At 36.0% G+C, this 144179-nt stretch overlaps 1 protein-coding gene across 1 annotated transcript; it reads left to right on the top strand.

The window, feature by feature from the left end:
• Positions 1-37724: 37724 nt before the first annotated feature.
• On the top strand, positions 37725-113162 carry SLC7A11 (solute carrier family 7 member 11; the record flags this gene model as incomplete). Its single annotated transcript, XM_080797078.1, has 12 exons — positions 37725-38001; positions 41912-42038; positions 45887-46002; positions 53483-53608; positions 58330-58429; positions 65970-66014; positions 93696-93819; positions 95731-95834; positions 96692-96788; positions 98336-98485; positions 99723-99900; positions 111189-113162. The coding sequence occupies 12 exons, from the start codon at positions 37725-37727 to the stop codon at positions 111254-111256; spliced, it is 1512 nt and encodes a 503-aa protein (XP_080653204.1). The 3' UTR covers positions 111257-113162.
• Positions 113163-144179: the final 31017 nt, after the last annotated feature.

Raw genomic sequence — 144179 nt, 5'->3', positions numbered from 1 at the left:
ACAAAACCAATATTATGTCCTTACTAGCAGTGAATGATCTTCCCATACAACTAGCCATACTAGTGTTCAGATATTTAAGACAGAGATTAAGGTTAGACCGCTAATACTTCAACTATAACTTGAGACACATATACATATAAAGTGAATTCTTTATCACTTCCCTAGCAGGTTAAGTTCAGAATTTTTTCTTTCATTGCCCAGAGAAAAGAACAAGCAAAATGCTAGATGACAGCAAAAAGAAAAAATAGAATACAGGGGATGCTTAAGATGTATAATAATTACTAGCTTACCTATAATATATGGGTGTTGTGACAGTCTAATAAGGTGGAGTACATTAAACCATTTTGGAAAATGTTAAAATGCTGTAGCCAAACATAATTATGTTTGCATTTTGCAATTATGTTTTGCTCTATATAAATATAAATATTGACCCAATAATCTGTGCATAGCAGGAGTTCTTATTTTAAAAATTCACAAAGATTTAAATGGATTAAAAAAAATTTCTTGGAAACCTCATGGTTCTAATTATTCCCATTAAGTTGAATGTGGTTTTCTAAAAATACTTCACTATGCAGATTTTAGCAAATATTGTGTTTGAAGATCGTTTTTACTGGGGAAAAAATTAAGACCAATAAAGACATACTTTTGAACAGGCTTGAATAAGTCCAGTGGAATAAAATGCAAGGTAAAGATTTACTTCAATGCAGTATTAGCTTATGTTTTACCTTTTCCCCCCATTCTTATCTGCCTGCTTATTAACAATATTGACAATGTTAATTTCCCATAAATTTTATTAAAACATTCTTCTCTGTAATGGAAGACAGTGATCACAGATGTTGATAGTTCCTGGTTACATTTTTCCCCAAACTTTACTTTGATATTCTGAATGAATTCCACAGGATTAATATCTGGAAAAAAAAAAGGAAAAAACTCTAATTCTGATGATTGTATATGCCTATATGTGGTTCATATGTCTACAAATTTTCAAACTTTGGATTTAGCTTACAAACTGTATAATATATACACTATTGTTAACTTTTAGTGTGCAACATAATTAATATATATTTAAATGTGGATATATATATATGTGTGTGTGTGTGTGTGTGTATATATATATATGTAAACGATAAATGTCTACCTATATTTGTGTAAATAAATTTTTAAGCATTGGACCATAAAAGATGAGACCTCCATTTTGCTATCTTAGGATGATGTCCCAGTACTAAGAGTAAGGTATAGTTTATAAATAAAGCATTTTATTTATCAGATTACTTGAACTGTGGAAAAAAATATCCCTTTGCTTAAAATTATTGAGGTCTAACACCTGTAAATAATTTTTAAACCATAAAAAATATAACAGATTTGCTCTCACAGCTGAAGATCAAGGGAGTGTATCAAACTAAAAAACAGACATCACATCTGATTTTTAATTCTAGCAAGACACAGTCCATATTTTGGTTTACGTCTTTTCTGATTGATCCAGCAGGCCTGACACCGAACAGCATATAATATCACCAGTTTGATGAGGTGTGACCTGTCCTAAGGTCACTGAATAACTGTAAAAAAAAAACTCTGCACATACTTTCTCAAGTCTTGGGCTTCAAAATTGGATGGTATTATTTGAAAATATATTAAAAAACGATGTTGCCAATTGCTATGCACTTTTAAGGTTTCCTTTGCTGAAAAGAATATTCTTTGGAGTAAATAGCAATATTAGAGACAGAACCAGGGAACATTCGTAATAGGAAATATTGAATTACTGTAGTGAAGCAATGATTTTTGCATTTCATTAATGAAACAAAAATTCCTTTGCTCTAAAATAGACAGTTGAGTTAGAAAAGTATGCCATTTTCTTTCTAGCTCTCAAAGTCTACAAGTAAACAATAAAGATCAATACTGTAGAAAGAAAAGCAGCAGAGTCCAATGGAGGCTTCCTTCTCATACATTGTAACTTGGATCTTGTTCTGGCTTTCCCTTTCAAATCATGTTTTCAGTCAGTGTATTAAGTCCTAAACAAGAATCATCAAGCTTAAATCACGCAAAAACGTGGTAATGAGATAAACCAGGAGATATTCAGAAAGGTAGCTGATGTGTTTATAGTCGTATCATTTTTGTTCATTCTCCTTTGAAAATGGAGTTATTTGTATGTCACTAGCAAAGTCCTTAGCAGAATAACCTCCAGATCTGTTTTAAAGTGTTGAAAGGGAAGAGCAAAAAATAATTTGATTTCCACTCTCTCTGATATTTTCCCTTCCATTAAAAAAATCCATTAAAAAAGTGTTTAAAAGCTCTTGTTTTTGACAGCATTGCCAAGGCAAGTCCTACAGCTGCACTCGCACAACTGTTAGAGAGCAGGATCCGGGAGCATCTGGTTGAATAAATCTCCAGAATGATCCAAAATGATTATTTGCAACAAGTCATTTTTCCTCCCTAACATCCTGGTCTGTAGTGTAGAATGACTTTCCTGTCTGAAGATGTTTTCTAAAATCATCGATAAGCAGAGGTGATGTGGGCAGAGATCACTATTAAAAAAATATAATCTTCATAAAAACTGTGCTAATATCCATGTTTGGAAATGGGTATGATTTACTCTGACATACTTGTGTTTGCTCTCTGGTATGTCTCTCAGTTCATGCAACATTTCTAAGTTGAGCATAGAAAACAGAGCCATAGAAGCAAAGGGGAGGAGAATTTGGTAGGAAAATTTGCATCCTAATAATAGAATAAAAACACTCCCGCCTCTCTGAAATGTATTTAAGTTTTGTAACCACTTTTAAGAAATAGTTAATTAGAAAATACCCAATGGAAAGTGATGTGCAACATTTGCACATTATCAGTTTCTTCCCTAAAGTTTTCTTAATAGAGAGATTATTTTTCTACAAAGATCAAGGAAATACTTATTATAAAAACATTCCAAGCAGGGTAAATTACAAAACTGCTTAGAGTAGCATAGCCTAAAATATAATTCTATCAAGAGCATAGCACTGTAGCACTAATTTTCAATTATGCAAGTTTCAGTTACGAACGTTATAGATATTAAATATACAATCTGGTAACTAAATTAAATCATCCTTAGGAATATTATTTCACCAATCTTTTGAAAATTATACAGAATATTTAGGAATTTTTGATAGGGTTTAGAAACGAGTCGGGATTGTGTCAACCCACCCATTTTGTAGATGAGAAAATTGAGATGGTGACAAGATAAATCATCTGCCTCATATCCTAACAGGACTTGTTGTAGAATGGGCAGCAAGACTGTTGTTCATGGATCACACTCACTCTCTATAGCAGGAATCCTTCTAGGATGTAAGACTGACATAGTAATATGTATCAAATGTAAATCCAGTGCCAGGAAATTTTTACCTAACTTCATATTGAAAACGCGTGTAATATTTCACAGTCACTCTGATGTAACATAAGTAAAATATTTTATGATTCTAATGAGGGTTTTGATTTATAGCACAATACTTTCTAAATACTGAGGTGATTTGTTATTTGAACGTTGCACACTTCTCATGTCATCACGCATTCTATTTCAGTTATCAGATGCACAGCATAAATGTGTTAGCGGATAGAAGGTATGCTTTTGCTTTTGAACTTATACCTGTTCAATGGAGAGAAAAGAAATAATTCCACAGTTATACAATATTTAGTATATTTAGGAATTCGAATATTGTAATCAAATTTTAAAAAATAGTTTTGTTTAATAAGAGTGTCATTTTGGGGACATGTTGGCCAAATTGTAGCTTCCTGATGCAGGTGTCCTCAGACACTTACAATCTATAATAAATTGGAGCGTTGTAGAGAATAACAACTGAGATTTCAAATGCAGTTGCTACTTCCTAAAAATCCAATAGAGAGAATAACAGGTATGTTCTCAAGCGTACTTACCAATACAAAAGGGAAAAAAAATGAGACTATTAAGAGGTCAGGGATTATCCAGGTAGGTTAGATATTGAAAAGAGGTGAAGTAATCTTCAGAAAGCTTCGGAAAATGGGTGGATGTTGAAACACACAATTAGAATAAAATGGGAGAAGCATTCCTGGAAATTATTCTAGAAGTAAGGAAGAGCTTGTGAATGGACTCAAAGGTATTAGAAGCAAGAAAACATACTGTCAGAGAGGGTATGAAATGCAGGTTAGTGAGAAAAAATATCATGGGAATAGAATTGTATGGGAAGGGGATTGGATGTTAGAGAGATGGGCGTCCTCTCTTATGCTCATGATTTCTAATTTCATACAATTCATACTAAACACGGAATTATGGACAAGAGCAGATTCTGGGAACTTTATAACTTAAGTGCTCTCTCTAACTTTAAAGTGTGGAGAATAATTCCACTTACCAAATAGTACTTTTTGAAATCTTATTATAAGCCAAGATATAAACATTTTTCATATATTAATTCGTTAGACCTCAGAGGATAACTCCCTGAGCAAAGTTCTAATGCTCTTTTTATGAAGATTAAAGGGACAATTAAATTTGCTGCATTTAAGTGAACGTAAAAAATTGCCAAAAGGTTAGCAGTTAGGGTCATCTTAGTAAGATGGTCTTCAAATTATAAAAGACATGCAATTAATCCAAATCTAGTAAGTCATTGTTAGTCGTGATATCGCCAATGTCAAGAGAGTAAATGAACAGTTACAGCTAGAATTATTTGTGAATTTGAACCTCATTATAGTATCTGAAGATCAAAATAAATCATCCCATCAATGTGGTGATGCTTCACATTTGTAGGCCAACTATTTTTATTTGTTCCTCATTTTTCAGGAAGTGTCTATTTTCACTGTACACAGATATGCCTTGAGGATGGGTTTTCTTAATGAATACATTTTTGTTCTTGGCTAGTTGGTTCTGTTTAAAATAAATGTAATTTGTAATAAAATGTGTTAATCTTATGGTGGAATTTAGTTGATTCCTTAAGGATTTATACTTCTTGTCCACAGTTGTTTTGATGATATTTTCTCACTGTGGCAAGGCCTATCAGAAAATCTCAATCTTCATACCAGAACTTTGCGAAATAATTTGGGCCAAGGTTCTCCAACATGTTGGAACAGGTGCTGATTCTAAGGGACTGAAAGTTAATGAGTTTAGATGAAGCTGAGACTTGCTTCCACATCTCCCTGGTCTGTGACATAGAGCAGCGAGGGTTAAGTAAGGTAAATATACTAACCTACTGTAACATACATGAACTGGTGCCTGTATCAATTGCAAATGAAGAAAAAGGCAAAGGTTAATTCCTCCTGAAGAAATAGGTTTGTCCTTCATATTAGATTTTGTGGTTTTTTGATTGAGGTGTAATTGTCACTTTAAAATCTTTAGCTTTTTTTTTTTGTTTTGAGATATTGGTATATTATAATTTAGTCAGCTGAATAGCTATTAATCAGTAAATGCAATATGAAGTACAAGATAAAGTGATTTGCCAATTAGGCACATGATTACTCTCTTGGAGAAAACTCTAATTGCACAAATATTAGGGATGTATTTTATTTTATTTTAGAAGAGTGTACCTTTTTTATTTAGTTGAGAGACAGCACTGGAGAGAGAGCAAGCATGAGTACAGTACAGAGGGAAAGGGAGAAGAAGACTCCCTGCTGAGCAAGGGAACCCAACATGGGGCTCCATCCCAGGACCCTGAGATCATGACCTAAGCTAAAGGCAGACACTTAACTGACTGAGCCATCCAGGCACCACAAGAATATATTTTAGATTCCTTTTCTAAGTAGGGGAATAGTATGAATCCCTGGCTATAAAATATCCTTGGAGATTGTTGGGGGTTAATTTATACAATACATTCAACTCAACATGACGGTCTATTTCTGTTATGATTACGTTGCAACTTTTTTGGGCTTAACTATTAAAGATAATATGCTAACCTGAAGAGCGTATTATAAAAGAGGAGAAATTAAGCTCTGATACTTTTCAGAAACCCAAAAAATGAAGAAGAGGAAATAAATTTTGAAGGATGTTTGGCTAAAATAATGATCTCAGTAAAAATGTAGGAATAAAATATAGGTTGTGCTCCTATAAACTGGTAACCTCCTTGGCTGGGCTTCAAGTAATGCTCTTTCTGATTGAGCATTTTTTCTGTAACAAGATGTAATATACATGTTGACTTGTCAGACTAATAAATCCTTCTAGAATCCATTGATGCTGATTCAACTCTTAACTCTGAGAGCATTATATGAGATCTGATATACTCATCCTGAAGGCTTCTTTTCCATACAGAGGATGTTATCTCCATTCTTATTTTAATTTCTTTCTCGGTACAGAGAATCTATTTTGACTCAAGTGAGTTTTTTCCTAGTCTTCTTTTCAGTGTGGTCTATATTCTTTTGAGAGTGGCTCTTTCAGTTGTTGACTCACTAACTTAGTCAACTTTATAAGTCAGTTTCTACTTGGAGCCAACTTGAATTTTAAGTGGATATACTGATGATTTTTATGCCATCCCTTTAATAGCAGAAGGGATGACTGCCTTCTACAGTGATACAGAGAAAGTTTTGTTGCAAAGCTATATTTGAAGTTTTTACATTTTATAAGAAACAAAAACAAAACATTTGTCTTTATGAGAAATTGTACAGAATAACAATACTTTCACACATATTTCAAATACTAATTCGTCTCTAAGGATTTAAGAAATAATGCGGTTCCAGACTTCAAGATTCTTTGAAAATAATGTTCAGTCTCCTACAGTTGAAGAGGCCATATAGCAGAGTACCAAGAATAGACTTCGGAGAGAGCTCTAAGTTCAAATCGCTCCTAATGAGGCTTTCTAACCATCTTTCAGGATCCTTAAGCTCTCTGGGACTCCACTTCCTCATCTGTAAAACAGGGATTGTAGTATATCTCCCATAAAGTCATTGGGAGCATCATATGGGATATGTGTGATTAAGCAGAATAAAAAATTATAATGACAAGATATGACAGTTCTGAGAGAGAAGAAAAATTTATCAAATTACAATGACAAGTTTGCAGCTTTTTTCATTATAGAAGATATTCCATTCATACTTGGTTTTGCTCTGTGAGAATTGAGAAGTAAAGTATACAATCTAGCTATGTGTAAACATTTTTGGAAGCCCCACAAACTACCTGTTTCTGCCTGTGGAGTGTAGTAGAGGGGAGCATTCTGTTCATATGGTTGTAGAAGTTTGTAATGAATGACTGAGCCCTGGTCTGGCTCTCAACAGAACAAAAGTGAAAACATCAATTTAAATAGGGTACCTGAATACCTTTGACATTGTTCTAGGCAAAAGGATAGAGCAATGAATAAAAGAGACAAAATTTCCTGATTTCTCAGAGTTTATATACAGATGAAGAGGACAGACAGTAGATAAGATAAATAGGTAATTTTTAACGTATAATAGAAATGGAAGAAGTTCTTTGAAGAAAAAACTGAAGGTGGTAAGCAATGCTCGTTGGGTAGAGAGGGAAGGCCTTTTGCTTAAGATGTGAAAGAGGGAAGGCGCTGGTAAATCTCTGGGGCTAAGTGTTCCAGACAGAAGAGCACAGATCAATGCTCTGAGGTGCGAAGGAACTGGCATTCCCATCATTAGCAGGAAGGGCAACAGGGGAAGAGACTAAGGGGGATGAGGAATAAATGCCCTCAGAGAGACTGCAGAAACTTCTAGGCCATTGTAAGGACTTCTGCTTTCACTTGGCATGAGTTAGAAACCAGAGGAGAGACCTGATAGGACTTAACATTTTAACTTAACCACAACACTGTGGCTTCTGTGTTTCAGATTCTCAGTGATCTATGAAGATGATAGGAAAGATGATTTATTTAAAATCTTAAAATTTGTGTGGCACCTGGGTGGCTCAGTCAATTAAACGTCTGACCCATGGTTTTGGCTCCGGTCATGATCTCAGGGTCATGAGATCGAGCACTGAATTGGACTATATGCTCATTGCAGAGTCTGTTTGAGATCTTCTCTCTCTCTCCCTCTGCCCCTCCATCTACTCACACTCTCTCTGTCTCTCAAATAGATAAATAAAATAAATCTTAAAAATCTTAAAATTTAAACCTGAAGAGTAAATGATAAAAGTAGTAGCATATATTTTTTGAAAGATTTGTCCTATGCATAAATCTTACATAGATTTCATGTTACATAATCTCATTTAATCCTCACTAATGTAAGAGGTGGTGCATATATTATCCCCATTTCACAGATGGGAAAATGAGTTTACAACTCATTACAACTAAGATCATAGTGCTAATGAGTCCCATGGAGAAGATTTGATTCTAGAGTCAGGACTTGAATATGCCTCTCTTTGTAGGACATTAGGTGAGATTTTGAAATCTTATGTGTGTATACAGATTTATGTGTATATGTATTTAAATTTTTTCTTTTTTTTTTTTAAGATTTTATTTATTTATATGACAGACAGAGATCACAAGTAGGCAGAGAGGCAGGCAAAGAGAGAGGGGGAAGCAGGGTCCCTGCTGAGCAGAGAGCCCGATGCGGGGCTTGATCCCAGTACCCTGAGATCATGACCTGAGCTGAAGGCAGAGACTTAACCCACTGAGCCACCCAGGTGTCCCTAAATTTTTTTCTTTAAATTCCATCTTCTTTCTACTATGAGGTCTAGTTACTAGTTTTTTAAAAAATACATTGTCTTTCATATTAATAACCATGAGTACATGAAAATATTTTCACATTTCCACCTAGTATATTTTGTTGCAAGGACTGAAGGTTAGCAGTTTTCTGTAAATCATATGAGATACTACTTAAATTAACATACAAATGCTAAACAACAGGAAGATATGTAAAACATTGATTCATAAATGTATGCTCTTTATGTCTTGACAGTCGTTAGCTAGCATAGGTGAAACAGACATGCTGGGTTTTGATGTAAATTGTATTCCTTTTTTCCATTTTGACACACAATTTGGCATTCTAATTAAGCCTTTCCAGGAAAACAGCAGATTTTGAAATGGCTTGAAGTGAATAGATATTTGCCTTTAATCTAAACCTCGTCTCATCTTTCAAATGTCTTCTGCTCAGGTTCTAGTGTTATAGTTAAATTCCAAAGTGCAGTGACTGTTTTCAAAACACTAAATGTTTTTTGAGAGCCCTGAGGAAGTGGTTTAGTTTATGTCCTAGTGAAAATATGAACATAATAACCCCTCATAGCTTTAAGCAAGTGGAAGGCGTATCTTACTTTGGCCTTCGTACAAAAAGTTCGTCCTTGTGTGCTCCATGTGCTAGGCTGAATAATATCCGCCCCGCAAAGATGTCCAAATCCTAGTCTGAACTTTGTAAATATGTTCCCTTACACTGCAAAAAGGACTTTGAAGATGTGGCTAAGGATTTTGAGATGGGAAGTTTATCTGGGAGTATGTAGGTGGGACCCATGCAATCCCAACGGTCCTTAGAGGAAGGAGGCTGGAGATCCGAGAGGAGTAGGAGATGTGATGACCAAAGCAACAGTTAGAGTGAGCAGAGAGTGGCCATGAGCCAAGAGAAGAAGGTGGCCTCTGGAAGATGAACAAGGCAAGGGAAATGGGTTGTCCCTTGCAGCCTACAGAGAGAACCAGCCCTGCTGACAGCTCGAGTGTAGCCCAGTGAGGCTGTTGAATTCACTTCTGACTTCCAGACATGTGAGAGGACAAGTTTGTGTCACTTTAAGCTAGTGAGTCTGTAGCAATTTACTATAGCAGTCTTAGGAAACTACCACACTCTTGTATTTCCCTCCAGTCTCTGTTCCAGTGTTCTCTCACTGCTGAAGCTTTTCCTGAGCTCTATACATAGAATAGCCATGCTCTTCCTGCCAACCCACCACCTCCGTAGCACCTTTCCTCTTCATTTGGTACCCTGCTGTGGAGTCTCTCTTTAGTGCAGTTTAATCTTGGAAGGCAGCTTCATTTGGTTGCTTTCAGGAGTCCATGGGGTGAAGCTAGCTCAGCACAGTCACAACTTCTTGTGACCCCATTGCTGTCATCCACAGAGCAAAGCCTGCAGAGCGCACTTGAAGTTTTGTGGCTGTTTATAGCTGGCCTTAGGAAGCTTTACAATGAGTATTTCTTGGCAATATTTGATTTCTCAAGTTCTCAAGTCCTTCAGAAATCCCCTGGGCCTTACCTCTATTTTCTCCTCAACAGTTTCAGATGCCATGTGGTCTTTGGGCCACTGACTCATATTTTGGGATTTGTAATGATACTCTGTCACTTAGTTTTGTTGTAGATATTGTCTGAGGGTTTTGAGTCTTTGCTTGTTGTTTATGGGGGATTCAGGGAGATTCCAAAACTATGCCTCCACTACCATATCTTCCCAGAATCTTCTAATATCATTTTAAATATTCAGAAATCTGGGAATGGAGCTTTGTCTTGTCGTTTTGCCTTTTTTTTTTTTCGGTTTTATTTTTTTAAAACAAGTTTTGGAGAAACACAGAAAAAACAAATATATATTACTTAGAGATTTTGCACCTAGATTTTTTTTTTTTATAAAGATTTTTTATTTCTTTATTTGACAGACATAGATCACAAGTAGGCAGAGAGGCAGGCAGAGAGAGAGAGGGGAGGAAGCAGGCTCCCTGCTGAGCAGAGAGCCCGATGCGGGACTCGATCCCAGGACCCTGGGATCATGACCTGAGCCGAAGGCAGAGGCCTTAACCCACTGAGCCACCCAGGCGCCCGCACCTAGAATTTTTAATTGACATTTACTAAATAAACTATTGGCCCAGTACAAACTTCTACTTAACATATTCTTATAACAGACCACTCTTATTTAGAAGGGAAGTCAAAGCTATTTCATTTACTATATATTAGGCGCTATGTGGAGCAATTGGTGTACATTTGGTCACGTATTCTACATAGCCTTATGAGGGTACGCTAGCCACATGAGACAGATAAAGAGACTTGGGCTGAGTATGTTTGGTTTGCTCAAGGTGGTCAGGGGGGATGTTTACAGAACTCTGGCTTCTGAGTGATGCAAAGACAAGGGCTCCCAAGAGAGATGTAGTCAGGGTAGGGCTCTAATTACAGCAGAAGAGAACATGTGGAACAACAGGCAGAAAATTATCTGCATGGGCTGGGCTAGCATGTTACAGGTTTGGAACTTTAGTAACAGGATGGGCATGTGGATGAGCAGGAACCACTCTTGCTGGCCTACAGGGAAAAGGGGACAAGGCTTTCTCATTCTAACTCCTGAGTGAGAGAGGCTGAAAATTCACAACTTGTCTTCTGTAGTGCCTGGAGTGATTAAGAGAGGGACGAGTGCTGTGGAGACAAAACAAGGCCAGTGTGCTACAAACAGAGTGATATATTATTGGTTTTTAGCAAGAATTAACAACCTGTTAGAAAAATCTATTGAATTAAAAAAAAAAACCCTATTGAATTATTGTGTAATTACTCTTAAAATACATGGAGTGAGACTACTCTGTCAGAGTAAGCAAGAGGTGTTTTGGAAGTTTCCAGGCCAAACAACAAGCAAAACAAAAGCAAAAACAAAACAAAATGAGAAAAATAGACAAAAAGACCTTCCTACACATACCATACCATCGATTGATTTTAGTTAGAAAATATGTCTTTAATGTTTGGACTTGTATCAGCCCCATCTGTACTTAGTATGAATGTCTTCAGTCAGATTGCTTTTTTGATTGTTATATATAAAAGAATGGGAGTTTTTTTTGGAGAAAGGATTATTTTCTGTTATGGGACACTTTAGTGAAAAGTGAATTTAGCTGGGGGATTTCAACAGACCAAAAATGTAACAAAATATTCAGCTAAAAGAGGGAAAAGGATGACCAAAGGATGCCAGCAATACGTTTTTTCCTCATCTACCATTTTCCTAAGTGTGTCACGGAGAATCTTCTCTTGGGAAGACTCTGCATGCCACAGATTGCCTGTACTTCATCTTTGAAAACAGCAAAAATATTTTGATTCTGTCAAAATTATAAATATGGTTGCTTATAGCTTCTTTCTCTCTTATATTTAAAAAGTGTCGGAGATGAATGAGTTATCATAATTAGACACTTTCCTCATATGGCATTCTCAATGAAAATGGCCACAAAACATGCAGTCATGTGTATATTTTCAAAGAATGAGCTTCTTCATTCTTTCTTTCCTCTTTCCCTCCCCTTCCTCCCTCCTTCCCTTCCTTCCTTCCTTCCTCCCTTCCCCCCCTACTGTTCTTCCTTTCTTCTTTCTTAAAATGCAAACTAGCATTGACTCAGTTTGTTAGAAAATGATATATGACACTCACAGGTACAGTTTGAATCCTTATTTCTTTGGCATGTTGAATACCAAAACTTCGAAGTTATCATTGGTCAAATTTCGTATCATTCTTACTGAGAAAGCCACGACACCAAAATGTGAAAATAATCAGTTATGACAAATGCACTGAATGTTGCAGCTGGATACATGCATTCTGATTCGACATTAGTGGAGGGAAAAGGCTTCTTTTGCCAATTAAAAACTTACTTCCAATTTACAGGTATATAAATTTAAGTTATTGCCAATCATGCCGCATTTGAGTATATAATCTCTAAGCATAGCATAACTACCGGTGTTAATTCAATATTTTTAACATACTCTGAGTCTGAAGTCAGCTTTACTTCTCATCTTCCCTTTTTCAACCTTCTCAGGAACACCTGTCAGGTCTTGATACTTTTTGCTTTAACATTTTTCAAAAAGGGTTGGTTCCAGATTCATTGACACTTTCCCAGGCCATGATACATGTTTTTTTTTTTTTTTTTTTAATTCTTTTTTTTTTTTTTATTTTTTTTATTTTTTAATTTTTTTATTTTAATAAACATATAATGTATTTTTATCCCCAGGGGTACAGGTCTGTGAATCGTCTGGTTTACACATTTCACAGCACTCATCATAGCACATACCCTCCCCAATGTCCATTTCCCCACCACCCTCTCCCATCCCCCTTCCCCCCCGCAACCCTCAGTCTGTTTCTTGAGATTGAGTCTTTTATGGTTTGTCTCCCTCCCAATCCCATCTTTTCATTTTTTCTTTTCCTACCTCCCCCCAAACCCCCCCACCTTGCATCTCCACTTCCTCATATCAAAGAGATCATATGATAGTTATATTTCTCCGATTGACTTATTTCGCTAAGCATGATACCCTCTAGTTCCATCCACGTCGTCGCAAATGGCAAGATTTCATGTCTTTTGATGGCTGCATAGTATTCCATTGTGTATATATACCACATCTTCTTTATCCATTCATCTGTTGATGGACATCTAGGCGCTTTCCACAGTTTGGCTATTGTGGACATTGCTGCTATAAACATTCGGGTGCACGTGCCCCTTCGGAGCACCACGTTTGTATCTTTAGGATATATACCCAGGAGTGCAATTGCTGGGTCGTAGGGTAGCTCTATTTTCAGTTTTTTGAGGAACCTCCACACTGTTTTCCAGAGTGGTTGCACCAGCTTGCATTCCCACCAGCAGTGTAGGAGGGTTCCCCTCTCTCCGCATCCTCGCCAGCATCTGTCATTTCCTGACTTGTTAATTTTAGCCATTCTGACTGGTGTGAGGTGGTATCTCATTGTGGTTTTGATTTGTATTTCTCTGATGCCGAGTGATGTGGAGCATTTTTTCATGTGTCTGTTGGCCATCTGGATGTCTTCCTTGCAGAAATGTCTGTTCATGTCCTCTGCCCATTTCTTGACTGGATTATTTGTTCTTTGGGTATTGAGTTTGATAAGCTCTTTATAGATTTTGGATACGAGCCCTTTATCTGATATGTCGTTTGCAAATATCTTCTCCCATTCTGTCAGTTGTCTTTTGGTTTTGTTAACTGTTTCCTTTGCTGTGCAAAAGCTTTTGATCTTGATGAAATCCCAATAGTTCATTTTTGCCCTTGCTTCTGTTGCCTTTGGTGATGATCCTAGGAAGAAGTTGCTGCGGTTGAGGTCAAAGAGGTTGCTGCCTGCATTGTCCTCAAGGGTTTTGATAGATTCCTTTCGCACATTGAGGTCCTTCATCCACTTTGAGTCTATTTTCGTGTGTGGTGTAAGGAAATAGTCCAATTTCATTTTTCTGCATGTGGCTGTCCAATTTTCCCAGCACCATTTGTTGAAGAGGCTGTCTTTTTTCCATTGGATATTCTTTCCTGCTTTGTCGAAGATTAGTTGACCATAGAGTTGAGGGTCTATTTCTGGGCTCTCTATTCTGTTCCATTGGTCTATATGTCTGTTTTTGTGCCAGTACCATACTGTCTTGATGAAGACAGCTTTGTAATAGAGCTTGAAGTCTGGAATTGTGATACCACCGACTTTGGCTTTCTTTTTCAATATTCCTTTGGCTATTCGAGGTCTTTTCTGGTTCCATATAAATTTTAGGATTATTTGTTCTATTTCTTTAAAAAAAATGGATGGGATTTTGATAGGGATTGCATTAAATGTGTAGATTGCTTTAGGTAAAATAGACATTTTCACAATATTTGTTCTTCCAATCCATGAGCATGGAATATTTTTCCATTTCTTTGTGTCTTCCTCAATTTCTTTCATGAGTACTTTATAGTTTTCTGAGTATAGATTCTTTGCCTCTTTGGTTAGATTTATTCCTAGGTATCTTATGGTTTTGGGTACGATTGTAAATGGGACTGACTCCTCAATTTCTCTTTCTTCTGTCTTGTTGTTAGTGTAAAGAAATGCGACTGATTTCTGTGCATTGACTTTATATCCTGACACTTTACTGAATTCCTGTATAAGTTCTAGCAGTTTTGGAGTGGAGCCTTTTGGGTTTTCCACATATAGTATCATATCATCTGCAAAGAGTGATAGTTTGACTTCTTCTTTGCCGATTTGGATGCCTTTAATTTCTTTTTATTGTCTGATTGCTGAGGCTAGGACTTCTAGTACTATATTGAACAGCAGTGGTGATAACGGACATCCCTGCCGTGTTCCTGACCTTAGTGGAAAAGCTTTCAGTTTTTCTCCATTGAGAATGATATTTGCGGTGGGTTTTTCATAGATGGCTTTGATAATGTTGAGGTATGTGCCTTCTATCCCTACACTTTGAAGAGTTTTAATCAGGAAGGGATGCTGCACTTTGTCAAACGCTTTTTCAGCATCTATTGAGAGTATCATATGGTTCTTACTCTTTCTTTTATTAATGTATTGTATCACATTGATTGATTTGCGGATGTTGAACCAACCTTGCAGCCCTGGAATAAATCCCACTTGGTCGTGGTGAATAATCCTTTTAATGTACTGTTGGATCCTATTGGCCAGTATTTTGGTGAGAATTTTCGCATCTGTGTTCATCAAGGATATTGGTCTGTAATTCTCTTTTTTGGTGGGATCCTTGTCTGGTTTTGGGATCAAGGTGATGCTGGCCTCATAGAATGAGTTTGGAAGTTTTCCTTCCATTTCTATTTTTTGGAACAGTTTCAGGAGAATAGGAATTAATTCTTCTTTAAATGTTTGGTAGAATTCCCCTGGGAAGCCGTCTGGTCCTGGACTTTTGTTTGTTTGGAGATTTTTGATGACTGTTTCAATCTCCTTACTGGTTATGGGTCTGTTCAGGTTATCTATTTCTTCCTGGTTCAGTTGTGGTAGTTTATACATCTCTAGAAATGTATCCATTTCTTCCAGGTTGTCAAATTTGTTGCCATAGAGTTGCTCGTAGTATGTTCTTATAATTGTTTGTATTTCTTTGGTGTTGGTTGTGATCTCTCCTCTTTCATTCATGATTTTATTTATTTGCGTCCTTTCTCTTTTCTTTTTGATAAGTCTGGCCAGGGGCTTATCAATCTTATTAATTCTTTCAAAGAACCAGCTCCTAGTTTTGTTGATTTGTTCTATTGTTTTTTTAGTTTCTATTTCATTGATTTCTGCTCTGATCTTTATGATTTCTCTTCCCCTGCTGGGTTTAGGCTTTCTTTGTTGTTCTCTCTCCAGCTCCTTTAGGTGTAGGGTTAGGTTGTGTATTTGAGACCTTTCTTGTTTCTTGAGAAAGGCTTGCACTGCTATATATTTTCCTCTCAGGACTGCCTTTGTTGTGTCCCACAGATTTTGAACTGTTGTGTTTTCATTATCATTTGTTTCCATGAATTTTTTCAATTCTTCTTTAATTTCCTGGTTGATCCATTCATTTTTTAGAAGGATGCTGTTTAGTCTCCATGTATTTGCGTTCTTTCCAAATTTCCTCTTGTGATTGAGTTCGAGCTTCAGAGCATTGTGGTCTGAAAATATGCAGGGAATGATCTCGATCTTTTGGTACCGATTGAGACCTGATTTATGACCCAGGATGTGGTCTATTCTGGAGAATGTTCCATGTGCACTGGAGAAGAATGTATATTCTGTTGCTTTGGGATGGAATGTTCTGAATATATCTGTGATGTCCATCTGGTCCAGTGTGTCATTTAAGGCCTTTATTTCCTTGTTGATCTTTTGCTTAGATGATCTGTCCATTTCAGTGAGGGGAGTGTTAAAGTCCCCTGCTATTATTGTATTACTGTCGATGTATTTCTTTGATTTTGTTATTAATTGGTTTATATAGTTGGCTGCTCCCATGTTAGGGGCATAGATATTTAAGATTGTTAGATCTTCTTGTTGGACAGACCCTTTGAGTATGATATAGTGTCCTTCCTCATCTCTTATTATAGTCTTTGGCTTAAAATCTAATTGATCTGATATAAGGATTGCCACCCCAGCTTTCTTCTGATGTCCATTAGCATGGTACATTGTTTTCCACCCCCTCACTTTAAATCTGGAGGTGTCTTCGGGTCTAAAATGAGTTTCTTGTAGGCAGCATATGGATGGGTTTTGTTTTTTTATCCATTCTGATACCCTGTGTCTTTTGATTGGGGCATTTAGCCCATTAACATTCAGGGTAACTATTGAGAGATATGAATTTAGTGCCATTGTATTGCCTGTAAGGTGATTGTTACTGTATATTGTTTCTGTTTCTTTCTGATCTACTACTTTTAGGGTCTCTCTTTGCTTAGAGGACCCCTTTCAATATTTCCTGTAGAGCTGGTTTGGTGTTTGCAAATTCTTTCAGCTTTTGTTTGTCCTGGAAGCTCTTTATCTCTCCTTCTATTTTCAATGATAGCCTAGCCGGATATAGTATTCTTGGCTGCATGTTTTTCTCGTTTAGTGCTCTGAATATATCATGCCAGTTCTTTCTGGCCTGCCAGGTCTCTGTGGATAGGTCCGCTGCCAATCTAATGTTTTTACCCTTGTATGTTACAGACTTCTTTTCCCGGGCTGCTTTCAGGATTTTCTCTTTGTCGCTAAGACTTGTAAATTTTACTATCAGGTGACGAGGTGTGGACCTATTTTTATTGATTTTGAGGGGCGTTCTTAGCATCTCCTGGATTTTGATGTTTGTTCCCTTTGCCATATTAGGGAAATTCTCTCCAATAATTGTCTCCAATATACCTTCTGCTCCCCTCTCTCTTTCTTCTTCTTCTGGAATCCCAATTATTCTAATGTTGTGTCGTCTTATGGTGTCACTTATCTCTCGAATCCTCTCCTCGTGTTCCAGTAGTTGTTTGTCTCTCTTTTGCTCAGCTTCTTTATTCTCTGTCATTTGGTCTTCTATGTCACTAATTCTTTCTTCTGCCTCATTTATCCTGGCAGTGAGAGCTTCCATTTTTGATTGCACCTCATGAATAGCTTTTTTTATTTCAACTTGGTTAGATTTTAGTTCTTTTATTTCTCCAGAAAGGGCTTTTATCTCTCCGGAGAGGGTTTCTCTAATATCTTCTATGCCTTTTTCGAGCCCGGCTAGAACCTTGAGAATTGTCATTCTGAACTCTAGATCTGTCATGCTACCTATGTCTGTATTGATTAGGTCTCCAGCCTTCGGTACGGCCTCTTGTTCTTTTTTTTTGAGGTGAGTTTTTCCGCCTTGTCATTTTGTCCAGGTAGGATTTGCTTTCTCCTGCTGTGGAATTCCGCTGTTCTTGGTGACTGAAGTTGGTTTTGGATGGTTTCTTGTTGATCTTCTGGGGGAGGGGCCTGTTGTAGTGATTCTCAAGTGTCTTTGCCGCAGGCGGAATTGCACCGCCCTTGCCAGGGGCCGGGCTAAGTAATCCGCTCGGGTTCGCTTTCGGGAGCTTTTGTTCCCTGAGCGCTTTCCGTAGAGTTCCGGAGGATGGGAATGAAGATGGCGGCCTCCCAGTCTCCGGCCCGGAGGAGCCGAGAGCTTGGGGTTCCGCTCCTCAGTGCGCTCTCAGAGCAAAGCGCCCAATAGCCCCGCCTCCCTGGCTTGCGGTCGCGCCTCGAGGAAAGCAGTCAATTGTTGGAGCTGGAGAAAAGCGCCGGGTCGCTTTTGTCTCCGTGGCCTCCGGCCGCGCTCCGAGCCCACCCAGCCTGCGACCGGCACAAGGTAACCCCGGGCTTAGAGCTCACTCCTCGGCTTTGTCGCTATAGCCGGCTTCCCCGCTCTAATACCTGCGAGTTCTGCGGCACTCAGACACCCCCAGTCCTTCTGTGACCCCGCGGGTCCTGGGGTTATGCTGACCCCGCCTGGGTTTCCCCCCAGTTTAGCCTCTGGAGCGATGTCTCCCAGTGGAGCCGACTTTTAAAAGTCCCGGTTTTGTGCTCCGTCGCTCCGCCGCTTGCCGGGTGCCGGCCCCTCCCCCCGGGGTCTATCTTCCCGTCGCTTTGGATTCACTTCTCCGCAGGTCCTACCTTTCAGAAAGTGATCGATTTTCTGTTTCTGGGATTGTTGCTCTTCTTCTCTTCGATTTCCCGTTGGATTTATAGGTGTTCACAATGGTTAGATAAGCTATCTAGCTGATCTCCTGCTACCCGATGTCGTCTCAGCCTGCTACTTCTCCGCCATCTTGACTCCTCCCCCCATGATACATGTTTTGGTTAGCTCCAGCCTGGCTTGCTTTCTTGGTTCTTTCCCAAGACATTGTGCACTGGATCACTATAGGGTTGGATGGGACAGACTGCTAGCTTGTGGTTTGCCCATTAAGTTGGGCGATTAACCACCTCAGAGTTTCCATGGAAGGCAGAACAAATGTATCACACTGATGTTTCATGTGGTTGTCATTTCAGTGGTTACTTTAGCTATTCTCACGTTTACTACCCTCACCTTTTCAACCAACACCTCTCCGCCTGCCCACACCCCCCTACTCACCCACCCTGCCAACAGACTTGGACAATGTATTTAACTTCCAGGAGTCGTCGTTATGCCTGCGTTTCTGAGGTTTCTGCCATGGCTTGTCTGTTAGCCAAAGTCTTAACATTCTTTTCATTTTTTCCTCATATTGTATTTTTGCCATATATTAGACTTTTTATTACTATTTTAGAAAATGATGGGTACACACAACACATATATAGTGTTAGATATAAACTTGTATTTGTTGGAGGGAATTCCATTATAATTATTTTACTAAAGCACTGTTACTACAAGGCACTAGCCAGAACTTTTAGACATATTTATTATAGCACATTTTTCCTTTCAGTATTATTCCTTTGAGATTGATTTGTTTGCTTTTGCTTTATTTTTATGTACAATTATGCTTTCAAAATTGTAACAAGGAGGAAAAAAAAAAAAAAAAAAAAAAAGAACCTGTTAGCTTAAGGGTGAGGAAGGAAGTCCTCTGCAGTGAAACAAATGAATTTCTTAAGTGTTGCGCAGGACCATTTGGTTTGTAGAATGATGTCTTTCGGTATAAAAATAGTCTGAGCAAGGGGTACCTGGGTGATTTAGTCGGTTAAGTGTCTGACACTTGATTTCAGCTCAGGTTGTGATCTTGTGGTTGTGGGATCAAGCCCCATGTCAGGCTCTGTGCTCAGTGTTGAGTCTGCTTCAGACTCCCTCTCCCCTGACCCTCCCTGCTTGAACTCTCTCTCTTAAGGAAATAGATGAAATCTTAAAAAGCAATAGTCTGGGCTAGGATTGAGGCAAAGGCAAACTGGTTTCTCTGAATGACAAGATAAGAAGTTAGAGTTTCTCTATGCATCCTGAAAATGAGACAGAAGATGAAACTAGGTGAGGAAAGACAGGACAGTTAGCAATTTTCTATGTGGAAGGAGGGTGGCCAGGCAAATTTTCCAGTGCCAGGAGTAGCTAAGGGCTTTGAAAAGCATCTATGTCTAATGTTTAATTTCAAGTTGTTCTCTCTATTGCTCTGGTCGGTAACCCCCACCTCCAACTGTGATTGCACCAAAATTTCACTTTAGTCTGCTAGATGCATTTAAGTAGATAACTTTGGGTGGTTGCTATTTGGGTATGTGTGTGAAAGGGTTAGGGCAGTGCCCAAATAGGATGGGGTGAAGAGGGGAGGAAAATCAAAGTAATAAACAAAGGCCAAGAGATGATGTAAAATTCAGCGGAAGTAACCAGTGCCAATGGCAGTTGGCAGAAATATAGGTGCTTCCCTCTTCTCATTCCAAATCTGTATGTGACATATCTGATATGAGAGCTTTGGTAGGCCTTACTTAAGGGACAAGGGGACCTCAAAACTATCAAGCACTTCTTGCATCCAGGGGCTGACGTTTGCATTGCTGAGCAATCTGTATGAAGGAAGATCTCTGCTTCTAGTAATACCATGATACAAGTTTTAAACTGTGCATGTATGTGTCCTGAGGCCACAGAAGATAAAAAGGGACACAAGGAGAAAGGTGAAAGAGAGAAGGGAAAAAACAACAGGAGGGAGGAAAAGGCATGTCAAAGTTCTCCTGTGCTTTTAAAGTTGATCATGAACTTGCCGGTGATGCTCTTCTCTCCTTCTCCTTTTATTCCTTTTTAACTTTCTCTTCTTTTTTCTCTTCTTTCATTCCCTCCTCCTCCATACACTTCTGCTCTCATTTTCTTCTTTGCAATAAGAGGGAACAGACTGAGGGGTAGAAGTGACATGTAAGAATTTGGAAAGGAGATAACCTTCCATTGGCAATCGCTGCTTCTCTTGGCTTTTTACTTACACGACCCAAGAAAATAACTGTGTCGAGTGTCCATAGGAGTCTCTGCATATTAAATGGATGAAGTATATTTGGAAAATTTGAAGATGGAGGCCAGACACGGGCTCATTATGAAAGAATAGATCAGGATGTGGGGAAGAAAGGGGTAAGAGGGAGGAAAGGGCTGAGTAAAGCCTATAGGGGTATGGCCTTGGCTTCCTGAGACAAGCTGTATGGGGCGACTAGAGCAAGGTAACACTATGGCTGGAAACCGAGAGTGTTCTTGTGCCTTCTTGAGGGACCTCATCCCTGACTCTCAGATCTCTCTGTCATTTTGACTCCCAGAAGATTCCTTTTTGGTATGTATTATAATTGTAATTAATTTATTAGTTTTTCCTTCTCTACTAGCTTGTAATCTTCATGAAAGTAGGAATTATGGAGTGCTTACACAGTCTCTGGACATAACATCACCGTCATCCACTAAATATTCCCACCTAGTATAATGTGTATCACATGGAGATATTTATTGAATATTTGCTGAAGGAAGAAATGAACGGACAGAGGCTCGGGAGGAAAGCACAGATTAAAGAGGTCAATGAATGGGCCTGGGTCTTCCAAAGTGGATATTCTCATCTAAGGGCTGTATATAGTCAGGTATGTGACTGTCTGGTATTTATATGCCTTCAAAGGATGTTCAAAGTGGAAAAAGGATTTGTTTAGCAAAATTAATTCAAATATTTACTAACATAAACATATTTGAAAAGTAATTCAGTTTTAGCAAAAGAATTTTATATTTTTTGATTTTACAATTTATTTATGGTTCTTTGTGACACCTGCTATGGTGAGTCAGCCATTTTATAGAAATTGTTTAGGTGAATTCTGACCCTGAATTTTACATGGAGATTTTCATATAACTTCATGACTGAATTAACTAGGCTTGATTTCACAATTCATTAGTTGTTTTGCTTAATAGATGAATATGTAAATTTATTTATGTTCTAGACAGGATTCCACCCTTCCCTCCCATCAGGAATGCTTTCATTTTATTTGCAATTATTCTCTGGCAAATTCCTTTAATAAGCTTTTTTTTTCCCAGTACAGAATATGAAGTACAGCATGTCTAAAAAATTATTCCAATGAATGCTGGCATAAACCATATTGTAGAGATGCCGTCAGTAGTAATGAAGGGTGTATCCTTTTCAGAGATTATAAGATTTCCTGCTTCTTGAAAGAGGAAGGAGTAGAAATCCAGGTTGAGACTTGCCCGTAGCTATTGTGATGACTCTATATCATGGTTGAAATCAAAACACATACTTTTTTTAATAGTATCAATTATTGAAATGGAAATACCATGAGAATCGTGGTAGTTCAGTTGTACACATGACCCATATTTAAATGTATAAGTTACATTTATAATTTCCCCTTCATTGCTTCTGAAATTTTCTTTGGAGCTCACACATTTTCAAAAAAATTGCAATAGGAAAATTGAAGATTTTAATTACTTTAAGAGTTTTGAAATGGCTCTTCTATGAATGATTTTAGTTCATTTAGTTTTAATATAACCTCAACCATCTGTTATAACAAAGTACTTTCTGCTATTCCCTGATGACTGATAAAAATGTATAGTTTAGGAGGACAAGTAATCTTACCAAAATTGCTTTCATGTCACAGTTTAGGCTAAGTTGAGTCAAATAATTACTAACAAAACTGGACATATCTTACCATTCCAAGGATTCCAGTGATTCCCTTCTGTGTGTGCTACAAATTCTTACTAGAGCTAATCATGGTTACTGGGACTTTAGGTAAATGTTGAGATGTCAAATAATTTTGTTACAGAATTCAATGAAATTTTATTGTTGAAATAATTCAAACCTACAGAAAAATTTAAAAAAATAATGTAACAAACACGGGGTACACAATTTGGATTTAACAGATGTTATTTTATCATGTTTCCTTTTCACACCTTATTTTTATTTGAAAGAAATGAAACATTAAAGATCCCCACAAAACCTCATCCTTGTAACCCTTTCCTCTTTTGCCTCCTCAAAGGTAAATGGGAAACCACTCTTCTGGAGTTAGTTGTATCCCCCTATGTGTTTCTGGTTTTTTACTACACATGGACTAGATTCATAAACAATATGCAAAATTGTTTTGTGTACTTAAAAAAAATATTTATTTGAGAGAGTGTGTGAGCTGGGGGAGGGTCAGAAGGAAAGGGTGGGAATCTCTCCCTGGTGAGCACTAGCCCAGTGTGGGGCTTGATCTCATGACACTGAGATCATTGCCCGAGATGAAACCAAGAATTGAACACTCAACTGACAGTCCCCCAGGTGCCCCTGTATTATGTACTTTCAAACTTTACATAAAGGGAATCATACTGTGTGCATCCTGCTGCAACTTCACTTTTCTCATGTAAGCTTATGTTTTGAAGATATTAATGCATGCAGATTTAGTTCACACATCTTACCAGTTGTGTAGAATAAACTGCAATTTATCCATCTCCTTGTGATGGATATATGGGCATTTCCACATTTTTGCAGTTGTAAACAATAGTGCAGGGAATGGTCCCCTTGTACTTGTCTCCTTTGAGCAGTTGTATGGGAATTATGAAATGAAATTTGTAACTCATAGGGCAAGTGCGACTTTAACTTTTTTAGGTATTTCTATATAGTTCTCTAAACTTGTATAAATTTTATGCTTTCAGATTAACATTAAGTTTTAATTTTCCCCATATCTACACCAACATGTGGATGTCAGCCTGGGAGGAGTGAAACTTTAACCCCTCTTTATTTCATTTCCCTGAATAAAATATCTGGTTAAGATTTGTTACTTAGGAGAGCAGAAGATAGAGCTACTCCTCTTTATTTCCTAGGATCTCAGACCGAAAGAATTGCATTTATTATATTCCTAGGTTCATGATACAAAAATCATAATTAGTCCATGCCTGATCATATTTTTATTTGCCTGTTTATTTACAGATAATGTTATGGACACCGCTGAATTTTTAAACCTCTCTGTCTCCTGTAACCCTGAATTTTAAGGTGTTTATCATTTCCTTATTTTTTAGGAAATGTGCATTTGTCTGTGTGTTTGCTTTAGCTTTTTTGAACGTCATGAAGAAAGTATCATATTGAACGATTTTAGAGACTTAATTTTACTTAACATTATATAAAATTCATCCATGTTGTTGCAAGCAGTTATAGTTTGTACTTTCTCACATTCCATTGTGTGAATAAAATGTAATTTTATTTTTTTTATAAAATGTAATTTTAAAAATATTCTCCAGCAGAGGGAATTTGCATTGTTTGTAATGTTTTGCTTTTTGATTGTTTTTGTGAACATCTCATAGTGCACATGTGTGAGCAATGCTCTTAGCTAAACTGCTATGAGTAGAATTGACTGGTTGTACGGTATGCAAGTTACCAACTGTACTATCTTTGGGAGTTTAGTAAGACTCACCTGTGAAACCATCTTGACTTATGTTACTCTCTTAAGCTTTTGCAACTCTCGCGTTTCCTTAATAGTTACAGTACCGTTCAGACATTTCATGTCATCACAGGTTAGTTTCGTTAGGCTAGCTTTCTCTAACATTTGTCACCTAGGTGTTCATTATGTTTGAATAAGGTTGTTGATAATAGTCGCGTATTACCTTTTTAATTTCAATTGCATTATTAGTATTCTGTCTCCTTTATCATTCATATTATTTATGTATTCCCTGTCTCTTTTTATCCCTCAGTATTACAAGAGGTTATACTTCTATGTTGTCACCTTTCAAAGATCTGACTTGCACAGTGTATGGAGCATCCCTATTTCATCTTTCTAATGATTTCCTTTACTTTATGTGAGCTTGTTATTTGTTTCTAATTTTTTGTTAGATGTTTACTCTAATTCTTTAGTCTTCTTTTCTAACATGAACAGTTAAGGCTGTGTATTCTCTTCAGTGAGACCTTAACCAATGTCCCTAAATTTAAATATAACATTTTTATTTTTATTAATTAATTAATCTCTACAAATTTTAAAATTTCTTACCATTTATGTTGTGACCAATGAGTTCTTAATGGGTCTTTTTATTTCCTATGCACAACTTCTAACTTAATTGGGTTGTGGTCAGAGAAAAAATGTGGGATTTGTTTTGTGGCCTAGTGTGTGGTCAGCTGCAGTAATCATTGCATATGTATTCAAGAAGAACGTGTTTTTCTCTTCTGATTATATTTTGGATGAAACTATGTTAGCCTAGGGTGGGTGAGGAAGCTGGATGAAGTTAGTTCATGTCTAGGCGTAATGCAGGGTAACTTGCAATCATATTGTAGATTGTATACTTCTGAGATTGATGAGATAAACCTGGCCCAGATGAGGTGGTTTTGGCACTTACCCAGATTAGTTCACATGTAGAAGTAGTCCAGGATTATTTATGTCAGGCGAGATCTGGAGAGTGGATGTCATGCAAACAGAAAGCCAGGGGGGACCTCTCTCATTCATATGTTCTGTTCTGCCCCTGGTAAGCTGGACCCTCCATCGCTGTTGAAGAATGTAGCTGACATCTCTGAGGTAGGTCTTGGGTGCACTCGCTTCCTTCTCTGTGTTTTAGGTAGGTAAGCCTCACTTGATTTTTCGAAGCGGTGCTGGAAGTGGCAAATTTACCATTACCATTTGTCAGTAAAGTGATTGTGTACCTAACGTGGTACACATTTTCATGTTTCTTGCCAGGTAGATCTTCTTTTCTGTGACTAGTCTAATTAAATCTTATCTTTCATCATTCTTCTTTTCTTATAGATTGCACATATCTTTATATATTTTGGACTTTAAGTCCTTCTCTTAGGGGGAATGTAAATATCTTTCAGATATGGCTTATTTCTATGTTTATGAAGATTTTTATAGAAAAATTTTAGCTCACTGTGGTAAATTTATTAATACTTTGTAAAGCTTTTTTGTATTTTTATAATTCTACAAATGTTATTGAGAGAGTACTATGTATGAGCTACTAGATCTTGGGAACAGAGGACTATACATAATAAAGTTCCTACTCCCATCTCAATAGTGGTACCAGTTTCTGTGATGACAACTAAAACAGGATAATAACATAGAGAATATCAAGCATCAAGAATGGGGGCCAGTATTCTATATCTGGTGGTCAAAGAAGGCCTTTTTTATAAGGTAACAGTAGAGCAGAGAACTCATCAAATGCGGAAGTAAGCCATGTAGATATCTTTCTTGTGTAAGAAATCTTTCACTCTGCGGTGACATAAAATTTACTCCTATACATTCTTGTAAAATATTTTTTAAATTTGATTTTTATTATTTAAAGCTTTATCTGTCTAAAATATTTGTGTGTGTGTGTGTGTGTGTGTGGTGTGAGGTAGGGGTATAATTTCAACCTTTTCTGCATAGATATCTTTTCCTACACTGTGCATTAAACAGACCACTCTGTCTCCACTGTGCTGTAGTGCTACCTGTCAAATACCAATACTCTATATATAATTAAGTCTTTTTAATAAGCTATCTGTTCTCTTCCACTGGTCTGTTTCTTTTTGTACCAGTATCTTATGAATTTAGTCACCATGTGTTTTTAATAAGTCATGACTTCCAGTTGGTTGAATCCTCTTCTTACTAATTTTTTTTTTAACGTGTCCTGGATATTCCTGACTTTTCATCATAACATAAATTGAGGATGAGCTATCTAGTGTCATAAAATGCTAAGTTTTGATTTTAGTTTGATATAGCAGTTCTCATTTAGTGAGAACTGACATCTTTAAAATAAAGTTTTGTCATTCAAGAAGAGAGTATAGGTCTGCTCAATAAATCTTTTAAGTCAGTAAATACTACAATTTTTTTCCTAAAATTTGAACTTACTTTAGGTATTCTGCATTTTTTTTTAAATCATTAATGATACTTTTTTTTTTAGAAGAGGTAACTTGACATTTCACTTTTGATTGCTTACTAGGTGGAAATAATATATATTTCCATATATTGGCATATTTAATTCTCTGCCACAGTCCCATCACTTAGCAAATTTCAATTAATGATACTTTCTAAAGGATTATATATTATAATTATTTGTTTTATGTTTAGAAATGTAATTTTTTATATAATGATCTTATATCCAGCAATTGTACTGAAAATTCTTATTACTTTTAATATTCTGATTTGTAAGTTCTCTTGGGCTTTTTGTTTAGACAGTAATATCACCTGTGAATAACCAGGATTTTTTAAAAATAATTTTTATACTTTCAATTTCCTTTTCTGTCCTTTTTGTGTTGGTTAGGAATTCCAATAAAATACTGAATAGAATATGTATGTGTATATTTTACTATATAAGCATATATAAAATAACATACATAAAAATGTGAAATTTATAATTTTCAGCATCCACTAATTACATAATTTAAAATTTGCACTGATTTTTCTGTTGTTAAACTAACTTTATATTATTGAGATCACATGATTTGGTTATGAATTGTTTAATATATTATTGATTATAGTTAACTAATATTTAATGATTTATGTTAATACTTCAGCATGCATTTATCTGTGTTTCAAGTAAAACTGGACCTTCATTTTCCTTGTTTTTACTGTCTATTTTTTTTGGAGATTAGTTTTTCTCTTTCTACTTTGGGTAACAATTTGCTTAAGACAGAAAGTATTTTTTTTTTTTTTAAGATTTTATTTATTTATTTGACAGAGATCACAAGTAGGCGGGGGTTGGGGGAAGCAGGCTCCTTGCTGAGCAGACAGCCTGATGCGGGGCTCCATCCCATGACCTTGGGATCATGACCAGAGCCAAAGGCAAAGGCTTAACCCACTGAGCCACCTAGGTACCACCACAAAGTATGTTTTATTTGAATGTAGATTTTCCTATATTTACCTGTATATTTTTTGTTCATTCATTATATATGATTTTTAAACTGCTAATTAGTTTCTAACTATTAAAGAATTCAAAATTTCTATTCTTGAGTCACTTTGGTGATAGTGATTTTTCTAGAAAGTTGTGTTTAATGTGATTTTTTTCAAATGAATTAGTTTGAATTTGGACCACTTTATTAGTTTTTAAGCCTGTATTTTGTTGGTAGTTAAGACCCCTATATTTCTTTCATGAAAATTTGCTTTTATCTTGTTTGTTTATACCTTAATCCATCCTGTCAAAAGTATGCTTAGCTTGTCAGTTTTTCATAGAATCATATATTTCTTTTGTTTGTTATTATCATCATTTATGTGAATTTCTATTATTGCCTTATTATCTTCTTTTTTTCTACATTTTTTGAGCTTTCTCCATTGTACTTTGTTAAAATTGGTGTTGTTGCTACAATAAGTATTCATTCACAGTGATTAAATATTAAATGACACTGAAAAAAGTATATAGTGAGAATTTCTTTCCTACTTTGACCCCATCTACTCAATTTCCATGTGGAGATTTTATGTAGTCATATTTATACACACACCCAAACAATGATTGTTCTTCCTTTGTTACTTATTTGCATATATAATTTAGAAATCTATGTATCTTGACATTAAGAAATTTGAAAGTTGGGGTTTTTAAAATAGCTGGCTAGTGTTCTGTTGTGTATTTGGATAATTATTTGACCATTCCAGTTCCAATGGGCATTGATGTTTTGAAACTTTGGCTACCACAAACTTTAACACAATGTTAATATTTTACTGCATTTCACTTATCTCTCTTTACACATATTTTTGCTGAACTACTTAGAAATACATTAGATACATCGTGATACCTTACCCATATATATTATATATTCAGTTGTGAAAAAAAAGTATATTCTCCCATGTAATCACAATTTTATTGTCATACTTAAGAAAATTAACAAAATTCCGTATATTATCCAAAACTTAATTGTTATTCAAACTTCCTCAGTTGTTACAAATATATTTCATATATCCTTTTTTAGAAATCTGAGGACCAGGGGTGCCTGGGTGGCTCAGTGGGTTAAGCCTCTGCCTTCGGCTCGGGTCATGATCCCAGGGTTCTGGGATCAAGCCCCCGCATCAGGCTCTCTGCTCAGCTGGGAGCCTGCTTCCCCCTCTCTCTCTGCCTCCCTCTCTGCCAACTTGTGATGTCTCTCTCTCTCTCTCTCTCTGTCAAATAAATAAATAAAAATCTTAAAAAAAAAAAAAAAAAAGAAATCTGAGGACCAGTCAAGTTTCACAGACTGCCTTAGGTTGTAATATCTCTTTAATTTCTTCCAATATAGAATAGTCCCCCACCTGCCTTGTCTTGTATCACTTTGAATTTTTTTTAAAAAAATCATAGGCTACTTGTTATATAAATGTTCTCTGATTATGGATGTTTCTAATTTTTCCCCCAACACTAAATTCAGGTTAAATATTTTGGGCAAGAATTCTACATAGGTAATATTGGATTATCAGTATTGGTTACATCTATAGGCCTTATTGATGGTATTTAGTTTGAACACTTAATTAAGGTAGTGACAGTCATATCTCTGTGTTGTAAAAGGTCTGTTTCCTTCTTTGAAAATTATAAATATTTTTTGGAGAGATATTCAGGCTTATGTAAATATTCTGTCTTTCAACAAGGTTTCACCTGGTGGTTTTTGCACTCATAATGATTGTTACATGAATCAATTATTGCATTGAATTGCAAAATAACTGATTTTCTAATTCTTCACTCCTTTTATATATATTAGCTGTGATTCTTTAAAGAACAAATTTCCTTTTTTTTCTTCTCTCTCTTCTCTCTTTCTCTCCTAGGAAAACTACACTTAATCATTTTTTAAAATGATTTAAAAATTATTTTAAAAATTATTTTTCTTTGCAATCATTATCTTTCATGATGCTCAAATTATTCCAAGTTTGAACAATAAGAGCTGCTTCAAGAAAGCTTCTCTTCTTGACCAGCTCTACTTATTATTAAGCACATCCTTGATTTATGGAATTGCATTTCTCTCAATATGAGTAAGCTTGAGCGTCTTTTCATATGTATGAAAGCCATTCGTATTTTCTTTTCTCTGAAGAATTTATTAATACCCTTTGCTAATTTTCTATTGGGTTTGATATCTTTCCATTGATTTGCATAAAGTTGTTAAATTTAAAGAGACTTGATCTTTGGCTGTAATATTAAAATATTCATTTTCATTTTCATTTTTTACTATGTTTTACTATGTTTACCATTTTGATCTACTATGTTTACCATTTTCATTTACTATGTTTACCATTTTCATTTTTTACTATGTTTTTTTGCAACATGGATTTTAAAATTTGTATTCTCCTAATATTATGATTTTTTTAATAGCTTCTGGATTTTGTGTCATTTAGATAAACTTTCTCCACTCAGATTCTACAGGAATTCTACTGTTTTGTTATAGGACTTCTGTAATTTCATTTTTACATTGACACCCTGGATCTATTAGGATTTTATTTCTGTTATAAGATGTGTAGGACTGATTCAACTTTATGTTTTTCTAAATGATTATCTAGCTTTCTTCACTTCATTATTGAATAGTTCATATTTCCCTTTCTAGTTTGAGATGATGCTTTCATCACTTGATAAAGTTCTGAATGTATTTAGGTCAGTTCTTGAGTTTTGTATTCTATTCTATAACTCTGTTTTTAAAAATACTGATGCCTCAAAGTTTTAACTACTAAACAGTTATAATACATCTTGATAGTCTAGTATTCCCTCAATGCTCTTATTTTTCAGGATTAAGAAACAGCATTCTCATATAACTGCAGAATCACTTTTTCTAGTTAAACTAATATTTGGCATTTTCACTTGGATTGTGTTCTATTTTCAAATTAATTATAAAAATTGGCAGCTTTATATTAGTCTTCCAATCCAAGAACATAACACACCTTTTCATTTGCTCAAGCTGGTTTTTAAGTGTATGCTTTACCAATTTCTTGTTAATTTCATTTTAGTTTTAAATTCATCATTGTTATTTTAAATGACATAAGTGCTTTCATTATTTCATATAATTGTTTTTATATATAAACACACATATATACAATGTATGAAATTTACTGATTTTCTGTTCATTTATTTTTATTCATTACCTTACAATACTTTGATTATGGTAGGAATTTTTCATTGTTTTTGTTAAATGTTTTATTTTTTCCAGGTAATTAAAAAATAGCGAGAATTTTTGCCTGCATTTTTCATTTTTTTAATGCCTAATTCTTTTTCTTATCTAATTGAAATGGCTAGTACCAAATAGACATTAAATGATAACAGTGACAGTGAATTTGTCTTATTCCTGACATTAAGAGGAATGTTTCTACTGTTCCCAAATACCAAAGAGCTTGTGCAAGGAAGTGGATCCCTTTCCAACTGTGTTTTATCCCAGTTCACCTCAAGGGAAAGTCTTAGCAATTGCAACACAACAGCCTGAGAGTTGATGTAAGTATTCTACTTGCCTCTAGTGTTGGGGTCCTTACTGCTATTTGACAGGTGAGCGAGTAAACTACAAATCTCTTCCCTAGAGTTTGGATTCTAAACTACTTTCAATATCAACCATCTTAGATCAGATTCTCCAGACATATACTGTGAGATGAAGAATCACATACAAGTGATCTACTAAAGAATGTTTTAATGAGTACTCGTAAGAACATACAGAAAGCAGGTCAGGGAGGATACATAAAATAAAGAGACAATTTCAGATAAAGTCCTTGCCTGTTCCTACAGTAAGAATTTTAAGTCTCTTAAATAACTTCTCTAAGAAAGGAATTATTTAGTTCATGAAAATTTGGTAGGTCTTACATGTAAAACAAATAGGGCCTGATTTTTATTTGTTGTTGTTATTTGGTTTTTTTGAGTCAAGCATATCTTTGATTATCACTTTAAATTGTTATTCAATTTTTCTTATTTATTCAATGTTTCTATTTCAGTGCCATTCAAATTCTAATATTTGTTTTCCAGAATATGTCCATTTACACTAGGTTTTCGTATTATTTGCCATATAGTTGTTCATTATATCCCTTTGTTATTTAAAAACTGTCTAGCTCTCCAAGATATTTTCTCTTTTTCATTCCAGATATAAATAACTTCCTAATTTTTCTTTGTTTACTTTTGTCAGACTTTTATCTATATTGGTCTTTACAAATAATTAAAATTTGCTTGTGGGAATGTTTTCTTTCATCTTTTCATTCTTAATTTCCTGGTTCTTGAATTATCTTTTTTTCTTCTTTAAATATAGTCTTTTTCTCCCAAATTTTATGTTGGATATTTGGCTTATTTGATCTAAATTTTTCCTATTTTTAATTTTTTAAATTAAAAAAATAATTCCAGCATAGTTAACATGCAGTGTTGCATTAGTTGTAGGCATACAACATAGCGATCTAAACGTTACCCAGTGCTCATCCTGATAAGTGTACTTTTAATCTCTGCACCTATTTCACCTATCTGCCCTTCCACTTCCCCTCTGGTAATCATCAGTTTGTTCTCTATAGTTAGGAGTCTGATTTTTGGTTTATCTTTTTTTTTTTTTAAATTTTGTTCATTTGTTTTGTTTCTTAAATCCTGCATATGAGTGAAATCATGGAGTATTTGTATTTCTTGGGCGATTTATTTCACTTAGCATTATACCCTCTAGATCTATCCATGTTGTACAAATGGCATAATTCCTTCTTTTTTATGGCTGAATAATATTCTATTACATATATTATATGTATGTATATATGTCTCCTATACATATGTATATATATAAACATATATATTAATATATTCCCTTTTATCCATAGACATTTAGGCTGCTTCCATAATTTGGCTATTGGAAATAATGCTGCAGTAAACATAGAGGAGCATATATTTTTTTGAATTAGTGTTTTCATATTCTTTCAGCAAATAATCAGTAGTTGAATTACTGGATCCTTTGGTAATTCTATTTTTAATTTTTTGAGGAACCTCCATATTGTTTCCCATAGTGTTTGCACAAATTTGCAACTCCCCCCCAACAGGTTTAAGTGTTTCTTACTTTGTGATTAATGTAACTTATAGCTTTGAATTTTTTTCTTTCTTCATTTTTTACTGAGTCTCACAAATTTGAACACATACTTTCTTATTTATTTTTAAGTAATTTGTATATTTTTCTCATGTTTCTTCTTCAATGTAAAGATATATTGATAATATATTTTTAAATTAAATTAAATTAAAATTAAATTAAATTACTATAAATTAATGTAAATTTTTTACTTTCACAGTTGTTATTTTTAATTTTGTTGTATTGTGATAAGAATGTAGTGTTGGTGTTAATTCTTTGGAATGTATCAGGGTTTCCTTTTATCATAGATCTACACAGTTTCTTCTGTGAAAGCTTTATATACACTTTAAAATAATCTGTATTTTCTATTTGGTGGATAGGAAGTTCTCTATAGAGCTACTATCCTAAGTTTATTAATTATATTCTTCAGATTTTCTCATGTTTTGCTTATTTAATCTGGCTTCATCTGCTTTTGAGAGGCTATTATAAATTTTCAACTGAAATGCTTATTTTTTTTGAAAAATCAAATTTTGACATAGATACATTAAAGTACAAAAATGCGAGTGTACAGCCCAGTGAATTGTCACAAAGTTGAAAGACTACTGTAATTACTACCCAAGTTGTTGAATAGTACGTTACTAGGACCCTAGAACTGCCTTTGTGTCCCCCCTTAATCGCTAGAATCCAGGTATCTCCAAAGACAACCATCAGAGTTTTTACCCTATAGAGTCATTTGCTTGTTTTTTAAATATGTTAATTAAATTATATAGTATTTTTTTGTATACATGGTCTAATATTATGTGAGAGTTATCCATATTATTGTACATAGCTGTTGTTCCTTTTTTACTGTCTTGTTGTGTTTCACTGAATAAATACAACAATACATCTATCCATTCTACTGTTTGTGGAAATTTGTGTTATTTTTATTATTGGGCATTATGAATAAAGTTACTATGAATATTTTTCATCCATATCTTTTGGCATCTGAATGTCCTGCATTTTTTGGTTTATATTTCTAGAAATGGAATTTATTGGTCAAAGCGTATGTGTTTATTTACTTTAGTAGGTTTTACTAGTTGTGCCACACTCTTACTGTTCCAGGTGTTGTAATCTTTCTCATGTGGGCCACTATGATCGTGGGAATTAATATCACATTGTAGTTTTAGTTTTAATTCCCCTAATGACTAGTGTGGTTTTGCAGTTTTTTAAAAAAATTCATTGGCCATTTATCAAATGTCTGTTCAGATTTCTTGTGGATTTTCTATTAGGTTGCCCATCTTATTCCTATTGATTTGTAGGAATTTATTATTTATTCTGGATATGAGATCTTTGCCAGTTGGAAATACTCTCTCTTATTTTATGGTTCACTTTTACAATCTCTCAATCATGTCTTTTGATGGACTGAAATTCTTAATTTTAATATTTTTCAAAACATCTTGTTTTTGTGATTAGTACTTTGTATGTCCCTTTTAAGAAATCCCTTCTTATAGCTGTTGAGAACATATTTTATGTTTTTTCTAGATCAGCACTGTCTATTAGAGATATAATGGGAGCCAGATATTTGTACTACATATATAATTTTATCTATCTATCTATCTATCTATCTATTTGAGAAAGGGAAAGAGAGAGAGATCGTGGGGGTGGGAGAGGCAGAGGGAGAGAGAGTCTTAAGCAGACTCCATGCCTACTGTAGAGCCCAACATGGGGCTCGATTTCACAACTCTGAGACTGTGACCAAAGGTACAATCAAGAGTTGGACACTTAACAGACTGAGCCACTCAGGTGCCCCATGTAAAATTTTAATTTTAAGTAGCCTCTTTAAAAAAATAGGAACAGCCATGCTTCAGTTGCTGATAATCCTATGTGTTAATAATCCCATGTGCTAAGGAGCATCATAAATCAACCCATTTGAGAAGCTTTAATGATATGCCATTTACATTTAGCTCTACCACTCATGTCACTCTTTTGTGTGTGTGGTGTGAGGTAGCATATCTAACAAGGAAACTATGTAGCTTCTAGAATTGAAGGAAAATCTTCAGGACCTCGAGCCAACCTGGGTCCCTTTGGAACGAAATCAGGCCTTGATGATTCGGGACTTTGAAAGTGTCTCTCATTTCTGCATATTATCTTTTGTTTCATGAGGACTTACTCAACATGGCAGGGCACATGGCCACCATTTGTTCTGGGTCACATCTTTACAACTTCCACTGGTTGAGAAAAGATAAATCTCATTCTGTTTAGTAATGTCTTGGCTCAGGTTACATTCCTATACCTGGCAGCCAGGAAGAGGATTATTTTTGGCCACATCATTACATGCACATATTTAGAATCACGGGACAGAAATTATTACCAGAAAAGGGAACCAACCACAGTATATCACATTTGTTTCTTTCCTAAGATACTTTTAGAGAGCTGGGGGTATCCATTGTGCATAGAGAGCACTAGCTAAATATTTGTAAATAGCACTAATTTGACAGGAATGCTTAAAATGAAGCCTGAATTAGGAGGAATATAAATGCACTGGCTTAGGACTCATTTTTATGATACACACGTATTTGAAGACTATAAATTCTTAGTTTACAAAGTTTAGGACTGTAGATTATAAGAGTTCGTTAATGTTGATGTTTACTCAACATTTTCTTTATAACCTGAAATTTCTGCAAATTTGTGGGTGGTTGGAAGAGGTATGTGTGTCTTTGGTGATTATCTGCAGCTTTGCAAAATTTTTGAATATGGCTCTCTTATATGATAGTACAGTCTTTTTGGTCATTAGTCAAACTTCAAGTTTTTCATAAAACTACAAAAGAGGAGAAAGTTATTCGGTATTAAAAGAACATTTTTTTTCTTCTTTTAGAATTTACCTGACTTCCTGTCTGAGTGGAGTCATAGTCTCAATTTATTAGTTCAGTCATTTAGCACAAAATCTAAAATCAAAGTGTTGTTCCGTGTGAGGTAAAGATGAAAAGTTATTCCCTGGGATTTCTAGTGTTCTAATTTTAACTTATATTTCTTCAGCACTAATCAGTTCTCTTTTTGGGGAAAAGAGAAAACTCTCTCCTCACTTGTGTGAAGGGAAGGACAGGTCGGGAGAGGAGAAGTGAAGAATCTTCCTTTAGCTTCCTTTTTTTTAGGAGTGTCCACAGATTGAATGAGGGAAACTACCCATTTTACTTTATGAAAGGTGTAACAACTGGGAAAACCTTTTTATTTTGGCTGTATAAAAACCCTGACTTGGGATACCCAAGGCAAATTAGATAGGATTTAGTGGGATAATATACAAAAGAAGTGATAAAGGCTCAATTATTTGGATGGAAGAGCATGGAGGTGGTAGAATTTTCTCAGGTGCCAAAATAACAGAAATGATTCTGACCTTCTCTGTGCTACTTTCCTAGTGGCTGTTTCTTTCCTGCACCCTCCTGAACCTCCCACCCACCTCATCTCCACCTCTCTCTCACATTTTTTGTTTGTTATTCTTGTTCAGACATTTAGAAGTGTATTTAATGGTGTTTGTAAATGTAGCTTCAGGGTAATGATAATGTTAAATTCTCGCTGAATCCGAAACCATCTATAACCATAGCCAAAAGGAATCTAGGATTTTCATTTGGTGTTTATTTTATGGACACTAAATTAGGAAAGTTAGTGGGGTTTAAAATGTTTTGTCTTTCTTACTGTTTTGAATAAACATTTTAACATTAACTTATATTTCCAATTCATTTTAAATTTATAATCATGATATAACAAAGTTTATATACTTTAGAAAAAAAAATCATACATATCACACCTTCCAAAACTATTATTCTATGTGTTCCTTTTCAGGTTTTTGCTATATGCATAGTTTTATGTCATTGTAATCATTGCTTAATTTTGAAATTATTTTTTTTGGAAATTCAATGAAACAACATGCAAATGAAGAATATGTATCTTTTACTTAGTTTAGGAGATTACCTAGAGCTTAGGAGAATCAGAGAATGGCTATTTTCTGGAGTCACTATAATTTTTAAATCTCTTACACTCAGGTGGTGCTTTTAAATACACATTTATTACAGGTAGCAAGAGATCATTTTTATCTTTTAATGTTGAGTAAGTCTCACAATTGCTCTGTGCATGACAGCAGCTACGCAGAATCATCCTAGCTTCGTAAAAGCTGGATTTGACTATATTACTCAGAGACCGTTCCCCCCCACCTCCAAAAAAAACTCAGCAGGAAATGTTGTGAAATCTAAGAACTTTTTGTCATAAACAATGCAGCTTTGGGTTGTGTTCTATTATCAAAGCTGTTGCATGTGAAATGTTTCACCCGTAAGTTAAAAAAGAAACTCCTCACAAAGCAGTGATCATTTCCTGTTTCATTTTTCATTTTCTTTTCGCATGAAGAGCTTTTGTCCCTCACTAGAGTTGCTTTAAATCTCTGGGAAGGTCTGTTCTGAATTTACTACTTCTGGATTGGTTAAGATCCCTTTAAAGTGTGTGCTTTGTTCTCTGAAAAGCTTAGGTCAGTTGAGCAACATGCTGCTGTTTTTTTTTTTTTTTTTAAAGAGCTGAGTAATGCTGGAGCCTTCTCATGTGGCTGATGCAAACCTGGAGAATTTGCATCATCATTAAGCTGGAATAAGTTGGTGTGACAGGCAGGAGCTTAAATACCAGCCCCTGAGGAAGCTGAGCTGGTCTGTAATCATAGGGCGGTAACAGCAGCCGCAGCAGCAGAGGTAGTCTGAGGTGGTGGAAGAGCGAGAGCACCATGAACACACAGGTGTTTCTGAGGAGTAATTAGATAGCTGTGAAGGAGAAAATACACCTTTGAGTTCCTACCTGTGAACACAATAGCGCTGAAAGAGACAGTCTGAAAGCAGAGAGGAAGAGGTTTGGTCAGTCCCACCAAGAGACACAAAGTTGAAAGTTTGGGGGTTTTATTTTTATTTTTTTTCCTCCACTTCATTTTTCCTGTGTGTCACTACAATGGTCAGAAAGCCTGTCGTGTCCACCATCTCCAGTGGAGGTTACCTGCAGGGGAATGTTAATGGGAAGCTGCCTTCCTTGGGTGGCAAGGAGCCCCCTGGGCAGGAGAAAGTGGTGCTGAAGAAGAAAATCACTTTGCTGAGGGGCATCTCCATCATCATTGGCACCATCATTGGAGCAGGAATCTTCATCTCTCCCAAGGGCGTGCTCCAGAACACGGGCAGCGTGGGCATGTCTCTGATTATCTGGACAGTCTGTGGGGTCCTGTCACTATTTGGTGAGTGCAGCTTCTTCTCTGGGGGGTATGTCTGTGGTGCTGGGCAGTTTACTTTCTGAGAAAGCAAAGAGTAATTTTTAAGGAGTGAATGAATGGCACAGACTACGTCAAACTTTCTGATTTTTGTTTAAGTGTGCGAACTGCCCAAACACGGTGTTCACTGTTGGCAGGACCCTGAATTCCACCACGTTGCTTCCTGCAGCCCGGATTCCCTTTTCCTGACTAAGGCAGACTGTTTTCTGACTTCCCTGTGGCGATGAGAGCGAAAGCTAACTGATGACCCAGTAAAATCCGTGCGAACTTTCTGTACCAGGCAGTATGCTTCGTTACGTATGTTTGAGGCGTCTTGGAAGCCGGCACGCTGAATGAAACACCTGTGAAGTGAAACCCGGCGTGGCCTATTTAGACACAGAACTGAGCATTCAGCAGAAGTGTTATCGTGTTTTTATTGCCAAAACAAACCAGGGGGGATGGGGTGCAGTCTTTTTAACTTTTTAACCTCGCGTGCTTGTCAATTCCTAATGTTTTCTCAACAGTCCTTGCCATGATACTGTGTGTGGTGGCACATAACCTGATTCCTGTGATAGGTGGGAATATTGCAAGGGTCTGAGCATATTTCAATTTTTTTTTCAATCTTTCATCTCTCCCTAACACCTGTAAACTTTTAAAGTATAAACAGTAAAATTGGAATTGAGTGTTAGCTTGCTGTGCTCTGTTTCCTTCACTTATAGTTCACTGAGTCTTCAGGGACATGGATAACCTGTCCACCTGTCCACCTGTCTGCCGAGTCAGTCTGAACAGACTACTACTAGAAGTATGATGATCAATTTTGCTTCCAAATCTAGATCTCTTTTATTGATTGATGTTAATAGCAAATAATAAATGTCTTTTATGGGGCTGGCAAATTACTAGAAACCTACCTGAGGTAGTTATAAAGATGACAAAAACTGGTGGACGGTCAAAAAAATTTAAGTTTTGCTTACACTGTGCGGTAAATGTCTAAGATATATTCGCTCTTTTGTGGCAACTAGTGTGTTTTAATTCTAAAAGGCTCTACTCTGTAAAGGTACTAACACAAAGTTTTGCCCTAACTCTAGGGCTGAGTCTTATCTCTTGGTCCTACGTGTACCCATCCCTCCATCCTTAAGGCCTTGTCTTGTTTTAATGTGTTACTTTGGGTGTTCATCTAGAGAACCTAAATATCCATTATTAGGAAGAAAGTATTTCAAAGAAAACTTGTCAAAACAGAGCCTTAGTATAGAAAGATCTGTAGAAAAATTGTTTTTCAGTTTTTAGAAAGTTTGTGGTATTCTGTGTGGGTCTGGCATGTACATCAGTAGACAAATAGAAACCTAACTCTTGTGCTTTTTAAATGACTTTGTGCACCCTCAGCCTTTAATTGTCTACAAATACTTGGTAAATTGAGAATAAATTGATGTCTAATAGGAAAAAACATAACCAATTTCTTGGACTTTTCATACTTCTATACATGCAGCTCCTACTCTGTGATTTGATGTGTGTACAAAATAAAAAGTTATTCAGGTATAATAAAATGGATTGGGCTGAAGATTGAACTAGTTAAAATGCTATTGTGCTGTGAAAGTATGGTTCTGTGTAAGTATACCAACTCAAGCAGATGCTCAGGGGAAAAAAAGTTAAAAAGACTAGCTAGGTGACACTTGAGTTGATATTGTTTGGTTACTAATCACAGGGCGCATGCTCCTGTATTAGCCTACTTATCTGTATTTACATTTTGTCATTTAAGTTCCTAGGAGTTTTTGACAGGAGTGCCTTCCTAACAGGAAGTAAAGCAAACTGTAAGGAAAACAAATCTTTTTCTTAAAACTCTAGAACTCTGGGACTAAGAGTAAAGAATCTGTGTATTTGGTTTGCAATTTTTTTTAAAGCCAGGGTCAGTACATGGATTTTTACATCCTGTTCTGCACTTTTTTCGTCTGGGTAAAATGGTTATGGGGCTTGAGACTATTCAATGAAAATATCTTTCCTCCAGAACTCAATTTAAACCCAGGGCAACTATCCTGGAGTTTCAGCAAAGCATACACAGGTCTAGGTATTGATTCTCTGGCAATAAATTCTGAGGTACTTAAGACTTTCCAATAACATTTTGTATTGAAAGCTTTTTTGTACAGGCTACCAACATGGCGACTGGTTTCCAACAGAGTAAATTGCAGGTAGTTACAATTAGTTACAAATAAACAAGCTATATTAGTGATCCTCAATATCAATCTGTAGATTAGTTACCTTTTAAAATCATCTGTACAAATTTTAAAATAATAGATTTCTCCGGATCCCTCTATTGGAGATCTGGACTCACTTGGTAGAGAACAGGTGTGGGGCCTTAGAGTCTATTCCTTGTGTGTATTTAAATAAAAATTTACTTCCAGGTGATTCTGATACAGAGCTAAGTTCAAGAATAGGATAAATGATAGCAAGATTTCACTGGATATCCAAATTTTACTCCTTTTGGACAGTTCTGCCTAAAGCTTTTCTGATCAGTAATAATTTCCCACACTTTTAGACTCTGACATAGCTCAGCCAAAAATTGTGTCACATTTGAGTACTTTGCAATATGAACAGAGTTTTTTACATAGTATCAAGATGTATTTTTCATTTTCTTGATAGTTAGTTACTCAAATTAATAAGTGTATTTCATGAGGTGTTCTCTATCAGGCCCAGTACTGTCTTTAGAGCCCATTATCACATATGTACACACAACTCTCTTATGAGGTGAAAATTGAGATTTTCCTTTTACCAAGGAAGAAATAAAGTTTTGGGGAGGTTATGTAACTTGCTCAGGTCCATGTGAATTATATTGGTAAATGCTGAAATTGCTGTTTATAATTAATTTTACCTAATATACATAAGTTATAGCATCTCTTTTAAACAGTATGTTATTTCAACAACCTAGAAGTGTGCACTTCAAAAAAGTCCAAGAAAACCTTTTCTCGAAATAGAATATGGGAGTCAAAATTCATTTTGCTGACAAGCCATATCCTACAAATTAAGTGAGGTCTTGCAAGGCCTAGAGTCTATACTTTTATGAAGAACAAATTAATCTTGTTAATTTTGATGTGCAACAGAAATGTCATTAAAAGGATTCTTAATATAATGAGGTCGATTTGAGACAATTCCTTGTCTTGGTGTGAGTTCCTTTAAAAATAGGTTAGTGTTATTTGCGACGACGTGGATGGAACTAGAGGGTATTATGCTTAGTGAAATAAGTCAATCGGAGAAAGACAACTATCATATGATCTCCCTGATATGATGAAGTGGAGATGCGATGTGGGGGGGTTGGGGGGGTAGGAAAAGAAAAAATGAAAGAAGATGGGATCGGGAGGGAGACAAACCATAAAAGACTCAATCTCAAAAAACAGACTGAGGGTTGCTGGGGGGAGGGGGACGGGAGAGGGTGGTGGGGATGTGGACATTGTGGAGGGTATGTGCTATGATGAGTGCTGTAAAGTGTGTAAACCTGGCGATTCACAGACTGTACCCCTGGGCATAAAAATACATTATATGTTTATTAAAATAAATAAATAAATTAAAAAAATAGGTTAGTGTTACTGGTATCTATCTTCTCTTTTCCTCAGGTTTGAGATTAAAAATTCTTAATAATATGGTACTATTTTAGAAGTTTATCTTTACCATTGCAAACAAAATTATACTGTTTGAATACAATGAACTAGATCTCAAATATGAGGAAGATATAAAAAGATTTTGGTGGCTTCTAACAATCAAATTACTGTTTCTTCTCTTGAAATAAGGATCTCATTCACACCAAATGATGTAGGAACATCTCATATAACATAAACATTATTATATAAATTCTTCTTTTGGATGACTTGGTACTATTTTAACTTTGTACCTTTTTATTATGTACATTTCATAGGAGCCTTGTCCTATGCTGAATTGGGAACAAGTATAAAGAAATCTGGTGGTCATTATACATACATCCTGGAGGTCTTTGGCCCATTACCAGCTTTTGTACGAGTCTGGGTAGAACTGCTCATAATACGGTAAGAGCATAAATAAGAAAAAAAAATATTAAGGAAAAATAAATCCATTCATTACACCCTTTCTAAATCATCTTAATTATTTTTAACTGATTAGGAATATACATGTCATGTGACTATGTTGTAAACGTCTGTTTCAGGATTTGAAATGTGTATGAAATACCTCTGTCAATTAATGTGTTTATGCAGTTTTGTCACTGGCAGTAGTTCTCTAACCATGCCAGACTTTTAAGGTAACTAATTTTCTTTAATGTTCAATTATTCTCTGACATTTCTAGAAAATATGTTGACCTGAAAGGATATGAAGCATGAAAATCTGACTTGATAAATCTTAACTTTTGGCTGGCCAGACAAAATTGAATGCTATGCTAATAGTTTTCTTCTTGTAGATTACGTTGTTCTTTAACTTTACTGTATCGTGACCAGGAAACTTCTGTGCCTAACAACTTAGTGTGTCACTGAGTTTACTACTTTATAAAAAACAAAACAAAACAAAGCTTGAGTGACTCACTTCCTCTTGTTAGGCAAATCAGTGAACTATAGTTGAGAAAAAAAAATTATTGCTGTAAGATACGTTCTCCTTTCTAATTATCTTGGCTTAAATTCAAACCAAATAGTGCTAAGTCACTCTGAATAGCAAATTTCCTTTACCTTTGTGGGAAGTCTTTGATGTCATCTGAGAAGTGTAGAGTATCATAGTTTCTTAAGGCTGACTGCTACCATAAAATGTGACTTGCACATTCTGATTGCAGAGTTTAACAGAAATAACTGGAGAAACTTGCTCTTACTGTAAACTTATCAGACATATGCAGCTGAGAGCTCCTGTGAGCTTTTATCCTAACACTTGAGGCATAAGGGGCAAATGCAGAGCTAATAAGTATCGATTTGACACTAAGCATGATTTTTATAGTCGTAGGTATCTCTTTTCTAACAAAAAGCTTAGAATAGTATTTACTTCTATAAGTCTCTCCTCATTTTAGACAATTCAGCATTATTTTAAACTCATTATAATGAAATAATGATAAAGAAGTATTTTTGTCCTTTTCTAAAATCTGGGATTTGCCTGGGATATATACCTTCTGCTCTTTTTTGATTTATTTGAATACTACTCTTCAAAGGTTCACTTAAATCCTGTCTTTTCCACAGTTCATTTCCTGTTCACCCTAGTTTATATTTCTTTTCTCTCTTAATTCTTCTGAAAAAATGCAGTGTCTCCTTCTTTGACATTCAGCATATCTTGTATTCTTACTTAGTATTTCCAGGTGTCTATGTTCTGTTTCTCCCATCAGAACTGCAGGTATTTTAAGTACATAAAACCAACTCTCACACTTTTTGAAACCATTATACTTCTTAATCAGTGTCCTGAGTATCACAGATAGTAAATTCTTTTTGAGCGGCAATATTAAATTCTTTTCAAATAATTTAGTTCTTTTTGACTGAAAGTTTAAGTTTCAATATTTTGAATACAACATTCTCAGCATTCAAATGAGGACACTACTTATTCTGAGCACTGGCCTATCAGGATGGTGGGCTTTGTCGCCTGATATAGCTGCACTTGAATCCCTCTGCAGCCATGTATTTATTGCATGGCTTTGGCTCATTCCTTAGCATTATAATGAACACATTCTCTCTGTTCACAGTAGCACAGATACAGTGCTCATTCACTTATTTATTCATTCCTTAAACAGCTACTGAGTGCTGAATGATATGTTAAAGAGATCTTAAAGTGGAATGAGCTACAATTCCTGTTCCCAAGTAGCACATAATTAAACCTTAGTTTAACTGCAAAAGAGCTGCTTCATGGTGTGTGTGTGTGTGTGTGTGTGTGTGTGTGTGTTTGTACTGACAGAGGAAATAACCTAGATATATTCTAGAAGCTTATTATGAAGGGTTCATATATTCCTTTGTAATAAGGGACTCACAGTGTTTGGTTGTTCTTCCAAAAAAGCAGAGTAATGAATGACTTGAGGCAGCACCCATGGTGTCTAAACACTTAAAATGATGCTTCAGACTTGCCAGGAATAATCTGTAGAACACAGATTTCAAGAAAAAAAAATCATACATCAGTACATAGCAGGGGTCATTAGATTGAACTCACACATTAACCATATATTCAAATATTAATTGGGTTTCTACTTAGGATAGATACTATACTAAACACTGGGGATAGAACAGTGACTAAAATGGACAGAGTCTTAGAGGCACTTAGGTGGATCAGTCTTTAAGTATCTGCCTTCAGCTCAGGTCATGATCCTGGGGTCCTGGAATCGAGTCCCATGTTGGGCTCCTTGCTTGGCTGGAAGCCTGCTTCTCAGTCTCCCACTTCCCCCTGCTTGTGTTCCCTGTCCCACAGTGTCTCTCTCTCTGTCAAATAAATAAATAAAGCCTTAAAAAAAAAAAAAAAGATGGACAGAGTCTGGAATTCATTTAGCTCAGGGTCACATGAAGGAAATAGTTATCAATCAAGAATCACATACTGAGGATAAAGTTGCTACTGTGATCAGCACCATGAAAGGGAAACCATGAGACTCAGTAAGAGGGTGTACTCGTGGAGCTCTCACCCAATCAGAAGATTAAAGGAACTTCCTTGAGCATAAAAAGATTGAAGATAAAGATATGAGGTATAAAAAAAATTGTCAATGAGTTGCAGGGGCTCCTGGCAAAGAGTATTCAGCTCCTTCTAGTGGGTAGAAGCAAACCAAGAGGAAGGGAAAGCTTAGACCGGATGGAGCCGTAACTAAAGGATTTTGCATATCCTGAGCATGTTTTGAAAGCACTAAAATGATGTGATCAGATTTTAATTTATACATTAAAAATTTGCAAATGACGAAGAATAAGAAAAATCATCTTTTGAGGGTGGAAGAGGAGATGGTCTTTAGGAAAAGAAGAAAATAAAAAAATATATGGTGCTCTTTAGTACAAGCAGGCCAACATTGGAACATAATGGTGGTTGGTTTATCTGACAATCTAGGGATTGAGCATGGGTGCTGAGTAACTTTGAGAAGAGAAGCTGAAAGTGAAGATTGGTATGAAAAATTAGTTAATTCCATGAACTTGCCTGTGTATCTAAAGAGCATGCATTCTTATAGAAGTGTATTTAAAGGCACATGCAATTTTCTCTTAGAAATATTTGAAGAATTAAAGTAGAATGGTTTGTTACTTCTTTTATTATAGACCTGAACTTATTTAATTTTCTTATCTCATGGGTATTTTCTCAGTTGTGTAAAATCACAACAGCATTTCTATTTTTCAACTCATACTTTGCATCTGAATGTTACTAGGAAATTAAGAATAATCACTTGGCTCTTTAAGTTTTTGTCTGTACTGGAAAAAATAGGAAGAATACAATGTCAAGGTCAAAAGCTTATATTTTCAATGAGCACTTATTAATAATAATTTTTGAAGTCGGGTTTTGTATTCATTCTCCTGACCAAGCTCCATTCATTAGCACTGTACCCTCACCCCATTTGCGCTTGCGGCCAGAGTTTAGTTGTTGACTTATTGAGAAGACTGCTTCTTGTAAAGCCCAGCTCCATCAGGATCTCAAATAATAAACTAGATTTTTAAGGGGGAAAAAAAAAGTCAGATCTAGGAAAGCAGGGACAAAGTTGATAGGACCCAGTCTTGCTTTCATGCATTTGAGAAGTTTAAACTAACCACCAATGTTATAGGCCATATTTTACTCGGAATGTCTGTGACAACTTAATCAAATATGAAGTTTGGAAAATTACAGGATTTTATATTTAGCATGTTCTTTATGTTGAATAACATTACCTCAAGGTAGAAAAAGTTTAATGAAGATGTTATTTGTTTTTTCCTTTGTTAACCTATTTTTTTTTTTTTTTTCCCAGCCCTGCAGCCACTGCTGTGATTTCTCTGGCCTTTGGACGCTACATTCTGGAACCCTTTTTTATTCAATGTGAAATTCCTGAACTTGCAATCAAGCTCATTACAGCTGTGGGCATAAGTGAGTATCACAGATATAAATAAGAAAAGGAGAAAAAAAGCAAAAGTGATTAGTGACAAAGTTTCTGTGGACTTTTTGCATGATGTGACTGCTCTCCACATCCTGCTCCTTTGGCTTCAGTTCCTTGCCAAATTTGTGTTGGAAAATAAAGAAAAAAAATAAGTATTCAGAGTGGTATTACATTACATGCTAGTTTTGCAGTGGATCAATAGATATGATGGGTAACCTTCTGATATGGTCAAACAAAAACCACCTTATTTGTAGAATTTTAAAGATGAAAACCCAACGATTTTATGGGTTTTTGAATTAGAAATTATCCTTCCTCACTGATAATATGCTGAATGATAACTCCCTTATCTTCTGGAGTGCTGTTCATGTGTTTGTTATGTATGTTGTATTCATGCATTTTATAGTGTTAGCAGACTGTCACTTTCAGTGTTGTAGTTTTAGCTGCCCATTGATGGTCATGATAAAATTCTACTTTTAATATGTGATTATTCATACCACTTCTTAGATTAGGTCTCCAGATTGGGAATTTATTCATTTTTATCAATGTGCACAAATATTAGGCAATTTTTGAAAGAAATAAAAAAGAGGAAAATATACAGCATTACATAAGTGATATGAAGCCAAACCCTGTATTTCTTGGGAAACAATAAATTAAGTCCAGGTGCTAATTAAATCGGTTTTAAGAATCCAAATGGTCATGTTTGAACAAGAATTATCTGGAAATAGTAAACAACACAAGAATAACTGAATTGCATACTCATGAAAAAAATTTCAGTTGTGCATGGCTAAAGTGTTTCAATAGAACAATGAAGAGAACAATGCACATTTGCCAGTAGAGAGGTGAGTGTTTTGTTTACAGGAAAGAGTTAATTACATATAAAAATATTTTATGTGTAGATACATATATTTTTGAACTTAGGCTCATTCTGGATTTGCTACTTTATCCACAAAACATGCATACACTATTATTCTGTGAAATCTTTGAAAAAAGACAAAGAAAAATACTTGAGGTAGACATTTCTGAGTTCTGGAGAGGTAATGGCAAACTTAGCTCATCATGTCCTAACACACACTACAGATGTGAGACTCAGGGACAAATCGTTGAACCTTTCCACACCTCAGTATTCTTACCTGTAAATCCTCCGGAGTCTTCATAGGGTATTTTGTGAGGATTAAATGATATTAACCAAGACAGCATATGTATAGTGGTTCGGGTAATGCCTGCAATTTCTTAAGAACAAATTGCAAAACGGTAGCTATTGATACTCTTGTAAGAAAACATCATTGGAGGTTCCATGAGACCAAGGGCCCTTTCACTGCTGCATTTCCAGCCCTTCACATGGCTCTTTGTGTGGTATTTGTGTTTAATAGATATTTGTTGACTGACTGATTCTATGAGAAGAGGTCTAAGAATTTTTCTCTAGCAGAAAAATCTACTTGTTAAACCTGGAGGATTACAAATCTTCAGTTTTCTCAGGCAGTAGGACAATGGTGGTAAATTAAACAGAATTTGTTCAATGTGATCTTCGGATCTAATACCATGAGCTTTTGTGGGATGAACTGTTTTAGCATAGTAGTTACAGCTTTGGCTCTGAAGGCAAACAGGCTGGAATTGAAATTTATTTGTGACAGTTTCTTAGTTTTGTGATTTGGAGCTAAATATTGAAACTTCTTAAGCATTACTTTTATTTATTGGTAAAATATCTGTGGAAAGATAATCTGTCTTAGATGGCTGCAGAAAGATGAATTACATCAGATTTTTAAGGCCTTTGGCAAAATGCCTTATCTGTAGAAAGTTCTTGATAAATCTGGTCTCCCACTTGGACTAACAGCCATTATTATAACCATTATATTCTTGTCCCTCAAATGACTGAGGCAGAATCATACCGTGATTATTAGATTTGAAAAGAAGATAGAGGTAATGGTTTTGAGAGGTTTGTAAATTTACAATAGAAGTTTTAAAAACTATATCTATTTTAGGCACATGTATTTATGTATTTATCAACTTAAGTAAAAGAATCAGCAAACTTTCAGTAGATTTTATGTAAACATTTACAAGTCTGCAAATATTACCTGCTTTGGACTTCAAGTGAGATGGATAATCACAACATACTACTACATGCAAGAGTCTGGATGACTCTTTTTGTTTATCCCAGTGCTATTAACTTTTTAGGGAAAATTTGTATTTTGGAGGAGAAAATGGAAACTGTTCAAAGCAAAATTTTAATGCAATTATAGGTAAGGCTAACTAAGCAAGTTGTGGTTTACCAAACTCTTGAAGTAGAGATTCGTGATAGAAGAGTTCACAAAGCCTGAGTAAATCTTGGATGAACCTGAACATTTTCTTCATTTTTGCCATTAGTTATAACATTAGCTTATAAATTTTGATGTTCTGGAAGTTTGCAAGCTTGAGATGCTGAGGAAATATATTCCTATAATTAGAAGCACTGAAAGAGAAAACAAGGAACTGTTATGACACAGTGGTAGGTAATGTAAGTCAGTGGCCTCACTGGGAGAGTGAGACTCTTCTTTAAGAAGAATTTAGCTTTAACGGAGCAACGGGGTAGACATGGAGATGAAGAAGGAGAAATTTACCTGGGGCAAGTCTCTCCTATTCTGTATTCCTGAAAGTGAGTATCAGTGATTTTCTGCCTGTGAAGGATGGAAGGTTAGTCAGGTATGGAAACAGAGTTTAATTTCCTGGATTGCTTCCCTGTATTTCTTGGGGGAAGAAAAGGTTTGTGGTAGTTTGAAATCTGTAGTTCAAGTGTAGAAGAAGCGCAAACCTGAAGGATCTTGTTAGAATCAAGTCACAGAAAAAAAAGGGATTTCAGGTTTTGTGAAATATTAACCAACCATTTGAGAAATGATAGTGGGGTAGGAGTGGGTAGTTACTAAACGCTCATTTATCTGCCCTTTGTTGAAAGTACTCGATTTCATTTCTGTCAGTTTAATGAAGATGGAAAATTTTTGCTTATCCGAACTCCTATCCATTTGGGTAAACATGTCAGGCATAGGGATGTCTAGCTGGGAAATCTTACACATTCACATGAAGTGCTCTCCTCTAGCCCAGTCTGAACATCACACCTGTGCAACGCCAGCAAGTTTCCCTGTCCATGGAGCTTTGGCAAGCCCTGAAGGATGTTTGATATGCAAAATGATATCCAATCTTCTGTTCTGGTCTCCTAAAACTCTTCCCTATATAGTATACACTTGAATGGCAGAATATTATAATGAAAATACTTTCTTTAAAATATGAAATCTCATCCCAGATCCATTCCTAACAGTCTCTGAGCATGATTTCCTTCCTCACTTACTGTGGGTATAGGTGAGTAAAGAGCTCTACCCTGCTTCTCATGCCTGGTGGGAATAATTAGAAGAAGCAAAGAAAATAACACTTGTGACTGCATTATAAGAAAAAAAAATAAGCCAGTTCTATTCTATATCACTATACTTACTTTTCCCATATCATTTTCCTGGCATCATTGAGTTAGATGAAAGAAAATGAAGGATCAGTTCTGGACCAGCATTTCAAATACAGCATGTGGAGTGGTTTTGCTTAAATATTCTGAAGTCTGGTTCTACCCGCCCCTTTTCTACCATACCTAGGTAGATATACATGGTATTGAAATATATAAGCACTGAAAATCAATAACCATGTCCTTCAGGAGGATGACAAATAAAATGTAGGATCAAAGTATCTTGAAATCCTAGCCAAGATAAACATGTATCTTAGCAGAGAGGCAGGGCCACTAGGAGTTTGAAGGAACTAGGTATACTAGTGAGATCATGTGTGTCTTTTGAGCTACTTCCTCATTGTTACTTGTGAGCTAGGGATAAAAGTGTGGACTCTGAAGTCAGTTTACCTAGGCTCCAGTCCCATCTGTATGCTTACCTGTGTGAATGTAAGCCTGTTAAATACTAACCCAAGTTTCAGCCGCCCATCTGGAAGCTAAAGCCGATGATGGTGTCCCCATCATAGAGAGGTGAGGACTAGATAACATTTTCCATGTATAGTCTTTGTACAATGCCTGCCATATAATAACAGTTTACAATTATTTAATGCTTACCAATTTTATTCTTAATATCAAGATCCTCGATATAGACTGTCTGTCCTTTTTAAAGATGTTTATGGCTAGAGATGTTTATCTTCTCTGAAATCAATACATCCAGGAAATGACTGCTAACAAAGAGAAAGGTAACCCAGGCAGCTGTTATAGAAAACCATGGAATGATGACTTTAACCCACCACATAGCATACCTATAGTGTCCATATTTTTATCAATTTATCATGAAGCAGTCAGAAGTAAGAAGCCAGAGAGAACCTGAACCTGGGAGAAAAACCCGTATATCCAGGCTCAGTAATCTTACTCAACAAATCCAAAGACGGACTTGAATTATAGCAGTACAGAAGGAAACACTTGCCAGTCCTTCACATTTCCTTAAAGATCCTCTTCAGAAACTGCTCTCTTCAAATATGTATTTCTTATCTCCAGGATTTATACATATAGCTTTCATGGCTGTGTTTCAGTTCTTAGAAAACTGCACTATAAATAAGTAAATAAAAATTATATCTCCCTGTATTTTTATTCTGGTAAGAAAAAAAGAGGCCAAAATTAATATAAATACAGTTTCTAATGTGTGAATTTTGCATTTATTATTCAAAGGAAGTAAAGCTAGGGGTGACCACAGAACTTACTCAAATTTCTTTTATTACAATGTGTAGATAGTCTATAAAAAACAAAATATATATTATTCGTTGCAGAAACCCAGAAAGCTCTTGCATTTTGTGAATCCCAAAGCCCCTTTTCAATATTGTTGGATAAGCGACATATGTGAACTTAAATTTCTGTATAAAGACACATGATGAAACAGCATTTCTAGTCACTTGAGGACCTTCATGGTCCCTCTGTACTGGTTGCCTTGTTACTTGTTAAGCCATGTACTTCAGGGTCATAGAGGTACATCTCAGCTGGAATCGGGTGTACCAAATGATTAGTAATCCACTCATTATTAAGTATCCTCCTTCACTTCCTCCTTCCTCCTCTCCCTTCTCCCCCCCCCCTTTTCCCTTCCTTTCCTTTCCTTTTTCCTTTCTCTCTTTCTCTTTCCTTTGTCCCTTTTTTTTCTACATACAACAGCTCTTTTCTATTGTGGAGTACTTTCAGAAATAGTGTTTTAGGTTTTAGGAGCTCTATTTAAAAGGAAACAGTGCTCTTTTGTTGGTGGTGGGAACATGAGTCCAATTTTTTCAGGCCGATGCTGAATCTCCTTAACTAAAAAAATAATGCTTTTCATATGATGACTCATTTATCACGGAGTCATTTGCATAGAAAAAAATAAAAGAATAACTGGATGATGAAGTGGGGAGCAGAGTTGCATTAAATTATTTTCAGCACATAAGTGCTTTATTTTGGAGAAAGAAAAATAATTTTATTTTTTATCCTTCCTCTGATAAAGTAAAGCACTCTGCCATTAACAATAGACCTGTCTTTCTTCATGTGTTTAGCTTCAAACATAGGTAAAATATTTCTGTTAGCCTTCCATGGAGATTATTTGAGGTTCCAGCCTTTCTGATCATTCTCATCATTACTTCTTTGAAACATTTCATCATTAGTAAACCCTTATTTAACTTTGTATGGGATCTTCTGATTTCTTATTTTCCCATCCTTGAATTTTTCAAAAGTTAAAATTGTTTTACTGATTTTCACTTAAAATGCTGCATGTTCATTATAAAAATTATTAAATACAGAAAAATAAGTAAAAATAAAACAAAATGCAACATTCTGTCATCTGTATACCTTCTGTTAGTATTTTGGTAAATACTCTTTGATTTTTATCCTTTCATTTCTCTCTGTCTTTGTGTCCTTTATCTCTCTCTCTCTGTCTATCCATCCATCCATCCATTCATCCTTCTCTCTGTAACTTGCTGTACTGATCAGTAATATATCATGAACACCCTTTCATGCAATACATATTTAGCAACATCATGATTTTAAATGGCTGCATAGCAAATCATTAAAAAGCCTTCCTTTAGGGGGCTAGGTTATTTTAAAATTTTTGCCATTACTGTATATGTTATGTGTTGGTAACATTTGCACTGATTCTAAAGTTCTGAAATGAGCTAGTGATTATACAAGTCAATGGAAACTATGAAGATAATCGATGACTGTATAATGGGAAGACTTCCTATTGCAACTTGAATTATAAAAGTCCTGTGTGTTGTTTTGTCCCCTGAGAAATATGTTCATACATTTGTGTTATTTGTTTAGGAGGGATACACCTTTTTAAAAAATAAAGCTTATAGATGATAACTGCAAACGTCAGGTAGTTTGCAGGAAGTAGCTTTGGCAGGGGTGGGAGAGCTAACAATGAATATAAACTTCTGGAAAGAGCATTAATTGGAAACCCGTGGTCTAGAAGAACCTCTAGAAGTCATTCCAGCTGAGTATAGAAGTCAGGTCTTAGAATATCATCATTCATTTCATGCCTTCTTAGCTGAATGATAGTTTTTTTAAACTGAAGATCCAACTCATTCATTTATTCAACAAAATTGTGTTGATTATCTTCTTGGGCCAAGCATGGAGATGGACATTAGCAATACAGAGATAGAAAATGCTTGTTCTTTTTTTTTTTTTTAATTTTTTATTTCTTGTCAGCATAACAGTACTCATTGTTTTTGCTCTATCCTCCAGGTTATCATGGGCTACTATCATGGGAAAGTGGATAGTTGAGTGTTACTCCGGAAACTGTAGATGGCATCATTTAGAAAGGGAAAGGGAAATTCTGCTGGCTTCACACTCAAGGTGTGTCCTAGTCCAGGAACACTTTAGGACTCATTACGTATACTCTTTTTGTCTAAGTCCCCAAACACATCTTGGAAGCCTATATTTTTAGGGTAGGTTGAAAGTCTGTCCTTCATGTGCTGATTGGAAGGTGGAGTGGAAAACCAGAGTGCTCACTAGGGCTAGTTCTGAGAGTGAAGAATAAGGTACTAGCGAAATTCTTGACATCTTTCTTGAGGGATTCCATCCTGGCAGGTGCATATGTGTAACATCATTACAGTAGGAAAGAGTTACCTGACTTACCAAGCTGGAGAGTCATGTTCAGCAATTTGATTGCATATTATGATGACTTCAGGATTTGGTTAGAAGATATTTTTATATGATTTTTAGGAAGCTATAGTATATGCCCACTCTTATTGACATATACAAAGACCAAGAAATGAAATTTTACTGTCTGATAGTTTTATCCAAGCTTCTCAAACGTCAATGTGCATAAAAATCACCTAGACATCTTGTTGAAATGTATCTATTACGTCTAGGGCTGTGCCTGAAATTCTGCATTTCCAAAATGCCTCCAGATAATGCCAACTTTGCTGGTTAATGGGTGGCATTTGAATAGCAAGGACTTAAGATGTCTTCATGCCAATGAGAATTCACCTTCTGTAACTTCATCTGTTTGTTTGCAGCTGTAGTGATGGTCCTAAACAGCATGAGTGTCAGCTGGAGCGCCCGGATTCAGATTTTCCTAACCTTTTGCAAGCTCACAGCAATTCTGATAATTATAGTCCCTGGAGTTATGCAGCTAATTAAAGGTATGGACTGGAAAGTAAATGCTTTTTAAAACACGTATCTGCTTTTGATCTTTCCTAGCACTAACTTTCACTTGTACTAGCAGAATCTCTTAATTAGTCTCTGTTTGTGGAACTTAGACTCTATACTGTCATCTAATTGATTTGAAAGACTGCTACATTGGGGGTGCATTGTTATTTACAGCTGAATGGCAACAAGAGAATTAAGACTGGGCCAAGCAACAAAATAAGGCATCACTGAATTCTCTCCAAATAAATGCTTTGGAGTGAAAACTCAGAGTGGAAAAACAAATCTGCCATTAGTTTTAACTACAGATAACCATATCCTCTTATATCTATTTTAAAATCATTCACTAATAGTAGTAAAGACTAAAGAGAAAAGGATAACTGGAAAATAAGATGGCCAATAATTCTTTTACTCTGTGGCTATTATAACTTTTACCTTGAGAATAGTCTTGAATGAAGGGGAGGCAGATATGGGAGTAACATTCCTAAAAATCAAATATCTGACCAAAAAAAAGTTGCAAAAACTTAATTTTTATTGTTACATTATTTTTATTTCTTTTCTTTTTTTTCATTTCATTTTATTTTCAGTGTTCCAAAATTCACTGTTCATGCACCACACACAGTGCTCCATGTAATATGTGCCCTCCTTAATGCCCACCACCAGGCTCACCCAATCTCCCACCCCCTTCCCCTCCAAAACCCTCAGTTTGTTTCTCAGAGTCCACAGTCTCTCATGGTTTGTCTCCCCTCTAATTTCCCCCAACTCACTTCTTTCATCTCCCAATGCCCTCCGTGCTATTCCTTATGCTCCTCAAGTAAGTGAAACCATATGATAATTGACTCTCTCTGCTAGACTTATTTCACTCAGCATAATCTCTTCCAGTCCCATCCATGTTGATACAAAAGCTGGGTATTCATCTTTTCTGATGGAGGCATGATACTTCATTGTATATATGGACCATATCTTCTTGACAGACAGATCACAAGTAGGCAGAGAGGCAGGCAGAGAGACAGGAGGAAGCAGGCTCCCTGCTGAGCAGAGAGCCTGATGCGGGGCCTGATCCCAGGACCCTGGGATCATGACCTGAGCAGAAGGCAGAGGCTTTAACCCACTGAGCCACCCAGGTGCCCCTGGACCATATCTTCTTTATCCATTCATCCACTGAAGGGCATCTTGGTTACATTATTTTTAAAGTAAAATATGCATTTCTATGGGAATGTAATATCATTTTGGGGAAGTATTTGTAGAGTTGACTAATAGGAAAAGATGAGATGGTTGAGCAGGTGATGTTATTTAGAGTTACAGCTGTTTTAGGGAAGAAGGAACATGTGATTGCTTGGATTCAGTGGAAGTTGTTGGAAGAATAGGAGGTCCAGGTGAATTATTTAGTTAACAATGGGTTTGATAGTAGGAATTAGGAAAGGGAGATGAAATTATGAAAGAGTGACATATAACTTGGGCATGTTAAGTATGTAATGTTTACATTGATATGGTCTGTTCCAGGAAAGGGAATTTAGGGAGAAATTTTGTGAAGTTGCAGGAGAAGAATTACACAAGACAAAAGGAAATGCCAAAATTTAGCAAAATCATGAATGATGGTAGAGACATCAAACAATAACACTGAAAGATCTGTCACTCTGCAGTTAGGGAAAGGGAGCTGCTATGGTCCATTTACTAATGGAAGATTTTAGATCTCCTTTGGCTAAATGGTTGTGTCAAATTCAGCAATTTCAGCCAACTCAGAGTAAACACAATAAAGATTTTAATGCTATGGCTTACACTAAAGAGAAGACGTGAGCTTGCTCTTCTAATTCACATTGGCTGCCACAGAGCTGGCCTGCTCATTTTATCTGATCTCTTAGAAATGTAGAGAACATTATTAGTGCTTCCTTTTTATAAGATAACTCTTTAGTCTTTTCTTCCATTTTTGTAAGGCGTTTTTTCCATTTTAGGAAAATGCAGAGACCCTGACTCATTGACCCTACTTAAGTTCTAGTTTAGGTTCCAAAAGATGATACACTATCCTTTAAAACTAAGAATTTTTTTCTTTTGTCTAATGTAAGACTGTAGTTATTTTTTGCCACCTATTTATATATGAATGCGAGATGAGGTGAGGTTTCTCAAATGTTATTTTATTGCAAATTCCTTAAGAGCAGAGATCATAATGTATCTTTTGGATATTTTCCAACACTTAAAATAGAATGATCCTTTAATTAATACTTATGATACCTATTAGTATTTAATGTGAACAGGCTTCCTTTTATAGCCCACCTAACAGAGAACGACAGTAAGAATATTGCTACATTTAAAGTAAATTTTAATATTTTGGAGAATATTCTTAGCAAGCATATTTACTCTATTAATACAAAATGTTGATTTTTCTTTCTCTCTAACTTAATCATGAATTATTCACATTAATTTGTAACTCCAGGAAGAGAAAAACTTTACTAATCCAGACAGTACATTTATTTCCACTCTAATCAGATCCTGAAAACAGTTGTATGTTCTGCATTTACTTAAGAGGATTTGTTGAACTTTCCTTTGAATATTATGACTCTCATATTCCTGGGACCTCTGTTATTCATCCAAAATATTCCTGAAGTCTAGAAAAGCCTCTCTCTTGTAATACTCTCAAAATGACATTTTTTTAGGATTTATGCTTTAGGACCTGATCTTTAATAAAGTTTGGTTTTTCTTATTTCTTATTCAGTACTCTACTCTTAGAATATCATCTCTTTAGGCCAAGGAGACCATATGTCATGATAAAAGAATATTCAACAGATGTTTTTATCTGAGCTCCAATATTTGTATTTCCCCTCTATGAGGATACAGAGATATTTTAGTAAAATAGGCATTTTTTAATTCACTGTGTCATTTTTCTTAAATGAACTATATTTTGGAATTGGATACTTCGAGGCAAAATTATTTATTGTACAACTCAACCTTCTCCATTTTTGGTCTCAAAGCTCATACATATTGTATTACTATATATTGTTGTCTGTACAACCCAGGCAACAACTGAGATTTCAGTGAAGAGAGAGCATCATAATCAGATACATTATCTACCTTCCAACCCTTTTTTCCCTCAGATAAACAATGGATTTTATTTTATATAAGTGTATCTCAAATATTACATGGGACACAGTTAAACTAAAAAAATGATTTCTACAGAAAAATAACATAGTGATTCATATACTCACCCCTCTTTTATTTACTTGAGTGAAGACCAATTTTGAAACAAAGTCACATTTCCCATTTGGGTGATCTCATTTGCTATTTTCTTCGAGAAAGAGACTTTGTATGCTTAACTTTGAATATTGTCTAAGTTTGATTTTTTTTTAATTATCCAAAGGATATATAAGAAAAGGCCCAGTATGATTCACAAAATAAGGAAAAATGTTATGAATTACAGCATTCAATCTACATGTTGATGTAAAATTTGCTAAGATCTATCTGTTTCAAAATTCAGTATAATTTCTTTTCAGTGTTTCTAGAAGGAAACCATGCCATTCTCTAAGACAGAGTCAGTGGACTTCCCCTGTAAAGGGCCAGTTAGTAAATATTTTCCACTTTGCTTGCCATACAGTCTCTGTAACAACTACCCAACTCTGCCATTTCAGAGTGAAATCAGCTATAGACTGATAATATCAATCCTAAGACACAAATAAGTGGGCCTGGCTGTGCGCCAATGAAACTTATTTTTCAAAGGAAGCTTTGGAAGGCAGATTTGGTCCACAGGGTTTTCTACCACTGGGCGTACTTAATAGACTATAGGGGAAAACAGAAAACAGAATGAAAGTTAAATGATATGAGAAGGTGGTTCTTGGGTTTTTTGCTACCTTCTCATTGAGAGTAGACCTATTGATATTTCTTTCCAAGTGTACATGTCAAAGACAGTCTGCCCCAAGATGGGCCACTTTGATATGAACACTATTTTGAGTTAAAAGCAATCAAAACCCAGCAGATTCAGGAAAAGCTCTTTCCCTCCCCCTCAACTACCTGCTTATACCAGGAAGAGAGCTAATAACAGAGATTCCTCTTTACTTAAGAGACTCGTCTTACATAGTAGGGCAACTTTTGTTTTCCCAAACTCTCCTTCTACCTTCCCGCTAATGTTCCTTCTCCTCTTTATACCCTCAGAACCCTACCCCTCTTCTTAGTTCATGTAACTATCATATTGCTTCCCTGTCTTTGGAATTTCCATCTCTGTGGGGGTTCCCCATATGTACAGTATTAAATTTGATTTTCTCCAGTTAATCTGTCTTATGTTAGTTTGATTCTTAGTCCAGCTAGAAGGATCTTGGAGGGCAGAGAAAATTCTTTTTCCACAACTCAAGCATTATATTATCTTTAGTTAAAAGAATTCTATCATACTCCTATCTGCTATAGCTTACAGAGTATTCTTTAGTCTTCTTTCATGCTCAAACTCTGTAAGAGTAGAGGCACACTCAAACAGGAATCATTTTGCTCTTTGCCATAATTTTATTAAAAGAGAAATATGAAATAGCATTAGTGGTGAGCAATATGCTTTTGGGACTCCTCTAGAATGGACAGTTTTAATGGATGAATCTGACAATGATCAGGGAATGAGAAATATGAATCTGAAACAGTATAGTTCATCCCCAACCCTTATATTTCTTTCTCCATGTTTATGGTTAAAGTATGAATAATAAACAATTCTTTGAAAAGTCCTAAAATCTTTCTGTTCTCATTGCAGGGCAAACACATCACTTTAAAGATGCCTTCTCAGGACGAGACGCGAGTATTATGGGGTTGCCACTGGCTTTTTATTATGGAATGTATGCATACGCTGGCTGGTAAGTTGATGTCTCTAGATCTGGTGGTTTGCATGGTTCATTAATTCCTTCGTTTACTTTGGTTAAGTGCCAAGCAAGGTGCTAGACGAGTGTGAATAGCCACAATCTAGCACAATCTGCCTTTCTCCAAGTGGGAAGGATGGTGGTGTTCCCACTCCACCTGGCCAGTTACTGTGCGTATGACTTAATGTAAGCATAACTGAGTTTTTCAGTCAAGTTGACCATTAGATTTAGCCTGATCTAAAAAACAAACACATGTAGGTCTTAATGTTGCCAAAAGATCTGTTACAGGACACTAACTCAGGAAACAAATGGGGAGCCCTGGTGCACATTGCCAGGGCCAACTGCTCCATCCTGGGGAATGCTGAGGGGACTGGGCAAATTGGAAGCTCCTGGCTGGGCTTGCCAATATCATTGCTGAACAAACTCTGATGAACTTGTTGCTAGAGAAACCAACAACTCAAGCAATGAGGGTTTGGAAAAGGGAAAGAGAGAAATTTATTTCAGATGCTGGCACCTGGGGGAGGAGCAGGCTCAAGCCTTAACAACTGACCTCTCTGCCTATAAGATGGACACATAGAGTTTTATAGGGAGAGGTTCAGGGTGGGGGGGTAAGTGCGAGAGCAGACAGGGTACACACAATCATGGGTGGGGTGGGGATGTCTTCAGCCCATGATCATGGATAGGGAAGAAGACATGTGGGTTTGTGTTCTTCTAGCGTTCCGTTGCTATCAGGACTTTTCTGGTCCAGTGGTTAGAATGTTCTGGTCATTGCAAAATGTCTTTGTGCCTCAAGAAAGTACAAGAAATAAGCACAATAGGTTTTAGTTAGAGGTTGGGTTAAGTGGTTTTATTTCCGGTTTTAACTGTTAGGGTCTACAACTGAGCAAGGGAACTCACTGACATTAAGAACCAAAACAAATCACTTATAAGTCTATATCAGTGAAGGTATAATAGTGCCATGAGAAATTAAAGATTAATTTTTTGCTTGTCAAAAGGCCTTTCAGTTGAAGCTCCAAGGGTATTTGTGAATAGTGATTAATTGATTTTTCTCTACTTTCCCATGAGAATGAAATAATTCAGATATAGAAATAAGTAAGATGTTCCCAGGAGGTAAAATGATACTCTAAAAGCAGGGTAGGAAGAACTAAGATAGTGAAATCAGGTATACTAGATAATGTAACATTAAAGGTTCTTACAAATTCTTTAAAATTTCCTCAACATTTGAAAAACAAAATATGCAGCAAAGATGATTAAAATCACTATACCATGGGTTCATTTCCTTTGTGCATGTTCAACTGTGATAATCATTCTGGTTGATGCATTAGAATTTTGTATTTATGACTTATTTTATTCAGGAATTTGAATAACAATAATCATGGATAAGAGTGTGATTTTTTTTTTACTAATTAAATTTTATTGACCTAAGATTCAGAGGGAATGACCGTTACAAGAAAGCCCACTAGGTAGAAAAGTGTTGCTTAAACATCAAAATCATTGTAGTAAAATTATATTTCACTATTTTGGAGTAATTAGTAGCCAAATCTCTTTTTAAAAATGATTTATAGAGCTAATACTTGTAGAGCTTTAACTGTGAAAATGTTCTATGAACATAAAAATAGTATCAAAACCACACTAACTCAAAAATTATACAAATGCATTTAATATAAAATCTATTTACTTCTGTTTCTTTAGTTTTTAGATTCTTATCTTCCAGCTAGTGCATGTAATATAAATATATGTTTCAAAATGAATAGAGTATTTACCCTATTAATCTCACTGAATTGTGAAAATATAGCATTAGAGAAAAATTAAGAGGGTATAGGAATTTAAAACTTTAACCTAGCTTTTGAAGCAAAATACGTTTAAAAGGTGTTAGAAGATTATAGCTCTAAATGATATAGTATAAAATATTTGTATATTCAAGAAATATTCTTACAGCCATTGTGTGTAAGTATTAATCTTGAATCACATAGTACATTTGAAGTCCTTTTATTTTTGTCCAAAGCACAATGTGGTGCTGGGCAGGGAAGAACAGAGTTGTGATCACAGGGTTAGTAGCAGAATCAACTATTCTATGGCTATTCAGCCTGGATCAAAGCTCTGGTGCCCTGGGGCAGCAGCCAAGCTACTGGGAGGGTAACCCAGAGACCAGAGTGAAGTGGGGAGGTGGTGAAAGCTTTCAGCTAGAGCCAAGTGTTGGGAGCCCAGCAATATTCAATCAGGAATGTGGAATGTGGAGATAGTCACAAGGGAGATCTGATTAATTCTATTGAATGAAGTTTCTTTTGCCTGTGAGTGTTGTGCATCTGTTCCCACGGAATCTTAAAATATTCTTCTATCCAGCTCACTCTCCTGCTCCCAGCACCAGATATTCAGGTCAGCAGCTTCACGTTGAGAAAACCTTCTCTACTTCTGTCAGCTTTGGGGGGCTGAGAGAGTTTTCCATTTCTCTCACTCTTTTCACTTTGAATTATCTTATTATCTTAATATTTCATTTTATTGATGCTGAAACTAAAGTGCTACTCGTGTTAAAATGATTTAAAAAATAATTTAGGTGATATAGGCAGACTTTATTTAACAATTCATGAAGTGGGCAGTCTCTACTTTAAAGAATCTCCAAAACCACAAAATGGGGTGGAAGACAGGAAGCTTTTATAGGATAGTCTTTTATAGAATTCTTTCAAAGAATAAGGGACAAGGAAGAGAAAAATAGAAAATGAATAAGGAACAAGGAAATAAGTATAGATCCCAGAGTTGGCGTTTGGGGACTAAGTGGCCCCGTTTTGGGCCTAGAAATGTATTTCGGCACTCTCTTTACAGGGAACGCAGGGGTTACATGAACTTTTGTTTATAGTTTTACCCATGTGATCTTTTTCTCCACTCCCTATTTTAAAGAGGAGAAAACTCTTGATTTCTCATCATTTCCTCATCCCTCTCTAAGGGAGGTTCAATTACAGTGCTGGTAATGAAGGCTGGGATTTTAAATGAAATGTTATCTGATACAAGTGCCTCATGCAGAGACAGAAAAGTAACTGCCTTTCTCTATCAGGGTGGTTATGCTACCCGGATGCTGCTTTGTGGATAGGTAGAAATAACCTGATTGTTGATCTACGGCCATCAGTTTTAGAAAAAAGGAAGCCATGTCTAGAAGAAATAGTCTGTTGGTTTAGAGTTCCAGAGGAAAAGCTAATATCTGCTTGTAAATGGAACAAGATGGAGACGAAAGGAGTTCACAGAGAGGGTTATTCATTCCCTTCCCAAATGTGATCCTGCCTGTCTGACCTCTCTCTGTCTTTCACAGTATAATGACAAGACTAGATGGTGGAATTATAAATGGGGCACTGTAAATGAGTCTTCACTCCCGGTGCTGCTGCCCTGACAACGTTTGATGCAAATAAAATGTGTGGGGGGCATTGCAAATAAGTCAGACAGAAGCAGCTACTGTCATCAGAACTTAACCACCTAGGGTGTAAGTAAAAGCAGCGAGACCTTTGTTTTCCAGGAGGCCTTGCTCTGTTAGCAATTCAACTTCTACATGGTGAATTCAGGAAAAAGACCCTGCCAACACTTGGGTCTGAATAGAGCAGGCTTTTGGCTATGAGGAGTGCAGAACCTTTTTAGAATGATGAAAACTCCTTCACAGAAACATGATTAGGGGGAAAGAAATCATTAACCCAGCCAGGTCACCGAGTTGGGTCAGAGCAACTTTAATATTATTGCCAATGTCTGCATTCAGAGAGATATGTCTGCTAGTCTTCCTCGTGGCCCAAGGGAACTCAACCAATTTCAGTCCCATATCCTGATCCAAAGCTAAATATTGCTTCGTGGGGTTTTTTAAAACTGTGTAATAGAAAGTTTTTCAGTGTCTTTTTTCCTCCCTTTTAAATCCTATCCTCGGTAGATTTAGTCTTTCTAAAGCACCTGCTGGGATTATTTTGTACCATTGTGTCAAATCTAATCTAAAGAATAAGCTTCTTTTTAAAAATAATTCACATAGTTGGGTACTGGAATGCATTGCCAGCTTTGTGGTACTTTTTATACACCATTATGGAAAAGCTGAAACAATAGATCTTGTGAACGTTCTCAAGAGGCCTTGAGGAGATGTAAAGCAAGGAGAATGCTATGGACTCATTGCTGGAGACTAGGAAAGCATAACGGTGTATTTCCCACAGGATGTGAATGTTTGGACCACAATAAGAAGCTTTCTCCTTCACACCCCCACCCTGCCCCAAGCCCTTTCCTTTTCTCCATTCTCTGGAGCTATGGCAAGTATTTGAAATTGTGTTCCTTTTTTCACAAATATTTCCTTTCTTGCTATAAACATTGTTGGAAAACACCAGTTTTTAAAACAACTATTAAGAAGGAACTGGATTATTTTTGACATGAGAAGCCTGGAAACATTTCTGTGTGTGCACGTGTTTATTTTATGTTTTTTTTTTCTTTCTTTTTTGCCTACATGTTCTTCCTGTACTTCCCATTGCTTAAGCCTTATAACAAACACATGAAATCCCTCAGACTGCATATCCCAGACATAAGTATGGATTGTTGCTTGCCTTCCTGGTATAACCATAGCCTCTATCTTTAGAAAACTTACTTTCTAGTCATTAAAAAATACCCTTGATTGGTAACTTTTTAGATCACCTTACTGCTCCTGTTCTGTCAGCTATTCAAATATTTCTACTTAAGACATAGTCCTTAAAATATTAAATGCCTTAACCTTGTTAAAAGATAAACTGAAGCATATTAAAATGTTTAAGAGTTTATTTGAGCAAAAGTTGATTTGAATCAGGCAGCATTTAATCTAGCAGGTAGAAAGGAGCTCTGAGGAACTGTACAAAATGAGACTTTTATAGGCAGGTGGGAGCAGGAACAAAGAAGTTTGTGTAGGCAAGAAAGCAGGCTGGTTTTTGCAAGGTTATTTTCATGTAAGCAATGGCAGGGATCTGTCAGGCAGATTACCTAACGAGGACCAATCAAGTGATTCCTGATTGGTTTAAAATTCCTTTACTGGGAGAGCAGAAACTGTAATTGTCTTGGTTTGGTGCTGCAGGGCTTAGCATAAGCACTCCATTTTGGGCTTATTGTCTAGTTTTTGACAACCATGAACGTCAACTTCCTAGTTGTGAATTTAGATGAGTTTTTATAAAAAAAATGAGATAAAACAGGTTTTCTATTTCTTATTTTAAATTATGAGATACTTTAAATACATTTAAGTCTGTTGGGCTAATATTCTAGCCATTTGGTTTTAGGTAGAAGAAAATTCATACTCATAGACCCAAGCTTCTGTGTACATATATAATGGCTGTTTTACCTTCTGCAGAACGGTAAGAGAACAGAAGAATGTTTTGAAAATATGACTTTTTTATTTTTTTATTATCAAATGAAGAGGTAGAAATGTCTTTGTCTTTATATGTTTAACTTTCCCATTATGAGCCCTTGGTTTTCCCATCTTCGTAATCCAGCCATCTATGAATGCTTATTTGAGGATGGACTCTGCCTCAACTGTACACCTTGGAACCTTGAAAAAGAACTATATGTAGGCTAACTGAAAATAATAATAATAATAATAATAATAATAATAATAATGAACTATAAAGGCTTCAAGGAATCTCCAGCCATCCCTTTTGATTGGAAAAATAAGGGTGAAAGGTGGTAGACATTTTCTGGGTGGGACAAGTAGAGTCACAAAGTGAAAGAAAGGAATCTGAATTTCTCTAGGGTCATAACTTTAGGGTAATAGTTGTAATCTTATGAAACTTGAAAGTGAAATATTTTATGTCTAGAATACCTTTTGTCATATAAGGGACCCATAAAAGTCTTCAGAACTTGGCGAAAGTGTCCAAAATGTTTTGTTCTTTACTTATCCACCAATAATGTAATGACTAACAATGTGTCAAAAAACAACTTCATAATCTTGTGACTTGAGGTTATTTGGATGAGCATATACCAGAAAACAGTGCATTGAAAGGAAAAAGTGCACCTTGAGAATCTAATATCTTTGATACCGTTGTCGGTTCCTACTTGTCTTTTGTGTTTATATATCACCAGCTCCCTAAAACTGAGAAATGCTGCTGTGTTGTAATACTTCTCTTGCCCTACAATCTTTGACTGACTTGCCAACACCACTAAAATCTGGATTCCTGGAAGCCGAAGGCCATCTGTACTTAAATTCTGTTCTTACTGCTTCTGTCACACTTCACACTGCAAAATATTGTACATTGTTGCTCACATCCCTGTGCTCATGCAGTGTACTGAGTCTCGACAGTCCTTACACCACTTCACTAGGGCTAGATGTTAAGCATCTTTGGAGACTCCACTTGGGTGATGCCTTCTCTAGAAAACCTTCCCAACTTGCCAGTCTGGGTTAGGCCTTGTCCCTGGTTCCCATCGTGCCCTGTGCCACTCCAGCACTGATGCCTGCACTGTGTCCCACTATTCTATAGGCTATTCTATAAACTGTGATCTTCTTGAGGAGAAATAGTGTGGATACCCAACTTTGTCTTCCACTGAAACATGATAATCTCCTATATTGCTGAGAGTGCAAAAATGGGAAAAAAATAGTTTGGTAGTAAACATACATCTACCCCTTAACCCAGTGATTGTTTTCTGAGTATATGTTGAAGAGAAATGATTGCATGGTCCCCCCAAAACATGTATAGGCATATTTATGGTATCTATTTATAATAGCTCTAAGTTGGAAGTAATCCAAAACCATCAACAGTAGAATGGATGGTGTAATAAAAAGTGCAATGTCAATAAAAAATAATGAATTTTTGCTACATAAAACAGCATGGATAAGACTCCCAAAGAAAAGTCCAGAAAAAAGCCAGACACACACAAGTAATTATTGTGTAGTAGTAATACAAGCAAATGTTTAGTTTACTTTTTTTTTTTTTAAAGATTGTATTTATTTATTCAACAGAGAGAGAGAGAGAGAGCACAAGTCAGCAGAGAGGCAGGTAGAGGGAGAGGGAGAAGCAGACGAAGCAGGGAGCCTGATGGGGGACTTGGTCTCAGGACTGTGGGATCATGACCTGAGCTGAAGGCAGACACTTAACTGACTGAGCCACCCAGGTGCCCCAATATTAGTCTGTTGTGATGAAACAAGTAAAACTAATTAAAGGTGATAAAAGTCAAAATAATGGTTGCCTTGACAACAGAATGGTATTAACTAGAAAGGGCCATAAGGGAAACTTCCAGGGTTCTAGGAATGTTTCATCTCTTGATCTTTTTGTTGGTTCTTTAAGTGTATAAATATGTGAAGATTCATCAAGTTGTAGATTAAGATTTGTGCACTTTACTGTTCATGTTATACCTCTATAAAAATGTTAAAAAATAAAAAACAACTCCATACATATGATTTAATAGAAAAATGATTTGCGGGAGCTTTGATTGTTGGAGATTTTTATCTTATAATAAGTATTGGTTTTTAAATGTTTTATAATTCTGAATTGGAAGGTTCATGTTTAAAATTTGACACTTTGGGTTATAATTGTAAAATATATTGATGATTTATAATTCATTTATATCTTTTTAGGTTTTATCTCAACTTTGTTACTGAAGAAGTGGAAAATCCTGAAAAGTAAGTGACTATATTTACTCTGAAATATTTATGAGGAATAAAATGTAAGTTTAGGGGCGTCTGGGTGGCTCAGTGGGTTAAAGCCTCTGCCTTCGGCTCAGGTCATGATCCCAGGGTCCTGGGATCGAGCCCCACATCGGGCTCTCTGCTCAGCGGGATTATAAATCAGCCTGCTTCCCCCTCTCTCTCTGCCTGCCTCTCTGCCTACTTCTGTCAAATAAATAAATAAGATCTTTAAAAAAATAAAAATAAAAAAATAAAATGTAAGTTTAGACAGTTGAAAAACCAGAGCTAAAGAAGGTCCTCAGTGTGGGCTATTTAACTTTATCCTTTTCCTCCTCCTCATCATCATTTTCTTAGGTAGATAAATTTTATTTGACTTTGTTATAAATGAGATGTAAAAAACTTTATTGTATATTCCACATTCAAAACTAGATTATCTGATAACCTGAAAGTATAAAATAATAAAGTTATATTTTAGGTAATCCATTTCATAAAAGCTTGCATACAACTTAACATGGACTTTCAGTTGCCCACAATTGTTCCATGAGACATGAACTCTAAAAATGGATTATTTTTAATAATTCATGTGAATTTTTCATAACTGTTCAATTAAAGAGAATAATGCAATTAATGAATAGCTGGTTATTTAAAAGCCGAGAAGTAAGTACAGAATACTATAAGAACTTGTAAATTTTTGTAGCTGGATGATTGCTTTTACTTTTTGTTTGTAGGTAATACTTTTGATGATGAGGTAATTTAATGATGATTTATATATTGCTCCTAAATTGAATTATTTTTTTAACTCAGAACTTAGATAAGTGAATTTTGTGATTTGTATAAAAACATTTGACTTTATACAGGAAAGCAACATAATCTATGGGCAGAAGAGGGAAATTTTAAGAAGTGCCGCATAAGATATGGACTAAATTATAAAGTAATTTAACTCATCTGGCATTAATTAAACATCTACCATGTTTCAACCATTGTGCTAGGAACTTCTTACCTGATGAATAAGACTCGTGTTTATGATTTCATGGTCTAGTCAGTTAGTCAAATGTGAAAACAAATGAAAGTAACATCATATGATGCCATAATAGATTTTTCACTTAGTTTGACAGAGTAAAGGGATAAATACTTAACTCTGTCTAAGGAGATGTGCTTATTATGTAGAGTATCAAATGATGAACAGGTATTTTTTGGTCAAAAAGAGTGAGGAAGAGTGAGGGTGAGGGAGAGAGAGAAAGAAAAAGGGAGAAAGACGTTCAAGAAATAAAACATGTACAAAGGTGAGTCAGTGTGAAATTGCCTAAGTATCAGAGAATAAATTCAAGTGTTCACAGTTCACATTAAGGTAGACAAAGAGATTGTGGCACTAAGTATATCAGGAGGGAGATGGTAAGCAGGTTAGATCTGGCCACGTACCAGGGTTGTGAGAATTTTGAACTTGCAAACCAGAAATTGAGGTTAAAATGATGTTTCATACTATCTGATTCAAATGTTATGCAAATCAACATGTAATTTAAACATGTGAAAATGTGATTTTATTGAGAAACATGAGAAATTTATGACAGTACTTTCATATTTATAACTGGGATTGTGGTAGAGAACACACATTTACCAGGAACTAGTTTCTTTTAACATTACTTTGAAATAATAAGCCACTTGACTCTAAATCTATTGATTATGGAGATAAATAGGTTGCCCCATTTTTACTGTTTTTGAGAATATTGTGAAGTGGTAACACAGAGAACATACTGCTCATACTAGATTTTATATATGTATATGTAAAATATGTGTTAAGTTTTCATTTTATAAAAGAGATTACTATGGTTTATGTCTTTTAAGTCTAAAGATTCTTTAAAGAGCCCAGTTACTAAAATCTAGTATCAGAGACTATTTCTTGGGGGCAAAAATGGCAAGCTGTAGATTTGTGGATGGGACCTATAGTGTGATATTTGCTATATGGTACATCAGTGGCATAGATATAGTTCAGATTTTCTTGTAATTATATTTAACAGGGTTTTTTTTTTTAAGATTTTATTTATTTATTTGACAGACAGAGATCACAAGCAGGCAGAGAGGCAGACAGAGAGAGAAGGGGAAGCAGGCTCCCTGCTGAGCAGAGAGCCCCATGCGGGGCTCGATCCCAGGACCCTGGGATCATGACCTGAGTGGAAGGCAGAGGCTTTAACCCACTGAGCCACCCAGGCGCCCCGATATTTAACAGTTTAAGTCCAGTTTTACTTGCTGTACATATAATAGTATTGTGTATATTAAACATATTTTAGAATTATTTATGCCATGATTTCCTTGATCTGAATTTCTGATGCATTCTACTGGAAAAGTATGCCATTCAAGGATTTCTCTCTCTCTCTTTTTCTTAATTTAAGGGTCTCAGTTTCACATATTGATGATGTCTGTGATTCAATTTGTACAACTACTAGAGAACAGTTTTGTATTGATTCAGTGTTTTGTCATTGTTGCAAAGAAGTTTCCTCATCTCAAAAAAGTGAGAATCATTACAGCATTTACCTCATTGGGTTGTGGTAATGAGTTAATGTGTACAAAGTACCTAGATTAGTGACTGTACTTTTTAACCTCTACATAATTGGTTGTTGTTACTGTAATTACATTCTGATTTTAAGAACAACATAAAGTATTACTCATATAAGAGTATTTCCTTGATTATAATATCCTAAGCAGTTCTCCTTCTTCAGTATTTTTGAAAGAAATATGAAAAATTATTTCATACCATATTGAAGCCTATTCCACACACTTTCAGGACTGAAATCGAATATGCATTTTATGATCTCTCCTCTTGTGTACAGATTTTGTTTAATTTTTTTTATATTTAGAGAAAATAAAAAATTTATTTTTAAAGGAATAAATAAGATATGAGTGTCATAATAATTTGAAAGTAACTATCAAAGCTGATTTAGACTGATTATCACTGGTTATGCCAGATGAAATATTTTCATTTTCTGGAAATCATGATTCTGCAAATGTCATGAAATATTTCTGGAATACTTTTAATTTGATATTTTAAGGTCTTAAACTAAGGAACTTCTCAGGATAAGAATCTATGGAATTTTAGGTCAAGATAATTAGTAATTGCTAAGACTTATGCAGAAAAAAGAAACCTCTGGTACTTTTTGTTCTGCAATCCTAAGTACTCGAGTATTCAATTTTTGCCCAAAAGATTCTGTGTAAAACTTAGCTAATATGTTTATTTTCTCAAAATCAGAATGTGAGAAATACAAAAAATCCCCTTAATGGGAAGCAAAGATTAAATTTGTACTGTGTACTTATCAACCAAAGAAATTCAGGGTTTTAAGCAACTTATTCAGTGTCTTAATTTTAAAAGTTACATTTCCCTATAACGCTGACAATCAGTCCAGGTCTTTAAAAACTAAATCTTATTTTTTAGACACAAGGAACAATTTGGGAAATATTTATGGTTGAACATAGAGAACAGATGGTAAAATTAAGTGAACCTAGTCCAGATGTGTAATTTGTATTATTTTGTACGTAGATACAGCTCCAAAATATCTTTAGTTACAAGGGAGCATAATTATAATTCCATCTCCTTTGTGATATGCCAAGATAAATGTGTCTTCCAATCAGTCACGAGTGCATGCGTCCAGGTGTGCTGCAACGTGTAACTTTCTGGCAGCTGGTGAAATGTATCATCCCTGAACATACAACACCTTTTACTCTCCTCCTCCAGCTAGGCAATAAAATTTTGCTAAAATTGTGACCTAATAGGAAAAGTGATCATTAATTTATATCACTGAAAATAACAATGTGATTTTAAATATACAGAATGTAGAATAAGGTTCCATGATTGCAATTGACTACCCTTTACATAAAATTTAATTTCAGTGGAAATCTTTCAGATTACCTAATGCCACTCTATGGAGTAATTCCAGAACTGCTATTACAAGCATGACTTATAGAGCAGTTCCCTAAGTGTTAGAACAAGTGAGAGGTAAACTGGGAGATTAATAGAATCAAAATAACTAGCTCGTGACTTCTTTCTTGTATTATGTCTCACTTTCTCTTTTAAAGTTTGTAAAGCACTAATCTTAAAAATTGGGGCAAAATTCCTGCTAAATGTTTACATTTATAAGGCTATAAATGTTCCCAGTGTCTTTTTATAATGTTTTCTTCTGTAAGAGTAGTTTTGGGTCAATGGAAGTAGCAATCCTTTAAGAGGCATTTAACATATTTATGTAAAATGACAGTAATTACCATGGAAATTTTTGTAACAATTTGTAATTATCTATAACATGGTGGCTGACTCCATAAGAGTAAAAATAGTATTTTGAGGAGCAAGTATATTCAAAGTTTGGACCGTGAAGGTGATAGGATCCCGAAGAATATCTGAATTTTGAAATTTCCCCCCATCAAATGAAATGTCCAGTAGTAGTAAGGATAGCTAATGTGTACCTTTGTTTTTAAAGAGAAAAGTATTTTTCTTTGTAAATATAATGAGTTTTGCCTTATGATATTACTCGCATGGCGACTGTGCAATCTATCATTGTTCCCAAAGTTACACAGTGAGAAGAACATATCATTGAGATGTATAATGTTTGTAATCCTGCTCTTTGATTGATCAATCATGTCTTGTGTTGATGAAAGCCAAGAAATGAATTGCTTTACTTTGACCTTGGGGGTCTGAGATTAGTCGGTTTGTCTATTAGACTTGTGCCAGTGTTCTTCTCACTTCATTTATTTCCTCTGTCTTCAAGAGTTGGAAACAGTCGACTTGGTGGAAGTCAGTAAAGCTTGATATCATCAGTCATTTTTAAAGAACAGGCTATCAACATGGTCTGAATAATCAACTTTAATAGAAGGTTTAAATAATCAGAATGTCATGTTTAATTAATACTTTGCCTGCTTCCAATTTATATTAATTGATGCCTGAAAGTCATCACACCTTGTACCAATGATAACTTAGAAGAACAGAAACTTGGCTTGGGGAAGATGCCCAAAGACCTTTATTTAGAGCAGTGCGATCGATCAGACTGGATCAAAGAGGGTCCATAATCATGTTATTTGCATTCAGTTCAGATATAGCCGTTTTAAATTCTTAGTATATGTATTTCTATCCTTATTGATTTGTATTAAGTCAGTGTAAAGGCATTTCTTAATAACAGTATACTGTTTTATAAGGCCTATTGTTTATAGGACATGAAAAACTGTTAAACTGATTGAAAACACAGCAAAACAAACCAATCTAAAAATCTTACCCAAATGCACTATAGCTAGGTTGCAGGACAGAACATTAAAGGCTGATTTGAGGAGGCCTTTTATTTTGCATTTGTCATTTTAGGGATTCAGTTTTCTATGAGAGACAAATCTTCATCTTTATATACATTGTAACTTTCTAACTTAACAGTTGCTAGAAAATAGCATATAATGTTTTGACTATATATGTGCGGATTACAGAAGTATTATGTGTTGTGATTTTTTTAAATTACAAAGCAATGTTATCTGCATTCTTAGAATATTTCTAAAGTTTATTTTATAAATACTCAAGTGATATATGTTCTTAAGGAATGTAAACTAATTTTCACAGAAAATTAGCTCACTGCAAATAAATGCATATAGAAAAATCTGGATTATTAAGCAGAATTAATTTGTAAAAGTATTTGCTGAATGAATTTCTCAAAAGTGATGTCTCCTAATTGAGTTAATTTATAAAAAATTTTTAAAGATTTTATTTATTTATTTGAAAGAGATAGATAATTAAAGAGAGTGCACGAGCAGGGGGAAGTGGGAGAAGCAGGCTTCCCGCTGAGCAGAAAGCCTGATGTGGGACTTTATCCCAGGGTCCTGGGATCATGACCCAAGCTGAAAGCAGATGCCCAACCAAATGAGCGACCCAGGTGCTCCTAAAATTGAATTTATACTCAAGTTACAAAGATTTCTTTGGCAAAATGAGGTATCTCTTTATTAATGACAGTAAGGAATTTTTAGAATTATCTTAATATGTGACAGTGGTTCTCTTCAATTATTGAAATAATTGATGCCTAAATTAAAATAATTATATTTTGTGCATTTCTTCTGGAAATATGTTTTAAAATTTGGCATATCCACTTTTAAGTATGTTTCAAAATGCATATATAATTACACTGGTTGAGCCACTGATGTCATAGAGAAGAGATGGTTCTATGTTCAGAGAACAAGGTCACTAAGTTACTCTTCCTGCCTTTGCTTAGTCTCAAAATTTGTCGGTGATGAAACATGTGGTTGATGTAACCTGGTATCAAAATTCTTGCATTTCTCAGCTTCACATATGCATAAAAAATACATATGCATAAAAAATACATTTGGCTCAAAAATAGTTTGTTCATATAAAGCTGAAGTGTCAAATAAGTGGTGCAGAAATTATAGGATTATATTATAATATTTTATCAAGCAGTAATTAAGGAAGACAGATATTAATCCTTCAAGTGCTTTGTGGAAGCCTTTTAGTTGTTTAGGTTTTGTTTTTTGTGTTTTGTTGTTGTTTTCTTTTGGTTTTTAAGGATTATAATCCCATTATGTTGCAAAAATTCGAAGGTCAGTGCTTTTGACGGTTTTACATCCTTTCATATTACTTGTTTCTAAATTTTAATTTTATTGAAGTTTATATTTTGAGTTTAGAATCATGAACTAATGTTTTAGGTGAAGTAATAGTGGCTGATTTAAATTTACCCTATGTTTCTGTTTCCTTTAGTTATTCATAAAATAGAGACCAGAAATGGTATAATGAGTAGAATAATGAAGTTTCAGAATTAGGAGGGCTCCTGGACACTATGTAATCTAGCTTTCCACTAGAGGAATGAATCTCCTCTATAATATCTTTAAACAGATGTAACTTACATAAAGTAAAATGAGAAACTGGCTACACCTTCCGTAAACTGGGCTACCAATATTTTTTGCTTTCACATGTTGATTAGCAACCTGTTCATTTCTGTGACCATTTTAAGCTTTGATAAATTGTAGGTTGGGTGGCACAGAGAGGGTAGGGCAGATGTTTTGACTGTAATAGGTACAACCCAAAGGAAAAATTAAATGACACACATCAGAGGTTACAGAGTTAGAATCCTTTTATCTGAAAGGAAATATGCTTTGCAATCAGAAGTAAATGTCAGTCATTAGATTGTCTCCTGCTTTTGAGTTCACAGTTTAGTGATTCCCTTATCCATATTCTCATTTATGCAAATAAGCTACTTTTCTCTGTGCCTGGATTTGAATGTTAATGATTGTACCCAAAAAGTAGCTCACAAATACATTTTATATGCTGGGTTATACTTGGTGAACAATTTCTTTAGACCACTAATAGCTAGTGTGTGGGCTGCTGCTGGCAGTCATTCAGATTCAGTGTTGTGTCAGATTCTCTCAAAAGTAGAATAATAGCCCATGTTGTTCTTTATGCACAGAGACAAGATGTATCCAGGCCATTATATTTACACTGGTCATGCACTGGCATAATTTTGATAATTTTGTTCTAGTCATAATCAAACATTGACTCAGCTTATCGATCTACTCAGGAAAATGAGTAACTTTTGAATTTGTATGGGCACAAGCTAAAACTGTATTACCAATGTAAACATCTAAAATGAAGCAAATGAAGTTGAGACTTTCCAGTGAAGAAAGATTTCCTTCAGCTTTATGAACTGTGAAAATATTTACTTACTGGGTCTTTGAAAATAGCACTAGTTTAGAAAATCAAAATGCTAAGACTGTCTCCTCTTAACTAGTTATTTGACCTTGGGCAGGCCTCTAAGTTGCCTCCGAATCTTTGTTTGCCAGTTTTAAATAGAGGGTGTTAATCCCATATTAGAGTTCTCATGGGGTTGTGAGGATAAAAAATATGAAATTCAAAAATGTTAATGAGCTTGACAAGTAATATGCAAACGCCATCTGCAACCCAAACCTATATTCTTGAAAGATTAGAATATTTTATAATTTTTGAAAAAAAGTTAGAGGATTAGCATAATTGTTTTATGAACGGGGTGCCTTTTCTACACAAATGACCTATTAATCAGCTTGAAAAGTTGTTCTGCATCATCAGCAAAGTACCCAATTATTAGTAGTTAAAAGGTTCAAAAGATGATGAGAACTGCTTTTTATTTAGTAGTCTCTAATCTCCCTTAGGTAGCAATATGCTCACGCATCATAATCAGGATAAATTTCTTGGCAGATTTTTTTTTTTTTCCTTCTAAACCAAATATTTGTGTGTCCACACCCACACCGTCACCAGCATACTGTGGGCTGATGGTGCTGATATAATGGATGGACTATTTGTACTTCCACTGTAGTCACTTATTTTTAGGTTCACTGTCTTACCAAGAAACTCCTTTTTGAAATCTGACAAACAAGGGTTGATCTGAGTGACTGGTGTCATGTATTTAAATTTTTATTCTTACTTCCAGAAAAGAAGTTATTGAGTTGGTATAAGACAGGAAGACAGAAGTGTTAGTTTACCCCCCACGTTTTTTTTTCTTTTTTTCTTTCTTTTTTTTTTTTTTCTTTAATGGATTTTCGCCTAACTGAAAATGGATAGCCCTCATTAAAAATATAAATAGCGTTTGTTATCTGAGTAATAGATGGATTACGAAGTAGCACTTCAGATTATTTTCAGTAATATGATGTATATTGTTTCATTCTTTTTTTTTTTTTTTAACATGAGGCCCAAACTCATTACCCCAAAATCAGGAGTCAGATGCTCTATCCACTGAACCAGTCAGGTGCCCCTATTTCCATTTTCAGTTGAGAAAATTAAAGTGAAGTGAAGTAATTTTTCACAGCTGTGTAATTAGTGAGAATATTAGGATTATAATCCACGGTTAATATAGTGCATGGACTGTTTGGCTTTAGAGCTCGTACTCTTTACAGCATGCCCGCTGATGTCTTTAAGAGGCAAAACGGAAGTGACTCATGTGTGTACAAGGTGTTGTAATGGCTAAGAAAGTAACTTTGCTGTAGAAGAGGAAGTTGGAAGAAAAGTAGGACTTACAAAGGCAGAATAGAGAAGTAAAGCCATCTCAGTTGGGGATGGGCATACACAAATCATAGTTTCAAGGAATAATGTGTAGACTTCTCTAGGTTCAGCAAAAGATTGTAAAAAAGAGTAGAAGGCAAAATGGTAGTAAGATGTGGTTGCTGATATGGGGTGAGCCTCCATTGTAAGAATTTTAGACCTGATCCAGTAGCCAATGGGATGGGGTGAGTGGGGTATGTTGTAAGTTTGGGGTATATATGAAATGTTGTTTAGGGAAGATGAAACTGTTAGTAGTTTCAGTGGATTTTCTTTTTGCGACATATGTATAGTTTAAAGATCCACAAAACATATGTACAGTTTAAAAATCCACAAAGTCACATTTCAGTCTTCTTTTATACAATTATTTTCAATAGAAGCAAATATTTTTGAAAAGTTAATTGTCTTCTGGACCTGAACACTACTATAGTCAGACATGGTGACAAATAATGTGCCAGAAAATTCTATCAAATAGCATCATAATGGCCACATTGTCCCAGCTCAAATATATGAACTAAACTGCTTAGAGAAAATGGATGAGTCAACATGATGTTTACATACTCTCTTAAAAAATAGAGTGGTCCTTTTTTTTTTTTTTAATGAAAAAAAAAAGGGATCATTTTTTCTCTATGCCAGAAGAGCAAATGAGATCAAGTTAAATGAGAAGAAAGTTCATTTTAAGATAAAATTATATTCAAAAGTATTGAAACAAGAGAATTTGGTTAGGCATTGGAAATTACAAAAGAGAGATCAAAGAAATGATCATTTAGCCCTGATTCTTTAGATACTCAGGTGGAAAAATGAGGGAGACCATTGCTTAAGCTTGCTTCTAATTCTATAATATTTTGGTTCTATTTTTATATTGTGAGTATATGGGAATCAATGTGGGGAATCATGTACTACCCTACAGGTCTATGTTACCAGAGAGAGGTGTCATATGCTAGGAAGATAAAGGAAATCCTTACTTAAAATTTAAGGCCAAATAGAATCCTCAGCCAAAGTTTGGAAATATTTCAAATAAGATGTGTCAAATCTCTGGCTTTCAAACATTTAGTATTCGAGGAAAGGGTAGGTTAAGGAGGAGAAGGAAATAGCAGTGCCAGTACAGGGAAAGATTTGGGCTGGAAAGCAACTGGCACTACTGAGCACAGTGAGATTCACATTGGTGTTGTGGAAAGAGCTCTGTACCTGGAGTCAAGTGACTAATCCAGTTCTGGAGATACGTAATTTTGTGACCACAGCTATGTTCTTTATCCTCTCTGGGCCTCTGATTTCTCAGCTGTGGAAATGGAACAGTAGAGTATCAAATTCTGAGTTTCCTTCTAACTCTAGTATGTTCTATGCTTCTTGTAGAAGACTTGCAATTACCTAGCTTGACATGAAGATATCATTTGGGAATATGGCCAATGAAGAGAAACTCAGACAAGAGACCTGTCTCAGGAAGAAAAACACACACAGAGAAAGGGATTTTGCAGTCAGTTTCTAGATATCATGATGATTGGGAGATTAGGTAGGACTAAAACTTTCTAAGTTATTTCAGGAAATGATAAGAAGTTTGAATGGACAAATGGTGGGGGTGGGGGGGAGAACAAAGCCAGAGTGATACTCTACCACATGAGAGCTTAATTTTTTGATCTGAAGATCAAGGATTAGAACCAAGCTGTGGAATCTAATTTAGTGGGATCACGTGAAGTACAAGATCTTGTGATATGTGGAATGCACCAAGAGGGATATCGGTAGGTGCTAATACACTTGCTAAGGTACAGTAACATGTGTATTGGTGAATCCAGGATTCTGCTTGCCATTTTTATCCTATGTGCCTGTAGAAGGTATAAAATGGTCTATAACCTTCTGTGGTGCATGCACAATGTTGTTCATACTAGTCTTTTTCTATGTGTTTCATATTTTCTCAAGAAAAATTAAACAGATATAGTGAGGGAATTGCCTATGCAGAGAGGTATCATCTCTGATAGGTCTAATACTTTGAACATTAGACATTTCTAATAGTCTGGTTAGGATTTAATTAATTAATTAATAATAAATATTTTATGTTGCCTACGTAAGGAAAGAAAGAAAGGGTAAGGGAGAGTGAGAGAGAGATTTGTAATAACTTGTAAAAATGTTTATTAATTCCTGTAGTCATCTGTTAAATGGACATTCTAATGTTTATGTTGCAGAATTTTTGTGAGAATTAGAAATTATATACTGATATCTCTGACAATAGTTTGCTCATAGTAGACAAGTTGACATAGTAGACATAGTAGACATAGTTTGCTCATGACCGACCGTTTACTTTTTATTTTTATTATGAAATGTGTCATTAGCTCATTTGCAATCCAAGAGGGATTATCAGATCAGAATTTGGTGAAACTGTTTCTTTTTTTCTGCACTGCTTAAATGTTGGATTTGAAATTCATTATGACAAGGGAAAAGACACCCTGGTTTGAAACACCTTGCCAAGGAAAGCAGAAAATTTATCTCAGTCTCAGAAGTAGGCATTTTTAATCTTTTATATTGAAGATTCTTTTTCCAAAACATATAGAACTTGTTGATTTTCTAAAGAGATAAGCTCATAGCTTTTAATAGTCAGATGGTTTTCCCAGCTAATTGTTTACTACTGTGTCATTTTCTCATTTGTCCCTTTTCTCATTCTTTCTCTTTTAAGTTTTATTTTTTTAAGATTTATTTATTTTAGAGAGAGAGAGAGAGAGAGAGTGCAAGCAGGAGGATGGGCAGAAAGAGAGGGAGACAACTAGATTCCATGCTGAGTGAGGAGCCAGACGGGGGGCTCAATCCCATGACCCTGAGATCATGACCTGAGCAGAAATCAAGAGTCAGCTGTTTAATTGACTGAGCCATCAAGGCACCCCCCTCCCCAACCTTTCTCTCTCTTTTAAAGTTAGATATGTGGAACAGATAGGGAGAGCTATCTGTGACAAAAGCTTAATAATAATCAATACTAGGGACGCCTGGGTGGCTCAGTTGGTTAAGCCGCTGCCTTCGGCTCAGGTCATGATCCCAGAGTCCTGGGATCGAGTCCCACATCGGGCTCCTTGCTCAGCAGGGAGCCTGCTTCTCTCGCTGCCTCTGCCTGCCTCTCTGCCTGTGTGTACTCTCTCTCTGACAAATAAATAAATAAAATCTTAAAAAAAAAAATCAATACTAATGCATATTAGTTGAGAACGCAGTGATAAAACATCTTGGCCACTGTTTTATATAGTAAGATATTGTATGGAAAAGGGTTTATGAAATTAACTTTATGGCATAACACTCAAATATTCCATAATATGTACAACTAAAGTTTATAATATACAGTCATACAACACAAAATAAGAGATTAAAAACTATAATGTTTGACTTTGTAAGCAGAGTTATTTCTAGAGCCTGGTTGGTTGGCTGTCACACAGCTTTATATAGACATTTCATGTCCCACCTCCTCCAAAGTGTCTCTCCTGTTGGCCTTTCATGATGTCATTTTTTTTTTTTTCCCCTTTCTTCCTGACATTCTACTGTCATGGTCATTCTCTTAGGGATAGATAGCAAAGGATGTGATAATGTCTCTAAATTTCTAAATTGTTTCATTTTCATGTTACCTGTGTGGACAAATAGTTCTCCACACATTCACCTTCTACCAGTCACACATTGGTATGGTTGGCCTAGTTTATTAGACTAACTACCTATTATAATTAAAAACACAATGGACTTGACCTTGAGAAAATATATCACAAAGCCTGAGATTTTTGAGTTGGGAGAGAAGCAGCCATCAAATTTTCTATCCCTTTCATTGTAAAGATAAAGAATCGAAGCCAGAGAGATAGATTAATTTGTCTATGTTTATGTTTGTTTATATTTAAATACTGATCCCTTTCTTGTCCTCTTTTCAAACACTTAGTGTTGTCGAATACAAATCTAAGAGTGATGGATATGGCAAGATTTTAGCTTTGAAATTAGCTGGGGGAAGAATGTAATCATTAGGAGTGACCTGAATGTTATTTGAGAATGGAACAAAACTGCTTTTAAAAATGTGTAAAAGCATTAACATTTGCCTGCATTCGACTTTCTAAAGCTGTTTTTCAAACACATAATGAAAGGGGGCCTAGGCTAGCTGAATTAAATAATCTATTCCAGGTTGTTTATTGAAGGTCATTTGGTTATATGATTAAAAAAGAAACTTTATGATGAGGAAATGCTGAAATTCTAGGATATTGTAAGGAAATAGTTTCTTTTTATTTTCTCTAAGATTTTTACTGACATGCTGATTCTCAAAATAGTTCTGATATCTCTTTGGGGGGCAATATTTAATTTTTCTATATTGATATTATCAAACAATCAAGATCTCACTTGCATATTCTGGCCTGAGGCAAGCAAAAGAGAAATTGGTATAGAAGACACGATTAATTTTGTTTTGAGCCAGAAAACGACAAAAGAAATGAGGGAGATAGATTGTAAGAAGAGTTTATGCTTCTAAACTACTGATTTGTAGCTGCTCAGGGTCTGGTGGAGGAAAGGTTAAATGTGTTTTAAATGTACGTAAGTATTTCACTATTTGATCCTCTTCTTGCCATGGCCTCTGGCCAAGGAGAGGTGATCAGTGGCAAATGCTCGGAGAAGACAACTGCAAATTGAACTCCGAGATGTCCCTCTCTGGTAACACGGAGCCCTTTGTCTTTTTGTGGAGCCACAACCTGAACTCTGAACTGCGTGAGGGAGACAGTGTCAGCCTGGGCATGGAGGTGTTTTCCAACTGTCGAGTTTCTGATGCAAGTCTGACGAGGCAGAACCACAGTTTCCTGTTCTCCAAAAGACAGGGCTGCTTCTGCTCCTGTAGTTACCATTTTGAAGGCATCTCCCTGCAGACTTCCCTTCACCTCTTGAGCCTGGCCTCCCCCGCTCCCCAGCTCAGATCCGGGGGCTCCTGGGAGCACAAGACATCCTGACGATCTCCTTCTCCTATTTCTCCGAACAGACACCTCTTGTTGGAGCCGTTTTTAAATGGCTAGGGTGCAAATTTCCACCTAGCAGTTATGGTCAAACGATCTATTTAATCAAGTTATAGAAATGAAAACTTCTTTCTGTGTTTTCTATACCCTGCTTGAGAAAGTAAAACTTTATGATTTTCATACTATTTTCATAAACAGTATGGGGTCTTTCTCCCTTTTATTTTAATAATAGTAGATAATCAGTTTTAAAATACCAAAAACTATGTGGAAGAAAATGAAAATCACCTGTTATCTCATAATCACATCACATAGAAGTCCTTTTTCTATCTTGATGTTTTGCTTTTCTCCCCTCTGTATGTAATGTGCCTCTGTTTGTGCTTTGCACGTATGTATTGTGTTATATTACTTGAGATAAATGTACATATGCACTTTCCTTCATCACTCTGGCATTACATTATGGGTTTACTTGTTTATGTATTATCTGTTTCCCCTGCGAGGCCCGGACCTCCATCTGTGTCATTCATTGCTCTGTGCCCAACAGCTTGAAGGCACCGGGAAGTCCGTCCTGCCATCCCGATTTGTTGGATCTCAAGCTCAGCTCTAGCGCTTTTGATTCATCAGGATCTATGCTGCTTTTTTCATTTAACATCATTTCATTAGATTTTCATAGATCTTGTGAATTTTAGCAAACACCGTTATAATGGTGGGTAGGTATGCCAGTGTTTACTCATTTTTCTGTTAGTCGTGGAAAATGTTTCCAATTTCTTTTAGTGTAATAATGCTGTGTTATACATTTAATAGATAAATCTTTGTACATATTCAATTATTTTCTTAGGAAGATTGCTGGATCAAAATTACTATGTCAAATGCAATAAACTTTTAGAAAGTATCCCTTTGTATTACCAAGATACTTTCCAAAGCATGTACATTGGTTTCCTCACTCAATAGCAATAGTTAAGAATATTTAATCAGCATTGAGTGTCATTATTTACAAAAATCTTTGTTAATTGAAAAGCAAAGGTCATACCTTATTGTTTTAAATTGCATTTTTAAAAATCACATATGAAGCTTAATATTTCCCCCATGTTTAGTAGCTGGATGTGGTTGACATTTTGGGGCATGAATATTTGTGATTCAACAGAATTCTTTGAATAGTATGGATACTAATTATTATACTGGTTGCCAAATTCTGTCACAGTTTTTCATGCAACTAAGTTTTCTTAATGATTCAGTTCATAGAACTTTGAATTTATATATCATAATTTAAGTAGTTAACTAAGTTTACTACATTTAAATATAAGTTTTTAAGCTATTTCTGTGAATTGGTTTTCTATTATAAATCTTTTTGCAACATCACTCATATTTTTTGTTTGTTTGTTTTTTCCTGATTTCTTTTTGACACTAAGCTTTTTCACTTATCTGGAATGGATTTCTTTTAGCATGATATAATGTAGGCTTTTGATTCCCCCTGCAATTTTTCAATATCTCTGCATTTAACAGTCATATTATCCCTTAGTTTATTATATTTACTTACTTAGCTTATAATGCTAACTCATAAATTATGACAGTTGTTGTATATTGTTTTTATGTTATATACTAAGTTGTATTTCGAGGTAATTTATTCTACTTGACTTATCTTTCTATTGATATGTCAGCCAATTACTATATAATTTTTATTGAAAGTTTTAATGCTCTTTCTTAGCTGGACAGAAAGATGGCCTTACTTGCTACTTTTTCTCTCTGAATAAATCAATATTCAGTATAACATATTTGTACAAAAGCAGTTTCTACTCTTGGCTTTTCATGAATAGGAAGAAAACCTGTATAATGCTTGGAAATTTAAGACTCAGTTTTTCAAATTATCTTGGTAGTATTATCTTACAGTATAATCTTCCCTGTATATAAAGATATATTCTACATGTATGGCTAAATCCTTTATAGTCCAAACATTTCTTTTCCTGTATCCTACAGTTAATTATTGACTTGTTTTCTTCTCTTTCTTCTTCCACATTTTGGGAAAATACTAATTAAAGTAACCTACAAGGTACCTGTCAGGGATATTAGTCTCACTCTTTTCCCCTTTGCGCCTTTCTTTTTTAATCCCTGAACTCTACTAATGGAGCTCCTTTTATAGTGATATTTTATTTCCCAGAATATTTTTTTAACAAAACAGCAAATGTCAAAATATTAATGGAAATAGCAATGGAAACATGCAAAAAAATTTCCTCATGATCCTTATAATTGTTGAAACTGCCCTGTAAGATATTAAACATAAACGAAGTTAATTATTTTATATATGTATTTATATATTATGTATATTATATTGTATTATATTTGAACCAGTTGAATTTATATTCCTGAGAAAAAATCCTTTACCACATAGGTTATAAATATGGTAATAAACACAGTTCCTAAGCAAACATACATTAGAAAGAATAAGATACATTTTTTCCTTGACATCTTTCTTATCTCTGAACCAAGTATCTGTTGGAAAATATTGGAGTCAAAGTTTTAGACATCTTTTAGGTGTTTACTCCTTTTTTTTTTTTTACAGAACGAGAATGGCAATGTTGGAATATTTTATTGCCAGCCTCTGTTTTCTTATGGTGGTTCCCATTCACTTGGTATATTCTAAATTTATGTGTCAAATTCAACACAAAAGCACAATTGCATTGCTCTCTGAAGTCCAACAGCCAACCAGGAAGCTCAGTGTTTTGACCAGGACTGTGAGTTGGCTGCCGTAGTATATTTAGAAATGAGTCTTCCTTGAGCCCCTTTGCCTTCCTCATTGACATCAGCTCAGTCTGTCCATTTCCATTGGCTGCTTCATCTTGATTGCGAGGTCTGATCCCTCCCAAGGTTCCAACACCCTGTTGGTTTGTTCTGCTGACACCCCACTGATGGCTGCCAGCTGAGTGTGCCGTGCTGTGTTTGTGTTTTATGGGGAAGTGTTCATGTGTGGCTGCTGTGCTTGATATTAAATTGGAGATGAACTTCAGGAGGTTTCCTGCTTTTTATTAAAAATGATTTTGGCTAGGGGCTGTGTTATCCTGTTCGTAAATTAGGTGTTCTCCGAGATTTAATGATTTAGAATTCTCATGAGGTTTTGGTGGAATAAACATTTCTTTTCTCTGTTAAGGCTGCCTCTTAACTTTTTTATTTCCTTTTTCCTCTTCACTTCCATTTATTTATTCCATTTATTTCCATTTATTTATTTCCATTCACTTCCATTCATTTCGTTTCATTCCATTCATTCCATTCACTTCCATTTATTTTTTTAAAGTCTTCTCTTGGTAGGTTTGTGCAGTTCTATCTCATGGCTGTGAAAATAGCATAAAAGAAAGTCAAAATGATAGCTTCGTTTGGTTAAAGTAATTTAAATTTGGTAACTTTTATGAGTCCTCCCATTCCTATTGTAAACAAGTTTCTATTTTAAAAATTTCTTAAATCCTATGCTGTATCTTCCAAAATAGTTCTCTTCTCTCCCTATTTTAATGAACCACATGTCCTAGAAATAAAAGATTGATTAAAAAAAAAGAAGAAGAAAAAGAAGAAGCCAAGGAAGCTGGGAACTCTTTCCATATGTGGTTACAAGCTAAATGAAAAGCAGAGGTATCTTTGAGGGTAACAAGGAGTCCTGTCAGTTCCTCTCAAAAATGTTTGCACTACAGATTTAAAGGAAACACTTTGAGGGCACTTTACAATGCTCAGTGAATGGCCTTAAGTCCTTTGTAAAATTAGGCCAGTATGAATAGATGGAGATTACAAGTGATAATAGTACTACAAATGTCCTCCTAAAATTCAGATGATTTGTAAAAATGTATTTACAATAAAGTTTTCATAAAAGCTGAGGCATAAAATATAGTGACTTGCAAAGACATTTCATGAGTGTCTGTGATAAAATGGTCTTATAAGGTGGCCTTCCAGAGTTCTGACCTGATTTACGGATATCATTTTAGAATCTGGAAGAATGGACAAACCACTTTTCCTTTAAGTGGTCTGTAGTAATGATCAATATTTTCAGCCAGGGTGACACTTTGAAGTTGCAATGATAGAAGGTGCTTTGATGTGCTGGTATTCCTGGCTGAGGATAGAATCATAATCTCCAGAGCCCAGGAGAAGAGATTGTAAAGTCGGCGGTATCCTATTCTTTCCTCCAAACAACAGAACAAAGCAATGGCAGGCATTTCCTTAGAATGCTCTGGTACATGAGCGAGGGCTCTATTGAGTTTTTAAAATATTCTGTTGAACAATCTTTACGGATTAGCTTTATTTGCTAAAGTGGTTGAATAATAAACTTTCAGGTAAAATGGACTTTAGACTCTATTCACTCAATACCCTTTAAAAAAATAGAGATTTACTTACTTATTCGAGAGAGAGAGAGAGCGCACACATGTGCAAGTTTGTGTGTTCATAAGTCAAGGGAGGGCAGAGGGAGAGAATCTCAAACAGACTCCCTGCTGAGCATGGAGCCTGACTTAGAGCTCAGTCTCAGGGCCCATGAGATCATGACCTGAACCAAAACCAAGAGTCTGAGGTTCAAATGACCGAGCCACCCAGGTGCCCCAATTCAATACTCTTTTTAGCTGATATGGAAGTTTAAACCTACAGAGATCCAGGTATCTCCTTGAGTCCCTGCAAGTGATCGGAATGTGATTAGACCTAACCTTTGGATTGGGGTCCAGAACATTTTTCAAAACTCCATGAACTGAAGGCAAAATCAAAGGAAAAACTCCAGAGAAAAGATGTTGTGAAAAGATAATTTACAACTGGGATGATATATATATATATATATATATATATATATATATATATATACATACACATACATACACACACACACACACACACACACACACACACCACACTGGTCTATATATTGGTTGTAGGATTTGGGGAAATGGGGCTGAAAGTATAAAGGAAAGGGGGGATTATAAGGTGGGCAAATGTGAGGACTGCTTCTATTTTCCTAGTCCCTCAGCCACTGCACAATATAGTGGACTTAAGAAAACTATTCCTAGAGAGAGGTTTGCCTAAGAATCCTTGTAGTCTAAAAAATGACATTAGTAAATATAAACTACAACACAAAAGCTTATTGTTCAGAGGGTTTAACTTCTGAGCCAAAAGATAAAAGATCACAAAATTTCCATTTCTGCTGCGAGTAGTAATCTCTGTGAATTGACAGCCTGCAGAGAGGAGCGGGACGGCTTGCAGGAAATTCTGCCATTCTCTGGGCCTTTGTGACCTTTTCGGGGAACTGTTCCAATCAGGAGTCTTCATCATCACTTTCTTGACAATGACCTATTACCTCTCTCAACTGGGAGGGTACTTGGCCCATCAACTCTATGTCTTCTCATCGTTGCCTTTCTCTACTGCTTCATCAGCCTGCTGTGTCATGTTCTCATGTGGATTTACCACTTACTGAAGCCGGCCATAGTTCTTGGATCATCTATCAACCTTGTACCCTTCCTACTAAGAATGACCCTATGAGTAAGGAGTATAAATAGGAACTTGTTACAGTAACAAACATTATTTTCAACTTTATAAGGTCAAATATATACAAACATATCTGTATAATCATTCATATATAGCTACTTTATGGAAATAATCCATATATTTTCAAAACTGTACTTTAGGAAGCCAGTATTGGGTCCAAAAAAGAATCTGAAGACATAATTCAACTTGTAGAATATAGAACAGTGATCTTAAAACTAATCGAAATCCTCAGTTGTGTGGCAGAATATCAACACATAAAACAAATAAGAGGGGACGGATATGGTTGGAGTAAGTGAGAACAGGGTGGTCTATAATCTTTCCAGGTGTCCCGTTTCTGTTCCAATTCCCAGAGCACCCAACTGGAAAGTCACTTATCTATATGACCACCTGATACCGATGTGAAATTATTACTAAGGATTAGATTGGTCATTGTTGGTCTGAAATGTCAAAGGCAATTTTTGGTGGTAGGAGCAGTAGTTTATTCATCATGGCTGAATGTCTCCATGTTTATCTGTTCCATTTCTTATCACGTGGCTGATCAGAAATGCGCCTGGACCTGATTTATGCATGTATAGTAGGAGAAATGTTGTCTGTTCCTTCCAAGATAGTGCTTCTGGCCTGAGGGAATTTTGACTCTAATTCTCATTTGCTATGCCAAAGTGGGTATATTTATTTATGTGGCCTTTTCCTGGCATAAAAGTATATTTATTTAACGTTGCATTGTGTTATTGTATGTCCTTGGTCAAAACAAGAAGTGATTGTGCTTTGATCTTTGTTGGATTGGTGGCAATTGTTATAAGTGCAGGAGATTTTATATTTTAAAGTGACAAACAAGGCGATCTATCTTTGCTCTGTTTCTGGGAAGTTTGAATAATGACTAATTTTTACTATTCTCAGATATGAATGTTTTCATTTGGCTTTTGTAATTTGGGACATTGTTTGAAGAATTTTATATCAGATACTGATCCCTTATAAAACAATGTAATATAGGAGACAATTTAATGAGGACCCATTTCAACTCTTATACAAAAGAATTAATTAAAATCTTGATATAATGAGGACTTCCATTCTTTTATTAGTTAGGATAATGCCGAGTTCAACAGTAGACACACTGCAAGTTTTTAATGGTTTTAAACAATCAAAAATTTAATTTTTATATCATGTAACAGTCCAATGTTGGTGTCTCTGGCTAACTGATGGGCCTTCATCCACATGTTAGTTCTGTGACCTAGATTTCTCTCATAGTGTGACTTTGCCTCTCTATAGATCCTTTGCGATTAGCGGTCAGTTAGGCAAAGTGGGTGACGAGGTGGCCCACTTCTTATGCAGCTGGACCTTTAACTGCCACATCAATTGACATCAAGGTTAAGGCACCGTCTCACTTAAATACAAGAGCATCCGGCAAAAGTGGCCTATGTGGGTAGCTCTTCTCAAGAACAATTTGTACTGTGGAGGTACACAATGGTGTGGTAGGTAGTTAATGTTTCAGCCATACATCTGAATTTCAGGGACTCTGTTACAAAGAATGGTTCATTGAGATGTTGCATTTTTTTTGTAGTATTGTAGTGTACATCAGTTCAAATCCTGAGGAAAATAATGAAATTTTAAAAGGCATATCGTAAAAACAGTTTTGCAAAAATAAGAATTGAACATCGGTGTGAAATTTAATTTCTTGTTATTAAAGGATTTTATCTTTTCAGTTATTTAATTGCTAACATTGTTATGGAAACCAATCATGTTTCTATGTGTTCAAACTTGCCTTCTAATATCTTTATCGTTACCCATGGTAAACATGAATAATTGTAATGTATCTGAAAGACATACTCTAAATCTCTAGAAAATGAGAAAACGTGAGATGTAGACCATGTTACTTTTTTCGAATGAAATTCAAGCAAATGAAAATTCACTCTCAAGCTTAATTTTATTTAGTGATGAATTTCAATAGGATAAAAATATAAGTGTTTTTAGGGATTGAATGCTTATACTAATACTTCTAATTGCTTCTCACCCTATGTTTCTGAATTGTAAGTTTCCATTTTAGTTCTTTGTTCTTGGTGTTGCTGTACCTACTTCCCTCCTTACATTTTCCCACAAGCCTCCTTCAGCCCTGCAGTCTTTTAATCTGTGTCTGTTCATTTCTTACATCTCTCTACGGGTCTGTCTGTCTTCTCTTTCTGTTTATGGACTTCTTCATCTGTGGACAATGGAGAATGGTGAGATTTAGATTAGACATCAGTGGTATTGAAATTTAAAATGTTTCAGTGAAAACATCCATAGCCTTGCTGTGATCCTGTAAGGAGCAGAGGGCAGGTGTTTAATGCCTGAAATCAGTGGGATGACTGTGTACCTTTATGTGACAATCTGCTTGTCATATCTCTGCATTCATCCTTGGCCCAGAAATTGTCCTTAAGTTAGATTCTTCCTCTTGCTACATTTTTTTCTTTCAGTGACAGCCCACACATTTCCCTCAACTACTTGCTATGTCTCCTTAAGTGCATTTCTTTTATGTTACTAACAGCCCAATTCCCACTCACCATGGATAACTAGAGATATAGTGATAGCACTAAATGACAATGAGGCAAAATCACTGAAAACACACAAAGGAATTTGTGATTCCAGCCATCTGTAATCTAATTGTTTCAATTCTGGAAAGCGATCAAAAACACTTATTTGTAATTCAATCCCTGCTAGAAATGTCAGAAATCACATAGCCGGGTTGCCTGGGTGGCTCAGTTGGTTAAGCATCTGCCCTCCGCTCAGGTCATGATGGAATCCTGCATCGGGATCCCTGTTCAGAGGGTAGACTGCTCCTCCCTCCCCCACTCTCTCTGCTTGTGTTCCCTTTCTTGCTGTGTCTCTGTCAAATAAATAAATAAAATCTAAAAAAAAGAAAAAAAGAAAAAAGAAAGAAATCACATGGCCAGATAGGATGATTCTGTGCCCAGAGCTCTCTGGGGGATTTGGTATGAGCAAGAGTCAGGGAAAGTATACAAAAATGTATGGGGAAAAAAATCATGTGAATGAAAAATATGGATTGATTTTCTTTAAGATACACTGTTACTTATCTTTTTGTCTATAACACATGACTGAAGTTTGAGGAGTGAGATAAAATTAATTACCAGTGTATAAACAGAGTGATTCAGCAAAAAATTAATTAATTGATTGTTGGGTACAAAAGAGAAATCAAAGAGGTGCTTGAAAGTCATTTCTGTGTCAGAGCTATAGAAAAGCTTTCAAGGTCTTTATAGCGTAATTATAAAGAAAATGTGAAACAAGTATGATTCTAAAAAACTTGGAATCAAGAGGTACTTAATATAATTTTAAATACTTTGTGTTGAGATGAATCACAGTTACATTTCAATTTTATATGAATAAATAGTGGCTAGTTTATTAATAGAAATGAAAAATATTTTGAAAGTTGTCTTACTTTTCTTTTTGCCTCTCACATATTAAGTTTACCATTTTCTTACCCTTCTGAGTCCCTCCATCCCCTGCTCCTTTCTCCTGAATGTCACATACATGTGTTAAAATATTAATGATTTTTAAATAGAAAGTGTGAAGCATCAGTCACTTCCCTTAGAAGATTCTTGAACATAAAAGAACAGGCTTTAACAGAACTGGCTGTCCTCACACCCAGTCCCCCGTCTCAAAGACAACTTTAGATGCCCCAGGATGAGTGAGTTCTGTGGTCCCCATTGTATGTGTGCAACACTGGGGAGTGTGTGGAAATTATTTTCGTTCACACCAATCTTAGAAAATTTTGATCAAGTTATAAAACAATGTTAGGAATATTCTAAATTCAAGTGATGACTCAATGACTCATATGGTTTGAAAATCAGAAATCCCTGAAACCTTCTGATGTCCTCAAATCTCTTCTGGAGAATCAAGCTAGCTTGTGACTCATTCTGTGTTTGCAGCAAGGAGTCTTTCTAGCCAATATAAAGCATTGGAAACAATGGTCATTTCTGATGCTCTATCGTACAGTTTGCAAAGCATATTAAAAAATGCATCCCATGCTGCATTACTTGTAAGTTTATTTGCAATGGCTATTCCGTGCATGGAGAAATACACTTGGCATAAAACGTGTCACATTGTTACATTCAGCCCTCAGGTATTTATATTACTTATACAAAATAAAACACATGTTTGCCAGCTCATGAGAATCCTGGGGACCTTGTCCACGGAGTTAAAGCAGGCACAAAGCAGCCATGATATCATGACAGGATATACGCTGAATGTGGAACTTAGGGCTGGAAGACCAGGCTCAAGTTTCAGCCCTCCCACTTAACTGTTTTTATGACCTTGGCCACATCATTTAACTTTCGGAGTCTTGGTTCCCTTATTTGAAAATGGCGTGAACAGCTTCAGCAACCTCTTGTTTCGTTCAGTTGATGTGAATTTTGTTTGTTATTCATTTATACTCTCTCTCATTCCACAAAGGATTTGGAATGGCATGTGTATATTTGAAGATAAAGTGTATTTGTCAGTGCTTTGTAGATTATACAAATATAAGCTACCAGCCATTACTTTTGGGACCATTTGGATTCCTGGGAAGGTCTATTCCTTAGAATGAAATGCTTTTAAGCAGATGTTGCAGAGACCTCCATTTAATAATTTCAAAGAAAACAAATATTTATCCACGTGTGACATAGACGGGTTATGGGTACCAATTTAAAGTAAGCCCACAGGAAAAGAGGACTATCCAAGACCTTTTGATTGAAACTAAGTGCAGCTAATAATGTGATTGGATTCTCACATACTTAATGGCCTTTAATTGAAAAGACTTTGTATAATGACTAGAGGTCTTAAGGATTAAGTAACTCCTTTTAATACATATGTATTTTGTTAATATAACAAATGTGCACAAACATTCAAAAAAGAGTAGAATTCATAGGTATGGGTCATTTTTATTCAGCTTAAAGACAGTGCTTTTGTTGCACTTAGAATTGGAGGATACCTCACAATAACACAGAGGCTTTGAAATATCAGTGGTCTACTAGTCCCTTTAATTCATTTTATTATCCTGTGCCATTTGCCTTAATCTTGAGTTACTAACCGTGCTTATCTGCCCTCTGCATCTAAAGCCTCCAGAAAGATTGCTCTGGCATGGCCTAATAGCTTTTATCAGCTCACCCAGTGGCTCTTAAGCTTTGATGCTTGAAACCCAGGAGTTAACCACATGGTACCAAGCCCTTCTGAACACGTCAACTGCTTTCCTCGGTAATTGATTGCTGTTTATGCCAAGGTGGCCACAAACTCTTCTCCTTCTTCCCTTAGTCGGAGTGAATGGGACCTGGGGACAAAAGATAGTGGCTCTTTTACCACACCCCTTTCAATTCTCATGGCTTAATTTACTTAGAGAGGAATTCCTGGGCATGTTACAAATTGTAACGAGGTTGGACCCTTTCTCATTTTGGTCTTGTATTTTAAGCTCCTTTGATTTTTTTTCCTCTAGTATCTGTATAGTATATCTGGCTGATGATAAAATTGTTAATAACCTGTACATTTCCGCTTCTCTGACAAACATGCCTGTTCTTCCTCCTTTCCTGCAAAAACTGTCTAGGGAAATTTACAAAGTGAGCTTCTGTTGTCTTTTAAATCTAAAAAAACAAAACAAAACAAAACAAAAAACCCCTTTTCTAAAAATTAAAACTTTTGAAAACACTCACTTGACATTACAGTTCATGTCACACAGAAAAATGATAAAAATCATGGAATAACTCTTTTTCCTCCTTTATAGTAAATAAAACTGCATTTTCAGTGACTAAATGAGAAATACAGTCTTGCTAGGAGATTTGCAGTAAGCATATTCAACAGTTATGATTTCTCTGAAAATCAGGAGTTGAGAGATTGAGGATCCACATGCATGAAAGGGAGAGAGAGAGAGAGAGAGAGAGAGAGAGAACGCTTTCATGGTTAAAATGCTGTGACTTCCTCGAGGATCGATCCGCTGACTTCTGAGTTCCCATTTACCAGTTGTATATCCTTAAACAGCTATTTAGACTCTCTAAGACTTCATTTCCTCACATATAAGATGGCGATGATGCTCCTAACTCACAGCATTTTCCAAAGATTAAATGAGGCAAATATGGAAAGTACCTAATAAAATATCCGGCACATAATGGCCACCATGTAAATGGGAGCAGCTATTTGCTATAGTTTTTGTCATTGACAAATGGAGAAAAAAAAGTTGGATTTTTTTTAGGATTCCTTCTGCTAAAATCAATTTAGAAAACTTCCCTCAGACGTACCATAATCTTGAAGCAGGAGGCGGGGAGGTCTCCTTGGAAGAGCTGAGCGGAGGCTGGAGTGTGCCGGGAGGGCCACAGCCCACAATTCAGACTGACTTGTCCCTGCTAATTTGCAGCACTGTACGATGTGACAGGACTACCTGTCCCGGACAGGTTGGTTGCTTCACTGCACTTAACAATGTCACCTCAGTTTTTATTAACAGAAACTTTACACTTCTTAATCCTGAATCCTTGCAAGGAATAGAGACTCTCTCTCTCCCCCTCTCCCTCTCTGCTTCTCTCCTCCAGAGAAGGAGCTTAACACACCATTTGGGATGTTACAAAAACAGAAAAGATTCAAGTTTAAAATAATACTGTGAGTGGTTGAAAAGCTGCACATATACCTTCATGTTTGCCTTCTTAGCCCTTTGCATTTACATCTTGTCTTTCTTTCAGAGAAACAGAATTCATCTTTAATATGCCTTACACCACTCATTCCTTTGTATTTAATTGGCCCGGTGATTTCCTGTCCTTAAATTTAGCATTTATCAATCACAACTAGCAATGCATGCTATGTTGTTAACAGAAAATTCCACAGGACCCTCTTTACACTGGGGAAGGGGAACATCTGCTACTTTTATATTAGAATGCCAGGATTTAGAGGTCGATGTGTTTCCCCATCAAGGCTTAAGGCTTTGGGGATCAGGGGAAGTGTCAGGCTCCAAGCAGCATAATGAATGGCAGTTGCTGACTGGCTAGGTTTGCCCGTTCTCAACAGGGGATAGTGCTGTTCAGCATAATGAGCTGGGACTTCGTGTCTTAAACATACCCAGCTTGGGGAGTGAGGCAGGCTATGCCTCCCCCCCCCCACACCTCCCAGTTCTGAACTGTATTTTCATCTTGGAAGAAATGATATTGAGGTCTTCATTAGTGGCACCCAGCAGGGTTAAGGCTCCATGAGGGCCGATAAGCTGTATGGCTAAAAAACCCATCAGCCTTTGTGCGGGGAGCTGAAGGTTTAAGTTGCTTGAACTGGAAAGAGTCTGAAGAGGTGATTATGTTAAGCAAGTAATGTGTATCGGTAACATGGAATCAAATTATTAGGGTCAGTAACTCCTGGCTTTCCCGGTGCATTAAATGAAGACATAACATTGCATTTGTGCCCAGTACTTGTGGCTGCCACAGAGTGTCAGCACAGTCCGGTCATATGTACTTCACAGCATGTCACCTCTAATTTCATGGGATTATCTGCACTGTTGCTTTAATAGATACTCATGATCTTGAGCTTCCTTTGAACTCACAGCAGGGCAGTGCAAAGTCATTATTGCGAGCCCTTCTGTGCTTTTTGTGTTATATATAAAATTATCATTACTATCATTTGGAATGGTAGATACATCTTGCTCTCACACATTCAGAAATGTACAACTTATTTGCTGATAAGGGAAGTTACTGAAGGGGAAAAGCTGAATGTGAAAGACTTTCCTGGGGTTTAGGATTAGAAAGGTGTCGAGGCAGTAAATTAGTATTAGAAAGGTATATGGGCCATGGTTCTCAAAGTTTGGGTCCCTGGCCAGCTGCAGCTCAATTGCAGAGGAACTTGTTAGAAATGCAAATCCCACTGAGTCAGAAACTCTGAGATGGGATCAACTAACTGTGTTTCAACAAGCCCTCTAGGTGATGCATGATCAAGTGTGAGAAACACTGTATAGCATTAATGGAACACAAGAATAGGACGGACCCAGGTGTTCTGTGGGTAGAGCAGCAGACAAGACAAATGAAGTATCTGGTCCCATGACCTTATTAAATTACAAAGGACTCTGTAGTACTTCATCCTGATAAAATATGCATACCCAACAGAGCCTATAATTATCATACATACTATTTTATTCTTTGTTTGAATTAGCCTGTTATCGGATCATCTTTGCTGTCAGAGAATGACTAACAAAAGATGACTAATAAACAATTCCTTTGTGCGTTTCAGAAACATCCCCCTTGCCATATGTATATCCATGGCCATCGTCACCATTGGCTATGTGCTAACAAATGTGGCCTACTTTACGACCATTAGTGCCGAGGAGCTGTTGCTTTCAAATGCAGTGGCGGTGGTAAGTCCAAGTTGGAAAAATGCCAGTTTGAATTTAGGCTAATGAGTTGATGCAATTTCATAGTAGTTCCCTCCAGCAGCGAGTGTTTTGAAATTCAGTAATTTTTTCTTGACCTGAATGATCATGAGCATTTAAAACATTTAGGGCACACCTTGGCATACTCCATTTAACCAATGCAGCCCAAATCCTATATGATTTCTCTGCATTGTTCATTTTGTGTAAAACATTTCCCCATATTCTTGCTTGAAAACACATTTTCATGTGTGCATATTGAATGGAAGATAGTGTTCTTCCAACATGACTTTCAGGATAGGTGGGCAGTTCCTGACTTTAAATGAAGGTATTTTTTGGTATGTAAATTGTAATTTATTCTGTACCCTTTCCTGTTTGTAAACTTTTCAAATGCTAACTTAAAGTCTTTTTTTTTTCCTAAAGTACCATTTAAGAATTTCCAAGGGATGACTGTATATATTTGTTTGTTCTAGTATATTTTTTGAATACCAGTAATGGGATATTATTAATTTTTGGAGATATTGAGTTATTCAAAGTTAAACAGATGTCATTGCTATAGCACTTATCAGAATATTAAGGATACTAGTGTGCAATTTAGCTCTGTAAGAAGTGGATACTCATAATTTTATAGCATTTTCCAAAATTTATTTGACTTCAGGACCGTGTTTGCTCTCAAAGTTCATGTTATCGGACTGTTATTCTGTGACACATACTTTTTTTTTTTTTTTTGTATAAAAACTTAGCTGGTAAGAGGGCATTTATTTATGACCTCATAACAATGAAGGGTGAAAAAATAACTTCCCATCACTAGATGTCAGTTCTTTTTAAAATAGTCACTATTACCTCATATTGGCAATACCCACGGGGAACAAATTATCTCATTTCATGTGAACCTATGTACGTGTCCACTGTATTAAAAAAAGACTTTGCCACTGCTATAATTTCTACCAGAAACCCAGTGTCCAGAGCTTGCTGATGTCAGGTCAGTCATCTCATCTTAGTAGACAAAGGGCAGCATTTACTCTGTGAGCGTAATGTGGTCCATTAATTACACAGCACCAGCTGCATCAAGGACAACTCAAAGAATCCCACGTAGTTTTTTTGTGTGTGTGTGGTTTTTTTTTTTAAATACATCCTTTAAGGAAATTTGCAGTGTTGCCTATGCCGTGGCATAAAAGGAAATTCCAGAAGTTTTGTTGTTTATCTTTCGTATTTTCTGTGGCTTGCTTTTCCCAGACTTGTATTTGTATTCTAGCCTCTTTATAGGAAGCCACAGAAGGAACTGGCAAGTACCTGAGAGGGAGGAAGGGACTCAATAAACAGACATTCAGCTACTGTGATTATTTGGAGCAAAAGATTTTCAGAACTGCTCGTGTATGCAGTATAAATGATTGAGTCATCAGTTATGTCTCACTGGTACTTCTTCTGTGTCATAACAGGAGGGCTGGTGTAAGAAACAAGTATCTGTGATACTTCTCGGTGGACATTTGTATTTCACTATCAAAATGTGGCTTTCCAAGCTAAAGGGAAGGCATTTTGCAGAAGGATTTCTGTCTCCAATAGGAGAACTTCTGAACTGAGCTTTTTCTACTTAACAGAATCAGAGAATGTGGATACCACAGTTGATAAAGATTCAATAAATGGATCGTTGCTTTTTGAAAGTGGAGAGAAGGTGCTTGTTTAGACCTTTGCCCATAGTTTTGCAAGAAGCAATGTCATGGTACTTGCTTTTGATTATTGTCTAAGAAGTTAGTCTGACCCTAACCAAAAAGAAGAATTATAAAACATACACGTATCAGCAGGCTAAAAGAAAGTCATAGAGCGAGTTTGGCCTAAATTGCTTCATTTTATTCCACTTTCTGGCAGAGCATTAATTTGCTTCGTTCTGTCTTTCACTAGACCTTTTCTGAGCGGCTACTGGGAAATTTCTCATTAGCAGTTCCGATCTTTGTTGCCCTCTCCTGCTTTGGCTCCATGAATGGTGGTGTGTTTGCTGTCTCCAGGTGAGTGAGTTCAAGCATTTCCAGAAATGCATTTCTGTGTTTGAGATTGGATGTGATAAGGGTAGGTTTAAAAGAAAAGAAATAGTGCCTCTAAACCTGTTGTTTTTAAAGAGACATGTAAGATTGAAGTCTTGGTCCAAGTAGGAACAGCACATCCCATTCTGCCCATTAGAGGGCACTGCTTGTCTACTCATAGCTCATGCTGCAGCCAGGCGTGGAGCTTTTCTTTTTCTTTTTTCTTTCTTTCTTTCTTTTTTCCTTTTTTTTTTTTTTAATAGTATGTCTACAGAATCTAACAACAGCATTTTATTTCTGGTGATAAAATCTTTCGTTTCTCTAAAGGTGACAAGAAAAAAAGTAGGGTAAGAGACACCAGAAATCACCACCCCATCATCCATATACCTTTTGTTTTGATGCCAAAGTCCCTTTTATTTTAACATAAGATGAAGATCCAATCAGAAAAATGTAAATGATGCATGTACATGGGCATGTCTGTGTGGTACATGTGTGTGTGTATGTGTGCATGTGTTTGTATATTGGGCTGGTTTGGATTGATAGCGCACATACAATCCTAGGAATCCAGAGCTATTTATGTGTAGCGAGAGCCGTGCTGAGTCGGATGTTGTTATTGTTTCTCCTCAAAGAATAAGAGAATACGTTGGCAGATTTTATACAATTTGAAGTCAGATTTCTCTTGATTCTCTGCCTTACCTGAACAGTGAAACGGAAGTAATCACCTCAGAAATGCCAAACCATTTGGTATCGAATTAGATCAAGTTTTCTCGTAGATTTCTAGATTTTTCCCTTTGAAATGATCAATTATACAGTCAATTCCACCCACATTTTTCTCCCATCAGGTTATTCTATGTTGCGTCTCGAGAGGGTCACCTTCCAGAAATCCTCTCCATGATTCATGTCCGCAAGCACACTCCTCTGCCAGCTGTTATTGTTTTGGTAATGCATATTAAAAAGTATACCTAGATATAAGCTTGAATAACAGGTTAGCAAGGAGGATTTCAAAGCAGACATTAGATAGTGCTTTACTTTCTCATTCATTGCTGAACTGGCTCTGTGTGTATCTTGGTGGAGTTTGGGAGGCAGGATATTTTCCATCGCTTCCCTTTATTCAGTATTTCCGATGCATATTTGATGCTATGGGGCAATAACCACACCACTTCTTTTTCGCCTTTGTCGAAATTTGTGAGGTCTAAGGGAAGTGATTACCTAGGCTCCTGTCAGTGACCCAGAGCCGCTCAGGAAACGATATAGAGCAACAAGTCCCAGTTCTGTGTACTGAAAGTGGAGCTAAAAGCCACAGTCCCCAAACACCTAGATGTACATCACAGTATCATAGGCCCCTTATAAGGAAATGCATGCAAAATTAAAGAAAAAAATTGCTTGAAGTCCTAGACAGTGCAGGAATTCCATGATTAAAAGTGAGGTATTTGAGACCAACTCTTAAAGGGAAGAAATAAAAACACCAAAACTGAAATTTGCAGAATTGTTAAAGATTGTAGAGTTTTAGAATTCTTAAAGCAAAGTCTTTGTGAAGCGTGGGATACAAAAAAACTGCATAAGGTATAAAAATCTGATCTAATACCCATTGGCAATGTTATATTCATTTTCACCTACTATTTTTGTAACATTTTTGTCAAATGGACTCTGCTGTCAGGAACACCATAGAATACATTGGACATTTTGTTTCATGCATTTAATCTGTTTCAGAATGTTTCCTTGAAATCTCTTTGTAAAGTCTGCGGACTCTCTGCATGGAATCTGGAAGTTAATGTCACTTGTGGGAACAGAATGTATTATTTGGTGGAGAGGGCTTTCATTTTAAGCCTCTCCTATCAGTCGTGCTGTCCTTGGCGTGTGCAGCTGCAGAGACTTGCTATGCTGATCTCTGAGCTCCATTCTTTTCTGAGGTCTTGAGGGTCACACATGGCCAGCACACGGGGAGAGTAAGTGTGGAGGAAGGAAAGGTTAATATTTTGCATTCAGGGGATGACAGAGTCACCTCGAAGTGGCTGTGTTTCATGCGTGTGCGCAGCCAAGGCCTTGTCAGTAACCATTTACAGAGGGCTCTGCGAATTTTCTAATTGGGTACAGTTTAGATTCTTTGTATTAGCTATTTGCTAATCATCTCAGTCTCTGGGCCTTTAAATTTAAGTCATCGAATAACCTGTGTTTCACTCTTTGAAAACATGCTCTTTTCTCTCAAATGAAAAAACAACTAAGAACTAAACATCTATGTGACATTCCATCTGATTAAGTGGTAATGATGATGACCTTCTCATGCTGTCACTGGTGCATAATGGGGTATAAGAGCAGAATATAGATAGGAAGCTAGTTGAATATAGGTTTTAATCACTGCGGTAGTTTATCAGTATAAATATCATATGAAAAAGATGATCATAATGTGTAGTGATTTGATTGTTTTATCAGCTGTGGTCTCTTTTAACTCACCCAGCCTTGTCTCTCTCCCTCTTGCTTCCCCCTAGCACCCTTTGACGATGATAATGCTCTTCTCTGGGGACCTCTACAGTCTTCTGAATTTCCTCAGTTTTGCCAGGTGGCTTTTTATTGGGCTGGCGGTTGCTGGCCTGATTTATCTTAGATACAAACGCCCCGATATGCATCGTCCTTTCAAGGTAACCTCAGTAATCTTGATGGGTTTACATAAATCTTTCTTCTAATACCTAGTCCTCCCTTTGTCATAACTTGATCATGAGGAGCTTGGGCGGAGGGCAGCCTCCTCTGGAACAAAACGTTTAACTCTTGCAGGTAGTGCCTTCATGTTGAATTTATTTGAGCTTGGAAAAATAATTCATCCTGGCATTTATGTGACGGACCCAACTCTGTATGTCACATCTCTGAAAAGGGGTAGATACACAGGGTATTTGTTATGTTGCTTTTTCTTGGATGTGTCTAATGACCTGATGTGTTCAAAGTGTGGGGTACTTGTATCTTTATGCTGAGTAATTGTGGGTAGCCATGCTGAGAAAGAGGGAGGCGGACCCGTGTGGAATTGTCACTAACTGAAACTCTAACAAGGACGCTGCTATACAAAACGGGCATTTTAAGTATTCTTAAATGTTATGACTTGGGACATTGCTCTTCTTCTACATTATGTATTCTAGAAGGAATAAAAGTGTAACTACATAGGAAAGTGAAGGTGTATGAATGTACCACTTAATAGAATACCCTTTACTATAACTAAGCGTTTCCTTTCGGGAGAGCTGACGGATATATTTCTCATCTCCTTTAGCCGTGAACATTCATGGATTGATTTGACCTCACTGTTTATTTGCTTTTAAGAAATAACACAGATAATGTTGTCAGTCATGTTGTCAGAATTTGTTTCTAATTACATCCATTGTCTAATGTGAGCAACATCTTTATTAGCGGTTGAATAGGAGTTGGTCTGTTTTATTCCTGTCAGTTCTTATTGTGAGTCTCCAACAGAAAATCAATATGCACTGTAAGGCTTTAACATGTAACAAGCAGCCCGTGCTCTTGACTCTACATTAAAGCAGATTCTGATCATAATTAACAAAGAGCCAACCTTTTAAAATCAAAAACATAAATCATAATTGTACTTCTCTAGTCAAACCATTTAAACAAAACATCTCTAATGAAACACACTTGTTTATCCTCAGGTTTTATTCTATTTAAAGATTTAAAAAAAATTTAAGGGAGTATGTTTGCTACATTCTCTGTGCCCTATCAAAAGCTGTTGCTGTTAAGGTAAGCTGGGTTGGTGCCTGTTACCTGCTCACGTGACCAGTGGGGATCATCCGATACTTTGACTGATGTCCTTCTCTTGAACCTGTCTTCTGTCTCTGGAACCGTTTGAGTGATTTTTTTTTCCCCTGTGCTGTGTTCCAGGTGCCGCTGTTCATTCCAGCTTTGTTTTCCTTCACGTGTCTCTTCATGGTTGCCCTTTCCCTGTATTCGGACCCATTTAGTACAGGGATTGGCTTCATCATTACTCTGACTGGGGTTCCTGCATACTATCTCTTTATTATATGGGATAAGAAACCCAAGTGGTTTAGAAGAATGTCAGGTAAGACTTTTATGCAGTTTCAGGACCTCTTGAGGGACCATGTTATAGAAAACCCATCTGTGTGTACATCCCCTCCCCTCCTTAAAGTTTAAAAATATAAGGAAGGCAATTGTTAGTTCAAATACATTATTGCATTTTAATTAGAACTAGGAGATGGAAAGTGGGAAAGATGTTTAGGGTACAGCCACTCAATCCTTTCAGGATATTTAGTTTGAGCGGCTCTGATCACATCTGAAGAGAACAGCTTTTTTAGATAGAATTTTATCAGCAGTTCTATAAATGACCTAATTGCTTTCCTAAATCCCTTACTAACCTATTTATTTTTTATTTTGGGTTGAACTCAGTTTATTGATTCTATATCATAACATGCTATTTGCTGAGTGATTATGAGACTTGGTAGGGAGTGAGACAGAGACTCACGGGGGTCCTAAATATTAGGGTTATGACACAACCCTATTTAATAGGCATGTGAATCGCAGAAAGGTCATAAGAACAGCAAGAACGATGAAGAGAAGAATAACAATTCACATTTATTGTGTGGTTTCTGTGAGTTAGCACAGAATATGACCTTATTTCTTCATTATAATCACCGTCTGAGGTAGCAAAAGTTCTCATCCCCATTTTAGAGATTTTTGAGTTATACCATGGAAGAATTCATGTGAGTTGTTCCAAGTCATGCAGATATTAAGTAGACCAGTTAGAATTCAAACTCAGGTAGTGTTTTACTTTATAAAAATCATGCTGGGTACAGTGAGGATGGATTAGAGAGGATCAAGGCTGAAAAGACTCAGGGTTGGTAGTGATCACAGTAACCCTGTACAAGGATCAAGAAGGGTCTGAACATGGACGGTGTTGGCAGGGTCCGAGAGAAAGTGAAAGCTGTTAAAGAAGAAAAACCCAAAGGGCTTGGTGACCAGGTAAGTTGGGGAAAGAGGAAATACAGAATACGAGTAGGTAGAAAGGGTGCCTAGGAGCAATCTCTGTGGAAAGCCTGCCTCTCTGTCAGGGGCTGTGCTGAGTGAGGCCTTTCATTCACATCAGCTCATCCCATCTTCCATAGTTCCCTGTGTGAGATATTGTTTGTTCTTTCTATACCTGGTGGGAAACCAGGACTCAGAGAGATATAGAATTTATTTTTAAGTGTACAGATTTTAAACCATTGAGCTAGGATTTGAGCCCACATCTGCTGGACTTCAAAGTCCATGCTCTTTCTAAAGTGGGTGCCTGGGGGACAAGAGAGAAGTAAAAAAAAAAAAAGAAAAGAAAAAAAAAAGTAGCCAGAAGAACATCTATGTTCTTGCTGGTCAGTTTGGTGAGTTTAGTGAGTTTAGAAAACAACTATTGTTCTTATCTTTCATTTTAATTTACTTCTTTAACCATAATTAATTTTTAAAAGCCCAGTATGAAGTTCAGGGAGATTTCTGATATTTCTGGTAAAACTGCTAATAAATAATGTCAGTATTACTAAAACTAAAAAACGAAAAAACCCCAAATATGTATATATATCTCTTGACCCTCCAGTGTGTTACCCAAACTCATTTAGAAGTCAGCCATTTAAAATAGACTTTGCTACTACTCTTCATTAGCTTTTAATTGGTATTTGGTATCTTTAGACCTTATGCTACTATTTATATCTGAATTTTGTTTTCTAGCCAGCAACACTGACTCCCTGAAGCTGTATTACTCTAAAAATTGGGCTCCTTAAGGTTAACCCGGGTACACTGCTTGTCTGGCAGGGTATTTAATCTCTATTTACTTTTAGATCACACTAGTTATCTGTGGAATATTTTTAGTTACATTTTTTTCTGTTGCAGGCAATAGATATAGAGGCTTTCCTAAAAAAAAAAAAAAAAAAAGAATCTAGTTTAACAATAACTATCCTGAGAATTGCTGTCCTCATTACCAATGTTGGGAACAGATTGGCGTTCATCATTTCGAGGTCTGTGTCTGTCTCATATCTTGGCTAGAGACATTTGAAACCCCTGAGCGCCATGGGAGAGCAGGTGAATTGATGAAGAGAGAGCTAGTAGCCCTAGATTTGGATGATGAGGAGGCAGAGGGTGATGAGAGAGCAGATTATGTGCTTTCTCCCACACAGTAGGCATTGTGCTCCTCCCATTGGGAGGCCGCCAACTCTAAACATCCTTTCCCATCACTACCATGTACATATTTTGCACCCTTTCTTTGTCAGTGCCTACCAGCTGCCAGTTTTCATACTTGATCCTTCTTTGATGGTTTTCCATGCTTATGTGATTTTGAAGGTTTTTGTTGCTTTCCTGTCTCTAATGATGTTTCAAACATCTCCAAGGACTCCAAATTTAGTGTAGCCATTTTTGAAAGCAGCCGCGATGCAGTAGTCCCATAATGGTTATTTGGATCTCAGAATGCCATTAAGTCTTACCAGGGAGCATGGCAATTCTGCCTTTAAATTGTGAGCCTTGTAACCCTTTATCTTTATAGCCGCCTTGAAAGTGAGTAGCAAAAAACAACAATCCTCCATAATTTTGTTTGATTTTCCTCTTAGGCAGCATTCTTGTAGGAAAATAAGGAAAATTCATAATATTTATTGCTGCAATAGCAAGTAGTTTCCTCGCCTTTGGCCAAAACAAAACACTCATACATAGACACACGGAACAGCGGAGTCCTGCCCACCACCTTGCCTCTTTTCCCAACTGCCTCCTTGTTAGGAAAAAGCTCAGTGTGAACTTGGAGAGCTTTTGCGATTTCATATTAGATTTTTGTTGGTGTTGTTGGGTAACAGTCTCTAGACTTTCTATTATCTTTTTTTTTTCACCCTGATGTATATGAATGCATTAGCCTTCTGAAATGAGAGTTGATCAAAACGCATCTCACCTGAGGGGCTTCCACAATGTTAAGTGGATGAACAGCCTTCAGGAAATGGTGAAGATCTGCTTGGTACAGATAGGCAGGCATGTTCAGAACCGAGGATCTGAGATTTTCCGAGATTTGATGAATTTCTCTGGCCACAGGATGCCAGTATTGAATCACGGTTTGTTTGATAGCTTTCCTAGGGTGAGGAGAAAATGTGCTCTTAAGGGAATAGTCAGATACACAGAACACAGTTCTCTGCCATCTGTGACAGAGTAGTGAATTTTTCTAGGTATTTATTTATAGAAACATGAGTTTCTCACCCAAGGAAAATTGGGGCGGACACCCCACTGACATACTCACATGCATGGAGTTAGCTAGACCTGGCAAACTCTGGTGAGGGCTTGCAGTAGGTGTTTGGCTTGGCTGCCTCCCTTTATCAGCCAGACCTTGTTACAGCTGAGATGAGTGGGATGACTGGAAGTCGGTCCCTCTTGCTAAAGCAAGTTATGGGGGACAGTTGTATTTAGACAACATCTGTGATGACAAAGAATCGTACTGGGGAGCACCAGCAAAATGGTCATAGTACATTTCTGTAGACAATGACTTTGCAATTCCAGGGTCCTGAAAGCATATGATGCTAATGGTGTATCATGGGTAACTTAGTTTATGAGAGATTCTGCACTGGAAGCTCCTGAATGCATTCAACTGGCTCTTCATGAAGTCTGCAGCGCAATATTTTAAATTAGTTAAGCTTGCCTACATCTCTTGGGGGCCTAAACCATCTTCATTGTAAAGATCAAAGGAGACCGTACACGTGAAAAGGTTTGGAAGCCTTTATTTAAAAAATAGAAAAACAACATCCGTACTATTATTTTCACTATGACCTGTGAGGAAGATTGGTTTTGTGCTAATACTTCACAGAGTTACTCAGTTTGGCTGTAGGTCCTGCGCTTGTACCAAGTGTGATTGGGTAAATCCGATTTTGCAAGGTCAGTTGTTTGAGCTGATTTCAAAAACTACTTTACTACTGAAAAATAAAGCTAAAAATACTGCAATTGCTATTTGTTCTTGTAACTTGCAGTTACTGAAACCACCGAGTGTAGACTCATTGGCTCAATTTTATTTAAAAGAATAGTATCATGGAGGGACGCCTGGGAAGCTCAGTCAATTAAGCGTCTGCCTTCGGCTCAGGTCATGATCCCAGGGTCCTGGGATTGAGCCCTGAGTGGGCTTCCTGCTCAGCGGAAAGTCCGCTTCTCCCTCTCCCTCTGCCCCTCCCCCTGCTTGTGCTCTCTCTCTCTCTCGCTTTCTCTCCCAAGTAAATAAAAAGTAAATAAAATAGTATACACACACACACACACACACACACACACACACACACACATATATATATATAATATCATATATAATATATATCATGTAGTATCAGGGAGTTGATTATTCCCAAAGTCAAAACGTTTATATGAGCATGGATGCAGTTGAATACTACATGCACCACATTTCTCCTGGGCAAGCAGGAAGCTTCCACAGAGGCTTCTTTGGGTCTGCTGAGTACCACTATCTGACTCCATCGCTGTAGATGACCTGGAAGAAAAAGCTGGGATAGTTCCAAGAGCTTACTCAGGGCCAAAATCTGTCACTCTGGCCAAACCTCCATCACAATGAGAATTTTTCGAATCTTGAGATCCCAAGAGAGAACATAGGAAAGTCATAGGAGAGAATGTAATAGGACAGATTGAACATGGAAGAAGAGAAAGGGTATGGAGAACCGGAAGACAGAGTCTTTGGTCCCATATGTGCTGCTGAATAGAAGATCTAAATTGAACTCACAAAGGAGACTGTCACACAAGCAAAGCTTCAAGATCTCTAAGTTGCTCTCCGTTTCTCTGGAACTGATGAAGTGTTGTGACATGGGTAAGGAACACATCTAAGAGAGCAAAGGACTGGGGGTCTCAGAATACAGAAACAGGCTTTCAGAAAAGGCTTTTGTTCAGTAGATACATGCATGAATAGTCTCTCTCTCTCTCACACACACACACCACACACACACACACAAACACACTCAAACGTCAGTCATTTTAGAGATTAGTTCAGGGAGGAAGAGATGGAGACTGTATAAACTTAACCCCAATGCTTTGCAGTCCAGCATTGCAGATGCCTAAAATCTCCTACTGTTTCAACCTATCAGATGGCCCTGGCTCCTTCTCATATTACGAAATTCACATATTCCATACTATTGGTTGATAACTTACTTTTCCACCATCTCTTTTTCTCAGATAATTTTACCACTTCCCTTTTCTGTGAACATGGACTTTTATTACTCTTGAGCACTCCTTGTGTTCCACCTGTATCTCAGTGTAGAGTGGGCTGTAATAAATATTCAAGAAAGATTTACATGGAGTTTATCACTTGCCTGCACTGTGCTGAGCTCTTGATAATTAATGTACATTATTAAAATTAGTGTGTGGAGAAAAACAACTTTGGGGAACACTGTTATAAAGCAACAGATGAAAAATATATCTTCTTTTAGTGATGTGAAATACTGCTTGAAAGGGACCATTACAGGTGACAAGTCATGAAAGAGGAGAAACACTGCATGTCTGGATGAGAGACGATGTAGGTCTGAAAATGTTAAGAAGATAGGCTCCAGAGGTTCCAGGATCAGTAACATTTTAAGAAGATTCTGTAAGGATCAATTACAAAGATTAGAGATGAACAAGAACCAAACTCTGGGAAACTAGCATCGCAGAGTTCTAGGGCTGCCAAGATAAAATGACCTTAGAAATCATCCAGCCAACTGGTTTCTATATTTTAGTGTCTAGCAGAATCACAGATTTCTGTGCCCTGCCTTCAGTTTCCGATTTAGTAGGTCTGGGACAGCACTTTGAAAAGTTGCATTTCTGATAACTCAGGCTATGCTCATGTTCCTAGTCCAGGGATTACACTTTGAGAACTACTTTCTAGTTCAAGCCCCTTCTTCCTTTCTCAGTTATCTTTTTCATTGAGATATAATTTCCATTATGACATTATATAAGTTTAAGGTGTATAATGTGTTGATTTGATATAGTTGTATATTGTAATATGATTACTACGCTAGCATTAGTTAATACCTTTTATAATGTCATTTATTTATCATTTCTTTGTTAGTGTTGAGAATGATTCAGATTTAGTCCCTTAGCAATTTTTATATATAGTATATAATATAGTCACTATGTTGTGCATTATATCTCCATACCTAAGTTTGTACCCTTAAGCAACATCTCCCCAATTTCCTAACCCTCTAGTCCTTGGTAATCATCATTCTACTCTCTATTTTAACAAGTTCATTTTTTGGATTCCATAATGTAAGTGGTATTATACAATATTTGTCTTTGTCTGAGGCATCTCACTCAGCATAATGCTGTTGCAAATGGCAGGATTTCCTTCTTTCCCATGGCTGAATATATTCTGTAATCACATCTTCTTTATCCATTTGTCTGTTGATGGACACTTAGCTTGTTTCCGTATCTTGGCTATTGTGAATAATGTTGCAGTTAAGCTAGGTGTGAAGATTCCTCTGAGATACTGACTTCAACTTCTTTGCACACATAACCAGGAATAGGATTGCTGAATCATAGGTAGTTCAATTTTTACTTTTTTGAGGAACTACCATTATGTTTTCCATAATGGTTATAGCAATTCATATTCCCACCTATAGTATTCACATCCCCACCAATATTTGTTATCCCTTGTCTTTTTGATAAAAGCCATCCTGCCAGGTGTAATATCACATTATGGTTTTGATTTGCATTTCCCTGGTGATTACTGATGTTAAACATCTTCATATACCTGTTGATCATTTGTATATAATCTTTGAAAAAATGTCTATTCAAGTTTTTGCTCATTTTTCATTGGGTTATTTTATTTTTTTGCTATTAAGTTGTATGAGTTCTTTGTGTATTTTGGATAACAGCCCCTTATCAGACATGATTTGTGAATATTTTCCCTCATTCAGTAGGTTGTTTTTTTCAATTTGTTGATTGTCTCTTTTGCAGTGCAGAGCTGTCTAGTTTAATATAGTCACACTTGTTTATTTTAGTTTTTATTGACTGTGCTTTTGGTGACTTAACCAAGAAATCATTGCCTAGACCAACGTCAAGGATCTTTTCCCCTATGTTTTTTTTCTAGGAATTTTATGATCTCAGGTCTTACATTTAAATCTTTGATCCATTTTGAGTTCATTTTTGTGAATGATATAAGGTACAGGTACAAGTTAAGGTTTCAGTCTTTTGCATGTGGAGATATATATATATATGTATATATATAGATAGATAGATAGATAGATAGATAGATAGATCGATCGATCTATCTATTCTCTATTCCATTCCTCTATGTGCTTCTTTTTATGCCAGTACCAAACTGTTTTGATTACCGTAGCTCTGTAATATGGCTTGAAATTGAGTATTGCGATGCCTTCGGCTTAGTTCTTCTTTCTCAAGATTGCTTTGGTTATTCAGGGTCATTTGGGGTTCCAAACTAATTTTAGGATAGTTTTTCCTATATCTGTGAAAAATGTCATTGGAATTTTGATTGGAATTGCATTGAATCTGTAGATCATTTTGGGTCATGTGGACATTTTCACAATATTAATTCTTCAAGTTTAGGAACATGAGATATCTTTCCACTTATTTTTATCTTTTCAATCTCTTTTATCAATGTCTTATAACTGTCAGAATACAGGTCTTTCAACTCCTTGGCTCAATTTATTCCTAAGTATTTTATTGTTTTCAATGCTATTGTAAATGGAATTGCTTTTGTAATTTCTCTTTCAGATAATTTGTTGTTACTCTATAGAAATACAATTGATTTGTATATGTTGATTTTGTATCCTGAAATTTTACTGAATTCATGTTAATAGTTAAAATAGTTTTTATTTAGTTGAGTTTTTAGGGTTTTCTATATATGAGATCACCCTTCTGTTTTCTGTATATGAGATCACCCATCTGTAGGGTTTTCTGTGTTTGAGATCATTTTACTTCCTTCCTTCTGATATGAGTGCCATTTATTTCTTTTTCTTGTTTAATTGATCTGGCTAGGACTTCCAGTATATGTTTAATGCATCCTTGCATCCCAGAGATAAATCCCACTTGACCATAAGTATTTGATACTTTTATTATGTTGTTGAATTTTACTTGCTAATATTTTTGAGAATTTTTACATCTATATTCATTAGGAATATTGGTCTATGATATTCTTTTCTTATAATGTCTTTGTCTGACTTTGGTGTCAGCGTAATGCTGACCTCATAAAATGAGTTTGGGAGTTTTTCTTCGTTTAGAATTTTTTGGAACAGTTTGAGAAGGATTAGTGTTAATATTTCCTTGCAGGTTTGCTAGAATTACCAGCACAAACTATTTATTCCTAGGCTTTTCTGTGTTGGGAGGTTTTTTTTTTTTTTTAATTACTGATTGAATCTCCTTACTTGATACTGGTTTATTTAGATTTTCTATTTCTTCTTGATTTAATCTTGGGAGAGCATATGTTTCTAGGATTTATCTAGTTATTCTAGGTTATTCAGTTTGCTGGTATATAAATGTTCATAGAAGTCTCTCATAATCCTTTGTATTTCTGTGGTATCAGTTGTAATGTCTTTCTTTTTTTTTTAATGTCTTCCTTCCTTCCTTCCTTCCTTCCTTCCTTCCTTCCTTCCTTCCTTCCTTTTCTTTCTTTCTGAAAGGGGGACAGAGGGAGAGAAAAGGGTAGTGAGGGGCAGAAGGAGAAGGAGAAAGAGAATCTTAAGTAGGCTACATGCCCAGTGTGAAGTCCAGTGCAGGGTTCCATCTCATGACTGTGAGATCATGACCCTAGCTGAAATCGAGTCGGATGCTTAACCACCACCCAAACACCCCTCCTGTTTCTTTTTGATTTTATTCTTTGAGTCCTCTTCTTAGTTAATCTAGATAAAGGTTTAGCTTTTCAAATAATCAGTTCTTAATTTCACTGTTTTTTTTGTTGTTGTTGTTTTTCTGTCTCTTTCATTTATTTCTGCTCTGATCAACACGAGAGTATTTTGAATTTGACTATAGATTCATCCTCACCCGTGAATTTTCTACTTTCGTAGATTTTCATGTTACTATACATATGGTTGAAGAACTCTCTTTAGCATTTCTTGTAGGCAGGTCTATTGGCTATAAATTCCCTCAGCTTTTGTTTGTCTGGGAAAGTCTTTAACTCTCCTTTGTTTCTGAATGACAGCTTTTCTGGATGAAGTATTCTTGATTGATGCAGCTTTTTTTTTTTTTTTTTTTTCCTTTGAGTACTTTGACTATATAATCCCATTCTCTCCTGGCCTACAAGTTTTCTGCTGAGAAAGCTGCTGATAGCCTTACTGGGATATTTATGCCCATGGGAGGAAGCTCTAGTTAAGGAGTCCCTCCTTGGCACCTGGTCAGTCATGCTGACCCTCAGAGCCCTCAGAGCAGTATTGGAGCTGCCATCCTAGGATCAGGTTCATATGAAACTGTCACAGTGTCTGGATCCTGGGGCATAGGTGTGCTTTCTATGGCTCTGACACTAATGTCTGGAGTGTAAGAATATGCAGATATCCCATGTAACTGGTACCTGGGTCTCAAAGACTCACCTGGGTCTCAAAGATGAATCTCAAAGATTCATCCTAGTAGGAGGGAATGCAGCAGTGGCAAGCGTCCTGGAATAACAAGATGTGATGGAAACATAGCCTAAGGATGTGGGTGAAAGCCTCAATTCTGGCACCAGGACACTCACAAAATAGCAACAGCACAACTCTGGTAGTGTCTGTTTAAGGTACACATGGGGACCCAAGGATCTGAGCACAAAACAGTAGCAGCACTGCCCTGGCGATGACATTTCGTAGCTGCAACCCAGGACCTGGGGGGTAGGGTTAAGGGCAGCAGTGGACTTGTCCCAGCAATCATGGGTCAGAACCCCAACTTGAAACTTGAGAGGTGGGGCCTAGGGTAGTGTCAGTGCCCATAGCAATGAAGGATCAGAACTATGACCTGGAACCCACAGGACAGAGATCAGGGCAGCAAGAGTCCATCTCAGGAATGACAGCCCAGAGTCTTGAGCTGAGATGGGGGTTCTCAGAGCAGCACAGTTCTGATAATATTACGCAAATTATGACTCAGAACATACTAAGTGAGTGACACTTAGGATAGTGGCAATGCCCCTGGCAATGATAAGTCTCAGCAGGGACCTAGAACCCAGGGGAGGATTCAGGACAGTAACAGACTGTCTCAGTAATTATGGTTCAGAGTCTTGATGGAAGAGGATTCAGGGTGACAGTAGCACAGTCCCAAAAATGACAGCCAAAGAGTAACTTGGGATCCTGAGGGCAGGGCTCAAGTGAGGAGAGGTTGCCTCAGTAATTATGGGACAAAGCCCCAGACTGGGGCTGGAGTGGGCAAAGAATAGTAGTATCTCCAGTCTTGTATAAGTGATGTGTTGTGGCACCCAGTCCTTGAGAATGGTCACATCAACAACCAACACCCCCAAGGGCAAATCTCACCTCAGCAACAGCCCCAGCCTCTGGGACCAGATGCAGATTGAGGGCACTCCAGGCTACTCCATCGGCTGAGACCAGTGTCATTGAGGAGGACCGTGGAAGACCTTTGTAGCAAAAGCTGCATACATCCACAACACTGAGGCTTGCTGGGGTTCTCCAGCTTCTGACTGAGGGATGGGGTGATGCAGGCAAAATTCTTTCTTTACTTTTCTGGGCAGACATCCTCAATTTTTTAGCTCTGTCAGACTTTTGCCCCCTTTTCTTTGTTGTTTAGAATTTCCCTGATCTGTTATCTTCAGTTTATATCTGTTTATTTATTGTTCTTGGCGTATTTTTTGGTTCCCTTGTCTTTTCATTTTTTTGTTTTGTTTTGTTTTGTTTTGTGGGGAGGCAAGTGTTGGGGCCTCCTAGCCCTCTATCTTGTTGATGGCACTCCCAAGTCCCTCATTCTGCAGATGAGGAAATAAGGCCTTGGAACATAACGTGTTTTACTCAGTAATATGTGACAAGTTTAAGGCCAGACATTATAGTATGAGTCTTTTGATTTTTCTGAGGAATTGTTTGTAATCTCATAGGTACTAAAATAATCAATTAATTTCAAAGGGAATATGAATTATATTTTTAAAATTTATTTATATCTTGGTTCTATTGCCTTGAAATATTTTCAGCCTCCTGGTTTATGAATAAAAGTTCTTATTTGAATACAAAATATTAATGTATTCTTGCTGAGAAGCCATCATGGGAAGTTACAGAAGTGACAAATAATTAATTGAGCATGATGGGATTCTAATGAAGTAAACAATTCTTGAAAGTGCTCTGTGAAATAGGCGGTTATGTGTTTTCAGTATTCAACCCCAAATAATTCACATTTTGCTGTTTTTACACATTTCTGAGTTCTGTGCATTTTTAATTTCTCTTTTTTATTTCTTTGTAGACAGAGTAACCAGAACATTGCAAATAATACTGGAAGTTGTACCAGAAGAAGATTGTCATAAGTTATGAATTAATGCATCTGAAATCTTGGCAATCTATTTTTGGCCTTGTGTCTGCCCAGAGGGCTGAAACAAAATGTGCATCTTCAGGCATTTTATGAAAATCCAGAGGATTGCAACTTTGGTGATGGACTAAAGGAATCAGTTGTTGCTATTCATATCTTTTAATGTGTTCAAGCTGGTTTCTAAGAAATTTAGTTATAACTCCAGGTAGTTACTGAAAGCAGATGTGTTACGCAAGTATTCAATGAGTTCACATGATTTTGGAAGTTCTGATACCGACGTGAAGTGAGAGGAAACAGACTACCGAGTGAACAATTCCTTTAGTGATCTTTATAACATATCTCATCATGAACACCGAGATGTTTTCTGAGTATATGGCTTTTATAGAAATAATTTTTATATACTGTAGATGACTATACTGTGAAAAGTGTTTTCTGCTCTTCTGGGGGGAAAATTGTATGTCATCATTCTGAACTGAGGAAAGAAAGAAATTCATTTAAGTTGGCATTGCATTGCTTCCTCTTAGACACCAACTTAGATATTACTCATCTTTTACTGCATTACACCCGGAGCATTCTGAACAAACGACAGAGAGGAAATGCCCTGATTTTAATGAATACATTAAAGAAGAGTTTCCAGGGGCTATCGTTTATGAGAAAAATCCAGGAATTGTGTCTAAAAATTCCGATAATTGATTATGTTAAGATTTTTTTTTAACTCTTTATCAGGAAAACCCACTTTGTTTTCATGGCAGCCCACTTGATCATGAAAGGATGTAACATCTTTCTTAGAGAAAGCAATAGTCAATTTGTTATTAAAGCCTCTTAAGTACAATCATTTGTTTCCCTAATAAGTTACCCCTTGATAATATAGCTGAATATATGCATTTTTAAATCTTCAAATTGCAATTTCCTTATAAGACAGAAATCTACAAGAAAGAGAATACCCAAAATATTATGCCCAACCCTATAATCATATCTATTTGCAGTGTTAGTGATTATGAACAATTTTTAATCTCATAGCTATTTTTACATGGTAATAAATTTTGACAGTTTGTACACTTCCTTTATATATTTTATATTCTGTTAAAATATCTCTTCAGATGAAACTGTCCAGATTAATTAGGAAAAGGCATATATTTACATAAAAATTGAGGAAGAAATGTCACTGCTAAATAAGATTTACAACTGATGTTTCTAAAAATTTTCCACTTCTTTATCTTAGCTTTGTCAGTTATTTCCTCACCTTAATTATCATTCAGCTTGCAAAAGAGATAACTGATAACAAATTCACTAAAAGAGGAAGAAACTGTGTGTGTGTATTCAGACAGGTGTTTTTATGCTAGGTTTAGAAAATATTGTGGATTTTTCAAATAGGGTAATACAATGATGGAATGTGCAAACCATTATTTACATACATCTATTATCAAATAGTCATACCAGAGTATCTTTCATCCTCTAATTTTAAAAGTAACAATTTTTGAAAGAACTACACTGATTAAAATCATTGAGCTGATACAGAGTTCATAGAAAACTGACCAAAGCAGAAATGATGATTTATAATTTGAGACAATTCCAAGTCACTAATTTCAGTTTTTGCTCTTGATAATATTTAATACACATCCAAGATTGACATTATTTTCAGCCAAACCTGGTGTTTGGGTCTTTAAGTGAATTCATAAAAATTCCTTCCCTTTTCTCTTACCATCTGGTTTTCAAATTTTATCTGTAGTCTCTGCTTCTTATATCTATTTGTCTGTATCTCTTGCCACTGTGTTGCTGAGGTAGAAATAGATTGTGTTTATATTCCCCCTTTTTTTTTAACAGTCTAGGCCCATGTAATATGAACCAGAAAACTCTTCTTAAGGGTTTTTATGGGGTTTGTTTGTTTTTTGTTTGTTTGTTTGTCTAATGAAAAAAAAAATAGTAAGATCTCATGGAGAGATTTACATACAAACATTATTCCTGAGAATTATGTGCTTATAACCACAGTGACAGATAGGTCTCGTTTTATTTCTTTATTTTTTGTTTTAATTTCTTTTCAAATATAACATCATAAGAGCTAACTAGGATGCATTTCATTATTTTTCCCATCATTTTAAAAAATGATTTTTGCATTGTTAAATTTCTAATGCTATTATAATTTTTAGCCCGACAGAGAGTAAGTCGGTCAGTAATTTTTTTAAAAGTAATAAAGACTAAGTTGTACTTCAATTTATTTTTAGGATATACCACGACAAGGTGCAGGGTTTCAATAATCTGGAAATCGATATTCATAATTTTTATTCAAATAATATCAAATCAAGACAACTCTATTTGAAAACTCTCCTGAACACTATTATGTATATTTTTATTTATACTAAGTAAAATTTTTTCTCATATATTTAAAATTACATATAGAGACAATTATATATAAACCATTACATTATACCTGCACCAGTGTGGATATTCAAATGTTTATATACATATTATGAATTTATTATAACACAAAAAGTAAAAGTGGCCAATACAGTTTAGGACAACAAATATACTATTTTCAAATGTACTACCTTTTGGGTAACACGGAGTCTCAAGTATTTAATTGGGAATTAAATGGATTTAGTAAAGACTTCCAAAGCTAAAACAATTTGATTAAAAAAATGGACTGATTCTCCTTATGCAATTACAAATATTTCAGTAAATGTTTTTGACTCACTTTTAAAAATATTAGATTATTTTCCTGAGATTTTTCTTTGGTCAGTTGAGGAAAATTGGACTATTATGAATGTTTAGGTCAGCTGGAAATAGACCTTGTTCTTTTCTTTCTTCAGGAGATTAAAGATTTGTCTTAGAAAAGATGGTGGACTCCAGGATCCAACATAAATGTTAGGTGTGTGCACCCACAAATATACATGTGTGCTTATACTGTATTCTTTCCCATCTCTACTGGGACAAAAGTAGGATAGATTATTAAGTTACATTAGCAATGCATAGCAGTTTCTCTAACACTAAAACAGGTACGTTGAAACAAATTTCTGGATTATTTTATGTGTCTGATGAAAGTGTTTCCCCAGTTGCTATTTGGTGTATTAACAGACAGTTAACCTGAGTATAATTACTTAACTCAACATAATTTTTATGAACCGTAATCAGTCTTCAGGAAACTCATTATTTTACCTCTATTTGTAGATGAATGTAATACCAACCAAGAAAGAGGGCATCTTTGGCCTATAGAGGATTTCTTATAATTGAGGTGTAGGTTATGAAAATATAGAATACTGAAGGCCTGAGTAGCAGGAAATGAAAGATAGCATGTGACTGGAAGTAATGATATTTTGATGTAACTTCTTATGCCGCATGGTCAGAGAAGTATTAAAAATTGTCTGTTGTGCATAAGTGGAATATCCCAAGTAGCTAATGGAATGTAGCTTCAGTGCCCCTCACTTAGACATGTCCCTTCCTAATGTTGCATTTGGAAATTTATATTAGTTTTTTTGAAGAAGATCAGAAAAAATGTATACATTTCTGGCCCACAAAATCTGCATCTGTCCCTGTGAGTATAGTAAAATAACTTCCATTACTTTTTCTAGTAGAAATAAACATAAGCCATTTATAGAATATATCTTTAAATAATAAAGTTTTGAGTTAATTGAAGTACCTATGTATAATTATACATGGCTCTCATATATTTTTGTATTTTGCGATATATAAGGAGAGCATTCACTTTTGATATATTTTATGATTCAGTTCTGAGTGACAGAAAAGCAACAAACAGGGTTTTAATTGTAATTATTTTTCTTAGTTAGGAAAGAAATATAGTGAGATTTGGAATTTGAATGCAGATGAGTAAAAGATTGATTTTACTTAAATGTAATCTTGCTTCATTTTACCCAACATGATATGCTGTATGTTGGTGCTGATAATGTTTACAGTCACATTTTACTTTGTTAACAATTTTAACAATTCAAAGTCAGGAATTAAAGCATGACATTGTGTAACTGGCAAGAAACTTGTGGAGGATATAAATGAGAGTAGGTAATGAGACATCTTGACAGCTTCTGTTTACATAATTTATATGTAAGGTAAAAGTTTATTACCTATAAGTGTATTTTAGGTTAATTTTCTCATAAACAGTATTTTAAATGTATCTCAATATATATAATACCTCAAAGTGTAAACTCTAGGTAGTTTTAGTACTGTTCTTAAAAAGTTATCTTAACAGCCAAATTTTGAAGATAATCCTTACTTCTTTTTGTTGCATTTTCAAATTAGTTGGTGTCTAAAATAAATGCTTGGTCTATTTTCAGATTCACAACAAATTCACAAAGGTAAAAATCCCAGTCTCACAGAAAGTCCACCAGATCTCCATGTTGTGAGATATTGTCTGTCTTTACAACCTCCTAAGGATATTAGCTTGATCTATTTGAACGATTTTTGTTTTTTCTTTTAAATGAATCCATGATTTCCTTTGTTTTATTTGTCGTATTTTGACATGACAGCCTCGAGATGGGAGTGAGTCTTAATTTGAACTTACACAATGACCCTAGATATCCTTAGTGTGAAACTGCCCCTTGGTTTATTTCCTTGAGAGTCCTCACCTCTCTTGTCTTTGTTACCATTGGCCTTAAAATATCAGTGGGAGATGGTTATCTCAATAGTTACCTATTACATGTGTGTATTTCAAGTACTTGGATCAAGGGTGCATTTATGGTATCAGTAACAGCCTTAACAGTTGTACAGAGAAAAATTCTCTCAAGAAAACTGTGGAGTAGTAGTAGTAGATGGACACAATGGTTTGAAAATGAATATACTTGTTCTTCCCTCCACCTATACACTACTGACTTTTTTTTAAAAGTATGACTTTCAGGCACATTAATTTATTGGTTAGAAGACTTGTTTGCTGAGTCCTTCCTTATTACCTCTTGAAGTCTTTAGAGGTCATGCTAAAGCTACAGAAACAAACAAAAAAGACTGAATCACAGTTATGTCTTTTGCAGAAGGGATTGTGTTTTGAGCACCTTGGGTGACAGTGTACTTTGCACAGAATCTTATGGGAAAACTTATTAGGCCTTTGGGTGTTACATCTGTATAACTGGTTGGGTTGGGAGGGATTTGACTTAGATGATGATTGTGAAAGATAGACCTCACTTACTCCTACTAGTTAGTAATCTTCAGTACATGCTCGGAAGCTCATTTGTATCAGACCTGGAGGCAATGCAATGTGGTTCCTTGTTTTTGGTTTGAACTGTCTTATTTCAAAAGATTTTGAATAAATTTTTTCCCTAAATTTCTCCTTCATTCAAAATTTTCATTTACTGACTAATGTAATATAAAGAAAATTACCTTAAAGTAAAATAATACTTTGGGGAAATAAAACAGATTGTTTCAAATGAAAGTATGTGCTTTTAACAGAATAGAAGTAATCTACATTAAACTACTATTGTTTTAAGGATTTCATACACTACCATATAGCACTTTTTAATTGCTCTGGAAGCAAAAAAAAAAAAAAAAAAAAAAAGACCCCCATATATATCTATGATTATCACATAAACCACAAGAATCCTCCAAAAATTTTTAGTCTTGGATTTTTTTTTAATCCTCTCCTTGAAGAAATTTTTTACTTAACAGTTTTCCCTTGTGGATAGTATTACCAATGCTATAAATCTGGAACTAAACTGTTGATACTTAAATGTTGAAGAAGGTTCTTCTTTTGACATTATCCATGAACAGAGAGCAATATATGACTTTACTTTTTCAGGATATTTGAGGCCAATGTTATTTTGAACACAAGCATGAGCCTCAAGTTTCTATTTCTTTTTAGATGTGTTGCAATGTCATAGTAATGAGTTTTCAGTGGTACCCCTCAACGTTTTGAAAACTGTGGAAACATAAGCGCTAGATGTGTTAGGAGTTCATTGTTTAGTACCATGAAATATAGTCTTCTCTCTGTGCCAAGTTGGTGAACAGACATGTAGTTGTGTTTTACTAATACTAAATGTTCGCTACCTGTGTTTTTATAATAAGCACGTCAGAAAAAGGCAAGACAAATGGCGTCTTGCATTGAATGCTTGACAAACTTTATTTGTCCTACTTTTCTGACAAATATTTGACTCCAGATTTCATAGAGTTTTTTTTTTTTTAATGCATTGTAGGGTGAATTAGGTGGTAGTGATGCACTGGTAGAGATGGCGTTTACTTATTGACTCAGAATTCATGTCATGATGAATTTTTTGTGTCTTCTTATTGTATGTATATCTGTATTTACTTTATATAAAAATGGATTTAGTGAGCTTTGTGCTAAATCTGCCTAGTAACAGTGACTTCTTTTTCAATTATCAAGAGATAGAAAATATGTGTGTTGGTATGTTCATATTAACATATTATTAGGTACTGTATATGAATGTGCTTAAATGCTTCTGACATTATATATGGCAAGCATCAATAATTTGCACCCACAGAATCAGGTTAGACCAGTGGAAAAAGTGGTAGTCAAAATCCTCTGGAGGATTGTGCTGACAGCCATCTTTTTGATGTATATTTCAATTGTAGTTTATAGACCAGCTCTAACCCCTAACATGAATCTGGAATGCATTTGTCATGACCTTGTACCATTCCCCTAACTGAGGGGAGGGGGTATAGCATTTGGCCTGATCATCTAAAATACAGGAACAGAACAATCCATTTGGGGAAGAATGAGCCTCAGTATCCTAAACGGTCCTCATCTATGGTGGGCTTTCTTCACTCTGACAGTATGATGATAAAACTTGGTAAAGGGGTCTGTGTGTATTTTGTGCAAATTTTACACAATATTTTATATTGCTAAATGCTTAAATGGCAAAATCCCTTTTCTGTGTCTACATTCCAATCATATTAGGAGTACTGATTTATTTAGATATTTAACTATGAAAATATAAATGGCACAAAGGGACTATCATGTGTGGATTGTGTTGTGTTTCTTAAGGTTCTCTGGCACTGATGCCTATACCATCATGGGATATGTGAAATAAAATGGATTTTTGTACAATTTAATGATTTCCCTCTGGGGAGAGTTCTGGTGCAGCAATTACACTGCCAGATGGTGTTTATGGGCTATTTGTGTGAGTGGTAAGATACTATGAAATGAGAGTGCTTTCATCTGATGGAAAGTCTTGACATGCGTGTTTTTGTATGGAATAAATTTTGGTGCAATATGACGTCACTCAATTTTGCAATGAATTTAATTTCATTTGTATTATGTATCTGTATACCCATCATGCTTCTAGTTGCTTCAACCCTTGTATATGTATTTTTGTCCATATTTTTTACTTGAAAATATTTTAAATGGAAATGAAATAAACATTTGATAGTTACATAAGAAAAGTCATGTTTTGCTTTTTTTTTTTTTTTTAAAGCAGTGTACATGTTTTGCTGTGTTTTTTTTTTTTTTTTAAAGCAGTGTATATCCCAACAAGTTGAAGCCTTTGGTTCTGATGATTGGATTTATCTATCATTGATTCTGTGAATTTGTTGGGTATTTCCCTTGGCATCAATTCTCTATACGAGAAACTGAAAGTGGTGGCAAACACTACAAAGGCTACAGACATTCTTCTTCCTTAATGGCTTATGTCCATCTGTGCTCTGGTCTGAAATATCGTACCAACTTCTCTCTTCTGTTGTCCCCTGTCATAGTTCAGTCTTATTTCTTGCCTCTTAGCAGTCTCATGTCTTGTCTGTCTCTATGTCAACCTTCACATGTTTCCCCAGAATGTTCTTTCAGAAACACAAATACAGTAAAAGTCTTCAATGGCTTTACATTTATTTATTTATTTTTCTGGGTAGATAAATCCAAACTCCTCTGCATAATCTGCTGTGTTTTGCATAATCTGCTGTCCTTCTCTCTGCAGTTATAAATGGCCACTTCCACATTCTTTGCAGCCATAGAAAATGTTCTTTTTTTCCAGTAGTTTAACAGCAACAACAAAAAAATGCTATTATTTCATTTGACACACTGTAGATTATAGGAATTATATTTTTCTTTGCCCATTCCTATCTTCTACATTCCACATGGCAAATTTCTACCCAACATTCAAGACCAAGTTTAAAAGTCACCTCTTCCAGAAACCTTCCCCAAGACTGATCCTTGAATACCTTCACCATCTTAGGTGCACATTTTCTATAGAACTCATCACATCATTGAAATTGCAGTACTCAACTCCCTCCTCTGCCTAGATTTGAAATTGTCTGTGTGTGTATATGTGTGTGCCTTTCACTGACTAAAGCGTAGTAGGTACTCAATGTTTATTAAATTAATATATTCAATGAATGAATGAATGAATGAGTGAATGGCTTATATTTGTTAGGTTTCATGGTAAGTTTTTCTTAGATGCGGTTTTTATTACCTCTAAAGTTAAGCAATCCATTAGATTCTATGGAAAGAATATTTCCAGAGACTATCTTAACATCAGAATGTGAGAAAACTAAGGCATTTCAGTCTCTGTGATCCCATCTTCTCCCTTCCCATTCTTTCTTTTTCTCTTTCTCCCATTGCCCCCATCTCCAGTTCATGTCAGTAAGTGGGTCTTGATAGAGGAAATGAAGAGTCAAATGACCTACAATGAACTTTTCCTGTGAAAAGACATTTAGTTTTTTTTTTTTTTCAATAAGGTATTGTTTTCATAATAAGTTGAAAAAATGCTCGGAAATGTAGAGCAGAAGGAACCTAAAGTTTTGATGACCAAAACTCTCTTTGAAGTAGACACAGGAGGTTGAGTAGCACTTTTCCCTGCTGAAATGCTTTAGGAAAACAATAAAAAAGTAAACTAATAACTTTGGCACCTGTTAAATTGAAACTATTTTGAAAAGAATTATAAACCATCCCATATGCCAATATACTTACTTTAAAGTTAATGAATGTGACTGGAAATGTGTTTAGTAAAAATATACAGAAAAACTTAGATATTACATGATGGGTAATAATTTGCTTTCAAACTACCATTAGGCCCTTAAACATGCTGGTTTAGGTTTTTGAATCCTTTTGCTTCTGGAATACCTCTAATAATTTTCTACTTGCATTTTTAGGCTATGTCTAATTTATAAAGATTTGAGATCATTATATATGCTGGGATGGGGTCGTTGGGCCATGGATAACTACTGTTGCTTTTGCCTCCACATGCCCTAAAAATTATATTTGCAGACTTCCTGGAGATCTGACTTTGAAGGTCAGGTCTTTATAGCCATCTTATTGTTTTTATAGTCTTAAGCTTAAGAACACCTGGTCACCAGCAGTCATGGGCTCATTCTTTAAAGAAATGTTTGATGTTTGAAAGAATTCAGAAATAAAACTGTAATTATGATTCAATACTTTTAAAAACTTTAGCTTTGAAGATTTATTAATCTCTGAAAGATGTGAAACAGGGTTTCGAAGTTATTAATTCAGGTTAAATACTACAAAAATTGACATACCCTCTAGCTATAATAAAATAACGAAGTATAAATGAGGATAACCCCAAGAAAAATGTGAGCAAGCTAGTTATTTTCCTCTCATTTTATTTTTTCTTAAAAATAAGAGAAACTAATCTTACTTCTGTCATAGTAATTAACATTGTGATTCTTTAACTGCATGTTCTTTTGTCATCATGCATTCCATTTCCTAAAATCTGAAGACACCATAAAAATTTCTTTCATATTCTGAATTCTGCCTTAAACTTATATTTACTTCTTATTCTCCCATTGTTATGTTCCTCTCAGAATTTGTTACTTAAGTAAGTAAAGTCAAAGTTTTAAGCAACTACCCAGTGCCAGCCATATGGTTGGTTCTAGAGATACAAAACGGTTGACAATTTGTATTACCTCGGCTTCATGAAGCTGGGGGGTACAAATGGTTTTTTTTCTCCTTGTCATTCAAATGTATTGATAAAATTAGGGCCTCAGGTGCAATAAAACAGTATACCCAGATGTGATCAAGTCCTAGGACGTTGGTGAAGGCTTTCCTAGAGATGTATTATTTAATATTGAAGGATGGGTGCACATTAACTGGTAAAGTAGAATCTGGATGAGGAGTGTTATAGGCAATGCAAACTGTGATAAAGGCCCTGAGCCAGAAAAAGTAGGGCTTGTTTAAGGAAATAAATGCAGGACCAGTGGAACCAGAGCTTGGGGACAACATACATAATGTATCTCTAGAGAGGAACACTTCTGGAAGACTCATTAGCCAATGTTCAAGACATTGGTTTTTACCCAGTGTTATGGAGATGGCTTAGACGAATGAAAATCACACATAATATGCACATTGAACTTTATCAAAATTTCAAATCTTACCCTCTGCTAACATCTCTGAATAGAATTACTTCAAATAGTAAAACGTAATTTCCATTTTACTTTATTATTATTATTATTATATTTTATCTAATTAGTTTACACTGCCCAAAGTGTTTGTAAACTGAAATAAGCTCAGGACATATATTTTGAAAAGGAAAGTAACTGCAGGAATTACATAATCAACAAACAGAAATCTTTTTTTTCCCCCCAAGAAATTTTATTGTTGTTTCTCCTTACCACGTTTTCCTTCCTTTTTCAAGTTAGATTACATCTGACCTATACTGTTAAGTGCGCACCAATGTTCATTTCAAGGCCAATTTGTAATTTCATTTTTTGAGAAATATTTCTCTGGTACTATAATTTTTTAACCTAATCTTAACTTCTAAATTATTTTTTGCTCAAGTGAAAACATTAAACAAAAACTACTTTGCATTACATATTATTCAACAGAGTTATTATCTTAGAAGAAAAGAAAATCTTCATTTGACTGTAATGTTTTATTATGAAAAAAGTGAGTACAGTAAAATTATTTGAATTTTTTCTGGTTTTATAGAAATAGAATGGATTTTTAGTGCTTTCCACTCTATGATTCGCAATGGATAAAAAGTGACTCTCCTAGCAAGATAACATTTGTTTAAGGAATTAGAAAAATATAGAAATTTGAGATTATTTATTATTTATTGAGATTATTACTTGGAAATTATTACTTATTATTTATTATTTATTGATTATTGATTATTATTTATTGAGATTATTACTTGGAAAACAGGGAATTATCTGATACAGTTCCCCCACACCCTAGCTTCATTAAGATGTAATTGACAAATAATATTGTATAAGTTTAATGTATATAATGTGATGAAATGACGTATGTAGATATTGTGAAAATGATCACCACATTAGGTTAGTTATCATATCCATCACCTCACATAGTTACCACTTTTTTGTGGCAGCAACATTTAAGATTTACTCTCTTAGTAAATTTCATTTTCATGGTCCATTCATCTGCCATCAGACACTTAGGTTGTTTTTATATTTTAGCAATTATAAATAATGGTATAATGAACAAGGTTGTGTAGATATGTTTGGAGATTCTGGTTTCTTCTCCTTTGTATGTACATCCAGAAGTGGGATTGCTGGATCATATTGTAATTCTTTTTTTTTTTTTTAAGAATCTCCAAACTGTTTTCCATAGTGGCTGTACCAGTGTACATCCCTACCAACAGTGTACAGGGACACCCTTCCTCCACATTTTCATCAATATTTGTTATTTCTTGTCTTTTTGATACTTGTCATTCTAACAAGTGTGAGGTGGTATCTCTTTGTGATTTTGATTTTGATTTTCTTGATGATTAGTGATGTTGAGCACATTTGCATGTGCCTGTTGGCTATTTGTATATAATTTTAGAAAATGTCTATTCAGGTCCTCGGCCCATTTTGTTATTTTATTTATTTATTTATTTATTATTTTGAGAGACCGAGAGAAAGAACATTATTGGAGAGAGGAGCAGAGGGAGAGAGAGAATCTCAAGCAGACTCTGCTAAGCATGGAACCCGTCATGGGGATCCATCTCAGGACCCTGAGGACATGACCTGAACCAAATCAAGAGTTAGACACCCAAATGACTTAGGCACCCCGTGCCCTCTCTTCTGCTCATTTTAAAAACAGATCTTAAAATATTTGGGGGAGATTTTTTTGCAATCGAGTTATAGGAATTCCTTATATATTTTGGACATTAACCCCTTACCAAATGTATTTCTCCTATTTCACAGGTTGCCTTTACATTTTGTTGATTATTGCTTTTGCTGAGCAGAAACTTTTTATTTTGTTGTAGCTCCACTTGTTTAATATGCTTTCGTTACTCCTGCTTTTGGTGTCATCTTCATAAAATTTTTCTCCTATTTCACAGGTTGCCTTTACATTTTGTTGATTATTGCTTTTGCTGAGCAGAAACTTTTTATTTTGTTGTAGCTCCACTTGTTTAAGATGCTTTCGTTACTCCTGCTTTTGGTGTCATCTTCATAAAATTTTCACCAAGAACAATATCAAGGGAATTTTTCTTACTGTTTTCTTTGGGACTTTAATGGTTTCAAGATTTACATGTAAGTCTTTAATCTATTTTGAGTTAATTTTTTAAAAAGATTTTATTTATTTATTTGACAGAGAGAGTAGAGCAGGGTTGGGGGGGGAGGGGCAGAAAGAGAGGGAGAAGCAGACTTCCTGTTCAGCAGGAAGCTAGACCTGGGGCTTTACCACAGGACCCTGACTCATGACCTGAGCCAAAAGCAGATGTTTAACCAACTGAGCCACCCAGGTGCCCCTTTCTTGAGTTAATTTGTGTGAGCGGTTTCAGGTACAGGTTAAATTTCATTATTCTGCAAGTGATTTTCCTGATTTCTTAGCCATTTATTGAAGATTATCTTTCCCTATTGAGCATTTTGGGTTTCCTTGTCAAATACTAGTTGGCTGTATCTACATGGATGTATTTCTGGGCTCTTGATTCTATTCCATTGGTCTATGTGTCCACTTTTATGCCAGTGGCATACTATTTGATTACTACAGCACCATAATAAAGTGCAAGATCAGGAGTATGGTGCCTCCAGCTTCATTCTTCTTTCTCAAGATTGCTTTGGATATTTGGGATCTATTGCGGGTTCCATACAAATTTTAGAATTCTTTTTCTAATTCTGTGAAATATGCCATTGGAGTTTTGGTATGGATTGCATTGAATCTATAGATTGCTTTGGGTTATAGGGATATTTGACAATATTAATTCTTCTGATCCAATAACATGACATATCTTCCCATTTATTTGTGTCTTCAGTTTCTTTAATCATTGTCTTATAATTTTCAGTGTACAAAATTTTGTCTCCTTAGTTAAACATATTCTTAAGTTTTTAGTGTTTTCAATAATACTGTGAATATGATTGTTTTCTTTATTTTATTTTCAGATAATTTGTTGTTCGTGTACAGAAATGCAACAGATTTTTATGTATTGATTTTGTATCCTACTACTTCACTGAATTAGTTTATTAGATCTAGTAGTTTTTTTTAGTGAATATATGATCTTGTCATCTTCAAACAGAAAATTTTAGTTCTTCCTTTCTGATTTGGATTCCCTTTATTTCTTTTTCTTGCCTAATTACTCTGGCTAGGACTGCCAATACTATGTTGAATAAGAGTGGTGAGAGTTGTTGCTGGTCTTAGAAAAACTTTCAACATTTCACCATTAAAGTGACAACTATGGTTTGTCATATAATAGCCTTTATTATGTCAAGATGTTTCTTTTGTACTCAATTTGTTGAGAGTTTTTATCATTGAAGGGTATTCTATTGTCAAATGCTTTTTCTGCATTTATTGAGATCATGTGATTTTTACCTTTCGTTTTATTAATGTGGTACATGACATTTACCAATTTGCATATATTATACCATCTTTGCATCCCAAGAATAAATCCCACTTGGTCATTGTATATGACCCTTTCAGTGTGCTTCTGAATTTGGTTTGCTAGCACTTTGTTGGTAATTTTTGAATCTATGTTCATCTGACTTGGCTCCCCAGCCAGATGTAAGATGCCACTGGCTAGACTCTGTGTCCAGGCTGGGCTTCATGATTGGGCAGTCTGCTGGCTATGCTCTACTCTTTGGCAGGGCTTCTGGCTGGGGTCCCTAGTCAAGCAGGGCTACCAGCTGTGCCTTATACTTGTGTGGGGCTGTTGGCTATGCTCCGTGATTGGGTGGGGTTGCTGGCTGGTCTCTGTGTCTGGAAGAGACCACAGGCTGTGGCAGTATATCAGCTCAGGTCCAAGTCTGCCTGGGGTCACTGTTTGGGCTCTGTTTTAGACAGTGCCAGAGGTTATGCTCTGCAGTTGGGCAAGCCTGCTGACTTGACTCAGTCTGAGGAGGACTACAGAACAGACTCCACAGGTGCCCAGAGTCTCTGGCCAGGCTTGCTGGTGAAGCAGTACTAGAGACTATACTCAGCAATCGTATGGGACACTGACTTTCCTCCCTGACCAGGAGGGCTCGAAGATGTGCTTGGTGGTTTTCTACAGTACTTGGATAAAAGATTTAAATCTTTGTATGAGTTTTGTCTTGATTGGAGATGTTTAAACTTAAGTGTTGTATAGCAGAGGTTAGTACCTGTAAGAATAGGATTATTAAGAGTCACATAAAGTACAGAGATTAAGAAATGGAGAAAGAATGTTTCCTGGTTTCCTGTAACTTTGCAGTTCAAGATTTGCGGCCCTTTCTGAGGCCAAACTAATAATGGTTCTTTAAGACATGGCTATTTCCTTATCATATTCCCTCTTTTACTTTAATTCCTTGAATTGGTTTCTGTTACTTACATCCAAAAGTTTTAGATAATATGATATAATACATCATAATGAACTTGTTAAGGCTGAGAGTATGTTTTTTACTGCTCCTGGTAGCAGAAGATAATACAATACAGTAATTATCATTGGGCATATGTTCACTAACTACATACCTGAAACTACAAAGTCCAGGATAGCTGCCAACTTGAACAAAATATGAGAAATAGAGGATGACATCAAAGAAGTGCAATATATTGTGTCATCATCCCAAACAGACATTCATCTTGTATTCAAAGTCTTAGTAGGTTCTCACTGCTCTTTTCCCTTTTAGTTCCTCTGCTGCTTTCCATTCCTCTCCAGATCATGCAAACTTACTCCACGGTGGCTAAGCTCTTCTCTTTTACACTCTTCAATGGAAAGCCATCAGTTCCCATCATCTCCAACTGTCAATTTTATTTGCTTGTGTAATCAGAAAGTAGTTGCTGAGTAACTGACATTTTCTAAGTACCATGCTTGAGTTAGATTATGGGTACACAGTGCAAAAGGCATGTTTTCTGAACTCAATGTGCATTTCTTTTCAGAATACTCCTAAATGTGATGGGTGGGGGAGAAGAGGAGATGGTTCTTTCTTATATCTGATGTGTACTTCCATGTGGAAGCAGCCATGTTAGGGAAACACTCTTAGCCTCTTTCTAGAAGAGAAGTGTCCTAATTTTATTTGTGAGTTTGGAAAGGAAAAAAAAAAAAAAAAAAAGACTAAACTAATTATGTGTCTTTTCTCTTTTGGGAGCCATCTGGACCTCAGAGGGCATTAACTCTATCATGCTGCTCTATACCTTTCCAGAGTCAGATATCCTTGAGATGAGGTATGAAATGGTACAATGCTTGTAATGGGATGGCCAAATCTTCCTAATACTGGAGTTCAGTATTAGAAAGCCCACTTGCCCTTAGCTATGAATCACACTCTTCTATATTAGCTGTATTAGAAATAAAGGTGATTTTTTAATACTCCTTTCTGCCTTACAATTTTGACTTATGGCTTCTTGATTTATAAGTCAAGTGGGGAAGAAAAGTGATATTTATCAGCCTCCCCAGGAATATTAACAACGTGTATCTTGAATCATCTCCTCTCACCTGAGCTCTTGCCTGTAACCTAATAATTAGGAGCTGTATCCAGATGGAATTTTCACTACCTCAAACTCAGCACTTTGTAAATGGAAATGTGTTCAAATTTCCAATAAATTCATGAAAAGAAATCAGAAGTTTGCCACCAAACATGCCTTATTCAGTGACATGCTCCTCTATTCATCAGCTCAATCAGGCTTGAATCCTAGGAGTTTCCTTGGACTTCTCCTCTTCATCCTCCATGATAAATTAAGCACAAACACCTGTTTTTTCCTCCAGAATTTCTAATTCATCTGCCCTTTTATCTCTAATCACAATCTGGGCTTTATGCCTATATTTCATAAAATAGTCAATCTGGTCGATTTTGCTGATCCTAGATTTCTCCTCATAAACTCTCTAGCAGAGCTGACAATATAACCTTGCTCAGTAGCCACTTTGACTGAATTATTCCCTGCAGAAACGCCTTCAGTGGCTTCGGTCTTCCTATCAAACTCACTTTCCTAGTCTAAAGGCTTTGCCATAAACAGACATGATACAATCAACTCTGCTGCATCAACAAGCCTTGAATTTACCCACACTTAACTCTTTTAGAAACCAAAAACATGGTATACTTGACATACATGTCTTTTCTCAAATTGCAAACCACATGCACACATTATTGAAAATGAACTTCTACCCTCCTTACCATTTCCTCCAAAGATTTAAGGACCAACGCAAAGCCCACTACTCATATGCTTTAGGGCATTTAGAGTTGTAACCCAGAGTTTTATAGATAATCACATGCTGATTTAAATTGTGTGTTTCTGTGCTTTATCACAGATTCTTCTTTATCCAAGCTGAATTACTGTGAGTTCCTAGGGCTGAAAAATTATGGTATATTTTCTATATCATAAAGTGTATTATTAATTGCATAGCAGATACAAAATAAATATTTAATGACTAATTAACTTACAAATAAAACAAAGTAATTGTCTTCACCTAAGAAATCTTTTGATTTAATAGCCTGAAATTTAAGAGTGACTTGATAATCTTAATTTCTACTCTGACCTCTTTGACTTTCTCTGTTGCTCTAGTCAAGTCTTTTAGCTCTTCTGGATGCATTTTCTTAATCCTAAAATGGAAGTCAGACTTGTCATCTGCCTTATTCATAAAGAGTGGTGAGGAGTATTCTAGTCAATGCAAAGCACATGGCCAATACAGAGTTTAATGAAAATGATAAATAATGTCTATTACAAAATTGAACCATTATTCAATTTCTTCTGCCCTTTCAGCTCTTTGATTCAGTATTCTCTCACTGAAATCTGAGAGCTTTAATTTGAGAAAGTATTTTACTAATAATCATAGACTTTCTACATTAACCTTTTCTTAACATTAGGTACACCTGGATGATATCAAATTATTCTTTTAAGGAAATAAATATATCACTGTAAGTGCATAGAGAAACATCTGGTAATGGAACTTCAGGTAAGGCAAACCTGGGTATGAAAAAGCCGTATTAAAGCAAGATGACAAAAAAGATGGTTCCCAACTTAAATTCTCTTTGCAGAAAGAACAACTAGCAACTGCCTATAGAAAAGATGCCTTTGGAAGATTCCAGAACCTGAGGGTGAGGCTGAAGCACTCCCTTGGATAACAAAAACCAAGAAAAATCACATGAGAAGGGTAGGAGGGCTGATTTCGTTTTGACCACATCTACCTTTCCTCAGGCCAGTGCGACACCTCATGTAGGGTGGTCCCCTGGCCTACGATTTCTCTAGTGAGCAAAGGAAAACCCAAGGTGGACACCTCATTTTCCCATCATTCTGGGAAGTTTCTTATGAGCCCCACTTAGGTATATGTCACAGGGATCACCGAGGAAATCTGCTAGAAATGGAGAAGGGGAGCAAGACTCACAATAAGAAGCACGTGGATCTTGGCAGACAACGTTCCTATCCGCAGTGGTGCCCCTATGCAGACCCAATCCAGTGGCTCTGTCTAGCCACGGAGCATGGAGCATAGAGTTGGCAGTCAGCCTAGTTCAGAGCCAAAGCCGTCAGGCTGTCCCAGTGCAGAGCCCATTCCATGACTCCACCCAGACACTAAGTAAGTTAGCAGTTCCATTTAAGTACTGGACATAGCTTCCTGCTCTGCCCAACCACAAAGACTCAGATCTTTTGTCTGGCCAGATACTTGGAGAAGCCACAGGTCTTTTAGTCACAATGACATGTAACTAATTTTAACACCAAGCAGAATTCATTAATGGTCCTCAGGTCCCTGCACAAGTGCATGGGTTTTGAGGAAGCAGAATTCCTAGTCGCTTTACTAACTGTAAAAGGTTTTCTCTGGACACATGTATACTGTCTCCCCCCCCCCCCACCAAACACAGATGTACATACATATATAGCATGAATAAATTAAAAAATTAGGAAGAATAGAAAGTGTGAGATACAGCCAGAGACAAGATAAAAATAATTAATGTTTAACAAGTGTGTACTATGTGCCTTTAGCACTATTCTGAGCACTAAGTAAAAAACAACTAATTTAATTCTCATGACAACTTTCTGAGGTCCACACTTTAAAAAAAAATATTTTTATCTATTTATTGGAGGGGGTAGGCAGGGAGGGCGTGGGAGAAACAGACTCCCCCTGAGCAGTGAGCCTGTTATGGGGCTTGATCCCAGGATCCTGAGGTGATGGCCTGAGCTGAAGGCAGATGCTTAACCAACTGAGTCACCTAAATGTCCCAAAGATTTATTTATTTATTTTATTTTGAGAGAGAGAGAGAACCAGCTGGAGGGGCAGAGGGAGAGAGAATCTCGAGCAACCTCCATGCTGAGCTCAAATCCTGATGCAGGGCTTCATATCATAATCCTGAGATCTGAAACCAGGAGTCGTTTTCTTAACTCACTTTGCCACCCAGGCGCCCCATGAGGTCCACCCTATTAGGAAGAAATGGAAGTAAGTTGGAGTCAAATAATTTGTTCAACGTCACATAGGAAGTGTTTGGCATACTTTAGGTGTCTTTAAATAAAGCATTTAAAATTATTCCTATTCTCCAACCACCAAATGTTTTATTTTCCACTCTGTTTTTAAGTATTGAAATTTCTTTGTGTACTGGGCGAGGGGAAAAGAAAATTCCATCAACAGGAGTACTGCTGATGAATATTACTGATTTGTTAAGATATCCATAGGTAATGGGACATACTAGTGTTTTTCTGGACAATGCCTTACTTAGCTGTGGGAAGATGTTAGGAGTAGAAGTATAATTTGGGGCATTCTCTCATCACTGAAAAATCCTACAAATAGTAACGGAATTCAGGACAAATTACAGTCATCATTTCCACATCCTGCCATGAAGCCATAACTAGTAAAAATGATTTCACATCTAATTAACAATTCCACATTCTTCTTAGTGTCTTCCTTCGAGAGTGATTTTGTTTTTATTTTTGTTTTGTTTTGTTTTTGGTAGGATACAGGTGACCTGTGGATAGAACAACAGGGAGATTTGGATGAATTACCAATTTTAGTTGGAGATTTTTAATGCTTCTTTAGAAATTGTTTGGTTCAAACCCACAAGACAGGAAGATATAGAATGTTTGAAAATCACAATTAATTATACATGTAATCATGTATTTATATATAATCACATATAATTATATATATTTATGTATAAAATTATGTGTGTATATATATGTAATACCCAGTAGGGAAATATTATTTATAAAATTTATTTATATTATTATTAATTATTTATAATAATATTATTATTCATGGATCATTCACAAAAATTGAGTTTCTGTTGAGACTCGGTGAAAACCAACTAAATTGCAAGGAATCAATATTTGGGAGACTATGACAATATATAGCAAAAATGGAAATCAATAATAAAAGGATATCTTTAAAAAGTTTGTATATCTTGAAAATAGACTGCTAAGAAACTCCCAGGTAGAAGAAATTTACAAAATACTTGGAATGAGATAGTAATGAAGAAAACAAGTCAACATTTTGGGGCTGCAGCTAAAGCACTCTAAGGGGGAAATTTGGAAGGCAAGAGGAAAGTAGTTAGGTATAGTGGAAAATCGCAAGGACAGCTCAGCATGACAGCAGTGATAAAACCAGGAGACCGACTGTCCCTTCTGATTATGAACTGAAGATCTAGCTAATAGTATTTTTAAAAGATAACAGTTTTGTACGAATTAGTTGTAGTTATGTAACAATAATATGTTCCATTAAAATCGGTTTTTAGAAAAGAAGGGAAGTTATTTAACAAGAAATTAAGGAGCACCTAGGTGGTTCAGTTGGTTAAGTGACTAACTCTTGGTTTCAGATCCAGTCATGATCTCAGGGTTGGGAGATGAAGTCCCACTTCAGGCTGAGCACTCAGCGTGGAGTCTGCTTGAAATTGTCTCTCTCCCTCTCCCTCTGCCCTTCCCCACCACTTGCACTCTTTCTCATAAATAAATAAATACATAAATAAAATCTTAAAAAAAAAGAAATTAAAATGTTGCTGAGGTGCAATGATAGAAATGCATTTACTGATGAGATCATTGTCAAGATAGGTGGTGAAATACCCCAACTTTTTCAGTTATTCATGCATCTGAGATCCATAATTGAGAAAGGAAAAAATAAAGAAGAATAAGGATGGTTAATCTACTCAGCAAAATCTCCTCAAATCCCATCCATGTTGATACAAAAGTTGGGTATTCTGTTGAGTGAAATAAGTCAAGCAGAGAGAGTCAATTATCATAGGGTTTCACTTAGTTGTGGAGCATGAGGAATAACACGGAGGACATTGGGAGATGGAGAGGAGAAGTGAGTTGGAAGAAATCGGAAGGGGAGATGAACCATGAGAGACTGTGGACTCTGAGAAACAAACTGAGGGTTTTGGAGGGGAGGGGAACGGGGGGTTGGGTGAGCGTGGTGGTGGGTATTAAGGAGGGCACGTATTGCATGGAGCGCTGGGTGTGGTGCATGAACAATGAATTCTGGAACACTGAAAAAAACAAAATAAAGTAAAAAAAAAAAAAAAAAGGATGGCTAATCTATCTTACCTGTAGGTCAGTGCCTACACTATTTCACTATCCAGGGAAATCACTACTGCTTTCCAGATTTCAGAGAAAAACCAAGTGTAGAACAAACTTTCTTACTTCTCGGTTTCCCTGACAGAATCTCTGACCTAATAATTAGAAGTTTCTCTGTAGTATAATTTTTAAGTACTAGTATCATATGAATCATAAGATATTCTCCACAATTTACCTTTAATTCTATAGTAAAGGAAGAAAGAAAGAAGCCCTTAGATGGGTTTATTAACTTTTTAGCTATATAATAAGACAAATGTAGTAGTGGAAAATCATTTCAGAGACTTTCATTTGAGTTCCAGTATGAATATGGATTTTAAATTACTGCTTTATCCTATAAAATCTTTTTCCTTCATTTACCAAACTTGAGTCTTATCTCCATAATACAAGTGTAAAGGTAATTTATACTTTTAAACTGGAAATGTACAATTGCAACCTCATTTGCTTTATACAACATTTCTTGTCATAGATGAATTTTCTAGGTTGTAAATAACAGAATAAGTTGTACTGTTTTATAACATGCATTCAAATTTCTTTTGCCAATGACATATATTTCTATCACAGTTTCTCAGTATTATTCCAATTTGCTGCTAAATAAGCCCCTTCCCTTTGCTAGAAAATGAGAAATGTGCAATATGATGTAGTTTAATTCAAAAATTTAATTCATTCAACAAATAATAAGCCACTACAATGGGTCAGGTTGAGTGTTGTGCATTCAAAGGTAAAGCCCAGTTTTGCTCAAGTAATTGAGTCTGACGATGAAAGAGACCCATAAACAGATCTAAGATAATATTTTAAGGGCCTGGTAGAAGCACGCATGGGCATTATAATACTAATACCTGATTCCATCTAAGGAGAGTAGAGATGAAATCCTGGAGGGATGATTCGTAAACTGAGTATTAATGGCTAAGAACGCAAAGGGTTACAGGAAGGGTTGTGATTATGGGAAGCATTTCAGCATGTGTACTACCAAGGAAGGGGGAAGGGAATTGTGCAGAGTGCACAGGGACCTCAAGCTGAGTTTGAGGCAGAAAGAAAGACATGAGGCTGGAGAGAAATAGGCAAGAGTCAGGTTGTACAGGACCACATAGGCCCTGTAACAATGGTGAGCATTGTTTATGTGACTCCTTTGGATGGTAAGCAAGGGGAAGCTTTCAGAGATGTCTATATTGAGCAGAGGCTAGATTCTAGAGAATCAACATGTAAGAAGGGTTACAAAGAAGAGGTTATGACAGTGTTCCAGTCATGAGGAGAGCAAAACCAGGGCTGTGGGCATAGAGCTTGAGGTAAGGGGATGTATTGGTTTCCTGTTGGTACTATAATAAATTACTGCATACTTAGTGGCTCCAAAACAATACAAACTTGTTATCTTACAGTTGTGGTGCTCAGAAGTTTGAAGTGGGTCTTAGAGAGCTAAAATCAAGGCGACAGCGGAGCTGTGTTCTTTCTGGTTGCTCTAGGGGAGGATCTCTTTCTTTGCCTTTTCCAGCTCTCCTGCATTCCTTGGCTCCTCTTGTGGCTTCTTCTTTGCATCACTCTGACCTCTGTTCTGTTGCCACATGTCCTCCAACTGTGATCGTCCTGCTCCCCTTTTGTTATGGCTGTGATCACACTGGATTTGGCTCACCCACACAATACTGGATAATCTCCTCATCTCAAAACCCTTAATCACATCTGCAAAGTCCCTTTTGCTTGGTATGGTAATGTATTCACAGGAGTGAGGGATTGGGATGCAGCATCTTTGGCAGGCCCTTATTCTCTCTACTGAAGGGAACACATTGAAGAAGTATTTGGGAAGACTGGTCATTTATGGAGATGGTACAGGATGAGGGAGAGACAAAGTGAAATCTCCCAGGTATTTAACTTACCTGATTTTAAGAAATGTTACCAACTGAAATGAAGACTACTGGAGGAAAACCTCATTCAGGTGTGAGGTGTGGAGCATGTGGAGTTGGGGATACCTGTTAAACTTCAAGCCAATAGGAGATGTCCAGCAGGTACGTTGCTATCTGAATCCGAAGCCTGGAGGAAAGCTGCATTGAGTTTTAGATTTGCATGTTCTCAGTCTCTAGAGAGTAGAGATGAATCTATGTTGGAGGAAAATACACAGGGAGAGATTGATAATAGGAAGCAAAAGAGGAAGCTAGCATTTAGGGGTGTTTGGATAATGGTCAGCTCTCAATGTTGGGTGGGGAGGACTTGTCAGAAATGGAACATCTGGAGAAGAGGGTGCCTTGGAACAGAGCAATGGTGTTTCCTCTGTGCTCCCTAAAGTCCCACTAGGTGTCACTGCACTTCAATAGAAAAGGGAGAGAATATATGGGACTCCACAGCTCTCGCCACAATTAGAGTAGCTGCTTTTTTTGGGTAATTAGTTTCTATTTTTTCCTGGGGTTTAACTTAAGTAACGCATTTTGCGATAAAACTGCATTTACATTTGGAAAACCTCTAGAGAGTTTGAAGTAGAGTGAATGATGAATGTCCCATGGTTGTTTGGCTAGAGCATCCTGCCAAAACTGTGCAGCTACTACTGATTGCTGGTATATATCTATATAATTGATGTTGAGTGTCACTGCTTCCCTGTGTTCTCAGAGCATCTTGGCTACAGTTCTAGCATGGCCCTTCTCACACTCTTACTTTCCTTTTTGGTTTACCTTCTCTGTCTCCCCCTGTAGACTGAAAACACACTAAAAATCTCTCCAGTGACTTTCCTCTTTGTATTGTAAGTGTAAAAAGATGAAGAAATATGTGTTCACTAGACCTCATCTTAACGAGAAAACTACCTGTCTTCAGATAGAGAGAGACAGATCTCAAAAGCATGCTCAAACGTGATACGATGCTTCCTAAACTGCTGTGTAGGAGAAACATTTTGTTCCTGAGGCAAAGGAAGAGGGAAAGGAAGAATGAACAAAGAATAAAGGAAAAAAGCAAGACCCTAAAGAGAAGGCAGATCTGATGATGCACCTTTGGTCCATAAATTGTCAATAATGTTTCTATGCTTATAAATCCTTCTCTTTAAATTAATACTGATAGAAGCAATGAAGTTTTGGCTGAGCTGATATGGAACAAAATAGAAGCAGTGTGTTCAGAGGAGGTATTTGACAAAAGTGCCATGAAAATGTAATATACTGAGAATTTGAGGAGATTGTGAAGAGGCTTTGTACTGTAATAGGTGAAGGGTATTTGAAATAGGATATTTTAGGCCAGTGTTGCCCAGTAAAAATATTATGTGAGTTACAAAAAGCAAGCCACACATGCAATTTTAAATGTCCTTACAGTTACATTGAAAAAGTAACAATAAAAAGTGGAATTCCTTTCAATAATAAATTTTATTTAACAAAATATATCTAAAATATTTTCATGTAAGCATTCAGTCATTATAAAAATTACCAATGGAATGTTTTACTTTTTTTTTTTTTTTGGTACTAAGTCTTCAAAATCCAGTGTGCATTTTATATTTGCTGTACATTTCATTTTGAACTGGCCACATTTCAAGGGCTCGATAGCCTCACGTGGTTAGTGGCTTCCATATTAGACATCTAAACTCTAGACCTCCATAGTATAGATAACCTGCAGCCCATATTAAGATTTCATTTTCAGTGCTCCTCTGCGATTGTTGAACTGAGACCAATTATGGAACTGCATCCTGGATGGTGCTTTTATCATCTTTGCAGCTGGGCTGTCAATGATTGCCTTTGGCAGTCTGTGGAGTTTTAGAGAATGGAATCTATGGATGTGTGGACATGGCTTTCTAGGCAATGTCATAAAAGCCGTTTGGCATGAAATGTATATATTTCATAATTAAAAGAGATTTCTTCTGTGTAAGGAGTGTAGTTACATACATCCTTAGTGACATCATATATAATCAGTGCCAGAAGGTATTCTGATATGATGAGAAAGCACGAGGAACCACACCAGGGATCTTTTTTTTTTTTTTTTAAAGATTTTAATTATTTATTTGACAGAGAGATAGCACAAGTAGGCAGAGTAGCAGGCAGAGGGAGAGGGAGAGGGAGAAGCAGGCTCCCTGCTGAGCAGGGAGCCTGATGTGGGACTCGATCCCAGGACCCTGGGATCATGACCTGAGCTGAAGGCAGCCGCTTAATCGACTGAGCCACCCAGGCGCCCCCACACCAGGGATCTTAGACTTCTTTTTGATTTGCCTGTGCCATGGATTTTTTTTTTAAGATTTTATTTATTTATTTGACAGAGAGAGATATCACAAGTAGGCAGAGAGGCAGGCAGAGAGAGAGGGGGAAGCAGGCTCCCTGCTGAGCAGAGAGCCCAATGCAGGGCTCCATCCCAGGACCCTGGGATCATGACCTGAGCTGAAGGCAGCGGCTTAATCCACTGAGCCACCCAGGTGCCCCTGTGCCATGAATTTTTTAAAAAATTATTTTCATTAGCTTATAATGTATTACTTGCCCCAGGGGTACAGGTCTGTAAATCGTCAGGCTTACACATTTCACAGCACTCACCATAGCACATATGCTCCCCAATGTCCATCACCTAACCACCCTCTCCCTCCCCAACCCCCCCCCCCCCCCCCCCGCCCAGCAACCCTCAGTTTGTTTGTGAGATTGAGTCTCTCATGCCTTGGATTATTTTAAAACTCAAAATTATTACTAAAGCTTGAAATTCTGATTCATGTGAGTCTGGTTTGATAGTTTAGTCCTTTTTTTTTTTTATTAAGAGGATAGAATATTTAATATGAAGAAAATGAGGTCTACGAAGATAAGCCTAATAACTTGGTTGTTAATATCATCTCAATTATTAAGCATGTACTTGACTGCTTAGCAAAGCTTACTTCAGCTATAGTGGTGCTGTTCTACATGGTAGTTATTAGCCACATATGGTTATTTAAATTTTAATTAATTAAAATTAAATAAAAATTCAGGTCTTTACTTGCACTAGCCGTATCTAAAATATTCAATAGGCACATATGACTAGTGGCTATTCTATGGACAAGATGAATATCCTACATTCCCATCATAGCAGAAAGTTCTGTTGAACAACACTGCTTGATGAATTAAACAATTAAACAATTGGGAAATAGAATGTCACAAGCTAAAGAGAGACTTTGTTTTGAGTTAGAACATTCCAATAAAATAGGCAGAGATGTCAAGCATGCAACAAGGAAAATAACCTGTTTTGGTTTGGGGAGATGAAAGTGCAGGGAAGGTGAATGTTCAAAGGGGGAGAGAGGCAGAGAATGAGAGAGCTGGGAGAAGCCATATGTTCTGCCATGTCATTCAATTCTTGTGGGTACTAAATGTTTAATAGCATTGCTGAATTTGAGAATAGGCAAAAATGTGTGTGTGTGCATGCGTGCAGGTGTGTGTAAATGTGTGCATTTCCTGTTAAAGCATCTAAGTTTCAGATATGGATAGGTCTGGAAATAGCTGGTGCCAGGAATAAGGAGGGCTCTGGAATCCCAGCAAGTGTAAGAATGACTTGACTTTCCTAGTTTTTCAGAATTTGTGATTCAAGCCATGTATCTAGGTTTCTAAGAGAGATAAAGAAGATACATATAATATTTTAATTATATTAATACACGACATGGTGTCTGGCATTAAATAAATCCTCAACATGATGGTCAAATAAATGAATTAATCCACTGACTTTCTTGAAGCAACTTTTGTTCTTAGATAATTATCAGTGTATGGAAGGTTAACACAACCTAATCTTTGACTTTCTTTGATTTCGCAATGACAACATAACTTTAGATCAATGGTAGTCCAGAGAGAATTACTTTTCGAAGCTGAAAGGTAGACTAGCTTGTACTGGAGGCCCCTTCACCTTTGGAAATCCATAATGTTTCTTTATGTTGGGTTTATGGCTACCTTCAAAAGTCTGAAGTGACTCAGTATGCGCTAATCTGCAGCACATCTTCTTAAACTGCAGAGTAAACCTTAAAAATGGAAAAGAACTTTGCAGACAACATCAAGTTGAAAAGTGCAAAAAAGTAGATGATATGAAGACACTGATCCTTTTGACTCATTCTAATAAACACAACTCTAGAAGTGCATCTCAGTTTTGATCCCAGCAAACCAGTCCTGAGGTCTGATTTGAGTGCCAAATTGTCTTGCCTGGAAGCTGGTTAGATTCAATGTTACTAAACTGTGTAAAAAAGACTTCATTAAGTTGGCTTTCATTTTATTTATGTCTTTGTCATTTCCTTCAGTGTTTAAGTGAAAATAACACATAGGAAATCATTGCTGACAGGCCTAGAATTTATCTTCCATTATTTATTGTGATAGTCCCCTCTCCACCCACCGTTACATTTTAACAAGTCAAATACCAGTTAAAGGGATGTTTAAGACCCTGTAATTCACAGCATGGTATCTGTTTTGACTATATTTAATGGCCAGCACTTACTCCAAATGAGTTAAAGCATATTATTGTGTAAGCATTTATTGTCACTACTTTACTGCCTTGGTAAGACATTTTCCTATTTCTCCACTTTCTTTTTCTGTTCTCTTGTAAAATTAAATCACAGGATGTAACTAGCTAATGAACAGAATTAGACCCTATACCAACTAGGTTGATAAGTATACAAAATTACTACCACACTGTTGTGTATGTATATATTTATCCACTTGTCAGATACCCCATTGTCACATTTTTATGCATGTCCGTAACTACATGAGACTTTTTCCATTTTACTGAATCTGCTTGACTTGGGTTTCCCTCTCTTAGAGAATGATATCACCGTTTGTCTTGTTGCTCGCATCAGAAGTTTGGCTATCATTCTCAACTCTGTCTCATACATTGCATTCAGTGAATGTAGTCTTTAATTGTATAGCATACAAGGTAATTAGGGCAAAGCTAAATTCTCTCACTTCACCCCCTTTTAGAATCATCTAGATTGTGTAAATGTGTACCATTTACAGACGATTAATTCAAGGACTTCAGTTTTTCTTTTATTTACATTACTTTTGTTTCACAATTGAGTTAATCATGATCTTGACTTTGTAAAATCACATTGTGTTTAGTTATTGAGTAAGGAGGGAAGTAAGAATTTGAATATATTGAAATATTGGCTTTTACTATTTTCCTTATAGTGTCTTCCAAAGAATTCTGATGAAAACCTGGTGGCCATCTATGCCAAATGTAGAATAAAACTCAGTTCACATGCTGAAATTAGCCTTCCTATAAATACATGTAAATATTTCTGCAGTTAGGTCACCCATATAGCCTCTACTGTTAAGAAAACGTTCCACCATCCTTTCAGTTGTCCTTATTAGTCAGAAAAAAGCATGTTTATAGTACTATTTGGTTAGTTGGCTAGTTATAATTATTGTATGCATTAGCTCCGTGTAATTTACTGGAATAAGTATCAAGGGAAATTAAGAGAAAATAATGAATATAATATGTGCATATAAGGAGCTACAATTGAATGCAAAGTACAGCACAAAAATATATTTTAAATAAGTGAAATCCATAGTCAACTAAAGCTGTAAAATTACATTCCAAATTTGAGTATCAAAATGAAGATATTTATCATAGTGTCATTGATGATAATAAGTAATAGGAGACAACCTACATGTCAATAGCACAATAAATAAATTGAGATAAGACATAACCATTAAAAATGTGCTTTCCAAAAGTGTTTAAACACAAAAACTTCTCACAATATTATGTTGAATAAAAATAATGTATGAGTCAAAATCAAATACATAGCGCAAAAACTGAATCTGCACAGCTTCCAGAAATGTATCTTTTACTCTTATGTAAAAAACCAAATCTTTTTTGCAGCCCAGTTCTTACAGCTGTTTTGCACTACCCTTTATTGTTAGTGTTCTCTATTATATCCCCCATTAGTTCCTGAAAGCTTTGGCACCTGGCCTACATTCATCAGAGTAGGTCATTCGGCATTGTAGTAATCAACGGCACAAAAATCTTTTTAACTAATAATGATAAATGTTTATTTCTCTTATGTTAACATCCTGCACTGTTGAGCTCTAGTACTCTTGTATTTCCTCTAGAATTCAGGGTGATGGAGGCATCTTTCTCTGGGAAGTTGTCACTACAGAGAGAAAAGAGACAAGGTAAACCACACACAGGTTCTTAGAGGCTCTACATCTCATCAGCTCACACCACTTCATGCACACTTAATTGGTCTAAACAAGTCCAAGTTTAGCAGAGTGAGAATATGGAAACATCCCTTTAAGAAGGACACTGATTGAAGAGAAGTAATAACGTTTGATCTCATAGTAAACAGTGACCCTCGTCTCTCATTTCTTCCAGTATCTGACATTAAATAATTTTGGCCATTACTCCAACTTTAATTATCCATACTCAAGGCACATCCTATGCTATGGTTTTGGCCTCTCAGAGGATCTCAAATCCTCTTTCCCCACACAACCTCCTGACTTCTTATTCAAGAAGAGATGGAAATACTTTATTTAATGAGCCTATTTAAAAATAGTTGGGGATTTCTTCACGATGAACTAGAGCGGTTTGGTAAGTGGTTTGGTAAGCCTTAAGCATACTGAAGCATTCGCTTTCTTAGAGATGGGTGGATCAATTATATTTACTCTCTCTCCCCCTTTTAGATTTTTTTCTCACATAACCAGGTAGGATGGGTGAGTAGAATGGGGATAGGACCAATCAGCCTTAATAAAAATCAAGGTAACTATTCTTTGTCTCTTGACTATCTTAAATATTCTTTCTGCTTGTTTTTGAAATGGGAGCCTTCTCCTTGCATTGAATATGCAACACATGAGACCATTATTTGGGCTTTGGTCTAGAAGTAGAAAGAAATTTCCTATTTAACACTTTAGTTTAGCTGCAGAACTTTTAGACTTCAACCAGTAGATTCTCTAAAATGTTGTGATTGTCTCTAGACCGTGGGTCTATATATGAGTTTTTATTTCTTTTATTTTTGTAGTTTTCCAAATTTTCAAATTTTTATTTTACAATAAATACATCATTACTTTCATATTTAGAAAAAACACAATAAAATGTGAGAAGAAATATAGTAAAATTAAAAAAAAAACAATATAAGAGAAAATAAAAAGTCCTACTAGGAAAACTGGCATTAGGGAAATCAGAAATAATTCCAGGTTATTTATAATTCCAGGTGTAGTACCTTGTTCATTTTTATATTTCTCATAATTCCCAGTATTGAAAGGTGTTAGTGTGATCTTATGGTGGCGTTAGTCCTAGAGACACACCAATACTCCAAATCTACACTAAACAAATCAGCCTTTTTTTTTTTTTTTTTTTTTGCACTTCTGGGGCAAGATCAAAGGGAAGCTACCACAAGGGAAAAGATACTACTGGTGACTCATACTCCAACATAAAATTTGTGTGAGTTATCCTGAACCACACAGTTGGAGAACATTTTAGATGTAGTTCATCCATCTAACCCGTGTAGGTTCTAGAACGTAGAAGTAGACCACGTGTCTTGTCTTGTTATTTGCTTCCTGAAGCACAAATATGCTTAAGCATTTTTAATTTAAATCACCCCCACCAGTAAGCAGAACAGAGCGCAGGAAACAACATACCGAGCCTTGACTGCTTGTTTGAATGTTTTCTTAGACATAGAGAAGCTTTGCATTTTTGTATCTATTCACCTAACAGAGGTAAGATAGGGAGAGATAGTCCAGTCAAAAACCCAAAGAGAGATGCACAGAAGAGTGGGTGGGAGGCAGGAGAGAAAGAAACAGAGACAAAGTGTAAGAGAAAGATTGATTTTCTCAAGAGGCTTAGGTCACGGAACACTATTTCATTGTCCCAGAAACAAAAGATCTAGAGAAGGTATGCCCACATGCATTCACTAACCAAGTGTCCAGTAAAATACCCTGTGGTCTGAGCATTTCATAGCAACACTGTTTCTTGAAGTAAGGTGAAACTTGTTCAGAACATTTTAAAGCCAACAGTTAGCACAAATGCAGAAGCTAGTCACTGAATGTTGAAATGAAGAGACAAATATTAAGGTGAATGAATCTTCCACTATTTCAAATGGGATGGAGGTAGATTAGGGTATTTTTTCTTAGAGATACAATCTTTGGCTTTTGTTCATCACCACGTTAAGTCTTTATCCCAACCAAATGGAAGATTTATCATCAAATTTTCATGCATAAGTATTGTGAATAATATTAAAATCCTAACATGTAACATATCTTCTAAGGAACATGTGCCTGAATTATCAAATTAGCGATCATAAAATGGACAAAGTTAACCCTTCATATATATAATCCCCTGTTTTAGAAACAGCTTTACTAACGATTACTTGTGTTCTTTTACAAATTGCTTTTAGGGGTGTTATGGTTTTACCAGAGCAATACGCTTGTATCATCATTGCTTCTCTGGCTGTTACAACAGTTCTTTTTGAAAACATTTCAGAAGATATTTCTGACAAAAAAGGCAGGTGAAATTAATTAAAATTAAAAAAAAAACAACTAAGGTCAAACCTAACCATGTCAGAAGTGAGTAAAATGTGGTATAAGAAGAAAAGTTAGAGCAATCTCCAAGAGTTTAAAAAACTAGCATTTTTGTATAAAAAGAATTCTTTACCACCTTAATCCATTATTAAAGGTGACCATTCATCCTTAGTAATCAGATCAATTTGTGCTGAAAATTTAGTTCTATATGTGTGAATTGGAAGTGATCTTATTAGTGTTCTACTACATCAAGTTTGATAAAATCCCCAATCCATTTCAGTTAAGTTTCTATTGATCCACTTAAGAGATCAATTTGGACTTGTTCGATTCTTTTGTCAAGGGATTTCATCTGGCTTGAGTTTAGCATTATGAAATAAATGTGATTTAGAAATGTAAGGTGAAATAAAAAGGAGTCCAGATGAGTGTTGACAATTATTTGAACTCAAGTTTTTGCATTTGAGCATTTGATAGGGTATTGCCATTTAGAAATGGACAAGAAAAACAATAGGACAAAGGAGTCAAAGAGTGCCTTGCAAAGTAGTTAGTCATACCTTCCCTCACTTTCACTAGTGATTGTTTCCTGTGTCTTTTAACAATTTGACATCTATTTGCCAATCAAAACATAGGTTTAGTTTTATTCTTAAATATGTTCTACATTGTCTTATACTGACTTTCAGTAACTACCTATTTCCTTCATACCAATTTTTCAGTTTTCTGGCATTTTCTGTATTTAATTCTATTTTTTTTAAAGAAGATAGAGAATGGATTTTAAAATGTGTGGAAATCTTGGAGATATTTACAGGAGCTCCACCTAATGACTATGTCCCTTCCTTCCCTTCCTCTTTCCCTCCCTCCCTCCCTCCTTCCCTCCTTCTTTCCTTCCTTCCTTCTTTCCTTCCTACCCTCCTTCCTTCTTTCCTGAGCAGTTTAAGGAGTGACCCTAGAAGACAACTGCCCAGAAACTTCTCTATTTCATTTCTAATTCTATTAATTCTATTCTCTTATTCATAGAATGGGTGAGGAACTCCTTTTAACAGGAAGCAGGCTTCGACCTGGTATAAAGAACAGATGTGTAGGCTAGCAGTGATGCTGCACATGTTACATGTTACATCATCAGGGAAGTTCAAAGTAAACAGAGAACACAGAGATTTCAAGGTAGGGACCAAACATGATCCAAAAAGGTCGGAAATTATAATTGGAGGCTAACGTGCTATATAATGCCATTGTACTCATTGGTCTCCAGTTAAGAAGAAAGGATTTAATAGAATTTGTAGAAGAAATTAGCCTATAGAAAACTATGGAAGCTTGCTGAGGGAGTGATGTTCTGGAAGAGGGTTGTTGGAGAACTGAGAAGTAGTTATTAAAAAGCATGAAAGTCCTGGTATAAGGAGACAAACTGAATCCTGTGGGAACTCCAAGAAAGTAACCCCTCCTGGTGGCCAAAATGGGACCAGATGTGCACACACACATACTCCCACAGCTTCTAACAGTGAAAAAAACAAAAAAGGAAGAAAAAATGATGAAGAAAGATGAGGCCATGGGCAAAGAGTCAAATTAAGAGAGCCATTTGCACCATATTTTTATTTCAATTATTGGCAGTGTTAAATAATTATTAGAGGTCAATTTTAAAGACCTTTGTTAAAGATTTCTTACGTTTGTTGGTTTACCAGATGAAAGGTAGTACACAAGTTGGAAAATTTCACCCTGGCATATATAGATTTTCGGGTTCATCTTTTGCTTTATTTTACAGACGAGAAAATTGAGACC

The sequence above is a fragment of the Martes martes genome, assembly GCF_963455335.1.
Source record: "Martes martes genome assembly, chromosome: 2".
NCBI classification, from domain to species: domain Eukaryota; kingdom Metazoa; phylum Chordata; class Mammalia; order Carnivora; family Mustelidae; genus Martes; species Martes martes.
Note: the sequence above shows the minus strand (reverse complement) of the source record. Positions and strands in the feature narration are given on the sequence as shown.